At 37.8% G+C, this 116483-nt stretch overlaps 4 protein-coding genes and 2 long non-coding RNA genes across 10 annotated transcripts; 4 read left to right on the plus strand and 2 right to left on the minus strand.

Moving 5' to 3' along the window:
• Positions 16416–17448, plus strand: LOC109714614 (putative protein TPRXL). The gene is made up of 2 exons (XM_020239310.1): positions 16416–16707; positions 16819–17448. Exons 1-2 carry the CDS (start codon positions 16570–16572, stop codon positions 17446–17448), a joined length of 768 nt encoding a protein of 255 aa, XP_020094899.1. The 5' UTR covers positions 16416–16569.
• LOC109714377 lies at positions 25647–27885 on the minus strand. 2 transcript variants are annotated; one of them, XR_002217343.1, is made up of 4 exons: positions 27840–27885; positions 27659–27760; positions 27519–27568; positions 25647–25863 (listed from the first exon to the last, which is right to left on the minus strand). It is a non-coding gene; the product is annotated as an uncharacterized LOC109714377 (long non-coding RNA). The 2 variants fall into 2 exon arrangements; XR_002217344.1 differs by having other exon boundaries at positions 27659–27769.
• On the plus strand, positions 44055–47426 carry LOC109714615. Its single transcript, XM_020239311.1, has 3 exons — positions 44055–44108; positions 45365–45812; positions 46994–47426. Exons 1-3 carry the CDS (start codon positions 44055–44057, stop codon positions 47350–47352), a joined length of 861 nt encoding a protein of 286 aa, XP_020094900.1. The 3' UTR covers positions 47353–47426.
• Positions 61025–74777, minus strand: LOC109713810. The gene is made up of 3 exons (XR_002217175.1): positions 74557–74777; positions 73154–73248; positions 61025–61288 (listed from the first exon to the last, which is right to left on the minus strand). It is a non-coding gene; the product is annotated as an uncharacterized LOC109713810 (long non-coding RNA).
• Positions 77874–86502, plus strand: LOC109714226 (maspardin). 4 transcript variants are annotated; one of them, XM_020238740.1, is made up of 8 exons: positions 77874–78052; positions 79133–79297; positions 80353–80451; positions 82284–82426; positions 82981–83128; positions 84137–84244; positions 85632–85772; positions 85928–86502. In XM_020238740.1, exons 1-8 carry the CDS (start codon positions 77882–77884, stop codon positions 86258–86260), a joined length of 1308 nt encoding a protein of 435 aa, XP_020094329.1. In that variant the 5' UTR covers positions 77874–77881; the 3' UTR covers positions 86261–86502. The 4 variants fall into 4 exon arrangements, with proteins under 4 accessions (XP_020094329.1, XP_020094330.1, XP_020094331.1 ...); XM_020238741.1 differs by having other exon boundaries at positions 82981–83089; XM_020238742.1 differs by having other exon boundaries at positions 79172–79297.
• LOC109714271 (chloride conductance regulatory protein ICln-like) lies at positions 100259–110212 on the plus strand. Its single transcript, XM_020238813.1, has 7 exons — positions 100259–100718; positions 100844–100967; positions 103980–104097; positions 108280–108339; positions 108447–108497; positions 108594–108685; positions 109772–110212. Exons 1-7 carry the CDS (start codon positions 100561–100563, stop codon positions 109844–109846), a joined length of 678 nt encoding a protein of 225 aa, XP_020094402.1. The 5' UTR covers positions 100259–100560; the 3' UTR covers positions 109847–110212.

Below are 116483 nucleotides of genomic sequence, written 5' to 3' on the forward strand. Positions count from 1 at the left end.
TCGGCACCGAGTACTTCATCACCTGTTCAAAGCGGAAGAGCCGTTGCCGTATTCGCTTTTGCGCCGGATTTCGTCGGATTAATTGGAGGTGATTACCGGGTCGGTAGGTATGCTAATGTACACATCTCCGAAAATATCAAAGAAGGGGCTAAATTTAGTGTTGAGCACTAATCAGTTTAAACTGATTTATCTAATCAATCGACTCAACTCAATCAGTTCAGTTTGATTTGATACCTAATTTGATTTGGTTCAGCTCAAAAAAGCTACAAAAATTAAACGACCGAATTAATTAATCGAATTAACCAATTTTTATTAACTTAATTTATATGTGTAATGTATATTCATTTTAAGTTATAATAAATAATTAAGGCATTTAATTATTTTTATCTTTGGATTGAAGACTTGTAGATAAATTTAATTAAATTTATATATGTTTTATTAGTTTAACATGTTTTATTTCAGTTCGCTTCGATTTGATTTTTTAATTTTGATTTGGTTGTATTTGATTATGCAAAAATTTGAAAAACAAAATCAAATTAATTACCAGCTGATGCTCACCCCTAGTTAGATTTTAATTTGACTCATTTCTTTTTTCATCCTCCTATAACTTGAAAAGTTCTACCGTGCCGCTATATGATGTCATTACGTTTTCATTATAAAATTTTCTGATTAAATAAAGTACCAAAGTGTTAGTACAAATGTTTTTTTTTTGAGAATAAGTGTGTTGCGTGCCTAATGTCCCGACCTTTGATCCGGTCAATAATTCTCCTCGAGAAGATTGTCGGGATGCTATACGGCTGCGGATTATGACCCTCGAAGTATGCGCCCACGGAGGATCAAGCGATTAGGCCGATGAGGGATCGAATCGGCCGGGTTCGAAAACCTTCGCAGCAAATTCGCTTCGGCAGGATGGGCCGAATAGAGAGGGGAAGCTCAGAATTCGACTAAGAAACGAGCCGAATGGAGAGGGGACTTGTGATCTGATCGGCGGGAAGAGCCGAAGAGCTCTTTTCACTCTTCGGCTCGGCTGGATGAGTCGAATATGCGGGGAAAGTCGAAAATTAAGCCGGGAGATGAGCCGAATGGCTAGCACAACACAAAATCTGGTCGGCTCGAATAGCCGAACGTGACTTTCTATTGAATAGGGATGGCAGAGTACAAGAACAGGGGAGTGATGCCCGTAGGGCAGACAGACTCCAAGTATATTTTACAAGGGAGTGATGCCTATTGGGTAGACAGACTCCAAGTATATTCTATAAGGGAGTGATGCCCATGGGGCAGACAGACTCCAAAGATCTAAGTTACAGGGACTACTCCTAGGAAAGCAGTAAATGCGGAAAAGAAAAAGATTACATTTAGACTACTCCTAGAAAAGCGATAAAATGCAGAGAAAATAAGGGTGGTCTTTTGTGCGCAGGAGCGAAGACCCCTATTGCAGGCTTCAAAGTTACTATTTATAGCCCACATTATTAGTTGGTTGAAAGTAGTTGGGGGGGGAGTGGTTGTAACCATGATCGTGGAAGTTATACTAACTCCTCATAGAAGTTACGCTAACTCCTCATGGAAGTTACGCCCCAATCTTCAACTGTTCCCGCCTTCTTGTCCTTTAGGCGCCTTATTGCCGACTCCTGGTGTACCACGTGTCCTTATTGGCTCATACGTGGGTTAGGTCGGCTCAATTTTGGTATCAACAAAGTGTTAGTACAAATGTTACAACTTAGTACTTTATTGCTTGTAAAATGTTGGACTTTTCTATAATTATATATATTTTGGGTTCACTACAAGACCTACAAATCTAGTGATTAAAGTGTTATATTTTGTACAAAAAAATCATAAAATATTAGAGTGCTATGTTTTCCATATTCTAAAATGGTAAAACAGTAGGTAATTAAAGTTTATCCAAAAAATGAAGGGTTACTGCACCACTAGTTTTTGAACTTTCATAAAATTAAGTTTCATGCTGGGCCTCAAACTTTTGAGTTCCACGTTAAAACTTTTAAACTCTTAAAAAAAAAATACTATTAAAGAAAAAAAAGGTTTTTTTTGCATTTAGCCTTGTCAGAAATTTTTTTCACAAATAGCCCTACAAAATTTATAGTTACACTATTGGCTCTATCCTCGCCACACGAACGCTATGTAAATGTCGCTTGTGTTGTAGGTTAAGCTGAATATGGTGAATCATTCACCGTGTTTCGACATGGTGAATAGTTCATTGTGTCCGTTTTACATATTGCTTAAAACCTTAGTAAGAAAAATAATGGAACACGAAGAATCATTCACCATGTCTAGAGATGGTAAACGATTCACCTTGTTCCTTTGCATATACTTCCTCTCTCCGACCCTACTTCCCCACACATTCTCTCTTTCTCCTTCTCTCTCTCTCTCTCTCTCTCTCTCTCTCTCTCTCTCTCTTGCTCTTTCTCTCTTTCTCTTTCTCTCCTTTCCTTTCTCTACCCCAACCCGAGTTCCCCACCGCCCCTATCGGCAACTGCTGCCACCCCTGCACCTCTCTTAGCTGATCTCTCAGCCCTCCGCCTTCTCTCTCTGCTCTTACCTTGATTTCCTTGCCGTCGCCGTCGCCGCCGCCGCTTGCGATTGCCACCAATGCCACCTTCTTTCTCTCTCAACCCCCCTCCTCCCAGACCTCTCTTTCTCTGTTCTCTCTCATAGAGCTCTCTTTTTCTCTCTACCTCCTTCCAGACCCCCCCTATCTCTTTCTCACAGTCCAGACCCCCTCCATCTCTTTCTCTCTACCTCCTTCCAGACCCCCCCATCTCTTTCTCTTTGTCATCACCCCACCTCTAGTGCCTTTCATCGACATAGAAGTCACCTTGCTCGCAAAATGTAGTTCCATATCTCACCCTCCCCTTTATTGTAATCTATTTTACATTTTGTTATTTCATAGAAGTTCTTGCATATTTATTTAAAGTTTTTAGAGATTTTTTATAGAAAGAGATGACTCATGTGTATATTTGGTGATATTGTTTACGTTAGAATTCTATGTCCGGTGAATGTGTTCCTTTCTGTATCTGTTGGGATGAAAATTTAGTCATAAATAATAATGTACCACAATACATTAGTGGCCATAAAGAATTAGTTGGCATTCGACGCGATATGACATTTCAGGAATTCGAGACGGAAATATACAAGGTTACTAATTATGATCTAGCAGAAGACCATCTCCGCATAACGGTTCAATGTCCAATAGGAGCCAACAAATGAAAATTACTTATCATATCAAGCGACAATGCACTGAATGGCGTGATGAATTTTTTTTCGTTCGATGGATGCATACAAGTATATGTGGAGAAGCATGTGTTGACGTCACAAGACCGTCCAATCTATCTTAACTATACAGGATTGCTTAATAGTGATTATCAAAGGAATTATGTCGACCGCGAATGAATTCCTACATAAAGGTACAGAGTAATGATCTTTAAACTTTTTTTTTTCATAACTCCTCCATTAGTCTAGGTGCGAAAAATTAATTACTTGAATTTATAAGTGTCATAGAGAGTTTGAAGTCCAATGTGCGCCAGTGAGTGCATCATTGCTATGTACTATTGTGGATCCATCTTCATTGGTTGATCGAAATGAGCGGTAGGTGATTGTTTGATTTAGGTTTATGAAAATTAGACCGATACGAATAGTTACTCATAATCTCTTTGCAGTTTGACTATCTGTCATAATCAAAGTGAAAGTCTATCATCTAATGCTCGAGAATACATCGATTGGGAAGTGAGAACTATAATTGATAATGAGGACATAATTGAAAGTGATGATAAGTATGTTCTTGGAAGTGATGAAGATGATGTAAGTCGAACCGATGATGAATCTACTGATGATGATATAAACATTGTTTCGCAATCTTTGGATCCTGATCATGATGGTGGTTTGAACACTTTTGCATGCGCTATTCAAGATGAAGGTGTAAAATGGATTGAAAATTCGAATGTCAACAACGAGGATAGATCGGACATGGTGAAATTCAAAGAATTTAAAGATCAACGACGACGGTTTCTTGTCACGCCTCGGATTACTCGTTTCCCCGGGCACGCTAACAGACCCACCGTATACATAGAAATTTTTCCTGTATACGAAGCGAAAGCTATACTGTACCTGTACACATAAAACACTATGACCAGTAGTATAGAGCTGCCAAAAATAGAAATGCATAAATGATCCATGTTCAATATACATACATAACATCCAGGGTACAAAACCACTCGCTCTGGCGAGTCAACATCTGTATGTACATGAACTCTAAACAAAATACTCCCTGAAGCGGATGCTCCTTTAGCTCTGCGACTCGTTTGGAAAGGCTCTAAGTCGCAACGCCCTTATCACGATCAGTCTCGGTAGTAGCAGCAACCGGAACAGAAGGCTCTACAAAAGAGGGGTAACAAATGGGCGTGAAAACTAATGCAAAAACAAGTAGTCCTTAGTGGGTATTGCCCTCAACTCATCTGCTCACCCACTAAGTCTACAGATGAATGCTCAATGATAGAAAGGAAAGCTGGAACAACTCTACAGCTACATGTCACTATACTATCATGATCCAATACTACCAATCTGTAGAATAATGCAATCTCTGAGCCAGTCTCACTAGGGACTATGAATACACCCGTCCCAGGGACTGTGAATACACCCGTCCCACCTGTCGAAGCTATACGGCTGCCTCCACACTAAGTAGTCCGTGGAGAGTAAGTCCAATCAGGACACAACAACACTAACGTGAACGCACAAAGCCCGACTCCGGAGTGGCACTCGTGGGCGCTACCCAATCGAGTATGCAAGCATATCTTTGTCGAGCTCAATCAGGCTCTCACAGGCTATAATCAAGTAAACAGGGTCTAAAGATCCAACTCACGTGCTCTCAGCACAATCTGATGCAAAAACCACAATCTGGGTCCACCGTCAATCTCGACGGCACCGGACAATCCGGAACAGCCTAAACACTGCTGTAAAAATAAGCTCGGTATCTCAGCATGAGCGTAAATGTATTCTAAACTATCCTGAGTATCCACCACTCTCAAACTGCGGCGATACAAACAACTACGACTCCTAAGCTAAATCTGATAGTTTAAGCATATGAGAGGATAGGATCGCTGGTTTTCTTCTAAGTCAAATTCAAGTCCAACATGTATCATTTATCTATCTCACTATAGCATGCTCCAAATTCAGATTTCATTTAACAAATAATCGATGAATTCGAGCTATAATATGATAAGCAAAGATTGAAACTATATATGTTGACTATTCATACACTTAGGAGGAATGTCCGATAATTAACCCACCTCAAGCGCTAAATCCACGGCAGCGAGGAGTCGCCGAAAACCCTGTCTAGGCCAGCCGAAAACACTCCAAAGCCAGCAGTCACACAACTCTAAAGATCCACACAAAATTCCAATCTTTCCATCAATACTTCCAAAAGTTCAGCACTTAAGAAATATTTCCTCTCAACTCCAAAGTCAAAACTCACCTGACAAACTCAAATTCAGGTGAGGAAAGTCCCAAATCCAGTGAACAATGATGGAGTATCACTCTCAGGTCCAAAATCCCACGTCCTCCAAAGATTGCATCAAGGAATCCAAGAAAACTCAAAATCAGGTCCAAACCACCAGTAGTGAGGAAAACACAAAATTGACTAAACAAACCTTAATCAAATTCTGTCAAATTGGGCTTCACGGATTCCTCTTGAAGTCTAAAATCCAGCAAACTAAGTTTCGTCACAATTTGACCTTCCTACGTCGCACACGAGCCAAAACGTCGAAGGTCGCCGCTGGAATTAGCTGAAACTGCAATCCCTAAGCTTCAAAGTGTGGAATTTGGGTTAAAAGAGGAGATTAGAGGATTGGAATACTAAATATGAGTCCACTGTGAAGAAGGGGAGAAAAGAGTGCCCCAGGGTCGTATTCCACCTATTTATAGAGGTTTAGGATGGTCCAATAAACTCCAGGAACAAAAGCTGTTAAACTGCTCACTCTGTAGGAACGGCCACTTTCGGGCGCCCATAATCCCTTTCTGGGCGTCCGAAACATCAAGGCTGCACAAATGCTCCCCTTAGGTTCCTCCGCCGGTGGTCTGCTGCGCCCATATTCTGCTTCGGCGGACCTCACCTATCACCAGCCACGTGTCAGCGCAAACGATACTCACGAGGTGAACTTTTGGACCCACTTTCGGGCGCCCGAAACCAGCATCCAAATTGGCTTCTAGTTCTACTCAGTTCTGCACTCAAGTTCTGGGCGACCCAAAAACCTATTCTGGGCGCCTGAATTTGGCAAAACTCCAGTTTTGCTCCATTGAGTGCGCCAAGTCCATTTCTGCATCCATTTCGTGCAGAAATAACTCCGACTCAGTCCGACACTCTCCAAACGTGTCGACCAGTCACTAATACTGTAGCCAATCCTATCCAAACCTCAGGAACACTACATTTCTCCTGGGTAATGAATTTGTTTATCAAACCATTGTTGATGCATATACAGAACAAAATATTGATCAGAGTCATCTGAGTGATGAATCATGGGTTAATCGGACATTTTCTAATATATCATCCTTGGTGAATGCTTTGGATCAATAGCACATTGAACATAATGTGCAACTTAAAGTTGTGAAATCAAATACAACTAGATACACTGTGAAATGTGTGGTCAATACTTGCCCATGGAGATTACACGCCTGTCGATCGAAAAGTTGTATATATTTTAAAGTAAAAACTTATGGAGGTCCACACACATGCATGGTTCTAATTCTGAATACAACGCATTGAAATTGTACATCTTTTTTTCTATGTCAATTTATATTACCTACATTGAAGGTAAGGTTTACTAAGAGTCGTACGAAAATTCAATCTCAAGTTTGGAACGAGATGCACGTTAGTATATCATATAGTTTGGCTTGGCCGGCGCAGAATAAAGGACTACAAATTATATATGGTAGTTGGGAGCAATTGTATTGTGATCTTTCTCGATACTTCTCAATGTTAGAAGTAACAAACCTCGAAACTGTTACGAATATTGATTTTATTAGGGTGACGAGTACTACAAGAATATTTGTATGAGCCTTTTGGGCTTTTCGACCCTAGATTCATGGCTGGGAGTATTGCCGCCCATTACTTAGTATCGATGCTACTAATTAGAACGTAAAATATAGAGGCCACACATTAATTACCATAGGTGTTGATGTCGACAGTGGTTTATATCCGCAAGCATTCGTAATTTGTGAGGGGGAGAATAGCTCGAGTTGGGAGTGGTTTCTAAATTATCTACGAAGGTACATAATACAATCTCGAGTTATCACACTCATTTCAGATCGTTTTAAAGGACTAGCGAATCTTGTTGCACTTGTATTCCCAGCATCAGAAGATCATGCTCATCAATGGTGTTTACGACATATAAAGGCTAATATGAATATTTATTTTAAAGCAAAACATTTGCTTGAAAAATTTTATGCTATCGGTAGTGTCTCAGAAGAACGAGAATATACGCATTAAAGGACGAATTGAAGGCTATGGATGAAAATGCTTGGCTTTGGATTGACAAACTTCACGCCGATAGGACATACTGGGCTAAATCTTTCAATGGTAGTCAACAATTCGGTATTATAACAACAAACCGATCGAAAAATTTAAATGAGAGGTTAAGTAGAGTTCGTGCCTTGCTAATTATAGCTTTTGTAATGACAATATTTTATTGAGTGGTTGAATATTTCCTAAAATATCGTGCGGAGGGAGCAATAATGTCTATACAATTTGTTTCGACTATTGATAAGATCATCAATAGTTGGATGACATGTGCTAGGGCATATACGGTTCGACGATTTGGAGCTCACGAGTTTGACGTACTTACTAAAAGGAATTTGCAATGCAAAGTGATTATCAATGAAAGAGATTCTACTTATTCATATTTGTGTTTGCAACTCGTGAAAATTCCTTGTCCTTATATTTTATTATGTTATAGTTCCTCACACATGAACATAAATTACTATGACTTATGTTCTCATTTGTATACTACCATGTCCTACCATCAAGCTTGTGAACCATAGTTCTATTCGGTTCCCGATCGTCGTTATTGGGTCGAGTCATATGATTCACCTCTACTTCTACTACACGAGAGAAGGAAAAAAGGACGATCCAAATCTACTCGTATTGTCAATGTTATGAACAAAAGTGCTGGAAATAGAAAGGGAAAGTATAGTATGTGTAAACAATACGACCATTATAAAAGCACATGTCTTGAAAATCAACAAAGAAGGACCAAGAGTCGTTATCGCTTAGTTTGTTTGATATGTTGTTTGTTGACTTTTTTTAATTATTTTACGTTAGTGCACTGATATTATATTCTTTTATTTTTCATTGATTTTAATTGACTATTTCAGATAGATGATTATGAGGAGGCATGACTGATTGATACATCTATGCTAACTGAACAACCACCGATTGATTTTTTTTAAAACATTTTAAAATTTTTGGTAAACTATGTATTAGTATAATGTGGCATTCATAATCATGCAGGGTTATTCTTTTATTCAATTTGTGAAGTATGGCCATAAATTGAACCAATGGTAGATTAAGCATCCTGCAGTTTTGGAGCTCTTACGACTAGCAGGATTTTATTACATATCATGTTTGCGGCGCGTGCAGCTTGATCAGTCTTTATTTGGATCATTAGTAGAGAGGTAGTGGAGGGAGACGTAGACTTTCCACATACGACACGAGGACATGCGACATGTGGATGGATATAGCTGTTATTACAAGACTTCGCATCGATGGTGGGGCTGTGACCGGAGGGACGTCAAATCAATGGCCATAGCTCTGCGAGTTATTTCTCGGGGTGGTTTCGGAGGATATTAGGGACGGTGAGATAAAGATAGATTAGTTATACCATCATTTTCATGATATCGCCCTAAATGCACCTCCCACTATCGTACAAGCTATAACATAAGGATAATACTATTTTAGATAAGGTGTGGTTTGTTGCCAAACCCAAGTGTGCATAGAGGGCATTTGAAATGGTTGCCACTTTTAGAGGACTTTGACGCTTGCGGTGAGTTTGCATAGGGGGGGAAAGGTGTGACACTAGCTATTCTCTATCGAGCATTAGAAAATGCTTGCATGAAGGAGAATGTGGAGTGTTGTTGTTTTGGGACATTATTTTAGGTACTTTCCTTTAACACTAATTTAAATCATGGTTTCTCTTATAGTTTCTAAGTAGTTTTTCTTATAGATTTGGGCTTGGGACCACTTGCACATTGGTCGACCTAAGATAGTCGAACTGTAGCCTAAGCTTGTTGATGTAGGTGAGTAATTTTCATATTAAATTTTCTATAAATTATTTTATCATTACTAATACGATATAAATGAATTAGGTGGAATACCAGGTTTGCTTTTCGGGATAATGTCAGAACTACTGACATTGAGTTTTATCGTGATCAGTTTGATCAGTAGTTAGAGTCCAATGTAAATGAAAATAATTCGATCTTACTATAACTGTAACTTTTTAAAAAATAAGTAAGTGATCATATATTCTTTTCACAATATATTACATGTAGGCCTTATAAAGATGCGGTACTAAGACACTACCATCTTTTATGTAGCGGGGTCATATGTTTGGTGATCTAGGACTACCTTAGTCTACTTTCACATCATTGAGTTGCATCTTCCATATTAGGTGCTTCCGTAAATTGGTCTTTTGCAACATATACCCGATGCAATGGTTGTCATACCTCACATCACTTTACGAGGTAGAGCAGATGAGAATTGGGCGGCATATCATACTGCATATATTCAACATTGGGATGATCGATTGATAGACATAGTAGAGGTGGAACCCCATGTAGATCCCGATCCTATACAAGCTACTACTGTTTACATACAGTGATATTAGAGGATCATCAAAAAGTGGATATCTAGGCCAGTATAGCGTCCACCCCTTGCATATCAGCCATGTGAACATGTTGAGAGAGCATTGATATATATATATATATATATATATATATATATATATATATATATATATATATATATATATATATATATATATATATTATATTATTATATTTATTTTTATATATATATAAAGTTTAGTATAATTTTTATGATGTTGTTTTCATTTTAAGTCGATGTCGTGCAGAGATCACACTATACGATCAAACGTGTCCTACCAGATATTTCGTATGGTGGAGCATTAGAAGCCCTGACATAAGTTGTTGATCAAATAGAAGCAAGTTTGGAGACTATGTACACTTCCAGACACTGTACCTCCACGCTAGCAGAACATGGTGGACCATCGATGTCGGGCCATATACCACTATATAGTTCGCCGAGGACATCTTCACTGATAGAGGAGCCAGCTTATCATCAAGGCATAGTACCAGTACCAGAGGATCCACCTCGACCAGCTGGTAATGTTTATAGTAGGTGCCGATGGCAGTTGCAGTCTCTTCACGCAGATCAGCCCTCATTTTCAGCTCCTCCACGGTTAGACAAAGTACCGACACCTGCTGTGGTTGAGCACGAGTTCAGATGGGTGATCTAAACGCAAGACACTCAGCTAGTTGTTGAGGGTGTTGCTATCGAACATCTCGACCAGTTGGAAGTCATAGAGCCCTTTGATGAGCGTGGTGTTGATCGTGGTCGCGGTTGTGGTAGGCGACGTGTTGGTAGACGTGGTCGAGGGAGAAGGACTTGGATAAGGATATGACATTACATTTTGTAAATTTTAAATTGTACGGTGCTTTCTATATTATCAAAAAACTTACTCTATCTTTGGATATCTTATTGTGATGATATGGTATTGATATTCTATTGATAATATGTTGTTGTATTGATGTTGTGTTGGATTTATTGTTGTGCTGTTGTATTATTGTGTTGGATTTGTTATGTTGAAGAGAATGTTGTCTAGACTGGAGTTCTACTGAACACGATTAATTATTCACCGTATTTAGACATGATGAATAGTTCACGGTGTCTATATACGGTGAATCATTCACCGTGTCTGGACACGATGAATCATTCACCGTATTTATCGTATTGTATAAAAGGTAAGGTGTATAAGTTAAACATGGTGAAACCGTTCACTGTGTCCAAACACTTGCGAATGGTTCAGCGTGTTCAACTTATTCTAGACCCCTATTCTAGACCACTACCTACGCTCACATAGTGCTTGCGTGACGCTTGCGTAGCGGGGATAGAGTCAATCTTGCAAATATAAATTTTGTGGGGCCATTTGTGGGAATTTTTTTTTTCTGAGGTGGCTAAATGCAAAAAAAGCCTAAGAATAAATTGTTTCCTATACCAATGAATGTTACATTTATGCATCGTGTATTTGTGAACTTAGTTTTTTATCTTAGGGGAAACTTCAAATACCCCCCGTGGTTTCATACTTTCTCACTTTAGTACCCTATGGTTTAAAATGTATCAAGTTATCTTGTGTTTTCGCACTTTCTCACTTTAGTACCCTGTGGTTTCAAGTGTATCAAGTTAGTACCCTATGGTTTTATTTTTGTATCAAGTTAGTACCCTGTGATTTCAATTTTTTCTTTTTATTATCCATTTCGGGGTATATAATTTAACGAAATATTAAACCACAGGGTACTAAAGTGAGAAAGTGTGAAACCACAGGGTACTAACTTAATACACTTAAAACCACATGGTACTAAAGTGAGAAAACGCGAAACCACAGGGTATTAACTTGATACACTTTAAACCACAGGATACTAAAGTGAGAAAGTACGAAACCGTGGGGGGTATTTGAAGTTTCCCCTTTATCTTATATACGTCATGTATTTATAAACTCAATATTTTATCTTATATGTCAACCCAACTGCTTCCTAATAGTGCCTTGAGGCTAAAGATGTTGTGTTTTGAGGGCATCTTTCTTTTTAATACTAGAGTAAAGAAACCTATCCTAGTCGAACCAATAGGTAACACAAGTGAATTTGCAGAAGAAGCCCAACCCACAAGCAATAAAAGACCTAGAGTAGAGAAAACTTTGGTGATGACTTCTGTGTCCTATTTGTAGAAGACACTCCATCTTCCTATAAGCAAGCAATCCTATACGCGAGCAATGAACTTGTAGATAAATATTTTTGGAAAGAGGCCATTAATATGGAGATACAGTTAATTATGTAAAACCATAATTGGGAGTTGACAGAATTACTTTGTTATAACTTGTAGATGGATTTTTAAGAAGAAATTGAGACCAAATGAATCTGTAGAGAAATATAAGACTAGATAAGTAGTACAAGCTTCCACACAAAAGCCCGGTGTAGGCTATTTTGATGTGTATGCACCTGTTGATTGGATTACATGCTATTAGAATATTGATAGCCTTAACTTCTATTTATAACTTGATTGTTCATCAACTAGATGTTAAGATAACTTTTAGTAATTTTGAGGAGGAGATCTATATGGATCGATTTGAAAGATTTGTGGTATGCAAATTACTTAGATCTCTATGTGGTCTTAAGCAAGCTTTTAAGCAGTGGCACTCGAACTTTGAGTCCTTGAGTGTATCTAATAGTTTTCATATGAATATGTCCAATGAATATGTGTATTCTATGAAATATGATAGATGGAAAGTAATCTTGTATTTGTATGTTGATGACATCTGAATCTTTAACACTAATATGGAAGTGATAAATAATGTGAAATATTTGCTTAATAAAAACTTTGATTTGAAAGATCTTAGGCAAGCAAATTAATGTGATTTTTAACATGAAGATAATTAAAAATCTGATGGAATAGTTATGTGACGATCTCATGTATGTAGTGAGCAATTGTTAAAGAAGTTTGGATATTTTGATTTTGAAGTCATAGTAACACCTTATGGTCGTAATGTACACTTTAAAAAGAATAGAAGTGATTGTATATGTCAGAATATGTATGCCCAAATTATAGAATATCTAGGATAACTAGTATATTAGATCAGATTTAGTTTATTTTGTAAACGATCGAGAAGATACACCTTTAATCTAAATAGAGAGAATTGGAATACTTATAAAAAAAGTGTTAAGATACTTGAAAGATATTACATCTTATGGACTACATTCACTAGATTTTCTGAAATTTAGAAGGCTATAGTGATAATAATTGGACTGATGGTACAGTTGATGTGAAGCCAATTATTGAATTTTTATTTTTTTTAGGAGAAATAATTATTTCTTGAAAGTTGACTAAATAATCTTTTATTGCTAGAAGCTGTTGGCTTAAATCGGCGAGCATCCTGCCCTGTGGCGGGAGGCCATGTGGGCCGAGTCATGTTCAAAATAGCGTGAGACTGGTTTGGGCCGAGTCATATTCGAAGTGGCATGAGGTTGGTTGGGGGCCGAGTCACAATCGAGACCCGTGGGCGCTGTATCTGTCCGCTTGGTTGCGTATTTCTAACAGCTCGAACTTTGGGATTAATGGTTAGCGCCAAAGATCCGACAAGTGGTATCAGAGCCAGAGGTCACGAGTTTGATTCCTGCATGCCGCAAATATGTGTAGATACTGGAGGGGGAATTGTTGGCTTAAATGGGCGAGCATCTTGCCCTGTGGCGGGAAGCCATGCATGTGGGCCGAGTCATGTTCAAAATGGCGTGAGGCTGGGTTGGGCTGAGTCATATTCGAAGTGGCGTGAGGCTGGTTGGGCCGGGTTACAATCGAGACCCGTGGGCGCTGTATCTGTACACTTGGTTGCGTATTTCAAACAGCTCGAGCTTTTAGAATTAATAGTTAGCACCAACGATCCGACAGAAGCATCTTGAAATCTAAGCTTTAGATACAACCGCGACTAAGTGGACTAGATAATTTCTTTATGATTTGCCACTATTAGAGAGACCTTTAGCAGTTATGTGTATTCGTTGTGACTGTAGATCTACATTTGATAAGTGCACGCAAAAGAATGTGAAGATTAAAATGAATAGATTCATGAAAGTGAGATATGAGTTTGTTTTGCTGAATATAAAGGAGAATGTGTGATTGCTTTGAAATTTATTTATATGATCTGCACAGAATTAGACTGATTAGTTCACCAAGGATTATCGAGAACCGTGATCCAAGAATTGTCGAGGGGGATAGGTTTAAGCCAGCAATAAAGTTACCAGTGATGGCAACCTAATCTCTGAAAGGTTTAGTAGATAGAAACAAATTGGATAGGAAGGTATGACAAGCACGTTTTATGCATACGTATAGCAATAGTGCTCATATCTGCATGCAGGTAAGAAGGGCATTAACCCTAAAGTTTCAAGACTCACAATGCTGGGAATGACATCTCAAACAGTCTTATGAGGAACTAGTATGCGTGTGAAGTTTTGAGGCTGTGACTATGAAAAGAGGGTTATTCCCAAAAACACGCATATGTGGAGTGATACTAGCCCATAGCCATAAGAAGGCTAATCCACATAGAACCTTGACGAGGTTGTACCATGTGTGTGGTTTATGAAATCTGATTCATCAGTCATGATTTAAGCCATAGTGCACTATTTACCCTTGGATGTACGCAGAGATGCACTAAGTGGAGGTTCCAAAAAGTTGCTTTGCCGAACATGTGGTATAAGGGAAGGATCCAGCACCTTATTCGTTTACTTTGTATTTTGATATTATGTTGTTTTCCTTTTATTTAAAAATTTAAATCCCATGTGAAGATTTAGAAATTTACTATTTATTTTGTGATCTAAAGCTTTAATTGGGGGCAAGGACCTCCTGAGTCACCTAATATCTAATAAGCTTTATTTGGGATTACTAGTACTCCAAATACTACTCTAAAATTAGTCGAAGATGGAATAAGAGAAGTAATTACTTGTTATGTACGTATTCCATTATCTCTTAGTCGCTTTCTTAGAGAACGGTGCGTGTGCAGTCGCTCACATACACTTAATCTTTATTTTTCATAGCTGTTTTAATACTTTTGTTCAAATATTTTTGCTTACCTACTATTCACCTTCCAAGTATTTATTAGAGGCTCTATGGATAATGATACAATATTATTCCTTTTAAGAGGTTGGTCTTTAATGGCTACGTACTAGCCTGCTGGTTTTAATTCTCCTCTTACTTTATACGAGGGATATGGTGATTAGAGTACTTTTTTACACCGAAGCTTAAATCTTCCTCTCTTACTATTTTTTTCTTATTTATTGGATATCTAAGGGCTCATTTAGTTCATCTTTTGCTATCTTGGAGATGTGTTGACGGGATAGCTAGTAGTTTATTCATTATACTCGTTGTATCACTAGAAGTGATTGTCAAAGCTTCATAGGTGGAGAAGTAATCTTACTTTTAGGATGGTACATCGCTTGTCTGGACCCACTAACCAAATCTAAACTTATGCTCCCTATTACTGACTGTTTAATACAAACTACTTGCTACTTTTTTTTTTTTTTTTTTTTTTTTTTTTTTTTTTTTTGAGAGATAGGTTGCACGCTACCCGCTTCGTTTATTTCATTTAGAAATAAACTTAGCTGGAAATGTGAATCAATTAGGATTCGAACTAGAATCTCGGATACTAACCACCAAGCCTTTTGCCACTTGCTCTAGAGACGGTCGGTAACTACTTGCTACTTAATAGAATTTGTTCACTGCTGAGTACCACACACGCTGCTTACACTGCTTAATATAATTTATTCACTACTTAATATTGAACAATTTATTGCTTAATGAGAAATTGTTCACTTATTTTATAAGTGTTTTAAATCTGAGGAGATTTTTGTAATTTCAAAATATATTTCTATTCAAAGAGCATAATTATTTTACACATTATAAACTAAACCGTAGTCAATCTTGGCATCGACTTTTTCAAGTTTTCGAAAAAATTTGGTGGTATGTCTGACAACATTAACGATTGTCAAATGCTCCAAAAAAGATAGTAAGTGTCGTATAAGCGTCATATATAGGTCGAGGTCGATTTGATTGTAGATGCAAATAACAGAGTTGTGGTAGTGAAATTAGACTTGACGGGGTGGACGAGCATATGGAAGAAGATGTTAGTGATGGAAGTAAAAAATGAAAAATTAGAAATAACGACGTAACCGATCCTAAATATTGAAGATCTGATTAGAGGGGGAAAAAAATGAGAGACCAAAACGAAAAATCGCTACCGACGTCAAGTGGTGCAATTAATCTTCGTACCCACCTCTGCAGGTGTAGATGATCCAAATTGTGTCCATGCCGAGCAGAAATTTGCTGCTGACATATGTCTTGACTACATTAATTGAGGCTTTTTCATGTCTTCCTTCAAAAATTATTGACGCAAAATGCATGGAGACCCTTTCAATGATAGGTTATATTTTGAAGGAAATAGATTCCTCAACTTTTTTTTTTTTTTTTTTTGAATTTATATTTGGTAACTTTTTATGTTATGCAATTAGGAATCTTATCCAGATACCTACTTACGACTGATAACTTATATGATCTGATTAAGGGGAAAGATTAATACAAGAGCTAACCATATATTTCTTTGCGAGTGAGAGGCAATATTAGAGATAACGATTCGTTCTACTCAACAGCGGTAAAGGTTACGGAGCACCCCCCGGCATTTAAAACTCAACGGCCCCTTGTCCGCTTACCCGTGAGGTCCGTGAGGATAGTAGCTAATGAAGCGCGAAACGAAAACCACCACCACCACCACCACCTCCACCACCATTACCAGTACCGACCCCTCTCCAGTGATGGCCTCCTCCTCTCCCTTCCCCCCTTCCTCCTCCTCCTCTCCTCCCCACCACATCTCCCCCGTAAGTTCTCTTCGTCCTTTCTATCTTTCCTTGTTATTCTTCATTTTATCTTATTATTTGAGATTTATCTTTGATAATTAGCGCAAACTGTCACCGCCTCCGACTCTACAGATCAGCGTCGAGCAAGAAAACAAAGACAACTACAGCAGCAACAGAAGCAACAACGTCCAAGGTGCCACAAGAGAACCAAGAAGCCTCACCGCTGGGCCCCAACACCACCACCACCACCAACCTACTCCTCTCCACCCTTCCTCCAAGAAACCACCCAAACCCACCCCTTCCTCCGCCTCCGCCTCCGCCTCCGCTTCCGCCGGCTCTGTCTCCGTCTCCTGCTCCGGCTGCCGCCCGTCCTCCCGCGACAAGCCCTCAGTCGTGCCCCTCGATCCCCCTCCTTCTTCCCCCTCCCTCTTCCGCTCCCTCATCCTCAACCTCTCCGCCGCACCACCCTCTCGTCTCCGCCCGCCGCCACCCTCGCCGCGCGCCGCACCCTCCTCGCGCGCCGCGGCGAGGAGTGGCGCTCGCGCCCGAGTCTCCCGCAAGCTCCTCGCGCCGACCCGTAAGCGCGACGAGGCCCTCCTCAGAGCCTCCCGCTCAAATATCCCGTCGCGAGCATCCAATACCAATTCTCCCTCCTCCCTTCCCCTCCCCTCTCCATTCCAAACCCTTCACTCCGCATCCGTTTCCCACTCCGCGCTCATCCCACCGCCTTCCCCGCTCCCTTCCTCCGCTCCAAAACCCTAACCCTAACCGTAACCTAACCCTAATCTCTCCTCCTCCCCGACTACATGGGTCCTTCCTCAACCGCGTCCTCTTCTCGGCTTCGAGCTCGACGACGGGGACGGAGAGACGCGGCGCGCCGACGCGCTCGCCCGTGCGCCCCACGGGACGCGTACGAAGCGGTCCGCGCGCTCACTTGGGACCAGGTCTTGAATAAAGGCACCAAACACTACAGCGAGGGCCTGAGCCGCTTCTGCGACCGCAAAATGAGCGACGTGGTCGGTTCGGTCGGGTCGAACCGGCCCTGGACCGAGCCGCTTTTGCAGGCCTTCTTTTCAGCGGCCAAAGCCGCATTTACGGTCCGGCTTATGGCCCGGTCGGTTCACCCGACCGTCCCGATTATACGGGTCGACCGGGGGGCTCGATTCGACCCCCGGTTCATGGAGGATGCAGGTACGGGCCGGGTCGCGCAGGGTCGGGGCGAGCCCGTGAGTGTTAAGATGATGGTGGCCCCAGGTTTCCACGTGTACACTGCCGGTCGGTCCGGCGTGGTTAAGTGCCTGGTGCTTTGCTTGTACGGCAGAAGCGGTGGCGGCCACAGCAGCAGCGGCAATAGTGGCAGTAGTACTAGTAATAGCAATAGCATCAGCACTGTTAGTAACAGCAGTAACAGTATGAATAGTAGAGGGAGTATCGATAAAAACTCGGGAAGAGACCATTGACAGAAGAAATTATACAACAAGAGAGATTGCAATCCCACAGCTTTTTATTTAAAAATAATAATAAGATCAGTTTAGAAAAAAGTTGATCTTTGAATGAAAAAAAGCTGTGAGATTACAATCCAATTTGGATAAGTCTAGCATTGCTGGTAGAAAATTAACTATGTAAAAGATTGAATAGGGATTTTTTTTTTTTCCCTCTCTTTTTTATGGTTTGTTTTGTTTTATTTGGATGTGAATGAGAATGTTGTTTTACTGTGTGTTTTATGATTAGTTCTGAGTGATTGAAGCTCATAATTAATTTTCACACACAAATATTTCTATTTTATTTTAATCGGAATGTACCTATAGTTTTGTCGGCCAATTTGTTGTTTTTGTTTCTAGTTATTTTTATGGAAGGATAGAGAAAAATGAGATCCAAATGAAATATGGATTAGAGATGGATTAACGAAAGGGAAAAAAATATTTTCAGAATATGTAGTCAAAGTAGGGATATGAATGGGCACGGTTATTCTTGGACATTTTACTAGAATGCGAACGCAATTAAGATGGTTTTAATCAAAGTAAAACATGATGGTGGAATTTATTTATTTATTTATTTTTTTTTTTTTGAGAGAGATAGGTAGTATACTTTGTTTATTTCATTTATAAATAAACTTAGCTGAAAATGTGAATTAATTAGGATTCGAACTTGGATCTCGGGTACCAACCACCAAGCCCTTTACCATTTGCTCTAGGAACGGTCGGTATGATGGTGGAAATGATCATCCGAGAAGTAAGAAGCTATTTATTTCTCCATAGTGGTTTCTATTATTATTTTATAACATGAGAGGAAAAAAAGAAGTATTTTCAGATTTTCTAAACCTTATGGCTATAAAAACTGATGGCTTTAAATATATACACCTCAATCACAAACTAGGTCTAAAAAAATAATTTTCATTTATGGTCAAATAATAAAGACTAAAATATGAAAAATCTCTTTATAAATACTTGGTTTTTTTATTTTACCAATCCGACTTTTAGAAACTTATATTTTATGGTGTTAATGAAGAGGGCAAAATGATCAAATTACCCTTATTTCTTCCATAAAGAAAAAAATAATTTTTTAATATATTTCTATCATTTTGAATGGCATTTTCAGAATAAATTATAAAAAATAAAAAAAATAATGATAGAACTCTAACGGAGTTACGAAGTTCAGGTAAATACAATAATTTAAAAATGTTGAGGAAGTAAATTGTAGGTTTTGAATGTTAGGGAAAAAAAGTAAAAAAATGAATATTTATAAAAAGCTTTTCTGTAATTTAGCTAATAATAAATTATAGAAAAAACTTCAAAAACCCCCTCTGTGGTTTCACACTTTTTCATTTTAGTACCCTGTGGTTTAAAGTGTATCAAGTTAGTACCCTGTGGTTTCTCACTTTATCACTTTAGTATCCTGTGGTTTAAAGTGTATCAAATTAGTACCCTGTGGTTTTGTACTTTATCACTTTAGTACCCTGTGGTTTCACACTTTATCACTTTAGTACCCTATAGTTTAAAAAACCACAGGGTACTAATTTGATACAAAATCAAAACCACAGAGTACTAAAGTGATAAAATGCAAAACCACAGGGTATTAACTTGATACACTTTAAACCACAGGGTACTAAAGTGATAAAGTGAGAAACCACAAGGTACTAACTTGATACATTTTAAACCACAGGGTACTAAAGTGAAAAAAATTAAAACCACAAGGGAGTTTTTTGAAGTTTTTCCTAAATTATAATTATGCTATTATAAAGTAGTGCTTGGTTGGAAAATATAATAAAGAGAATATCCTCCAAATTATAACCAAACGCATATAAAATAGTGGAACCAGTTATTTCGGCCTAAGTGGGTTGCTAGCAATCCGTTACAAGTTTTTCCTTACGGATCGAAGTAGGAACAAAGTTGTTTCTCTCTTATATTTTAGATAAATATAAATAGATAAATAAATTAGTAAATATGTTATTGTAAATACTATTATTGTTATAATATATTTTTTACTAACAACTTATTATAGAACATAAATTACATTAAATATGATATATTATTTTATTACGTGATATAATATTTGTTAATATTATATTATTTTCATTGAATAACATAAATTGTATAATATTATATTGTGAATTGTTACATATAATATATTATATAATATATATATTATAAATATATTGTATAAATAAAAAATAATTTTATAGAAAAATGCTTTTTTAGAAAATAATATATTTCATTAAATTTATTATTATATATTATATTGGATTAAATATAAAGGTTTGAATGTCTAAACATTGGTATTTTTAATTTTTTTTTCAACTTATTTTTATATTATTATAGACTTTTAATCCAAATGCTATTAAGGAAATTCTCCAAAATATCTCTAAATGCATTCAAATACAAATTTTCAATTATTATAGCTTGTATTGAACTATCTCTTATTTTCAAGAGCATAAAAAATTATGCCCTAGAGTTTAGATTTCGACCCAAATGCAGCCTAAAACGAGTGAGATCTTGGCAAATAAGTTGGGCTTAATAGATGCTTGACAGGCTTTGATTTCAAGTTGGACTTGGGCCGACCCTTGAGATAAGCTATTTTTCAAGTCTAAACTATGATGGACAAATTATACTAAATATTTAGTTTGGGCATTCGACATCCATAACTCTAGAGCTGTCAACGAGCCGAATAGGAGCGAGCAGGGGCAGCTCGAGGTTGGCTCGAAAGTATTAAAGACCAACCTCATATTAGACTCGAGCTCGTGATGAACTCGAAAAGCCCAACTTGAGATCAGCTCGCAGTTTATTCGAGTTAGCTAGTGTTCGGCTTGTTAAGGAGCAAAGTTGGAGGTGGGGTCGAGCAAGAAGAAGAGGAAGCACCACAAAGTTGGAGAGGGCTGAGGAGGCGAGGCCTAGGGAGAGGAGCTGGAGGTTGGGGCTGGGTGAGAAGCTGCTGGATTACCTTGTGTAAGGTTGGAACTTGGATGGAAATTAGGGTTAAGATTAAAGGCTTGTACTACGAAATAAAGTTTAAAAAATTCTATCCTTTAGATTTTTGATCTAACAGTTAAAATTCTAGAAATATTGGGCCTCTCGACATTTGGGTTGGGCCAATATTTAAATAGTAAAAAATTATTTTGTTTATATGTATAGAGTCCTATTGTTATACTCTTATAAGTACGATTGATTTCATACTCATAAGTCATTTTCAATGATAGAGTTTCCTAATTAATGTGCCAGGCCGTTAAATATGGTTTAGAGCATTTAAAACTTTGAAAAACTATGTTTTATAATTTACAATTTAAAGCATTTGAAATTTTAAGAAATCAAAGTTCATAATTTTTTGACATCATTTACCGCATGATCAAAAGATCTTAAAATTAAAAATTTTTAATGGCCGATTGGGGATGCTCGCTAATTTAACGGTGTAAAAGATTCTGAAGGTGAGGAAGCACCGCAAAGCTTGAGAGGGCGGAGGAGGCGAGGCCTAGGGAGAGTAGTTGGAGGTTGGGGCTAGGTGAGAAGCCGCTGGATACCTAGTATAAGGTTGGAATTTGGAAGGAAATTAGGGTTAGGATTGAAGGGGCAATTGCTTGTATACTCCTGAAAAGTTTTCGACTTTCTGATTTACCTCTCTTAGAAGGCTAATATTGAAAATATCCTTTTTACGTTCCAATTTATTTCCAATATACCTCTAAAGTTAAATTCTGTTAATGAACTATTAGCAATAGCTGCTATCTCTATAAAATTACTATTTTGCCCTTTCAAATATATACATCTACCATCATCAACTTTTCTTACTTCCTTTTAAGTTAGGGACAAAAATATTTTAATTTTGGTCTTTTCAAATATACCCTTTTATCATCACCAACATTTCTTATTTGCCCTTTAATTAAGGGCAAAAGAGGTATTTTAATTTTTTTTTAACTATGGTAGATATTTAACTCATGATTAACCCAAGTTAACTTAACAAGTGGTAACTGAAGGGGTATTTTGGAATAACGGAGTAACATATGACGGATATATTAGAAAGAAAAAAAGTAGGAATAAATAAAATATTTCCATAGTTTTGAGGAATATATAGGCAATTATCACAAGATTAAAAGCTTATATATGAAACAAAGTTTAGAAAAATTCTATCCATTAAATTTTTGATCTAACAATTAGAATTCTAGAAATATTATTCGGCCTCTCGACATTAGGGTTGGGCCAATATTTAAATAGTAAAAATTTATTTTGTATATATGTATAGAGTCTAACTGTCATACTCTTATAAGTACGATCAACTTTATACTCATAAGTCATTTTCGATGATAAAGTTTCCTAATCAACAAGCCATATCGTTAAATATGATTTAGAACATTTAAAACTTTAAAAACCAACTTTTATAATTTACGATTTAGAGTGTTTGAAACTTTGAGAAACCAAAGTTCATAATTTTTGACATCATTTACCATACGATCAAAAGATTTTAAAATTGACAATTTTTAATAGCCAGTAGGGTATGCTCGCTAGTTTAACCATGTAAAAGACTCGGAATCGGTTGAATTTTTGGCAAAAAATTCTATTCAATATCTAGGTAGAGATCTATAACTTCGATTTTAAATTGAAGAATCTGATCCTCTATTTTTAGCAGGTCGTCAAGTTTGGCAATTCATTTTATGTGCGTTTGATGGACTTTATTATGATTTTAAAATTACAAAATATATTTTCTAAAAGGTTCAAATGCCTTATATTATATTTAATAGTGTGAATTGTTGATTATGAAGTTCAGTCATTAAATACAACTTATGAAGACAAAATGTTTTATACTCATAAAAGTATAGTAGTCCTACTATATATATAGAGTTGGGTTGGAATATTATTTATAGTATTTGACTTTTCTTTGCTATCGTATTTTTAGCCCTTGGATAAAAAATTGCAGGGCACCTAGGGTTTAGTGGTGATCCTCTAGGGTTGAGTAGATGGTTGGTTAAATAGTATGATCTAAAGAGTGGAATTAATAAAAGTATAGATCTAATAGGGGGTGAGGTTAGCTAACCCCACCCCCTCAAATTTTTGTTTGAGGTTAATAGGGGGGGGTCGGGGGGGGATTAACTCCCTTTAACCCCAAATCAAAACGGAGTGTAAGGGACTAATATCATCATAACCCGTACAATTTTTCATACCAAGGTTTAAAAACTTGATAGCAAAAAATAACTTTGGCTATCAATGGTATTCCAGCCTAGCGCGCGTGCCTCTCTCTCTCTCTCTTCACTCTCCGTGCACGGGCAGCCTCAGTCAATCTCTCTCCCCATCTCTCTCTCAGAGATTACACTCCTCGTTCTCTCTCTCTCTATATATATATATATATATATATATATATATATAGAGTTGAGCTAGAATACTATCGGTAGTAAACGAGCCGTTTTACTACCGATTTGTTTTTGATGATAGAACTTCCAAATTGACTTGTCTCATGCAATTTGTTCCAAGGAGCTTAATTCCATTATACATAAACCAAAATAAAAAGAGAAAGAAATAAATAACTGGATGATTTCTTTCTCAATATTCCAAGATACTTAATCCAATTAGGAGAGTCTTATCTCAATCCTACTAATTCTTCTACTGAGTCATCCATCATTTGCCTTGCAGGGTTCACTGAACAAACGTCTGAACAAACCCCTTCATGACATTCCCTGTCAAGGAAGGCTACAAAGTTCTTCAGATTGCTACACAATCTATTAAATGCACCTAATGCTTAAAGCTGGTTAAAAGATCAACAGATCTCAATGTAGTTAAGCTACTTAATCGTGTTTCCAATTGAAATCACGATAATTGACATATAGTCGAACAACCAATGGGATTGCTTCCCCATAAAGCGAAGCACAAGGCATAAAAGCCTCCCTACCTGTCGAGCCCACAATTTGTGACTCGATCGGACATATAACAACTTCTCAAAATTATCCTTCATTTCAAGGATTCTCACTCATTCTAAATTATCAGCCCATTAGGCTCCAACTTTCCTATAAATACCTAATTTAGGTAAGATAACAATTTCCGCAATCAGCAAAATTAAACCTTCAAGATGCATTACATTATGCTCAAACTCCCAAGGCGAATCAGTTTAGTTCGCACAATCCATGGTACAAAGTACCTCACAAGCTAGATTTCAACCAAAACCACTCTATCATAGATAAGGCCAATCAATTTGTTGGCATATACAAAACCCTCTCATTAGACAGGGCGTCAAATAGACCATCATGCTAAATCAATCATCCTACATGCATCAAGAAAGGAATTGATGCTACTCAACTTGGCAAATAGCCGACTGGGGATGCAACTAAAACAATCATCATAAACATAATCAAGTTATAGGAACATTACATAACATACTACCTGCAATAATCATCCTCGCCGCCACATCTAGCTCTAATAATTCTGCCGGCGTACATCCACTGGGTGCCTCTTGCAACAAAGTCGATGCAGACACTTTAATTTACATGTTATTCCTTGGGCACTCAGATCGAAAATGACCCTCCTGACCACATACAAAACACTTCCCTCTCCGCTGAGGGCACTTTGGGGGAACGTACGGACCTCCACAAGTCACACATTGCCGTGATAATTGACGCCTCAACATTCTTTGCTTAGGAAAAGAACCACGTCCCCGAGGTTGATTCTTCTTTACTTTCCTTGATGATTCCCCGACCTGTAATTGATCACCTTTGGTGGTCTCCTTTACTCTCTTAGTATATTCCACGCCTTTTCTTACAGTTAAGGTACGATCTGAAACTTCATGGAATTTCTTGAGGTCTGTCGTTTGTTGGATCAACAAGTCCTCCAATCGTCTGATTCCTTCATCCTGTGGGCGTAAAGCTTCTGCTTGAAGCAGCGCCACATTCGACTGTCGCTCCACTAGTCCAACTAGAGTGGCCAATTGCTTTTTCAGTTCTCGAACCTCATTAGATTCAGAGGGTATAAGCTTCTCCGGCTCGGTCGCCTGAGCCGCCATATAGTGCATCTTTGACATCGCAAGCTGCAACAAACAAAATAGGCACGGTTAAAACAACCTATGCTATCGTAGCCCCACTCATAAATATAAGATCCCAATCATGCGAAAGTAATGAAGTGACCTTCCACTATTTTGCAATATCACGTTGTCGGCCGCCAACGTGATCTTGCAAGGACATAGAGGTTATTCACTTCGATTCAACTCCAACACTTTTGAAGTTATAAATACAACCCAATCACAATACTTTCGCCCAAAATTATCGTAAAAGACCCCGTCTCTAACGGTCCTAATCCTGATCGTCCAACTAGCCTAAGGTTTACTAGGTCCACTAAAACTCAACCTTAAGCTCTGGTACCACTATAATCTGTCACGCCCTGGACTTCAGCGGAAGCTCGCAGTAACGTGCACAGACCCGCCGTGTACACCAAATAACCACGTTGTACACCAAGCGTCTACAAAGAGAATGAACAATATAGCAAACAAATCATAACTTAACCAAGTAATCAGAGCACAACTAAAAGTTTAAACTTATACAACCCAAAACCCTATTACAATGTAAAAGCAGAGTACATTCTACATAAGTTCAAGATACAACACTAAACTAAATTAAAATAAAATGGTAGGGATTCATATATTTAACTTCGAGAAGGCTCTAGCTAGCCGCTGACCACTCGCGAGGAACTCTAGCCTTTTCCGCTGTAGAAGGCTCTATAAAAACAACAACAAAGAGGGCGTGAGAACTATTAAACAATAGTTCCCAGTGGGTAAGCCACCGAGAGTGGCGAAGTACACCACTAGGACAACTGTGGCATGAGTAAATAATAATAGATAAGCAAGTAAATGCAACAAGTATTAAAGTAAACCAATTATGACATTTATCTCAAGATATGTTTATTAACAGGTTTTATGTACTGGTTCATGACGATAAGTTCTACAATCATGCTAATTAACAGTTTAACTAGCTATATGTTAGACTGTATACCAAATATCGTTAAACTAGCTGAAGACATCATGTAGTTATTTCCTACACTAGCAAGAGTGTAAACATACTGTCATTATGTTACTAACTAATCAGGATGTCAACCTTCTAGTATGTTCGTTACTAAGTTTACTCGACCAATGACATAAAGTATCCTTGCAACTATGTCCGTCTAAGATTAAAGTAACTCATAATGACCCAATTCACAAGAGACGTACCCAAGGTAAAGTCCCAGCCGCGCTGTGCCTAATGGCCCCGTGGAAGCCAACACTACCCATAGCAATCCACTTCGGCGCTTAGATCGTACATAAGCGAGCAATCTGTCGCTAGGCTAACTCCAGAGTGCCGGCTTGGAGGGCGCAACCCACACAAGCGTGTGCGAATGAGCACAATGGCATGCGAGCATAATCCATAGCATAGGTATCACAATTTCATTATGTCGCCGACATAGAATCTCAACTCGACACAAGGTCGACACCGTAGTACCAAATCGTAAGCCACTATCAACTACTTGTTGATATAATTCTACCAATAGCTAGTATAACTTAAACCAGTATATTCTTTACATCATAATGGACTATACTCATATATTCTCATATAGAGTCCTCTCACTACTCCCTATACATAAAGAAAGTGGTTTACTAAGGTCATAGTCAATAACTCATTCTAGGTTCATACGACTCATGGCACATATTCTAAAGTTCCACATAAGCCTCTACTACTCGGAGTAAATAAGTCACATACAAGTACTTTGCTTGATTATACAAGTATACATCGTGGTAATTCTAGTCATTCCACTAGATTATATTTAACAGTATACATTCATGTTATGTCATAATGTCAAGTTCTGCTCACTTAACTAAATCATATTCCAAGCACAAAGTTCATGCTAGTTTTCCTCAATTGAAAGCAATAACTTACTAGTTAACACAAGTATATGAAACAATGTTCACTATACTCTTACAAGATTCCGCCTGAATGTATAAACAACCTCATTATATAAAATAGACTAAGAGTTCAAACAGTATGTCTACAACATAGAATTGCATGACTTCATCTCAAGTACATCATTTCTTTGTTGTTCAATAGAGATAAATATTACTTCCTGGTTCTACAATTCCTTCCTCTTGAATAATGTCCTGCTTAACTTGTCGGTACCAACTACTAATAACATGGATACATGGGAATAGAGCAAATGAGCTATGGGAAATAGGCAATTTCATAACTCTTTTTCTACTGCATAGAGATGATATTATATTCCCAGGGATGCAAGTCTCAATTCCTTCAAATACACATACATTCACATAAGTATGCAATAAGTTTAACTCATAATGTCAAAGGAGATATAGAGGGAATTCACCCATTTCGGAAAGGTCAAACCCACCGATATGTCGATGATTCTGCAATTGGAGTAATCCGAAGCGTTCAAATGCCCTAACAATCATTCCAAAATCAGCTAGGAGCTTAATGCAAATCTTTATAGATAACCCTCACATAGAAACACAATTAAAGTTAGAGTCTCACTTAGAAGTATCCAAACTTGAATTTCTCTTCAATTCAGGTTGGAATACATCAAAACTGATCTTCACAACTCACAATTCCCAGCCGAAGTGATTTAATATCCTGCTGCAATTCCTGCTGCGAGTAAGTCTCGAAACTGCATTAAAACTACTACTAGATTGTCTAATTTCGGTTAAATTCTTACCTAGGTTCGGACCAGTGCTGAATCTTCACTTCCACTTAGGTTGGAGTACCCCTGTCACGCCCCGCCCCGAATCCACTACCAATTTGGCACGGTTCGGGCACATCAGACGGACCGCCGAACGGACAGTACCTCTCCTGTCCGCCCAAGGCCAAGCAACCAGATCATGTACAATTAAGCACCCAGGAATTTGCTTAAATAACATACATGATCAAATACGATGCACACAAGTGCAATACATCTAAGAGCAAGAACCACAAGTGATATACAAGTGTATAAAGAGAGATAGTCTAACTATCACAATCATTTTACATTATTTGAATATATTATATTTTCATCTTCCAAAATGTAAGTACATGTTTTCTTCAAAATACAAGTAGCTCTCTGATATCTATCCAAAATATCAACTAGTACACGAGGGTACTCTAATGCATAAGGAAAAGCTACTAACTAGGCTCACTTAGGGCGCTATGCCCTTGCCGCGGTCCTCGCTCGGCTCGCCTCTATGTGTACCTGTACCCCAAAACCACACGGGGTGAGAACTATATAAATATAGTTCCCAGTGGGTTCGGCCGCCGACGCCGCCGGTTTTCCCACTAGGTCTAAGCTGGCACAGATAGAGAGATAGATAGATAGATAAAAGTAAACTGCGACTACTCTATCATGCCATCAACGATGATAATGCATGCAACAACTACTATCATGCGAGAATCATGTCATGAGTATAGAAAAGTACATAGTAATGCAATCTACAACATACACTATGTCTACTCGAGGTAATGCATGAACATAGCAATGATATTCTACTAATCATGATACTATGCTTCAACAATAATGGAAATGAGCTACTACATAGTGATGTATCTGCACATGCTACTATGCCTCAATAATCCAAATGAACGAGCTACACAGTGCGTCGTGCAACTATGCCTAGGTAGTATCCAATCTCATGGCCAACCCGAAGGTTGCCACCCCGGGGTCGACCCCGACTCACTCTCAATCTCATAGGTGAGGAGAAACTGCACTCGCACACCGAGACCGTCTGCGGGACAACTACGTCTGCCCCTAGTGAAGTACTCCGGAGACTCGTGCCTCGGTGGAGCGACCACCGACAAGCAAAAACAGACTAGTGAGTATGATCCAATCCTCACAAGAGGATACCCTATCTACAAGGGTCAACGTGCCTCTGCTGCACAATATACAATGTATCCAAGATGCCGGGATCTCTACTATCCCTAGAACCATGTCACGTTTACTACACTAGACTCGATGCCACTCGTTCGATCATTGTAGTAAGTTTTCTAGTTAATTGACATGCCACTCGTTCACATTATAGTATCTCTACTATACTAATTCAATGTCGCTTGTTTTCATCATCACAAGTTTGGGTTCATCATCATTCTTATCACTATAGAATTCTTGTCACATGACCCAATCCTCATGCAACCTAAGTTCAAGTGTCAAGCCCATAATGCTACACTACCATAGAAAACATGCAAGGAAATGGAATGTAATCATCTACTAATCCTATAATGCACTATGATCAACATATATATATAACTTAGGCATAAAAGGAAACCCGGATACTTCGGGATGACACCCCCCACCTTTTACCGCTATCACGAGGCTAGGTTCTCAATTGCACGTTCCCTAGTCGCCACTTTACTCTTCGGTCGCACCTGCTCGACGAACCGACGCTTCACACGCGTTTAGGCACCTCAAACGCAAGCTTTTCCTCAAACCAAGTAATGAAGAGGATGAAGACTTCACCTCCAAGCAACCTTTTTCTTCTCCAAATGCACCTCCAATTCCTCTCTTTGGTGAAGAAATTGTTAGAGAGAGATATTTCTCTTTGGTTGCAAGTGTGAGGGAGAAAGAAAGAAAATGCTCAAGTCCCCTATATATATATATAGGAAACTTGGCCTCCAAGTTTCATAGGAAACTTGGTCTCCAAGTGTCATAGGAAACTTAGCCTCCAAGTTTCATAGGAAACTTGGCCTCCAAGTTATCCAAGAATACTATTCACATTCAGTTTAGCAGCACGGTACAGATATTTTTCGTCTGCCCTGTCTCTCACAGAAAATTCTAAATCTTCTGTTTTTGCTTCCATTTCAACACGGGTCACTCTAGACTTATAATTTATGTCTATAAGTCCAATAAAAATAGTATCCCACACTATTTTTATTTATTTCCACTTTTACATTTAAAATCCGGTACCTTACAACCCCGAACCAGCTTTCAAACGTCACTATATTCAGCTTAGATTAATAATCAAAGCTGCTGTAACAAATTCCAGAAACAACATCAATTCTTCACCAAAAATCGGGTATAATATCAACATAAGGTAATTAACTAACTAATTACCTTGTTCAAGTTTTAATCCAACTTTCCTTGGAATAAAGATTGACGAATCACAACAAACAACTCTCTTAAAACTGCTGAAACCCTTCCTCCAATCCTGCTGGCAGCAAGGGACCATAACTAGCTCAAACATGCTACTAGTAGTAAATTAGAGAAAAAATGATATCCATCACCTTATTAAGTTTCAACTCAGCTTCTTGCTGAGCTAGGGTTGCGAAATCCCTCCAAAACCTCCTTCTCCAACTGCATAGAACAGCCCCCAAATCTTCAAATTCAGCCAGCTGCAAACGACGGGATGAAAATGAGCTCGAATCCATCTTTTCCACTCTACTATGGCAAACCCTAGAGTGAGAAAAAAAAGAAAGAAGCACCCTCTGTTCTCTGAGCCCCAACATGATAAGAACAATCTCAGGGATCGAGCTGAGCTGATAAGGGTCAGTTAGGGAAGTGAAAAGGCCAAAATCACCTTGCTGCCACGCAGCAGTCTGTGCTGGGTACCAGTACACCACCAAGTTGGTATCGGTACACAATGCAAAATTTTGCATTTCGAAATTCCAATGCACTTTCGATCTTCTGACGGTTCGATCACTTTTTTAACTTGTCAAGAACCTCACTACAACTCTTTAAAAGATGTGGGTTCGCTCCCAATACCGATCCCACATTCGAACTTCGCAATTGACCAAGTTCAGAGTACTACAGTTGAATAGTGCATTTGCAATGCACTTTTTCACTTCCCCGGCTACTTACTTGCTTCAGTAACTTGTTGAAAACCTCTCAATAATCCTTCAAAAGTCATAGAATAGTTCCAATTACTGTTCTAACACTCGAACTTTGCAAATTGCCAAAGTTCAGTATACTACAACAAGAGAAATCAGGCGTCATTTATTGCGCACTGCGACTAGTGCTTTCAGGTTGAGCATCCAAAACCCATTCGGATGCTTAGGAGGGACCACTCAAAAGTTGTTTCGGGCGCCTTTAAGGACATTTGGACGACCGAATGATTAATCTTTCACGCATCCGAGCTCTCAGGTTGGGAGTTTGTAAAGGTCTCGAATGCCCTCAAATAGGATCCGAAAGGTTCTTGATCTTTTTCAGGCACCTACAAGGTAATCCAAACATTCGATGTTGGGCCTTCTTGCCAAACACACTCTTTGGAGGAGTGTTCGGATAGTCTGGGCGCTGGGCCTGAGCATCCGAAACTATTTTAGGCACCTGATCCTTGTTTTCAGTATCCAAAAAGTCTAGAACTCAAACTATAGCACACGGGACTATTATAGGAAGCAAATATGAATGCAATAAAGCATGTAGTGCTAGTTGGAAGGATCTTGGGGTGTGAAAGATGAGTTAGTACTTATAGAAACTAATTTGGATTATGAGAAAGATGGATTTAATTAATAGACCAATACTATATCATAGTCTAATTGGTAGATTATCGACCAGGATTGTATTTAAAATATTTATTTCATGCTTGCTAGAATTTGTAGTCGTAGAAGTCAGCTGGTGAAGTTTCGGGTGGAGAAGATCGATAAATGTGATTGTTTAGTGCACTGGAGTTTTGCAAATTAGTGAAATTTTGGTGAAAAGTAGTATTTAATATGATTTAGATTGTTGAGGTTGTGTTTGAGGAGTGTTAGAGTGTTTTTGCTATGAAAACAGCACGAAAACAGAGTTTAGAGTGCATAATTTGAACAATATGCAAAAATACAGATTTTTGTACATGTATTGGTGCTAAATTTAAGTACCTATACTAGATGAGAAAGACAAGTTGAGCGGTTTGCTTCCACCTACCTGGAGTTTCCTCCTAGTTCTCTTGGTCTACTCCAAGCCTCCAAGATGATGGATCTACAAGATCCAAAAAAAGGGAAAGCTAGGGCTCCATTCGATCTAGAGAGAGAAAGAGATATAGTTAAAGAGCAGAAATAGGAGAAATTAGGGTTGGCTAGTAAAAATCCCTTTTGACCCCTCAACATGTCTTATTTGTAATTAAACAAAACACTCTCACTATGTTAGATTTCAGGTGCCTGACCAAAATTTAAGCACTGGGAAGCTCGATGCTTCATTATTCTTTATGTACTGCGCTCGAAAAAGATTTCGGGCACTCGCCTGCTTGCCCAGTCCACAATTAGTGCGCCTGCAAGGAGAATCGAGCATTTGATTGTTTATTGTGCACTACGACCAGCACTCTCGGGCCGTGACTGACTGCCAAAAGTTGTTTCAGACATCATAGGGACATTCAGACATCGAATATTTAATCTTTTGCGCGTTCGATCTCTTGAATTGGGAGTCTAGAAGGGTTCGAGACTCCCTCAAGTAGGATCCAAAAGGATCCTGATCATTTCTGAGCACCTGTATAGTAATTCGAATGCCTAAAAGTAGGTATTCTTCCCAACCATACTCTCTAGAAAAGCATCTAAACTATCCGGCGCTTAGCCGGATCGTCCGAAAATATTTCGAGTGCCCGAATTCTTGTTGGTATTTGAGTAGTCTAGAACTCATACTTAAGTTATTTCCGGGATTCCTTTTCAATCTAAAATGGTTTGAATTCGATCCAAACTCACTATAGACTTCTATAAGCCTATTTTAATCATGCCTAGTATAACCTAATCCGCACTTTGTCAATTTACCAAAGTTCGATATATTATATTTCTTTCTCCTTAAAAGGAGTTTTATCTATGAAACTAAAATCTCACGCGCCACGTAGATTCTCCAAATAGATGAGGAAAATTCTCCTGCATGATGCTCTCGAGTTCCCACATGGCTTCCCACTCCTTATGGTAGCTCTACAACATTTTGATATAAAGAATAGAGCGATTTCGCAACACCTTATCTTGCCAGGCGAGGGTGCTAATTGTTAGGATTTGGTTAGACTTGTAGTTGAATCCTAATTGGATTAGGATTAATATTTAAATCTGTTGGAGATAAATTAAGTTAAATATTAATTAGAATATAAATCTAATTGGATTAGGACTAGGGTAGCTTTCGATGTAAGCTATAAATATAGCATATGTGCTATTATTGTGGTGGTGGTGGTACGTATTAGCCACACCCATATGGCATGGCCAAGGTGGTCATGATTTTGGAAGCACCTAGCTAATGCATGGGTGCAAGAGGACGTGAGCGGCTTTCATAGCCGTTGGTCATTGATATACCTTGTGCACAGATGCACAGGATATGAGATATGTCTTCTGAGACTATAGAAGAGAGAAGGATAGGAGAGATTCAGAAGAGGGCTCGGGGTTGTAGCTACTCTGTTACAAAAGTGGAGTAAGCTTTTGCTGAGGAGACGGGTTTATGGTAAAAATTCGATTCGACACTTTCATTGTGGAATCCCAACAATCAGTACCAGATCAACAGTAGTCAGTATCGAAGCGGGTTGCGGATTCTCAAAATTCGGTATCGGTAGAGATTCAAAAAGAGGGCTCGGGGTTGTAGCTACTCTGTTACAGAAGATGAGTCAACTTTTGCTGAGGAGACGGGTTTATGGTAAAAACCCAATTCGACGCTTCCATTGCGGAATCCCAACAATTGGTACCGGATCAACAGCAGTCGGTATCGAAGCGGGCTGCGGATTCTCAAAATTCGGTACCGGGGGGAGTACCAGATTCCCAACAATTGGTATCAGAGTCAAAGGTTACCAAGCTTTAGGAGAGATCAACGTCAAAACATTGGATTACCGATCTTTGTAGAAGATCGATGTCATTGCACGGTGTTACCGATCGTTTGAAGCGATCGATGTTAAAGCACAATTTGATCTCATTAGGCGCATTGGACACGAAGGGTTGTGATTTTTCGGCTTCAGGTGAAGCTATGAGGGTCCAAAAAAGAATTTTGGTCATGTGCAAGGCGAACAAGTGTGGGAACTTGTACATTATGAACGGGAGCACAGTCAAAATGGAAGCAAAGGTTGTTTGGGTTCCAAAAGTTTGCGGAGATACAATCGCTCAATATGGAGCAGCGGATGCAGCGACATCGAGTGGGGAGGAAACAAGCTCAAGATAGAGCTTGCATAGTGAGCTCAAAACAGCAGTTGAAGACTACAAATCCAACCAAGGTGGGAAGTTAGGATTTGGTTAGATTTGTAGTTGAATCCTAATTGAATTAGGATTAATATTTAAATCTATTGGAGGATAAATTAAGATTTAAATATTAATTAGAGTAGAAATCTAATTGGATTAGGATTTGGGTAGTTTTTTATGTAAGCTAATATATAGCATATGTGCTATTATTGTGGTGGTGGTGGTACGGATTAGCCACACCTATATGGCATGGCCAAGGTGGTCATGATTTTGGATGCACCTAATGCATGGGTGCAAGAGGATGCGAGCGACTTTCATAGTCGGTGGTCATTGATATACCTTGTGCACGGGTGCACAGAATGTGTGAGATGTCTTCTAAGACTATAGAAGACGAGAAAAGGGTAGGAGAGATTCAGAAAGAGGGCTCGGGGTTTTAGTTACTCTGTTACAGAAGAGTAGTCAGCTTTTGCTAAGGAGACGGGTTTATGGTAAAAACCAGATTGGATGCTTCCGTTGCAAAATCCCAATAATTGGTACCAGATCAATAGCAGTTAGTATCGAAGCGGGTTGCGAATTCTCAAAATCTGGTATCGGGGCTAGTACCGGATTCCCAACACTAACTAGATACTTCTCGTAGCTTAAATTCTCCCGCAACTGCAAAGGTGGGTAGCTGATATTATGTGTTTGATCTGATACATACTTGTGGAGTAGAGGTATGTGGAACACATCATGTACTCCCGTAGCTCGGAGGCGTCTGCGGGTGCTTCTAATAGCATCAAACACTTAGTGCTACCAAATTTTTCACCATTAGATCTATCTTTTTCATTATTTCCATCTCTTGGATCAATACTATTCCACCAACCCCCTCTAAACCCTAGAAGGGACCATTATCATCCTATCCCATAACCCGTTATCCAAGGACTACAAACTTAGAAGTAAAAAGGTCCAAGTATGTCTAAATGAATTCTAGCTCAATTCTATACATGTCCATGTGAGTGTGCATACATGCACATGTGTGTATTACAAATTTCTACTATTTGGATTTAGGTCAATTCAAATGTGAAGAGGTTTATATTTTGTAAATTTTATTTATGAGATTAGGATTCTAATTCTCTAATTTCTTCCAACTTTTCACCCAGTAGTAGGGTTGATAATCTAATATGTTGTTCGTAGCTCGGCTCATTAATAAATGAGCCAAACACTACTTAGATTTTTTAATAATATTCTAACGAGCCAGTCCTTGTTGGACCTGTTGACAGCCCTACCTAAAAGTATATAAAGTGGTGGTTGAATGATTGAATCGCGTCATCGAAGATTCTAAGGTATTGTAAGATTAAGAGGAATTTCACTCATAGTAATGAAATTACTGGGAATTATATAATTCTTGCATTTAGTTTGCACAATTAATCGTCTCTTTGAATTTTACTAGGAATATAAAACTCCAGTATTATAGACAGTAATGCATAGTTCCACAATTATTTTCATGCTCATTTTTTTAAACTTATATATTGCTATTTGATTTTAAAATTTGAATTCCAAATTTGACTTTTATTTTTAAAATTTGAATTGAAAACTTGATTTTGAATTTAAAATTTAAAATTTTATTTTCAAAATCAGAATCAACAATCAAATTTAAAAATTAATTTGAAATTTGAAATTTGAATTCAAAGTTTGAATTTGAATTTGAAATCTAATTCATAATCTTAATTTAAATTTAAAATTTGAATTTCGAATTTGAAAATTGATTTAATTTAATTTGAAATTAAATTCATAATTTGAATTTGAACTTAAAATTTGAATTCAACTTCAAAATCTAAATTGAATTCGCAATTCGAATAACAAAATCTGAATTTTAAAATTCAAATTCAAAGTCAAAATTTAAATTCAAAAATTGAATCCAAAATCAAAATTTAGTATTTGAGTATTGAAGTCAAAATCCAAATTTGAATTTTAAATTAAATTCAAAATGTGAATTTAAATTTAAAATTTAAAATTTAAATTTAAAAACAATTAAAGTGTAAATTTGTGATTTAAATTAAAACCGAGGACAATTTTAAAAATTCTATAAATATTTTCAGATTTCCCGCACTCCTTAACAGACATATACCCATCCCTGTTCTCCGTTTGGAGGGAATTACTGAGCAAATCGGTGAATGACATTACCTACATACAATAATCTACGATGGATTTTTAATAATCAATTACAGATAACGCGAATCAAACTCTCCCAAAGTTATATGAACCGTATGTAATATGCAGAAGCTTGGGGAAAACTTAAAAGTTCCATTTTTAAAAGTAAGATGGAAAACTTGGCAGGTAAATATTTCTTATCTCTGATGACAATGAAACTAATAAAGACTTGATGGCCATGCCCATGACTATACACAGACCAGACCTGACATACATCAGACAAGCCAAATCTATGTTGGATAAGCCTCTAAATTATGCCCATGACTAGTCCATGCTGCCATAAAGGGAGCATACATTGTTTTCAAATTAAGAATCTCTCATGCTTGAACTTATACTAGTCAATTAGGATTCCTCCTCTAGTAAGAACCATAGTTAGTTAATTCGCGAATTATTCGCGAATTATTCGCGAATTTTTGATATTCCGAATAAAACGTCCGTTTTCGAATTTTTGAAAAAAATTCGAAAAAAATTGCGTTTTATTGGATAAAAGTAATTATTCGCGAATTAAACGGGTTCGCGCATAATTCGGCTCAAAAAAAACGTCGCCGTTGCTGCGACTGCGATGCGGTCGCGGGCCTCGTGCATGGCCCAAAACAGAAAAGAGTTCGCCTCTCAAAAAAAAAAGAAAAAAAGAAAAAAAAAACCTTCTCTGAAATCGCCCCCTCCCAGTCTCCCAAACTCCCAGCTCCACCCCCACCCCCACCCCTCCCAAAAAAGGGTTTGCCCTAACTTCTCAACCCTGCGGCGGTGCGGCCCTGCCACCGACCCGTGCGGCGGTCGCGGTCCCTTCCCCTCCCCCTCTTCCCTTCCGGCTGCTCGCCGAACGCAATCGGAAGCCCTCCTCTTCAGAAATCGAAGATCGAGTTCTTCACTCTTCAGAAATCGAAACCCTCCTCGTCGCCTCTTCCTCTTCCGCTTCCGCTATCCAACGATATATAGATCAGTAATAAGGTGGTTCTTTACAAACCAAGTACGATTTGAGTTTTCATTCTTCAAAGCAAAAGTTGGAAGCTTTTAGTCCATCTGATGGATACTTTTTTATACACAAATGGCTCGAGTGCTTAAATTGAATGTGTCCATTCTCTGTTATGCACCTTAAATTGTTAAGAACTTAAGACCCAAACATAGAGCTAAATAATGTTAATTAACCTAGGGACCATGCCTACTTTAGACTTTAGAATTTAGGAACTCTTGTATTTTACATTTAAATATAGATTATCTTGATCTCTTATTTGGTTAATTATTTATTTTTTTTTAGGCATAATATAGTTTATTATTTTTTTATTTAATTTTGTAGCTTTTTATTCTTATATTCTTAAAAAATATGAATATTTATGCTAATAGCATAAATTTTGAGAGGAAAAAAATTTAATTTAATAGCCGAATTTTTGATCCCGAATTTTTAATTGGTGAACGTATAATATCCGTATAAATCACGTATCCGAATAATTGGCGAATTCGTTTTTTAGCCGTTTTTTTCAACGAATTTAAAAATTAGAAGACGAATTTTATCCGAATTATACCCGTACCGAATTTTTGCCGAATCCGAATTAACTAACTATGGTAAGAACAAGGAGCCCAATCATGTTTCTCCTACCACATACCTTGTAACCATGCAATGGTGTCATCAATGTCTCCTCCCATTCCTCAACACCTCCAATTAATAATTCCAATAAGGTGGCACATTAATTCCACCAAGTTTTGAGACCTCCCAACATTCTAATTAAGGACAAGCCACATGTAACACCCATACATTCAATTTCTTTGCAGCTGCTAATTTGTTCCAATTAAGTGATTTTTGAATAGTCTAGTGAAGTAATAGTGCTCATAATAATATTTCGATTTATTTAAATATCCTATTAACGGCTTCTCACTATATGTATGGCGGAAGCTGTACTAAATTCAAATTGAAGCTTCTTTATATGCTAGGTCCGTGATGGAGCTGATATATATATATATGGGCATCCTAACATAGTAAAAACTCCATTTATATATATATATATATATATATATATATATATATATATATATATATATATATATATATATAGTGTATTAAATCAATGCGTTTTTTACTAATTTTTATCACAAAGAAGCTGTTTCAGAAGTCAGTAAAAATAACACTTCATCTCCATCTATATATAGAGTATATTCAATCCTTTTGTGGTGGAAGAGCTTCACCACTGGAGCCCATAGTTTGTCTTTCGTGATCAAGCAAGTAATTATCTATTTGATAATGATATTTTAATATTTCTTATTAGCATTCTCCTTAACATCTGAGCCCCAGACTTCTAATTTGAACTCAAAATTTTCTACTCAAATATCACATAAAACAACTAATTTTCTATATATAAACTTAAGCTTCCAATTAACTACAAGAAAATCACATTATAACGACATCTTCTAGACAATCCTTGTAGAAAATGTCCTTACAAAATAGCAAATACCGGCATTCAAAAAGTGTCATCATATGAACAGTTTATTCTGTCAAACTGATTTACTGAAGAATAAACTTTACTATTATTTTTAATTCTCTACTTTTCAAAAAATTCAGACATTTTAAAATATAGAAATATATTTTACCAATATTTGGCATAAGCATCGGTATATAATTAAGTGGCAACTTCTCATTTGTCGACACTTTCAAATGTGACAGTAGACTATTCTGCAACACTTTTAACCATCCATAAATGCCGAAAAAGATCCTTTTCTGCGTTTGGTTCGGGTATAAGTAAGAACTGCTAGTTCTAGGGATAGGTACAAGTTCAGGTATAAGCAGGAACTAGACCAATTTTACGTTTGGATGAAAATTGGGTTGTTTCTAGAAATAAGGTAAATAGTGTTTGGATGATTAGAGTGGAAAAAGAGGAATAAGTGTTATAATTTGAAATTAAAATTATATTATGTAATTAATTAACATAAAAATATTACTTAAAATAAATAAAAAATTAATTATAAATAATAATTAAATTAATAATAATTAATTATAANCTATTAATAATAATCTATTAATAATAATAATTAAATAATTATTAATAATTAATAATTATTAATTAATATTTATTATTTAATTATTATTATTAATAGATTAATAATTATAAATTAATATTTATTATTTAATAAATTTAATAAATTAATAATTTCATTATTTATTACTAAATTTATATAATTAATCTAATTAATTATTAAATGACGGTAATTTTAATTTAAATCTAAAATTAATTAGAACAAGAGTAGATCCTTGTTAGAACAAAGTCCTTTGCCCACCTTGTCGTCAAGGTCAGAATATGGTCGATCAAGGTCTAAAGGCCCTTGATGACAAGGGCCCTCGGTTTGTAACGCAAACCCTTGTTTCCCCCCTTGTTCCCGAATAAGGGGGGGAACAAGGGCTTGGTTTGCGATGGAATTACAACGCAAACCAAGCCCATAGTCAGTCTAGAAGAACAAAATCCCTAAACATAAGTTCGTAAGAACATATTCGTCATTAATCTAGTCTAAAAAGCAAAGTTTGCGCGATCAATGTCAGATACTCGCGTAGTACTACAACTACCTGCTCTGTCACTGTTCACGCTAAGTGGATACGTACGTAAGGTTTTAGTTGCTTAGAGGGGTAGCAGCCAAGTCATGAAGTGCACGCGCGTATCTCACACTTACTCACTTTGTAAAAAATGATGTGGTTTGCCTTCAAAATCTTCGTTAAGTTTAATGGCCGTTTCGATGTTTTTTCACGGCTATTTTCAAAAAAGCCCGTGTTAACACACGCTCAGTACTCTCCTGCGTCCTCTTGTTGTTTTATTAAGAGTACGTTTTGTTACGGGTTTCTCTAAGGTTGTACTAGGTTTCTCACACCATAACCCTCTCCTTCTAAGGTACGACGTGCCAGCCAAAAGTTACGTACGTACATAGTACAATCCCTCCGAGAATCGACCACCCTATTATCTATTATATGTAGGTTGTTCAGTTAAAGAAATTTATTAAGACCGATCACTTCCCCCATTTATCTCCACCGAAAAGAAAAGAAAATATTAATAAAAATTAAACTGAAAGAAAGAGATGTAGGACCTTCAATTCAATCTAGTTCTTCAAGTTTCAGTAATAATTATTAATAATTAATTATAAATAATAAATTATTTAATTATTTAATTATTAAAATAATAAATAATAATTTAAATATATTAATCAGATTAATTAATAATTTACTGCCATTAAAATTAAATTTAGATTTTAATTAATCTTGTTCTCATCCAAGAACAATCTTGTTTCAGGAAACGGGTGGAACAGCAGTTCCAGTCTTATACCAGCTACTTCCAGATTTCCGGAAACTACTGTTCCCGGGAGCCAAACATACCGTTTGGGAACAAAGGGGGGAACAAGGGCTTATTCCCCCCTTGTTCCCCAACCAAACGCCACCTTAATGTTAACTTTCTTGTAGCAGGCAAATATTCTTGTTTTAACAATTTATATTCAAACATTCTTAGATAAGACTAATTAATCAGATTATTCTATCAAACGCGCTAGTTACAGTCTATGAGCGCATCATGATGTTGATGGACGAGACAGTGACAAGTGCGATTCACCTATGCATGCATTCCAAAATCAACGAATCTCCCCATCGTCGGTTCAGTACTTCACGTGCGCGCATAGAGTGTGAATGAGTGAAACATTTTTTACTACACCAAACGGAAGTTTTAGAAGCAATTCAAATTACCGGCAAAGCTACAAAAAAGTGCCGATAAAAGTTTTTTCGGGCACAATTGTGTGCGAGTCATGAGAGGACGCAGGAGAACAACAAAATAATTCTCATGCAAAACAATGCCCAAAGAGATTCCAACATGATCCAAAGAGTGTGGTATTGGGAGAGGAAGATTCCATGCTGCACGGTCGGTTTTCAATGCATGCATGTATCATGTTAGGGAGGCTCTTAGCTGGTGGGATAATAGATAATATACATCCAACAAGTCAATTTCTTTAAATAATTCTGGCTAGTGAAGGGGGTAAATAGAGGTGGCTTTTCTTTTCTTTTATAATTATTTTTAATTTGACTTTCTTTCTCTACATCCTGGAAGTTAAGTTAGATCAAGAAGTTCAAAGTCATTTGAACAATTTTCTTTGCTTGGTCAAGTTAGTTAATTTGACGGAATTAAGACCAAAACAGGTTATGGCTCAGCTCTTGATGAGCCGATTGTCCGCTGGTTTCATTCCCGACCAGCAATACAGCTTGATACTCGATCATTTGCATTTTCACTGTTGCTTGCCTGGTCATTCCCCGGAGACCGAGAAACAGCACGGTTGCGCAGATTCATGGCACTATCGCCCGCCATAATATGAAATAAATATGGAATTACCTAACTTGTGTCCCACATGGCGTGCCAAAAATTGTTACGAGCCGATTTCCTAGACCGTTGACCCAATCAAAAGTCCTCCTTCGGTAAGCATGCCAGAAGGTAAAGCGGCTACTGATGATGACCCTCGAAGATAGCATCCACTATTAAATCAAGCGATTCAACTGATGAGGGATTGGATCAGCTGAGTTCAATTTCACACAGTATTTTTTGGTTCGGCTGAATCAGCCGAGTCTAGGAACTGCACAATATTTTCTGGTTCGGCTGAAGAGCTGCTTATATATTGTTTAAAAATAGAAAATATTTACAAATGAGGGTGCGCCGGTATGACATACAATCTCAGGAGATTTCTAACCTAAAAATTACTCCTAGAAAAGATAGTAAATACAGAAAAAAAAAGAAGAAATTATAGATAGACTACTCCTAGAAAGCGGAAAAATGCAAGAAAAAGGAAATTAGTCTTCTTGTTTCTCAGGGAAAAAAAACTCCTCTATCAGACGTCTTTTATCTATTTATAATTCACCCCGTTGTTATTCAATTATTCTCATGATCGGGGACATCCCTCATTTCACCGGCCACTACTAGCCGATCTTAACCGCATAAACCTTAACTGTTTTTCGGTTTTCGGTACATTCTTTGCTGCTCCCGATGCACCATATGTCGCTTATCCCTAGCTTCAAAGGCTATGCTTGCGGTGCATCCTTGTTCACCATGTGGCGCGATTTTTATCGCGGTCAGTTCCATTATAAATCGAGTGATGTAAAGAGACCCCAACACCATTTAAAGAGGAGGGCATCGTTCATCATACCCAAATCTGTAATCCCCTGACCCCTTTCCTTCTTACTCTTACAATTTTTCAAAATATCATATGCGCTCTACCATTTGAATCCAACCTCCCTTTCTAGAAAAAGTTCTCCCATAGTACTTTGATACGTCTTGCAACACATTTTGGCACCTTTCAGATAGAGAATGTGTAGAGGTAGAGTGGAGAGGACCGAGTTCACCAGTGTTAGTCTGTCGCCTCTTGAAACAAGTTTTACGTGTCAATTGTTGATTCTTATTTGTATTTTATTGATAATCTCTGTCCAATCTTCTTTCTTTAATGACCTCTTCATCAGTTCTCACTCATTAGTTGTCCTCCTCTACGGCACTCTTGATTTTAGTTACAAGAAATTCTAAGAAAAGAACTAATATAAATAATAAAATAATTTTACCAACCGTCTCTATAGCAAGTGGCAAAGGGCTTGATTGTTGGTACTCGAGGTCTCAAGTTCGAATCCTAGTTGATTCACATTTTCAGCTAAGTTTATTTCTAAATGAAATAAATGAAGCGGGTAGCGTACTACCTATCTCTCTCAAAAAAAAAAAAAACAATAAAATAAATTTAAAGAATTATTACATATATAAATATCCAACTTTGAAAGATTTATGCGCAATTAGAGTTTTAGACCAGGATCGCGTGACATTAATATGAAATTTGAGAAAGTTCTGTATATTTAAATAAGTTTTCGAAAACTTACATTCAAAAAACTCCTTCAATATTTTCTTGAGAAAAGTATAAAGTGTAGACGTTGGGCTTTTTTTTTTTTTTTTGAGAGATAGGTAGCATGCTACCCGCTTCGTTTATTTTATTTAGAAATAAACTTAGCAAGAAATGTGGATCAACTAGGATTCGAACTTGGGTCTCGGGTACCAACCACCAAGCCCTTTGCCATTTGCTCTAGGGACGGTCGGTGTAGACATTGGGCTTTATACATATAGAAAGTTTTCTTCAGAACTATGAAATTAAATCAATATTATGTACTTTTCTTTGTAAGAAAACAAATTAACCAATTGTTTGGGAAATAAATTCTTTAGCACTTTCTCAAAGCAAAAATAAGCTTGTAGAAATTAATCAATAAAAAAGAAGGCCATACATAAAATGTGTGATATGCGTCCGTATAAATAAATTTGGAATTTGATCATAAAGATGCATTTCACAAGATAAGTACATACGGATTATTCTATAAGACTTTTATCCGTATAGCAAAATAATTTATAAACATAGAACGCGCAATAATATGTACAATGATACACCTAAAAACCACCATGCTGAAAAATAAAATAAAGTTTTTACAAATCTTATAAGAAATATTATTATGTTGCAATTGGACAGCATGCATTAGCATTATTGCCAAGGTCTATATATACCACCAGGCACCAGGCACCAGGCACCAGGGTATATATAGTATTAGGACGTCGAGGCCACCTACGAAAGGACCAAAACGAACTCCTAAGTGTAGCGAGAGGTAGTAGAAATTGAGAGAGATATGGCTTGGTCCGCCGAGAACGCTACTAAAGCTTACCTCCGAACCCTCAACCTGGTACGTACGCTAGTATCTCTCTCTCTCTCTCTCTCTGGCAGTGTTGTGTTATTAGGAGGTGCAATCAAGCTTTTCTATGTACTAAAAACAAAAACTCTATAGCAGAAGTGGCAACTTCGGACCAAAGTTTCTACTTTTATTAGAGCTTAGAATCTTATATATTTCAGGTTTTTATTGCTGTAAAAACTTCAAGCCCTACCCTTAAGCGTGCGTATTTTGGGATCTACGAAGCAAGCGTTTATGTATATTATTAGAAGCAAAAAGTCCTAGCCGAATTAGAAACTTTTTATTTTAGAATCTTTTTTTAGATGTTTACCAAAGTAAAAACTTCAAGATTTACCCTTGAACATGCAAGCTTTTTTTCTTTCCCAAACATATGTTGGAAAAATATCTTTTTAAAACTCTAGTAAAATATTCTTTGAAAACTAGAAGTAAGGTGTTTACTCGAGAGCTTCACTCTCGTATTCTTCCAAATAACTAATTTGAGAATGAAGTAGTATATAAAAAAAAGCAATATATCTTTGGTTTTCAATGTGGGATTAAACCTCACATGTGGGAACCAAAGTACGGGCTTCTAGACAAGACCCATAAAATGTTGGGCTGCCCAGAAAGCCCAAGGGCTAAATAGAAGTTTTAAATCACTATTTTTAAAAATTAATACTAACAACATATAGTACTTTCTCACTCTCTAGTCATATTGTCTGTTTAGTGTTAGTTTAATTATGCTGCAGGATGTTGTACCGTTTAGCAAAAAATTGTCTTCTTTTATTAGTGATGCTAGAATAATACACCAAGGTTAAACTGGATGAGAAAAGCATAAACGATCTAATTAAATTGGAGCTTCTATTTTTGGTACTTAAATTTATTTCATAATTTCATTGCAGTAAAATCTTTGTGCTTAATTTACTCTCAAACATGAATGAATGCACACTTAATTTACTGTTTGCCAAACTCTCACAAGCTGGGCCTGTTTGGTTCTGTCATAATATGTAGTATGTCCAATAAAATTATGCCTAAGTAGTATTATTAAAAAATTATTATTTTTATTTTTTTGGTCAGTTTTTTCTATATTGGAGCAGGTGCGCTAACTGAATGTTTCTTTTTTTTTTTCAACTCAAAATTTATTTCAAATTTCATGTATAAAATTTAAATTTATCAATTTACTAAAAATTCCGCTGAAAATAAAATGATCACAACCAAAAACAGAAGCAGAAGATGAGCTTGTACATACACAGGGACTTAAATATATAATCTGATTTCTTCTGCGGCAGGGAAACAGGGGCATATTGGAACCGGGCGTCGCGGAGTTCATTTCGGCCCTGGCGGCAGGGACTGGCGCGCGGGTCATGGTGGAAGTCTGCGGTGACTCCGGCGCTGGCCCCACCACCCTGGCCCTCATTGCAGCCGCCAGCCAGACCGGCGGTCACGCCGTCTGCATCCTCCGCGGTCCAGAGGAGCTCCATTCGTCGACCCGGTTCCTCGGCCCCGACCACTCCCGACAGGTCGACCTTGTCCTCGGAGACCCCGAGGAGCTCCTCTTAAGGGAGTACCGCAGCGCTGACTTTGTACTTGTTGATTGCCAGGTATGTAAAACTAAGTGGTGTATTAAGATAGAGAAAATTTACTATATAACAGTACATCACATCATTTATATCCAGTCAATCACATTTTTTTTAGCAAATATTTGTCATTTATTTGACCGTTGTATTTAGAATTTTTCGTCGAGATGAACGTGGAACCAGAAAACTCACCATCAAAATTTCGGCTCGGTTTTGTTCAATTTTGATTGTAAATAATTTTATTCTTTATTAAAAAATTTAAAATAAAAATTTTTGATTTGATTTTAGATTGAAAAATCTGAAACAAAAAACAAACAAAGTGTACATTTTCATATATATGAGTGTATCTATTTATATATATATTTGTATACGATATTTCGATAAATCAAAAACTTAGAAAATTAATTAATAAGCTGCAAAAACTATCATTAAAAATTCAAATGTTCAAACCGATAGACCAAAACGATATTTTTGGTATGGTTTGTTTGGTACTCTATTCTATTAGTTTAATTTAAAACAAATTAGATTGATTTGATTTTAATTTATCTTATAATCTGAACTAATTAAACCAATTAATCATGTCAACTGCTATGTAAAAGTACTGTTTTTATATGAAACGTATATTCTTTTAAAAAAAAACTCTGAGGCCTTATTAATTAAATATTATAACTTTCATTTTTTTTAGAACTTTTATAACCAAAATTTTAAATGATTTGAATGTGGTGAGTGAGAAACTTTTTAACTCTGGTTTTTATTGCTAGCTTGTAACTGTGGCCGCACGCAGACAAAATAATTTTTTTTCAAAAAATTCCAAAGAAATAGAAAACATACTAACTACTATATTGTTATATTTTGTTGTCAAACAAATGTAGCAGAAATATAAATCACAAACACTCCTTCACTTAATCCAGTATACCCAAGTTGTGTTAAAATTACAAAAAGCAAAGATACCAAATATAACCAAATATTTTCTAAAGAAATGTTTAAGAAGATTATATTAATCTCTAATACAAGTGTCCATTCAAGGATTCAAGAATTTACTAAATTGTTTTTATTTTTAGTAAAATAATAATAATAATAAGACTTGTAGAGAAAAAAACTAGGTTTTAATTTGGATGGGATATATGGATGGTTATAGGATTACCATCCATATTATGGATTTTAACCCTAGCAATGCTCTATTTTATATTCAATATGTTTGCCTATATATGCACAAGACTTTTTAAAAAGCTCATGTGCTTAATAACTGAAATTGTAAAAAATTAAATAAGACTAGAAAATTTCGAACTAAAATAATTATTTATTATTTTCAAAAGGCTTGAATAGCGAAGAACGGTATTTTAATATTTTATATTCGACACCAGGTTTACGGCAGCGAACGTGCGTTCAAGGCGGCTCAGCGCGGAGCAGCGGAGGCAGCAGGCGGGGGTGTTGTGGTGGGTTATAATGCAATGTGCGGCGGCAGCGGCGACGGCTTCAATGATAGCAGCAGCGGAAGGAGAGGTGGTATGAAGATTGAGCTGCTACCGATCGGCGGCGGGCTTAGGGTTTGCCGGGTGCCGCCGTCCACGGTAGAGGCTGCTGCTGCGGCTGCAGGGAGGAGGAGCAGGTGGGTGGTTAGGGTTGATGAGGGCACCGGCGAGGAGCACGTGTTTAGGATCACACGCCAAGGAGAAATGGGATAAAAGCTTGATTCGTATACACATGCATTACGTGCGTTCCTTTTAGCTCTTCTCAGTTTTTGTGTTTTACATATGTGCAATGAGAATCTCTTAAAATGTATTGAAGAAATCGTTGCTTGAACCTATTTCATCACATTTTTTTTTTTTTAAGATCATCCAACAATCTACTCTTCATTTTATTATTTTTATATCCTCACCGCTAAGTAAAAAGTTATGTTTTAGTTTAAAAGAATATATATGTTCATTGTAGAGTAATATTTCAAAGAGTGATGAATTAAAGAAAAGATATATTGGCATATATAGATATCTTTAGTAAAAGTGGTGGACTAGATCAGAACAAATTTTTTAAATTTTTTGCGTAAAGCAAGCTCGATTGAATTAGAGTTGATGTATTCAAAATATATCTGAATAGTTTTATTATATTTTTTATTTTTAAGAAAAATGAGAAATTTACATATCTATGACCTGGAGCAAAAATAAATAAATAAATAAATAAGTATAGAACCAAATCTGTTTCACAGAAATGGAAAGCATAGGACCAAATCTGTTTCACAGAAATGGAAAGCAACCAGTAAGGCGATAAGTTGACATATCGGATATTGTTTATGGGTGTGCCAATTCAGTCTCGCTGTTCGCAAGTTACTGAGCCAGCTCGTGTTCGGCTCGAAATGAGCTCGAGATCGCTCGCATCGTTTAGTAAACGAGCCGAACACAGTGGATTTTTGCAGCATCGTTTAATAAACAGCCGAACGACACTGAAGGTTCAGCCCGCTGATTCGGGCTCGATAACAGCTCGAATACATATATTTTATATTTATATAATTTATTATTTATATTTTTTTATATATAATAATAATTATATATAATATATATTTTTATTATTAATTTTTAGCAAAATAAAAATATAAATGCGAGCTAATTATAAAAAGACTCATTTATGTGTAAAGTTTCAACTATTACATACATCTAGATGAATAGATTTTATAAATTATTTTTTATATATATTTAATCTAATTTTTTTTAAATTTATTTGTTCGTTGGCCAGCTCGTGACCAGCTTCGTGTTCGGCTCGTTTATAAATAGCCGAACACGAGCTGGATTTTTCGGCATCGATACTTTAGTGAGCCAGCTTCGTGTTCGGCTCGTTTAATAAACGAGCCGAACACGAGACTTCCGTACGCCAGCTCGCTCGTGTTCGGCTCATTTACACCCCTATGTGTCTCTATGGATAAAGAAAGTTCACAGTAGAATTAAGGATTGTTTGGTTGGGTGTAATTTGAGTACTTAGAGTTTAGCTGTAGATGCAAAGAGCTAGAAATGCCGCAGTTAGAAATACATACATCTTATCTGGTTTGATATAGTAGAATGTGACATAACTATAAATAATTTGTTTGATTACGTACATTTTTAAAATTGTCACTTTATATGTGTGGTGATGAAATTACCTCTAATATAGAAAAAAAAAAACTTTCTATTTAAAAAGTGGTTAGGAAGGTAAGTTTATCTTTTATTTTTTGATGAGAGATATAATATTTGATTTGTGTTAATATTTAAGAAAATATGATTGTCACTTGTCAATAAATTTATAATTTTTTACTTATAAATAGGAGATAAAAATAAATATTAATATAATTTTTTACTATATTTGTAATGTATAGGCGGTTGAAACCGTCTTTACTTGCAGAAACGGTCTAAATTAACTATACAGATTAATATTTGTAAAGACGATTCAAACTGTTTCTATAGATTAATATTTATAGAGGCGGTTCAAACAGCATCTATAGGTTAAAATTTGTAGAGATGATTTCAACCGCTTTATAGTATGTGACACCCCAATAGTCCCACATCGGGCAGTTATGGTTAGATGTCGAAGTATATAAGCTTGATTGGGCTAGACATATATAATAAACTGGGCTTAAACATTTTGGGCTAGTGGTTTGGGCCTGACGAGTTATTTTTGCTAGCGGGTCGAGTCGTTACATTTGGTATCAAAGCTAGGTTTCGATCCTGGGACCTATGCTTATATGTGTTTCACGGACACCGGCAGTCTGATCCATCGCAGGAGGGTGTTTTTTTTTGAAAAAGTGGTCGTACATCCGACCCGTGAGCTCAGCGGTCATTTGCTGGGTTATATGCCAGGGAGACTCCAGCGGTCATTTGCTCGGGTCACATCCCTGCTAGAGTGGTAGTGGCATAGGCTTGAGGTCTTCGGACCGATATGGCGGCTTCTAGATTGGGTATCTTTGGGACTGATCGTCCGGTTAATGCATACTTGTATTTTGTTCTGTATTACAGTAGCGGCTAGTTATATTCCTCTGTACTGTTGTTTACGCCCTGCATCATTGTTTCTGTAGTTACGATATCTATGTATCCATTCTGTTCTACTTTATAGTAGCGGTAGTTATATGTGCTATTACTGACCGTTTTTAGAGCAAATGGCAAAGGGCTTGGTGGTTGATACCCGAGGTCCAAAGTTCGAATCCTAGTTGACTCACATTTCCAGCTAAGTTTATTTCTAAAGGAAATAAACGAAGCGGGTAACGTGCTACCTATCTCAAAAAAAAAATAAAAAAAATGTATTGGGCACTTCCGCATCGACTTTTAAACTTCACAGGGGACCCCGGGGTGTGATAGATTAAAGTGGTATCAGAGCTAGTTCACCAGCCGAAAGTACGAGATGAGTCTTGGCTGAGCCAGGGTCGGAATGACAGACTAAGCAAGGGTCGGTGATTGACAGGCTAAGTCAGGGTTGGAATGACAAAGGCTAGCAAGACAAGTCTCACATCGCCTGGTGATCTTGAGCTATGTGTGTGTTTAGAGCTGACGAGGACGTCAGGGCCTAAATGGGGAGAGTCTGTGACACCACAATAATTCCACATCGGATAGTTATGGTTAGATGTGGAAGTATATAAGCTTGATTGGGCTAGATATTATAAACTGGGCTTAAGCATTTTGGGCTGATGGTTTGGGCCTAACGAGTTATTTTTGCTAGCGGGTCAGGTCATTACATATTATTTCTAAATTATAATTAAAAAATATAAAAAATAATTAAGAAAAAATATTGCGGCGATCTAAATCGCCTCTATATACAGCCTCTAAGCCCCCTTCCCCCGGCGGGCGCTCAAACCGCCTCTACAATATAGAGGCGCTGTCTACACCGGTGGTCTAGAGGCGATTGCAGGAACTGCCTCTACGAATCGTAGAGATAGTTTAAATCGCCTCTATGAATACTCTATGATAACTAAAAAATACCTCTATGAATACTCTACGATAACTAAAACCGCCTATACGATTACCTTTTCCTGTAGTGTAGAATGACAACTAATTTAGGTGTAAATTCAAATGATAGTCGGCTAGGTGTAAATTCAAATGATAGTCGGGCCTCCTCGGTCCTCCTTATGCAATGATAACTATAGCAGTTAGACTCAAATATATCGAACCAAATATTAAAATTCAACCTACATGTAGTTATAACTGGAGTGCTGTTACAACTACATGCAACAAAATAGACTCTAGAGAGAGGTGATCCAATCTTATCATCTTATCATCCTATTCTTCTTCTCCTTCTTTTGCTATACGTGTTAGAGGAAGAGAGAGGAGAGGAAGAGAGGTGGTCCAAGGAGGCGATCGAGGACGCATGCGCACATGATTTTTTTTATGCGTCGGATTGGAGGTTAGTATTTTAATATTATATTTGGTTGATCTAGATTTTCAAGGTGCAATTTTTATAATGATTTTAGAAGTAGATATTGGATGGTATTTTTGCGAAATTGTTAGAAGTTGGATTTCTGCATGATTTAGTTGTAATGACCCGACCAACTAGCAATAATAACTCGTTGGGCCCAAACCACCGGCCCAAAATGCTTAAGCTCAATTATTATGTCTAACATAGTCAAGCTTATATACCCCCACATCCAACCATAACTATTCGCTATCCGATATGAGATTATTGGGATGTCACATACTCCCTCCGTTTAGGGCCTGACGTTCTCGTCAGTCCTAAACACACATACAGGCCAAGATCACCAAGCAATGTAAGTGTCACGCCTCGCCCCGAAACCACTACCCATTTGGAACGGTTCGACCGCCTCGGCGGATTGCCGAACGGACAGCACCTCCCCTGTCCGCCCAAGGCTCAACAACAAGAATGTATACAAGAATTTACCCAGGAAGTTAAATTCTAAACATACACATTCACAAGGGCACAAACAGTGCCAACACAACAAAGAGCAAGTAATCCACAAGTAAAAACAAGTGAAATAAAGAGAGTACTTTACTAACTATTACAATAGTTCATTCTTTTCATTTACATCATTTTTTTTAAATGAATACATTTTTTCATCTCCAAAATACATAGCTCTCCAAATCCTCACCTACAATGAATCTCTCTCAATACATAGGTGAACTAATGCAAAAAGGAAAGCTACTATACTACCACGGTCTCACTGATCGGGCGCGATGCCCTTGCCGCGGTCCTCTCTCGACAACCTATACCTACCACTGAAAATAGAGTGGGGTGAGAACTATCTTCCATAGTTCCCAGTGGGCTCGGCCGCCCACTTTGCCGATCTCCCCACTAGGTCCAGGTGGGCACAAGTAACAACAGATAGATAGATAGATATGTATCTAAAAACTGTAAATGCGATAGTAGGAAAACTATGCTACTATGCCCATAATCATGAATATGAATGTATGCATCATATAATAAAGGTTTGCTACTATGCTAACAAATTCGATCCATATTCGAATAGCAATGTTCAATGACATTATTAAACCTTTACTCTTTCCATTTACCGAATCTGTGGCGAGGCCCTAGGGCTCGCCTGTAACTCACCTTTCAATCCCAAAGTGGGGAGGGAGCTCCAAGTGCACCCAAGCCCGGGACCGTCTGCGGACCTCCATGGGGTCCGGACCTCCAAGTGGTCCTAGTCGCGTGACACTCCGGAGTACTCGACGACAATCCCCTCCATGTGGGGATTGGATGGCTATACTACCCAAAACACAGACTGTGAGCTAGATCTATCCTCTCCAAGTGAGGAAACACTATCCACGACCCAATCAAATCCTCTCCAAGTAAGGAAGCCCTATCACTAGGGTCAATGTCTCAATCGACTCATCGACAACCTCTCCAGGTGAGGCTACTTAGGTTTACTAAGTTCTTTATCCACAAGGCATTTTCTAAGGGATCCATCTATCCCTAGGTTCTCAAACCTCTAGTATTATTTACACTACATTAATGCCACTCATCATCATTTAACGTTTGGATGTCACTCATTAGTGCTTTGACATTAACACTACTTTCTATGTCATCAACACCCCCATCAGGTACATCTTTTTTCTTTCGCATCATAGGATCCACATTCTGACCCAATCCTCACCTATCTAAGTCACCAAGCGTTCAAGTACACTAGGTTATCATTTAAAAAGCATAAGGAATTGAGCTACTATGCAATCCTACAATGAAACATGAAGAGATGAGATTAAATGCAATCTAAGACATAGAAAGGAGTTCGAAAGCTTCGGGATGGCACCCCCCACCTTTAATCGATGTAGAGGCTTCGGAAATCCTTCTCGGCGAACTTTACGAAAAGGCTTTAGCCTTCCTTGTCCAAATCAATGCTAAACCGGCCCTATTTTGCCGAGAACTTCACGCCGGCTTGCCGAATGCCAAAACCGACTTCGCCCCCACGTTTTGTGACCTAACAATAGGGTTTCCAAGACTTCAAATGAGATCAATCTCATACTTTCACAAAAATCCCATTTTGGAGCTAGGTTTGCACCTATAGCAAACCATCCAATAAATCCCTAAATTCTTTGGATTGATCTATTTAGAAGCATGCTTAGGGTCTATTTGACCCGTTCCAAAGCATAAAAATCCAAAACCCCAAATTCTAGAAGCTAGGGTTCAAGGGCTTACCTCTTGTGCTACACCAAAGAGAAGAGGAGAGGGAGATGAAGGTGTCCAAGGCATTCCTCTTGATCTCCTTCTTCTTCTTCTTCCTTTTCTTCTTCTCTTTTTCCTTCCTCTTCTTCTTGTTCTTCTCCTCTTTTCCATTTTAGAGAGAGAGAGGGAGAGAAAATATGAGAGGGAGAGAGTTTGAGTGAGGGTGAGAGAGGAAGAGGGCTCAGCCCCTCTAATCACTCCCTAACTAATGCCATTTTGCATAAAAACCGCTCAACTTTTAATCCTATGCGCTGCCCTTACTGGGTAGAATTCGCGTGGAGGGACCGGTCTCCCCAACTTGGGACCGGTCCCCGAGGGCCTCCCTCAGGCACACGCGTTCGGGAACCGGTCTCTCCCCGGGAGATCGGTCCTCACCTGAGAGACCGGTCCCCGAGAGCTCGATTTTCAGGACTTAGCCAAATTTCGGCATTTCTCGCTCGGACCACGTTTGGGAACCGGTCCCTCCCTGCCAGGGACCGGTTGCATCAAGCAACCCCGCTTCACCCAGCCAATGGAACCGGTCTCTCACCTCCAGAGACCGGTCCCCGAGAGTAACATCAGCCCAATGATGCAGTTTGCACCACTTGCTCTCGCGGACTCAACTCCAAAACACTTTTTGTGTTCTGGACATTTTTAACTCCCCCAAAGGGGTATTCTCTCGACAATTAGTCTATCTTGGATGAAGTACAATCCTCGGATTTCGAGAATTCACTTCCTTACAGTAAGACTTGTCTCGCTAGCCTTGTCATTCTGACCCTGACTTAGCCTGTCATTCACCGACCCTGGTTTAGTTTTGTCATTCTAACCCTGACTTAGCAAAGACTCATCTCACACTTTCGGTTAGTGAATTGGCTTTGATCTAAATGTAACGACTCGACCAACTAGCAATAATATATAACTTGTTGGACCTAAACATCAGCCAGTTATTATTATTAGGGTGGAGTCCTTTTATATACCCAATGACAATCTCATTCCCATCTGATGTGACACTATTAGAATGTCACAGACTCCCATATTCGATTTCAGGTAAAATGGTACATAAAATATAGGGACTTTTGCGAATTTCCCAGTTTGCCACTATCGACCCCTTCTCGATCATCATGCAATTTCAGGAGATCCATCTGTCATATTTGCGAGCGAACTATGCCAGCGTGTTCGGCACTGCCAAAATATTGAAACTACAATTTTGTTTCTCTAGATTTGGTCGCCGATTCATGACAAAACCCATCCTCTCTCGATCCCCCAACATAACACACACACACACACACACACACACATATATCAAATAGGAACCGAATATTGCAAATTCAAATTTTTGAATTTCAATTATTCAAATGTCTAAGATATGTGTAAACTTCGCACATTCCACAATTTTTGGTAAGCGATCGGACACCCGTTAGTTTTTCGTAAAATAATTTAGTAAAATACTTTGGTTGTGTGAAAATTTTATTTTATGGATTTTAAAATTAACGGTTGAGCATATTATTAAATATTTCTGTAAATTGATCTTCAACTGTGATTGACAGGCATCCTCTCAAGTATACGAGTACCGACCACTCGGGTCAACTGAAAAGCGTGAAATCAATGACACTAAAAGTACACGGACACTGACCACTTAGGTCAACGGGAATATAAATAAAAGTGTCACTACCGTTCAACTCACTACAACAAAAACGGTCTATAGCGACACTTTTAAATGTAGGCACATGTCAAAAAAGTGCTACTAGCTAAAATTACCGACACTTTTAAAAAGTATTGCTATATGTGGGGTCGCTAGGTATATAGTGATAGTTAAAGAGTGTCGCTATAACCTAGAAGAGTGCTGCTAATTTACCAACACTTATTTAAGCATTTAGCAACCGCCGAAACTCTATCTCGTTGGCTGCGGTGGCGGAGGAGGACGACAGGAAAGGCTCTTCGTCTAGAATTTTAGTGGATTGAGTGAAGAGAGAAGAAAAGATGGTAATTGATTTTTCTTTTTTTTTTCTTTTCTGTTTGTAATCGGGCCAAATGGACTGGGTGTGGTGGGTTGAGTAGAGTAATCTTTTATTTTTTGTTGAATTGGGCTTTATATTTAGGCATTACTAGATGTTTTTTTAAGTTTTAGGATAAATGGGACACTTACTCAAAAGTGTCCCAAACATGTGTCCCTATAACCTAATTCTGTTGTAGTGACTCTATGTCATGGCAAACGGGAGAGTATACTAAGTAGAGCAAGGATCGAAATCATGTGGTGAAGAGCTCTAATTACCGATATATATATATATATATATATATATATATATATATATATATATATATATATATATANATATATATATATATATATATATATATATATATATATATATATATATATATATATATAAGCAGTAAAAGCTAGAACATCACCGAACATGCAACACTTAACCGACTTCGGATCGAAATACTCACAGAACTAAAGCACAGGATCCCATCAGAACTCCGCAATTAAGCGTGCTTGGGCGAGAGTAGTACTAGGATGGGTGACCCCCTGGGAAGTCCTCGTGTTGCATGTGAGACAAGTCTCACATCACATGATGATCTTGGCCTGTATATGTGTTTAGGACTGACGAGGACGTTAGAGCCTAAACGGAGGAAGTATGTGACACTCCAATAATTCCACATCGGATAGTTATGGTTAGATGTAGGGGTATATAAGCTTGACTATGTTAGACATAATAACTGGGCTTAAGCATTTTGGGCTGGTGGTTTGGGCCCAACGAGTTATTATTGCTAGCTGGTCGGGTCATTACATTTTGTATCAGAGCCAGTTCACCAGGCGGAAGTATGAGATGAGTTTTAGCTGAGTCAGGGTCGGAATGACAGACTAAGCCAGGGTCGGTGATTGATAGGTTAGGTTAGGTCGGAATGACAAAGGCTAGCGAGATAAGTCTCACATCGCCTGGTGATCTTGGGCTGTATGTGTATTTAAAGCTGACAAGGACGTCAAGGCCTAAACGGGCGGAGTCTATGACATCCCGATAGTTCCACATCGGATGGGAATGGGGTTGTCAGTAGGTTTATAAGAGGACTTCATCCTAGTAATAATAACTGAGCTTAAGTATTTTGGGCCGGTGGTTTTGGCCCAACGAGTTATTGTTGCAGCGGGTCAAATCGTTACATTTGGTTTCAGAGCCAGTTCACCAGCCGGAAGTGTAATATGAGTCTTGGCTGAGCCAAGGTCGGAAGAACAAACTAAGCCAGGGTCGACGATTGACAGGCTAAGTCAGGGTCGGAATAACAAAGGCTAGCGAGACAAGTATTACATCGCCTGGTGATCTTGGGCTGTGTGTGTATTTAGGGCTGACGAGGGCGTTAGGGCCTAAACGGGGGAAGTCTGTGACACTCCAATAGTCCCACATCGGATAGTTATGGCTAAATATGGGAGTATATAAGCTTGATTGGGCTAGACATAACAACTGGACTTAAGCATTTTGGGCTGGTGGGTTGAACCCAACGAGTTATTATTGCTAGTCGGTTGGGTTGTTACATTTGGTATCAGAGTCAGTTCACCAGCCGGAAGTGTGAGATGAGTCTTGGCTGAGCCAGGGTCGGAATGACAGACTAAGCCAGGGTCGATAATTGACAGGCTAAATCAGGGTCGGAATGACAAAGGCTAGAGAGAGAAGTTTCACATCGCCTCGTGATCTTGGACTGTGTGTGTGTTTAGGGCTAACGAGGACGTCAAGGCCTAAACGGAGGGAGTATGTGACATCCCAATAGCCCCACATCGGATGGAAATAGGATTGTCATTAGGTTTATAAAGGGACTCTACCCTAATAATAATAACTAGGTTTAAGCATTTTGGGCCGGTGGTTTTGGCCCAACGAGTTATCATTGCTAGCGGGTCAGATCGTTACATTAACACTGAAATTTTGTAGAAATTCACTATCACTACAACAAATCTTGCACTTAAGGACACTTTAAATAATAACTAGCGACGCTTTAAAGTATCGGCAAAAATAATTCCGACGCTTGTTGTAGATTATGAAAATCCTAGGATCTATTTAGATACTATCAAACACCTAGAAGGGGGTGAATAGGTGAATAGCCCAAAAGCACAATTCTCAATACGATAAAAATAAATGCGAAAAATAAAAACCACACCAAGATTTACGTGGGAAAACTCCAATTTGGAGAAAAGCCCACGGGACCAATACGCAATAACAATTCACTAAGAAATAAAAGATTACAAGGTGATTACCGAATCCACGGACTCAAACCTCTCTTTTATCTTCTTCGGATCTCGCGCACGCCACCAGGTTGTCCACGCCCCACGTCCGACTCCATGAATGCCACGTCCTGAATCCACGAAACGTCCACACTTCGAATCCACGAAGCTTCAACATGTTGAATCCACGACGCCGACTCGACCATGAGCGCACTTCGTCTGGAGCAAGATCAATACGGTCGATGATGATTTATTGCTTAGAATATCATTAAAGATCTGTGGAAATAATCTCTAAGCAATTCTCAAATTGATTCTAAAAGAACATCAAGAATTAGGGCACCAAGAATAAATTTGCGAGAAGCTTGTTGTAGAAGATGAGAAAAACGGCTACCTACAAGCTTCTAGGGTTTCTCAACAATAATCTAGGCTTCACATCTTTTAAAGACACCCATGCATCTTATTTATAGGTTTAGAAGACATTAGAAATAAATTAGGATTGAAAAACCATATTTGGAAATCATTAGAAAATAGATTAGGATTGCAAAACCATATTTGGAAACCTCAAAACCATATTTGAAAACCTCAGAACCATATTTGGAAAACTCACGTCGGGTTCAGGGTCCGGACCTTCCAGTAGGGTCCTGATCTTGAAGGTTCGGATCTTGATCCCAAGGTCCGGATCCTTCTTGCGTAACAGCAAAACTGACGTACGGGATCCGGATCTTGACTGCAGGATCCAGACTCTCCTCGCGTAACATTAAAACCCAGTGCACGGGGTCCAGATCCTAGACCCGAAAGTCCGGACCCTCGCTGCGTCAATGCGAGGTAAACCCACGGGGTCCGGACCTTGATTCCAAGGTCCGGATCCTTAAACTTGGAAAACTTAGTATTAAAATTTTTATCAATTTATACCTATCCTAATGTCTTCCAAACACTTGTAAATGTTTATAAATCATCATCAATAGTATTTAAACTTACCGAGCATTATGGATCATGTTTTGAGTCTTTGAGTCTTCGATCTTCGTCTCTTCTTCTTTAAACCTTCAAAACTCCAATTTACTTCACGAAATATGCCAACTTAAAATTCGTAACACTTGTAAAAGTGTCAAGCAAAGAGTCGTTAAGTAAACATATTGAGATAAATATACTGACGTTTTAATAGTGTCAGAAAATTTTATCAATATTTTCTAAAAATATGTTTATTAGCGATGCTTAATCACGGTGTCGGTACATGCCAAATATTGAACACGCTAGAGTAGAGCGCCGTCTAAAAAGTATAGTCTAAAACATATTTTGCTATAGCGCGTGGAGTTTTTTTTGATGATTTCTTCGGTGTTAGGCGCTGCCATGCAGTTGAGGAGGCTTCAACGGAGTGCGTCATCATTCCATTGTCCTTCCTCAAAGATTAGTGATCCAGATGGTTTCCATGTTGCCAAAAACGACATGTTACCCTTTATCTCTATTATTTTGCACGCTTGATTTTGGAATAGTCAAATTCTTGAGGGCATTATGGTGTTAGTGATTGTTAGATTATAAGTTTGTTTATTAGTTTTTATTTATTTCTTATTATGAAAGTTTGTGTACCTTATGAAAGGTTGTGTCCCTTTATAAGGTTGTGTCTCTACGTTTAAAGTTGCATCTTCTTGTTTAGGGTTGTGTCCTTTAGTGAAAAGATGCTTGTTTTCGTGAAATGTTGCATCGTTTCGTGCTCTATAAGTAGAGAGCATATTAATTATTGTGTATAAGTGTGGATCAAATTGTATTAATAAGTTCTTGTGTACTGAAGTTTAGTTATATTTAATAAAGTTGGTTGTTCTAGTTTTAAACACTTTTGTAGTTCTTTTAATTTATATTAGCCTACCAATATTTGGTATCAGAGCTAGAAAGAAATTCTGTTAAAAAATGGCCACACAACTTCTCCAAACTCAAATCCCAAAATTAGTAAAAGATAATTATGAGAATTGGTACATTCAAATGAAAGCACTTCTTGGTTCTCAAGACCTTTGAGAATTAGTCAGAACTAGGTATCAAGAGTATACAGAGCAAGAAGAAGCTGCATTAATTGCAGCCCGTTGAAACGTTTTGAAGGAAGCAAGAAAAAAGGACAAAAAGGCCCTCTTCTATCTTTACCAAGCAGTAGACAAGTCGACATTTGAGAAAATTGCCGAAGCAACTTCGAGCAAAGCAGCATGGGATATTCTTTCCGCCGTCTTTAAAGGAGATGACAAAGTGAAGCGGATTCGTCTACAAAAGCTTCGAGTGGAATTTGAAGCAATTCGAATGAAGGAGTCCGAAAGTGTCGCAGACTATGTTTCTCATATTTTGGTAATTGCAAACCAAATGAAGCGAAATGGAGAAGAACTCGATGATGAACAAGTTGTAGGAAAGGTTCTTCGCTCCCTCATATCAATGTTTGAGCATATTGTTGTCGCCATAGAAGAGTCAAAAGATATCAGTACTCTTTCGATCGACCAATTAACAGGATCCCTCCAAATACATGAGCAACGATTACAAAAGGTGTCTGAAAATGAGTCGACTGAGCAAGCACTCAAGCCAAAATTGAAACTTGATATATAATAGAAAAAGCAAAAATCGTGGAGAAAATAATTATGATAAATATAAAAATCAAAAGAGATATAACAATGACTGATAGAGTAGTAACAAATGACATGAATATGGACCAAAAAGAGGCGAACGTAATAAAATCACCCAGGGTCTTATGGTGGTGCAAGATCGAACATGCAATGTTATAATTGTAAAAAATATAATTACTACAGTAAAGATTGCTGGCATAAAAATACTGAAGGAGTGAATCACTACGTCAATAGTACTTTAGAAGATGAAGTTGCAGAAACTTCACTATTACTTGCATGTCAAGATGAATTAAAGATCCACAATATGTATGGTTTCTAGATTCTAGTGCTTCAAATCATATGTATGGAAGAAGAGAACTATTTGTTGAAATGGATGAGAATGTTGATGGCAATGTGAAATTTGGTGATTCATCCAAAGTACCTATTAAAGGAAAAGGAAAAATTATGTTTAAATCGAAGAGTGGTGAAAAAGGAAATTCATCTCCAATGTATATTATGTGCCAGAATTAAAAAGCAACATACTGAGTATCGGACAACTGATGGAGAAAGGATATATCGTTCATATGGAAGGCTCTAATCTGACTTTGAAGAATAAGAAAGGCAAAACGATTGCGAAAGTGCATATGTGGAATAATCGAATGTTTTCTATAAACATAAAGTCAGAAATTGAAAGGTGTTACCACTCTGAATTTAAAGAAGAATCAGAATTATGGCATTTGATGTACGGGCATTTAAATTACATGTCACGCCCTGAGCCTGCCTATTTGGTCGGTTCAGGCACGTCGAATAGACACCGAACGGACAGCACCTCCCATGTCCGCCCAAGGCTCAACAAGACATCAAACATGTATATAGTTTGTACAAGTGGAATATAAACATGCATGGCTTGCACGAGGGCAAGCAATAGCCAAAAGTGAAAGATTCTAAACTAGGCATACATACAAGTACTATGGTTAACTTTTAATCATATAGATGCTTTCAACATTTGCATTCTATTACATTCTTTTCTTTACACATCATATGATCTCCAAAAACTACATAACATTTCATTTCTCAAAAACTTAAGCTTTTACATTTATGCGTCATTCATACTACTAGCATTATCAAATACAAAAGATGATAAACATGCATGAAGCTATACTCGGGTAGTCGCTAGCTGGGGTGCGATACCCTTGCCATGGTCCTCGACCGCCTCGCTCGGACCTGAATCTGTGAAAAATAGTGGGGTGAGAACTACAACAAAGTTTCCAGTGGGTTCGGCCGCCGACCTCGTCGACCTTCCCACTAGGTCTAAATCAGGCATAACAGAAGAATAAACAGATAGATAAGTAACCAAACTATACAAATGCAACTAATATGGCTGAACAAGATATAACAATAAGGATGCTCATGATGCATGCAAGATCTTAATTCCAATACTCAATCCTCTTGGCTAACCCGTAGGTTTCGCCTAAAAGCAACTCACCAACTCAAATCCCTAAAATCGAGGAGACTTCTACACCCGACGGGACCGTCCTCTGGGAAAACACCAACCCAGTGATGACTACTCCGGAGCTCATCGCTCGAGGGGGAGCTACCATCCTCAAGCCAAGACTTACAGGTGAGTATGATCCAATCCTTAACTATAAGGATGTCAAGTTCAATCAAATCCTTAGCTATAAGGATGCCTAAACTATGAGGATGCTATGTTACATATGCCACAATACCATTGTCTCATTCTTTAGCATTCTTTAGCTCTCTAACATTTATTATACTCATCAATGCCACTTTACTAAGTGTTTAACTCTAGCATTCATGATTTGTTAATGCCACACCACTAAGTGTTTAACTCTAGCATTCATGACTCATTAATACCACACTAGTTATTTACTCATGTCATAATGTCACTATGTTCTTTATGTCTTTGCCTCAACTATGTTCTTGTCATATTTCACACATATATAGGGTTTCCAATTTTGTTCAACAACTGAAGTGCATCTTTATACTACAAGCATGCAAATAACACATCTCAATTCAACCCTACAATGCATGAAACTATATACTCATATATGCTCAAGAAGTGACATTTAGACATATCGAAATTCAAGAATTTCGGATAGCACCACCCACCTCGTAGGGTTGCTAAGGTGTTACGATTCAAATTTCGTGATTTTTGAACCCCCATTCTCTCGACTGCGGCGAAACGAAGCCAAAATAGGCTTTTCCTCAATTTCTTTGCGTAGACTCGTCGGATCTTCGAACCGAGTCTCCCAACGCGTTGATTTTACCTTCAATTACGTTTCTACAAGGTTAATTTACATATAATCAAACCTATGGCAAAAGCCCCAATTTGGAGCCCTAGAATCTACCATTGCAAGAACACTACATAAAACCCCTTTGGTTCAAGCAATAGCAAGCTTGAAAGCATCTAGAGACTCATCTAGAGCCATTCCTAGAGCATTTAAACCAAACCCTAGAGTTCTACCATGAGAGCTCATGAAGCTTACCTCAAAAAGCTTCCTCTTCTTAAGCCAAGGAAGAAGAAGAAGTGGTTGCCTCACTTTCTAGCTTCCTTCTCTACTAAATCCTCCTCTATTCCACCTTCGGGGAGAGCTCCTAGAGAGAGAGGGGAAGAAAAATGAGAGAGGAGAGGGTTCTTTTGGCTGTGAACAAGAGAGGAAGAGGTGGGGGGTTTTTATAAGCTGCTACAATTACATTTAAGCCTTCCAATCTCTTTTATTTGCAGCAGACTCAATCTGTTGTTCGCAGCATTGGGTACCGGTACGCGGGCTCACATCACCGGTACGCCGCTCGACAGCAGCCCAAACCCGAGAGCTGCTGTTCTCGGGTTGCTGCAGGGTACCGGTACCAACCAGGGCTATCACCGGTAGGCAGCTCGGCAGTGACCAAACCCGAGAGCTGCTGTTCTCGGGTGGCTGCGGGGTACCAGTACCAACCAAGGCTGTCACCGGTACGCAGCTCTGCAGTGACCAAACCCGAGAGCAAGCTTCTCAGATGGCTGGCCTGGTACTGGTACCACTTCCTCAGTACCAGTACACAGCGCCCAGACTGCAGTTTTGGCAGTGTTTAGGCTCTATTTCGAGCCGAGCAATGCTAAAACTCTTCTAACTCACTTGGAACTCAACTTTAATCCCTCCAACACTGTTGGAGTACCACACGGACTTTGTCCAACCATCTCTCTCGCCACACTTTGGTCAATTTGACTAAAGCTTGATATAACCTACCGAGATTTCGATATATTACATTACAATAGTTTAAAATTATTATCATCTAAAAGAATGGTCCATAGTCTTACCGTGATCAAACATTCAAATATAGTATGTGAAGGCTGTATAAATAGTAAACAAACAAGGCTTCCTTTTATCAATAGCAAAATAAAATTTGCAACGAAACCTCTAAATTTAGTCCATATTGATATATGTGGTCCTCTTCCTGAGTCTCATAGAGGAAATAAATATTTTATTACTTTTATTGATGATTGCATTAGAAAGATATGAATTTACTTCATCAAAGAGAAATCTGCTGCATTTTCTACTTTCAAAAAATATAGGGCTTTGGTAGATGGAAAGTGGAAACAAAATAAAAATATTGAGATCCGACAGAGAAAAAGAATATACTTCAAATGAATTTAAAGATTACTGTAATAAAGAACGTATTCAACAGCAATTCACTACAGCATATAGTCCACAACATAATGGTATAGCCGAGTGTAAAAATAGAATCATTTTAGATATGGCAAAAGGCATTCTTAAAGAAAAGGCTTTGCCTAAATCATTTTGGGCAGAAGCAATTGCATACGCAGTATATTTAATTAATAGAAGTCAAACTAAGAGTCTAAAGAATGTGACACCGGAAGAAGGGTGGAGTGGATATGAACCTGGGGTTAAACATCTCAAAATAATCGAATGCGTTGCTTATGAAGAAATTCCCAAGGAAAAAAGAAAAAAGTTAGACGATCGAGGCGAAAAATGTATCTTTACTAGTTATAGTGAGCATTCAAAAGCTTACAAACTCTATAATCCAATTACCAATAAAGTAATTATAAGTAGAGATGTTATATTCGACAAAAATCCCACATGGAATTGAAATACAGAAGAAAAAGGAAAAGAATTAATAGATCAGAAAATTAAAGAAACCGACAATATGCCAAACGATAATGATACTCCGTCACCAATTACTCCGGCGTTAGCACTACCTGCTCCTTCATCATCCATTCCTTCAAGTTCATCAAGTCCAGTCAGATTAAGAAGACTTGAAGATATATACAATGAAACAGATGTGATTGATAGTGAGAATTTACTTTGTTTACATCTTAACAAAGAGCCATTAACTATTGAAGAGGCCCTACAAAAGAATGTTTGGCGCACTGCAATGAAGGAAGAAATCAAAACAATAGAGAAAAATAAAACATAGGAACTGACTTCACTTCCTATAGGATATAAAGCTATTGGAGTAAGATGGATGTATAAGATCAAGCACAATGTTGATGGACAAATAATATAATATAAGGCACGACTAGTCGCAAAGGGATATAAACAGGAAAAAGGTGTAGACTATGAAGAACTATTTGCACCAGTAGCCCGACTTGATATAGTGCGACTTATTCTTGCAATAGCTACTTATCATGGTTGGCAGGTACATTAAATGGATGTAAAATCGGCGTTTTTAAATGGTTTTCTTGAAAAAGAAGTTTACATTGAACAACCTCCTGGCTACAAAATAAAAGGTGCGGAAGATAAAGCTTATTGTTTGAACAAAGCTTTGTATGGCTTAAAACACGCTCCACGAGTTTGGAATACTCGTCTTGATAATTATCTTCAAAATAGTGGATTTATAAATGTCCTTATGAGTATGCGACATACATCAAGAAAAATAAAAACAAAAAAGGAGATATTTTGATCATATATGTGTATGTGGATGACCCACTAATCACAGGATGTAACAATTAAAGATATAATAAATAATTTTAAGAGTATCATGATAAAAGAGTTTGAAATGACAGATGCAGGACTTATGTCATATTTTCTCGGTATTGAGGTGAAACAAGATGAAAATAAAATTTTTATCATTCAAAAGAGATATGCTGAAAATATTTTGAAGATATTCAAAATGGAAAATACTAAAGAAATTAATATACCGATTGCACGTGGAACTAAACTCAGCAAAAGTGATACTGGAATGTAAATTAATTCTACTCTATTCAAAAGCCTAGTAGGAAGTCTTCACTATTTAATAGTGAGTAGACCAGATATTATATATTGAGTCGGATTAATCAGTCGATATATGGAAAATCCAATGGAATCGCACTGGCAAGTTGCAAAACAGATTTTGAGATATATAAAAGGTACCATTGGTCATGGATTTTATTATACAAAATCAAAAGAGTTAAAAGTATTTGGATATACAGATAGTGATTGGGTCGGCGATCAAGACGAAAGAAAAAACACTACAGGATACATCTTCATGTGACATACCGAAACTTCGGTAGAATATTGGACTCTAGCCAAATTGGCCAAAGAGCCCGAGAGAAATGGTTGGACGAAGTCTATTTACCATTCCAACAGTGTTGGAATGGTTAGAAATGAGTTCCAAAAGAGTTAGAAAGGTTTTGGCATCAATTAGCGCGAAATAGAATCGAAACGAAGCCAAAAATCAAGTCTGGGCAAAGTGTACCGGTACAACCATCGAGTTGTAACCGGTACAGATAAGTGTACCGGTACAAAATGAAAGTGTACCGGTACAAATGCCCTAAACCCGAGGGAGTTGCTCTCGGGTTTGGTCATACGAGATCGTGTTACCGGTGACATGAGAAAGTGTACCGGTACACTTTGGTCTGGCAGCACAAAGTTGGTCTGCTGCAAAAATAAAAATATGGGGGGCCTAGATGCAATTGTAGCATCTTATAAAACATCCCAAACACCCTCTCCTTCACAGCAGCCCCTCCCCTCTCATTTCCTCTTCCTCTCTCTCTCTAGAAACCCTCTCTAAAGGCAAGGGAGGAGCTAAGAGGTAGATTTTGGTGGAGAGTTTGGAGGTTTTGAAGATCAAGAAGCTTTCCTTCAAGGTGATCTTGGAAGATCTTGGGCCAAGGTGAGTTCTTTTGCAAGAATATATCTAGGGTTTGGATTTCTACCATAAGATCTAGAGTTTTGATCTTCTTGCAAGCTTTAGAACATTGTAGAGACTTGGAAACACATGAAATCCATAGTTTCTTCAAGGTGCTCTAATGGTAAAACTCTAGGGTTTGCTCTAAACACCCTAAGAATGGTTCGAATGGTTCTAGATGAGTTCCTAGATGTCGAACAAACTCTTTTTTGCTTATTTCAGAGATCGATTTGGTGTATGTTGCTATGTGACATAATAGAGCACCAAAATTAGGACTTTTGTCATTGGTGGGTTTAAATGTAAATTAACCCTATATAAACCTAATTGCTAGGTATACGAACACGTTTGTGAAGTGGATTCGGCGATTCGTCGAGCCTACGCGAAGTTATTGAAGAAACGGACCGTTAAAGCTTCGTTTCCGCCTGGAGGGCCGAGGCGACGTCCAAAAATCACGAGAACGAATCTGGAGCATCTTGACATCAAGTTATAGATCTTTAATTTCCAGATCGTGAATAGGTGGCCGTTCGGATGGCCGCGCGAGAGTTCGGGCCAAATCGGGTCATGGGTGCCGCGGGAGACCGATTGCATGTGACTACAAGCAATCGGAAAGCGTTTTGAGATGGGTTGTGTTTACCGAAGCGACTAGGTTGCCTCTATGTCTAAGAGTAATGTGGTTTCATATTGATGTATGTAAATGCTAGATGGATGCATGTAGTAAATGATAAAGAGAATGCATGTGAGCATGTTCTGTAGAATGCATGTCAATGACATAATGTAAAATGCTAAGTAGATGCATATAACATGATATAGAAATGCTAGAATGCATGACGAGCATAATATGTAAATGCTAGAAAGTTGCATGAATGCATGATTATATAACGCTAGAAGAGTGCATAATAATACATAAATGATTAGCATTATGAGGATGTGCTAGATTATATATGCATGTGAACTGTAGAATACTCGGTTGGAGAACTAGCATGTCAAGTAGGTCGAGTGGTATCGAACCTAGTGTTAATAAACATAGGTTGAACAAGTGTGGCATGTAACCTAGTGTTAATAAACATAGGTTGGATAAGTGTGGCACCGAACCTAGTGTTATTGAACATATGTTGAATATGAATCTAGTGTCATGAACCTAGGATGGATAAGAATGAATATGAACCTAGTGTTAAAGAACATAGGTTGTGAAATAAACCTAGAGTTAAAGTAAACCTAGGTTATGTGATAAAGCATCAAGCCTAGAGTCAATGGGACCTAGGATGGAAAGGATATTGGACCTAGATAGGTCGGCACTATAGGGTTAAGACCAACCCTTGAGCTATGTGGAAATGGATTCTGGAATCCCAAGACTTGGAACACTGAGAGTGGTGTTGGGCATGTGCGACAATTTCGCCGCGGGATGGTTAAGCCGGTTTGTGGATTATACCGCCGGTTAACTTGAGCCATTGTCGAGGCGTGTGCGACGATTTCGCCGCCAGGTGGCTAAGTCATAGAGCGCGGTGGGCTATGGTTGGCTGAGGTGCATGTGAGAGTTTCTTTACCTCGAGCTGGACAGAATGCAGATTATCCACAGTTGATTGACTCAAGACCGAGTCGAGTGGCTTAGATGGCTAAGGTAAAGGTAGCCTTAGAAAAGAATCGCCAATGAGCATAGTGTGACAAGGAAATAAAGTAAAGAACGGCTAACGAATAAGAATAGCTAATAAAGTAAAGAATGACTACAAGTAAAGAATGGCTAATAATATGAAGTAGAATCAATTAATCTACTTGCATGAGTTACAGGATTTGCATAATGTTCATATTGAATTTCGTGAGGCATGTTATCTGTTAGTTGCATAATAACATGATGATATATATCTGCAGATGTTTTCGGACTAACATGATTGCAGTGCCTCCTTAGACCTATTGGTCGAGCTTTTTCCTTGGGTGGCCATACCCACTGGGAATCATGGAGTTGATTCTCATCCCACGTTGTTTTGGGGTATTACAGGTTCGCACGTGAGCGGCGCGGCGGTGCGAGGCAAGGGCATAGCTCCGTAGATAGCGCCCTACCCAGAGACCAGAGATAGCAGTACCCCGAGTCGGCATAGCCTAGGGGTAGAGGAAAATGAAAAGAACAAGATGAATGGATTAAACTTCTAATAAATTATTGTAACTTGGATTGTATTCGGGAGTTGGAAAAATGTAATAGTAATTGTGTTGTAAAATGCACCTAAAGATAAATGTTGTAATAACTTAGTTGTTTTATATTTTTGATACTTCCTTATGCAATCTTTGGTTGAAATGTGTTCCTGGTTGGAACTTCGTACATTGTATTGATTGCGACGCCTTGGACGTACAGGGGAGACTCTGTCTGNGATTGTATTCGGGAGTTGGAAAAATGTAATAGTAATTGTGTTGTAAAATGCACCTAAAGATAAATGTTGTAATAACTTAGTTGTTTTATATTTTTGATACTTCCTTATGCAATCTTTGGTTGAAATGTGTTCCTGGTTGGAACTTCGTACATTGTATTGATTGCGACGCCTTGGACGTACAGGGGAGACTCTGTCTGCGGTACAGGGGAAACCCTGTCCATTCGGCGATCTGTTGGCGTGCCCGAACTCAAACAAATAGGCGGGGCACGGAGTGTGACATCTTCTTTATGGGTTCTACAGCTTTCACATGGAGTTCTAAGAAACAGCAAATCGTTGCCCTATCAACGTGTGAGGCTGAATATGTTGCTGCAGTATCTGGAGTTTGTGAGGCAATATGGTTAAGAAACGTACTACAAGAATTGGGTTATACTCAAAATTCTCCTACTCCAATATTTATTATTGATAATAAATCAACTATCGAGTTATCTAAAAATTCAGTGCATCATGGAAGAAGTAAACATATAGGCACAAGATATCATTTTCTTCGTGAAGAAGTAAAAGAAAAGGACGAGTTGAATTAATTCATTGCAACTCTGAGGAGCAGATAGCGGATATTTTTACCAAGCCATTACAATTAGAAGGTTTTCAGAAATTTAGAGAAAAACTTGGAATTCGAAAATGGTAAAACCAATTCAAAAAAAAAAGAAGAAAATAATATGTATATTGTCGAGTGTAGGACTTGAACCCATGACCAGCAAGCGTAGATTTTTGTAGCTTGCTTCCTCTAACATGCAAGCTATATCAACAAGTTCTAATTGTTACAAGAAAGTAGTTAATATTGTTGATGCATCCAGTTGATGGTGATAATTAATAATTGGAGAGTTGACTTGTTGACCACTGGTAGTTATGAAGTATAAGTGAAATGGGTGGTTTGGAGGTGTTGACCAATGCATGATGTAGTTGACATAAGTAACTATTTTTGAAAAGACATATATATCTCTTGAATATAAAAGAGAGGATACTTGAAGTATGAAAAGACATGTCTCTTGGTTAAAAATGTTAGGTCCTATGTGTTGGCAAGTTTCGTGGGTCTAGTCGGAGTCTTGAAGAAGTTCGGAGCGGAGTATTGAAGATCGAAGAATCCAAGACTTCGAAGAATCGGAAAGGATGCAAAACACGTAAAACATGAATCACGATGCGTAGGTAAGCTTTAAATCTTGTTTATGGTGATTCATACTTAATTATAGATCTTAGAATCATGTTTTCAAGTTATAATTGATTNTTTTTGGGTGCCCTGGTTGTGCGCTTTTTTGTTAAGTGATTCTCTTTTCTAATGTTCCACTAATGGCTGAGGTGCCTGAGATGGAGAGAATTGGAGGATACTTAGAAGCGCGATGGGAGGCCCAACAGGTGCGCTCCAAGTTGGAGTTTTCCCACGTAAATCTCGGTGTGCTTTTTATTTTCCGCATTTATTTTTATTGCATCGAGATTTGTGGTTTTTGGCCGTTCACCTATTCACCCCCCTCTAGGTGATAGATACAATCTAGATAGATCCTTGGGCTACTCAAAACTTTCAAAAAAGACACTTTAAATTAAAAAGATGTGTCTATTGAATTGGGACACTTTAAATTTGAAAGGGTGTGTCACTTGGTTGGTTTTGGAAGTCTCTTCATACCTATAAATATTGAATGGAGAGTGATCTTTTAAACAAGTTGATATTTAAACTAAGAAGAAAAATAAAAATATAGAGAATAAAGTGATAGTGAGGGTGTTCTATAAAAATTTACTTCAAGAATACTGTCAGAAGATGAAAATGCCGCTGCCACAATATCGCACTTATCAAGAAGGACCTATTCACGTTGTGGAATTTTATTCGTTTGTCCAATTTAAAATTCAACTTATATGGGTGATATGAAAAAGTCAAAGAAGAAAGCTAAACAAGATATGGCACATTTTGCTTTTAAGAGTACTACATGTATGGTTTCTCTTGATCAAAGAAATATTTATTTACAGAAACTTACAAAAAATTTGGAGAAAGAAAATATGATATTAAATATGGAGAACAAATCCCTAGAGAACGCAGTCAACGAGCAGGCCTCCACAATTAGAAGTTTGATTTCAGACAAGATAGCGTTACAGGAAAGACTTCAAGATTATGAAGATCTGATCGAAGATGACGATAATAGTTGTACATAAACAAACCTAAGGGAGAATGTTAGATTATAACTTTATTTATTAGTTTTTATTTATTTCTTATTATGAAAGGTTGTGTCCCTTCGTAAGGTTGTGTCTCTTTATTTAAAGTTGCGTCTTCTTGTTTAGGGTTGTGTCCTTTGGTGAAAGGATGCTTGTTTTCATGAAATGTTGCATCGTTTTGTGCTCTATAAATAGAGAGCATATTACTTGTTGTGTATGAGTATGGATCAAATTGTATTAATAAGTTCTTGTGTACTAAAGTTTAGTTATATTTAATAAAGTTGGTTGTTCTAGTTTTAAGCACTTTTGTAGTTCCTTTATTAATTTACATTAGCCCACCAACAGTGATAGCTTGTAGATATTTAATTGAGCATGATATATTATGCTTATGCATAATATATATAGTGTTTTGATCTTTACTAGTATAAAGATTGTTGGCTTTGTTTTATTATTTACATATGGGTTCATTTGGTTACTTGGTTGGGACGATAATAGATAGATAGCATGCATGTTTGGACTTAGGCTTTATGTTATGGTATTTTAACAGTGTGGCATATAGTTACTTGATGTGTTATGGTCAAGGGAACTATGTGATATAATTATGGTTAGTTTATGTGGTGCTTAATGGCAAGTGGGTTTAAAAGTTTATGCATGTCAGTATGTGGACATGTGGTTTTACATTGCTATGGGATCGTCTGAGGTTATTTATATTGTGCTGGGACATGTTTATATATATAGGTTTTACGGTACGGTACATACTAGTATATGTTCATATGAGGATATGTATATTGTGCTGATTATTGTCAATATGGTAGGATATGTGTATATGTTATGGAATAATATTATTATGCTAGGGGCAATGGGATTGTGTATTATGCCTCGGCCACTGTGACAGTGTATTCTAATATTTTTTTATCATAGTTTCACTATAGCCTACAAGCCACATTGAGCTTAACAGCTATTTGTACTACTACTTGGTAGGGTCGGGCCCCTCAAGTGCTCCTCCAGAGGTGTGGCAATTGGCATAAACCTAACAAAGTAACTGACAGTAGCCTCATGCAGCGGGCCTCAACCTTGGCGGTGGTGGTGGCTAGCACAAGGCGGCGCAGGCTTGATCGGATTATTGAGAGTCGGTCAGTGTATGATTGGATTATATGACTACTTTAATTGTTGCATGAAAGCTATTAATTGTTACATCTTGATTTATCTAGAGATAGATTATTTTACTACTTATGTTGACCTTACTAGAAATATGATAGTATTTATCTTTCCATTCATATTATTTTCTGCTACTCGTCTAGCTTTGTCGTATCGGGGTGGAGGCATAATAGAAGTGATGAGTTTACAATTCAGTTGTTTTTAGTTTATTCTCTATTTTGCCTCTAGTAGACCTAATGGGTAGTGTCACACCCCAATAATCCCCCGTCGGATATGAATGGGGATGTGATTGGGTGGGTATATAAGAGACTTAGACACTAATAATAATAACTGGGCTTAAGCATTTTGGGCCGGTGGTTGGGTCGAACGAGTTATTGTTGCTAGTGGGCTGGGTCGTTATAGGTAGACCGTGGTTGTCGCTGACTATACCCACTGAAAACTATTGTTTAATAGTTCTCACGCCCTTATGTGGTTTACTTTTTAGAGACTTCTACTCCGACGATCGATGGAGATAAGGGGACTGCACGTAGTTAGCAGTTTACTTTTTAGAGACTTCTACTCCGACGATCAATGGATATAAGGGGACTGCACGTAGTTAGCATCTCCTACCCGTGTACATGAGCTATAGATGAGGACCGCTAGCTAGATGGTTTTTGGATAGTGATACTATACATCGGGACTGGCGAGGCCAGGGCCTTATACTTGTATATCTATCTTTCAAAAATTATGATCATATGATTACATGTGCAGTGATATTTAGCAAACCCAGTTTTATATATTGCTTTAATACATGGTTGCATATTTAGTTATGGACTCTAGGAATTGTTAGTTGTAGACTCTAGGGTTGCTTTACTATTGTTTTGTTTGGTTGGACACTTCATATATGCAGACAATTCTTGCACATACAATGGTCTATTGACGTACTCAGAAGCTTCCGCTGTGGGCCCGGAGGGTAACACCAATAGTCCCACATCGAATTATGTGGAAATGTGATGGGCTTATATATGAAGAACACACTGGCAATAATAACTGAGTTTAAATATTTTTGGGCCGGTGGTTTTAACCCAATGAGTTACTATTGCTAGTGGATCAGATCGTTATACCCCAATTTTGATCTAAGTTTTCAACTTTCCTTAACAAAACTCTATAAACATGACAATCTTCAAACCTTTAGTATAAATTCACCTAGGGCTTTTTAAAATTTCATTTTTTCTAAGATTATGCCAAATCGTAGATTAAAATCCCAAGAACTCACCTCTTCTTCCTTGCAAGGCTAGCTTCTCAAATCCTAGAACTCAGTCCACCCTCTTTAAGAGCTCTCCACTTATTCTTGTCCCATGATCTCCAATCCTGATGGAGAAATTGCTGAGTGAGATAAATTAGAGCTAAAGGGAGAGGGAGAAAGTGTTTGGAAGAGAATGATTTCTTTTTGTTGTTAGAGGTGAAATAAGCAAGAAGGAGGTTGTGGAATCTATTTATAGACCCCCACAATTGCAACTAAACCCTCCAAATTTTAAAAATGTAGCACTCAAATTTTGCACCCAGACTGTATGAAGTTCGGATCTCAAAGGTTCTGCCCTAACTGCACGAGCAAGATCCGGGCCTCCAAGTGGGGGTCTGGATCTTGAACGTTTGATTCTATCATTGACGCAGCTAAGGTTCGGCTTTCATGTCTAAGGTTCGGATTCCGAATATTTGAACTGAGTTTGCAAGTTGATATATTTCTTCGAGATCTATACAATAAAGTTTGGAGCACTAACAGTAATTTCAGAGTCCGGATCTTCTCACTAAGATCTAAATCCCGAATGTTTGATGACTCTAATTTACTTTGCTTCAAAAATTCTATTTTTGGACTATTTTAGCCCGAACTAATTCTAATTAATCTGAGACCCTGCTAACTCTTCTTGAATACTTTTAATTCATTTTTTCACCATAATTTGTCAATTTGGCCAAAATTCAATATGGTATTCTGAAGCTTAGTATATTATAAATATGCTTCTTATCTCATTAATATAACCCTATCATAACATATCATTAACATAACCCTATCATAATTTGCCTAATTTGGCCAAAATTCAGTATGATATACTGAAGCTTAGTATATTATAAATATGCTTCTTATCTTATTAACATAACCCTATCATAACATCAACCAACAACTTTGCACATAAGAGAAATAATCACTAGAATGAGATCTCTTAGCATGCATACTATTAAACAATTAGAACAATAAAGATTCAAAAGTACACTGTTACAAAAGATTCCAAAAAATACTTAGTGATTATCAACTATTTTCAAAAAGCTAGGATTTACAACTAATAAATCATGAACTTCTAGCATAAGCAAGAATCACCACATATTTCATGAGCAACTATCTTGAAATTGAAGTAAAATCATACGAGAAGCAGAATTAAGGAGACATAGAGAGAGATCACTGTCGTTGGTAGTGTAAACCCATCGTATGTTGATCAATTCCCTATCTAAATTGTCGAGGCCTCTAATTCAATATTTACAAAGGATTTCTACCCATTAATTCTACTTAGAACCTTCAAAAATAAAGAAAATTTTCCAATTTTCATCAAAATCTACTATTTATTATGAAATCCTGAAAATCTTCAAGATTAACTTTAAGGAGCAATTCAAAATATTAAATCTTACCTCTCTTTAACTAAACTCCTTAATCACGCATCGAGGATTGAGGTTTGGGACCTTAGGGAACTGGGCTTTTGGGTACTCTTGTTCCTACTCTAAGCTTGGAAAAATATAAAGCTTCCAATAGAGAAAAAAAAAAAAAGAAAAAAGAAGAGAATAATGTAGGTATGTAGAGGGAGAAGAAGAAGTGGAGAGGAGAAGGATCTAGAAAGATAGTTAAGTTTGGTTTTCATGGTGGAGAAGACAAAAAAGAGAGAAAAGGCTCGTGGAATCAATTATAGAAGGCTACAATTACATACCAACCCTTCAAGAGAAAAAAATTGCATTTTGTATAGATTTCAACCAGCGGACTGAGTAATATTGGTACTCAAAACTAGTATCGATACTCACAGTATTAGTACTAAACTCCAATTCCTCAAAACCTAAAATGTTTTCCAGTTGATTTTTTATTGAGTCTCAGTACCTAATTTTCAATACCGATATTCAAAACTCCTCAAGAAGTTCCTCAAAAATAGCTGCTTAACCTCAAATCTCCTTAAAGCAAGTTTTGATACTCCATAATTAGTTTCAAAACCTTACACACAAAAGCATTATATAAATGACTCCAAAACTCCAATTTTAGGTCAATCTAAAACAATTTCGATTGGCCTTAGTTTCTCAACTCGACATTTAGGGGCACTTACTAATCTTATTTTGAAACTTCCATTTTTGCACCGTTTTCATTCCAAATTCATTCCAACATGATTTAAGCACTCTCGAAACCTTCCAAACGATAATTTATGATGTTCCAAACTATTTTATCAAAATATTTAAACTTCAAAGCACTTCCATTTTTTCTCTTCAACTCTTTTCTATCATATCTTTTACGAGTAATGCTTCTATACTTTTTTTTTTTTCGTTACCGTTCATTCATGCGTATTCAACGGCTCAGATTTAGTTTTTTTAAAATTGTGACATGCAATAGCAGGTCATTTTGGGAGAGGTATCGGTTACTAGATACCTCAAAAAAGGGTATTTTTGTCTTTTAATATATGGGCAATTTAGTCATTTTATCTTTACTATAATTTCAAAATTTTTGTTTTCTCTTTGTTTCCTTTTTCTCTCTCTATCTTTCCTTTCATAATTTGGCATTTCATATAAGAAAATTTTCAAATTATTTGACAATATGATCTTTTAATTTTCCTTTACTCTTGTTTATTTGTTTAATATTTCAAATGATTTAATTTTAAGAAACTATGCATTAAAATTTCTTTCCATACCTATTACTTCTAAATCTTTTTTAATAAAATAAAGAATGAAATTTAGATTATTTGTGATTTAATTTGTTAGTTAATTTTTTTCTAGTTCGATCTGAGAATTTTCAAATTTTATCAGATTGTAGGATATTAATTTTTTTATTTTTGATAGTAATAACTTGTTAAATTTGCGATGGCTAATGGATCAGAAAATATTAAATTTTTTTGTTTTGATAGTAAGAACTTTTAAATTCCTATAGTAATAACCCTATATTTCTAAATAATTATCTACATTAAATTTTTAAATAGTAATAAAGAATTAGTATCTAAATTAGAAAAATTATTAAATTTTTTAAAACATATTAAATATGTTAATTTGAATATTTGCCACATTTAATTTTTTACAATTAGTATCAAAATTAATGACTAAGATGAATTCATAATTTTGTTAAAAGTATAAAATATGTTAAATTTAAATTGTATAAATTATGAAAATTGTTTTAATACTTAAGTAGAATCAGTAATTAAAACATATGATTAACATTTTTTAATTTACACCCGTTTATAAGTTTAAGTTGTATAAATTATACAAAATTTTTTAAATTATTAAAAAGATTAAATCTATGATTAAGAAATAATGATAAATTTTTTAAATTACATCTATTAAATAATCTTTTTTTAAATAGTAATATAAAATTCCTCTAATTTAAATTTCACTTTTAAATTTTAAATATTTAATATTAAAATTTAAATTCATCGTATTTAGAAATAGAACTATTTCTAAAATTCCTATAATTTAAATTAATGCATAATTTTAGAAACACTAAAACATTTAAGTAGATGCCTAAATTAATGCCTAATTAATGCATAAATTTAGTTAATCAATTAATTTCCTAAATTAGTGCAAATTAATGCGTAAATTTAGGACCTCAATTAAAAGTTTTTTAAATGTTGTATTATTTAATTACCAAACTGACCTTGAATAAAGTAATCTTTTTACCTGCTAAATATTAAAATTATATTTTTACCCTCTATTAATCAACGGTTAAGATCTTTTTTATTTTTATTTTTTAAAAAGTACCTAATCATTTCTTATCTTCTTTTACCACGTGAAACTTTACTAACTCACCTCTAAAGCGTCGAACCATTAATCACTTCAATCCAAACATTTGAAATGCAATCTTCAATCATCAATTTACTAATTGAACTAAACTACAATGCTCGTCTACCGAACTTTTCTCTCTTTTAACCCAATTCTATTCTAAGTAGTGCTAACTCATCCTTTACTATTCGAAATCCTCCCAAATAGTATCACCTGCTACTTCTCATCTAGAATCTGTTTATGCTATTCAAATGCCATATATTACATCTGGTGATGGCGGTGGCATAGTCCACCAACCATTCTTTTTATTTTTCTCCCCCTCTCTCCCTGTACTTTACAACCGCTTTCTCAATCTCCAATCCATTCCTGACTCCTTCCCCTCCACCAACGCAGTTGTGACTGTGGCGGCAGAGTCCAACTCCCCCTATCTTCCTCAGGGAGATGGGAGCAGCAACAACGATGGCGACGATGGTGGCAGAATCCACCCCTTTCCTCTTCCTCCTTCTCCGTCTCTGCCCTCTCCGATCTCTAATCTCCAATCCTTCCTCGACTCATTTTTCTCTCTCTCCTGCTCCTTCTCCCAAGGTAGCAAAAACAACGACAATAATAATGTGGAGGCTCTAACTCATAGGACCTCCTCCTCGTCTAAGATCTTGATGAACGATGCCATTAACGAAAACCTTCCTAAGTTGAAGAGGGAGGGAAGAAAAAAAAATTAGTATTAAAAAATAAGAGTAATAAATAATTATATTAATAAAATATTATATTAAATTTTGACCATCGATTTAGGAAGTGTAAAATATGTTTCCTAAATTGCATGTTCCGGTAGTACTAAAAATTTAAAGCCGGCATATGCCAATTGAGGGAAAAAAAAAAAAAAAAACGGTCAACTCCAAAGGAAGTTAGAGCTAAGGGGGCATCATGCAATTTCACCAAATTTATTTTTTATTAATATCCCTAATAATTTTCCCAAAATACCTCTCTCTCCATCGATATGAACTGTGCCCCGCTGTTCACAGATTTAGCAATCATTGTTCCCCTTCTCCTCTTCTTCTCCTCCTCCTCCTCTTCGTGGAGAGAGAAAGAGAGAGATATGAAGGGCGTCTCATCGGCGCCGGGAGATTACGTCTACTTCAAATCACAAGTACCCCTTCACAAGATCTCCGTACGCACTCTCTCTCTCTCTCTCTCCACCGTTTTCCCTTTTTCTTTTTTGTTTTTCTATTCTATCTCATTTAATTTCATCTTATTATTAGTCTAATTGCTTCAATCCTGTTGGATAATTTCGTTCTTGCATTCCCAATTAATGAATTTTGTGGACATCATTCCTGTTTGTTGTGTGATAATTTCTCAATTAGTTAAATATGGATCTTCTTAGTTTGGGTTAAAATTGCATGATATCTACTTGTCCTGTGGCATTTCTGTAACCAAGTCATAGAATTTCCATGTGTTTCTTATATTGAGATCTAGAATACTTGATCAAAGTTTAGGGTAAACTACACTAGTGGTTCTGGAACTTCACAGAAGTTTCACTTTGGTCATAGAACATATGCTTTGCGGCAACTGGTTCACCCTGTCAAACTCTGGTTAGTTTTCCAAACAAAAGGATCACGTGGTGCTGGTTCAGTTGCTGCATCATCTTCAGCAAATGACATGATAATGATGTGATATCTTATTTAGCCGTTAGATCGTCGTATGATTACTTTTATTAATCAACTGCCATGTCATCTTCTAGAAATCACGTGTCTGGTTTCATTCATCAAACTCCATTTGATTTTTCCTCGGAGAGGGATGGTATGGACATTGATTCCTCTATCACGTCTTCCACTAGAGATCGACACAATTATGACATGGCATCCAGTTTTGCTGCTATGTCATCTTATGGCTATCATAATTCAACTGCCGTGCCATCTTCAATAAATGATTCGACGGCTGAAACTATAGCTGAACTGATCCAGCCACCAAGCATCCCTCCTTCAAAGAAATTAAAGTGACTTATTTGAAACAAAAGTTGAAGTAGCTCAACTGCAACAAATGAACATTTATTTACCTATGTGAAACTTCATAATAAGTTCGATGATCTCTGGTGTATTAACCCATCAACTTTATTGGGAACAAGATTTTCTGGTATGTTTTGTTTCTCGCCTTTCATTTGGAACGATTTAGCTTGGTCAAGTTTGCCGGAAATGAAATCACCATTGAACTTTCGTTTTTCTCCTAAGCAGATTGCTTCTTCTTTCTATAGGTGTCTTTGCATTTATATTATCACGATGCTATTATGCAGATTGGGGCTAAACAATGGAGATACTATGATTTTGGTCCAAAGACGGTCCCGCCGCTCATTTGCATTCCTGGAATTGCAGGAACAGCTGATGTCTATTACAAGCAGATAATGTCTCTCTCTATGAAGGTACTATCCGGAGAATAGTGGTTCTCCTGTCTCTACTGAAATTCTACTGGTTTATCAGTGCAAATTTTCTTAGCTTTAAGATAATATGCTTAGTTTGTATTTATTTGAGTCTGAGAGCATATTGTTCTCCTCAGTATTGGGTCTAAAATTTGTGGAAGTGAGTAGGGATGTGATTACGTCATTACGAAAAGTGAGATTAAGGCAACCTACTTCTAAGCTCTTAGAAGAATGTCTTAGTATTTCTAAAAAATGAGTTATGAGGAGATAATATGTTGAAGTGTATCACCTAGTAAATTAAAGCAATTTGTTTGACAGAGAAACCAGAGGGATGAAGCAGCCTGGATCTAAACCATGCACTTCAGATTGAGATAGAATGAGGATCTCACTGGACAATTCCCTTACCGTTGGAAAATTACGGCATTAACCTATACTGACCACTATAGTGCAGCTAGGCTGTCGCACCTCACACATTAGATGGGAGAAATTGGTTTCATAGAAATCTAAAGAGAAAAGTCTCAATCAATATTATTTATAATTAGGTAGCCTTCTTACAGCTTAGAAGAGGAGCCTTTTGGTTACAGTCTCAGTTCCTGTTGGTGAATAATTATATAATTTATGTAAAGACTACAAACATACTGTTGTAATATATATGGATGAAACATGTGTGAAGAGACAATGAATGAAGCCACCTTTCTGCTTTTCCTCTAAAATATTTCTCAATTAATTGATCAGGAAACTATCAAATACATGGAAACAAAGGTAGTTTTTAATGGAGCTTAAAACAATCTTTTGTTTGTCATTTAAGGCTTAAATCAGTGTCTTGATTCTGAACTGTACACTAGACTATTATGTACCAGTTACTAAAATTCCTTGGTGGCAATTCTGGATTTTGGATTAAATATACGTGACTGTCACAATATCACATTGTTGGCTTAATCAGTGTCCTTCATGATTTACAGCCAAAAGTTTGGAACAAATATCGTCTTTCTTTTATCTAGTTACTCTTTTGCTTTTATTGTAATTCCACGAAGGATGACAATGATTTTTCTTTTCAGGGTTATCGGGTGATCTCTATTGATATTCCTCGTGTTTGGAATCATCAAGAATGGATTCATGCATTTGAGAAATTCTTGGATTCAATGAACGTTCATCATGTAAGGAAATTGTGTCTTTTATGTACTTACGTTCTTATCTATTCAGTTGGTTGACTATATTTCTCTATATGATTTTTTTTTTTTTTTCATGAATTGCTATGCTTTGGCATGGGAGCTTAAACACCCATGCCGACATGTGACGAGCTGTGGCACGTACTGAGCCAAAATGCAGCATGTTCCACCACGCCACTGCATGCTACGTCCATACCAGTCTATTGTCCACTGCTTTTTTTAAGGATCTTCAAAGATTTTTATTCTTAAATATGTGTTGTGCCTTTTCATAAAACTTTGCAATTAAATTGCTGGAACTGCTTCTTACGTCAGTAAATTTGTTGAAAAAGATATGCTGGACTTTATTAAATCAAGAATTGAAATTTGGAGTAAACCAATTTGTCATACATTACTTGGTTTCCCTAAAAATGGATGGTAATAGATCATAAATTACCATGTAAAAAGTAGATCACGTATTTAGAGAAATCATTGGCGAGTATTATCCTTAGATATCTATGGAACCTTAGAATGGCAAAATCGGATAAATCTGTCTTCTGTTTAGTTAGTTACTTCCATTTATCTATGTGTTCGAATATGCAATTTTGGGCCTAAAATAGTTACTGATTCTCAATTAAGTGGTATATCATAATCGGTTGGAAAATGAATGCTTTTTCCATTTTTTCCAGCTTTAACATGTAAGATGAGTAGGCTGAAATAGGTCCAACGTCCTGCCCTGTGAGAGAGGTCAAATTGGGCCAAATCATAATTCAGCCCGTGAACGTTGTGCATTTATATTCTTTAAGTGTGATGGGTGCTCCCTTTCCTTCAGGTCGACCTTTCAGAAATGTTGGTTAATGCTTATGATCCACAAAATGTACATGGTTTTGTTGCTTCTAAAATATATTTAATAAATATTGTTGTGTGTCAATTTACATAGGTAAATTAGCTTATTTACATACATCTTGTTGTTTTCTTTTAGCGGTCATATTAGTCTCCTGCACTGTTTGAAAAGGCGCGCCTCAGGTGCACGTCTAGGCAAGAGCACGGGCCTCAGCGCCTCAGTAATAGCGAGGCGGAGCGCTATTGCTGGGGCGTGCGCCTCAAGCGAGGCGCGAAGCGCCCCTGAAGCGCACGCCTCGCAATATTTAAGTTTTCAGGGATTTTTTATTCAAGTTTTGGAATTGTCGGATTTTGAATTTACATATTATACTTTAACCTGCTAAAATACTTAAAAAATATTTGAAGAAATCCAAATAAATTCAAGTTCTCGAATTGTCGGGTTTTGAATTTGCATTTTATACTTTAAACTCGATAAGATACTTAAAAAATCTTGAAAGAAACCCAAAAACCCTAAAAAATTCAGCCTCTTGCCCCCTCCTCTCCGTCTCTTGTTCTCCCACATTCTCTCCCTGTCGAGCATCCAACAGCAATTGTGCTAGCAGCAGAAAGCAGCGGCGGCCAGAACAAGCAACCAGTAGCAGCAGGTGCCAGAACAAGCAACCAGCAGCAGCGGCAGTAGGAAAACAAGAAGCAGCAACAACGAAAACAACAACAACGTCAGAAAGAACATCAAATTAAACTATATGCATGCGTTTTCTTTACTTTTTGATAGTTATTTTGGGATTTTTTAATATAAAATATCAAATTAAACTAGGCTTAGTAAATGTGTGGCTCGCCTTCTTGAGGCACGCGCCTCACAGTGCACCTCGCGCCTAGGCTCCAGGAGAGTTTTGCACTTCTCAGCGCCTCGCGCCTTTTTAAACACTGTCACTCTCCTACTGTGTTAATCTAGATCTAAAATATTTTAATACTGATAAGTTTGATGTGAATTTGATGAAAAGGTACACATCTATGGCACGTCTCTTGGAGGATTCTTGGCACAAATATTTGCTCAACACCGTCCGAGGCGGGTGAAGTCACTGGTCCTATCAAACACTTTTCTAGAGACGCACAAGTTTGCAGCTGCCATGCCATGGTCTCCAATGTATGCTCTTCTTTCTCTGGTGTTTATGTAATTATTTATTTTTTGCTGAGTTGTAAATGAGAAATTTTCAATAGGCTGACATCTTGATAAGAACATAACATTGCATGAGTGACATAAGTGCTAGTATTATACCACCATTAGAAAAGCTTTCAGATCTTCTGGTTGTGCCATCTGGTGATACTATTAACAAAGGCAAACATAGGTTGATATGTGTGGTGGACTTTCTTAACAAAAAAAAGGGCTATCTTCAAATTTTATCTAATTTTGTCTGTTTCAGACATAATCATAACAAGTTGAGGTTAATTTTTTTAATAGTTTTTAGTACACTAGTGAAGGAACTTAATAATTCACTGAATAGTGATTAACATACATTGAGGAGCTAGATAATTTAGAGCCTAATGCACGTGGACAGTGTTTGTACTACTGATTGCAGCTTGTCCTTCAGATTTGTTCTTGGATTATTACCCATCAGACCTGGCTTAATAACTGTAAAATTTTATTGGATCTATATTTTTTGAGCCTTTTCATCCAACAAACTTTGTTTGATGTTGCAGTGTTAATTGGACCCCTTCTTTTTTGCTGAAGCGTTACATCTTGACAGGAATCCGTGATGGTCCACATGAACCATTCATAGCCGATTCTGTGGACTTTGTTGTTGGTCAGGTGTGTGTTAATATTTTTACGGCAGCGGCTAAACATATAGTAAGGGTTTTTTCTTTTCACATACATACACTTGGAAATATGCAAAAAATGAGTGAATGTCCCTACAAATATGGTGGTTGCCTGCTTACCTCCTAAAAGTTAAAACGTTGCCATTTTGCTTGTACCCTGCCAGGGCTATTGCTGCAAAAAGCAGGAGGATCAATGAGTTTTTTGTTTTTTGTACAGATTTCCTCAGCAGGTCACACACGAATAAAGTTTTCAGGCGTATATGCTGAGATACCATTTTTTCAGAGCACTCTCTCAATTTTGCTATATATATATAGATATAGAATTGAGCTAGAATACTTTTAGAAGCACCAACCCCTTGGTGCTTCTAAGTTTCTAGCCCTTGGATCTACTCCTTGATTACTAATAGCCTTTGGATCAAATACTATTCCACCTACCACCACCTACCACCATCATCTCAACCCTACATCTCTTCATCCAATGGCTAAAAGCTCAAAAGCACAACTCTTTTGGTGCTTTTGAGAGTATTCTAGCTCAACTCTATATATATATATATATATATATATATATATATATATATATATATATAGGGGTATATCTGCATTACACCCATAATAATATTTTACACTCTCGAAGTCCTTTTATTGGGATTCTCTACAGTGCAATGCAGTTCTATTTTCCTAGTGAGCCTGCATTCTAGAAATACAATAGTCCTCCCTCCTCATTCTAAGAGATTATCTGTTTGACATTAGTTGTGTAGGACTTAATGAAAAATTCGCTGCCATAATTTTGTATTTCGTACAAGAATCTCTTAAGAAATGGTAGTTTCCTTAGTTGATTTTGCTTTCTATTTTGTAAATCTCTAAAAGTATCTATCATCTTTTATGGGTCAACACTATTTTCTAATTGGTGCAATTGGTCAACAGATTGGGCAGTTGCAATTCTCTCCCTTGTATCTTACTTCTGCCTTAGAGGAACTGCAATTGTTTTAGTTACTACTTTATCTCGCCTGTGACTTTCTTGCAACGTTTGAAATTTCAGGTTGAGACGTTGGGAAGAGAGGACCTTTCTTCAAGATTAACTTTGAATGTGAATGTTGCATCAGTTGGTCCGCTCTTACTCTCGGATTCTTTCATCACCATTATGGATGTATGTCAACTAAACTTGCATTTCGCAATAGAACTTATTTTCTCTCTCCTGTATAAATGCAGAAGGTTATGTTGCGCACAAGGTGTAAATTGGAGAGTTTACACTAGCATGAAATTCAATAGTGGAGATCTTAATCTAGGAACGATGATCCACAAGGCCTTAGAGTTTTACGATTTTCACATGAAGATCTCATATATAGGATTCCCTTTCTCATCCAATAACATATCCCCAATAGATAGTTTAAAAGAATGTCATAGTGTTTGAAAGCATTTGGGTCTCTTTATGTCACATTATATGCTTTCTATCATATATGCCAAACATTCATGCTTGAAATCTAATCTAGATATCTCTCTCTCTCTTTGTATTTCTGAAAATGAAATTTGGCTTTGTGGAGTACCTACTTAATCACTTATGCTTATGGAATCAGCTAACATATGCAACAAAAGAATTTTGAGGTTAAATAAGCTCCCAGTCATCTTTTTGTTTGCCATAACAGAACTTGCAAGTAGCCTGTTGCAGTTCAGAAAAGCCTACCAGTTCTTATTATGAGCGAGGTTCATATAGGTTAAATTATAATTTCTCTTTTCGGTTTAGACTCTATAGATTATTGAGAAATCTGGGAGCGTACTACATTTTTGTCGAGTCTAAACTCAAATTGACCAGTTTGGCATAGTACATATTAATTTTGCTCTATTTTTTAACCCACATTTAATATTAAGCACTTGAATGACGACTGTATCATCTATATACTATGCTTGTTTAATTCTCATACATATATTTTAATTGCCCTCTGAAAATGAGAATTTCTATTTATTGGTTATGGATCATGATGCAGTTTGAGGAGCTGTGGAGCCTTTTACTATAACTTAGAAACCTTAGCAAGCTTATTCAACTGGAAAGTGGAAACTAATTTATTTGGAAGACATTGGTATAAAGATAATCTCCTAAATGTTTGCTGCCAAGTGAAGGCGAAAGGGTTTGAAAATTCAGTCGAGAAGCAACTTGGTGACTGGAAGATAATGAAAACAATACATAATCACAATATCTTTGAATGATGTTATGAATACGTACTGTTCCCTTTGAATTTATTTGCATGATTTTTGTTAGACTGTTCAGAGATCTGTCTGATAATTTTAAGCTAAAAGACTAATTACGACTATTTTGGTGGCGTTATGATTTTATAGGATTTTAGATCCTTACATTGCACTTATCTTGCAGATTTGTAAAGGGCTTTTGTTTTATTTTGGCAAAAGGGAAAAGCAGCTGATGTGAATCGTGACATTGTGAACAAGAACCTGAATTAGTCTTACTTGCAATTTCTTAAGTTCCATTTGAAAGTACTAATTAATCAAAAAAAAAATTTCTTTAATTTGATCATTTTTTGCAGACGATCGATTATTGTGCTGTCCCTCAGCAATTGAAAGACCAAGTTAGCGAAAGATATCCTGGGGCAAGGCGAGCGGTCTTGAAGACCGGTGGTGACTTCCCTTTTCTTTCACGGCCTGATGAGGTTAATCTTTACCTTCAGGTATTACAAATTTTTGTTCTTGCACTTCGTTTTTTTCCCTCCCTTTTTAACTTTTTCATTCTTTTAATGCTTTTTTACTTTGTCATTCTTTTTTTTTTAATCTTCCACCTTTCACTTATCTTACAACATTCTACTAATTAATGAAAAATCAACAGCTTCATTTGAGAAGAGTAGGAGTTGAAGCAAAGCCGGAATTAGTAAAAGGCTTCTCGGGAGACGGTAATGCAGGAAGTTCAATGGGTGAGAACAACGGGCGAGACCACTTTGATAATTCAGGAAAAGACCATGAAGACCCTGGAGCTCAAGAAGGCGGCAGTGATCTGACCGAATCATTTAACTCCGAAACGCATGGTTTGCATCAACAAGTGCTCGCGAAGTTGCTTCTCAACGTGTTTTATAACCTCAACTTTTCAATGCACGTATCTTGTGCTTCCCTGATTCTGCAATACTATGCTCTGTCCTTGTATATTACGTCAAAACAGGTGTAAAATGTTTGAGGCCTTGTAGATTATTCTTTTCTCTTTTTCTTCCTTGCTTTTCATTTTCTTTGTGAAGCTGTGTACAAATACTAGAACTGTGCTTATCCAAATGACCTTTTGTGTTTTAGCTGTCGCGGAGCCGTTGATTGTATTTCGGTAAAGCTGGTTTGGAGTGAAAATTTTTGTACAAGGTGCCAACAGGCTCCAAAAACAGGGATTACTTAAATTTATTCCGACTATATTCTCTTTAATGTGGAGTTTAATTATCTTAATACTTATTTTTTAGTGCTTATACTTTGTTAAAATGGTGATGTTCTTTTATCTTCTTTTTTTTTTGAGAGAGAGATAGGTAGTATGCCACCCGCTTTGTTTTGTTTCATTTAAAAATAAACTTAGCTGGAAATGTCAATCAACAAGAATTCGAACTTGGTTCCTCAGGTACCAACCATCAAGCTCTTTGCCACTTGTGCTAGGGACGGTCAGTATGTTCTTTTATCTTTGAAACCTACTTTAGGGACATTCTTTATAGTTTGTTTGAGGAATACCTTCTCTTTAATTATTTCACATTCTATTTAGCCTAATGGTACATCTCTGACATTGGGATGTCAATAAGTCGGATTCAAAGCGGATTTTCAAACAACCCAACTTCGTCGGCCAAATTCGAAATCCAAACTTGAAGTCAGAATCGGAATCTGACGGATTTTAAAAATTCATATCTAAACCCGGCTAGATCAAATTTCAAAATTCGAACTCAAACCTGAAAATTCAAACTCGAAACAATTATTTCTCTTTACTATATTTCAAAACATATTACATTAAATCTATTTTTTTTTTAAATACAAATTCAAATATAACATCAAACATTTACATATATATTATGTAATGTAATATTAATTTGGGTTCGGGTTAGGTTCAGGTTTGGATCGGGTACAAACAAAATTCATACCCAAATCCAAATTCGTCGGCTTTTCGTTTTGGTATCTATATCCGAAACTATATCTGTTTAGCATCAAATCGGATAAAATTTGGGGTGTCTGTACCTATTGACATCCCTACTTTGACATGTGACTTTTCTCGGGTTCAACTTTTATCTTTCCTCTTTTAGATGCCTAGTTCAGTTTCAAAGTATTTGTGCTATTTAGCTTTCATTAGACTAGCATATGTAGTATATTTGCAGTTACTATCATTCTGTTGGAAGTATTATACATTTTTGTTCCATTAAAACAAAGAGCCTTTTGTCTAAAAAAAAATTTACTAGTTTTGCGTTTTTTATGCAAAACTAGATTTTAATCTGACTAAATTGTTCTTTTGCCTATAAAGACGGATAGGGTGCGCGCTTATTGAAGCCTTCTCGTGTAAAAAGCGGATGCTTATCGAGCCTTTCACATGCTGTAATTTTTTAAAACATATTGTACTATTTAATAAAATATTATAAGATTTGAGAGTATATTGCATAATTTTAAATTGTATATTGCATAATTTGTTAACATAAGTTCTAATACCAACTGTTGGGAATCTGGTACTTGCTTGATACCAAATTTTGAGAATCTGTAACCTGCTCCGATACCAACTATTGTTGATCCGGTACTGATTGTTAGAATTCCGCAACGGAAGGGTAAAATTAGGTTTTTACTATAAATCTGTCTCCTCCTCAAAAGTTGATACAATCATAAAAAAAGAAAAATAAATAAACAGAAAAAAATATACAGATAAAATATAATTCATTAAATAAGAGAAAATTATATCTGACTTCTCTTTTGAAATAGAGTAACTTCAAATCGGAGCCTCTTTCTGAAACTCTCTCGTCCTTCTCGTCTTTCATAAACCTAAAAGACTACTCTCTCTTTTTGTCTCTCACGTACACACACTAGGTGCATGCAACCATGGCCAAGCTTTCCTCTTTGGTTAGGTCCTCCAAGACTTCAGCGTACACCCTAAAGAGCACTAATTTGACCGTACTCTCCTAAAGGCTTTTCAACGTTTACATAGACGAGTGATGAATCTGTGCTACACTACCGATAAATCTATCAACTTTTAGAAATAAACTTTAAAGAAAGAGAAAATAAAATTTGTGAATAAAAAGATTAGGGACCAAAATAAAAATAGTAAAATGATTGGGAACCAATATGCAATTAATTTTTAAAAAAGTGTCATGAATTTAATTGATAATTGATATAGATATATAGGAAAAAAATTTAAAAAAAAATGTTGAGAGAGAAAAAATAAAAAAAGAAAGTAAGAGAGAGGAAAAAAAAGAGATGAGCCCCACCGTGTTGAGAGAAAGAAATAAAAAAGAAAGCAGTCGAGTTTCACTAGCGTCCGAAACTCTTTGCCCCGGGACCAACATTTTCCCCTCTCGGAAGTGGGACCAAACCACTTTCTCATCTCCACCGAATGGGACCAACATTTTCCCCTCTTGGAAGTGGAGGTTCTGCCTAGAGTTATTTCTGACCACTGTCCCATCCTGCTTTCAACTGGTTTTAAGACCAAGCGGAAACTGTTCAGGTTCGAAGAGATCTGGCTTCACAACGAAGATTTTCTTCAGAACTTACATGTGTGGTGGAGGGAAACTCAACGCAATGGCTCAACACTTCTCTCTTTCAATGCTAAACTCAGATTTTGTCGAAAGCAAATCAAGAGATGGTGCGCTTCAAATTTCTATAGCGTCCTTAAGACTAAGGCGGAAATTATGCATGAGGTACAGAAAATCGACTCGTTAGAAGAGAACTCTCTGCTGACGGCTGAATTACAAGAGAGAAGGAAGACTCTTAAATCACGACTTGCTAAAGTCCTTATAGATGAAGAAGGATTGTGGAAAACCCGCGCCAAACAACAGTGGTTACAGGAAGGAGACGGCAACACTATGTTCTTCCATGCGTTAGCCAATAACAGGAGATGTTCGAATGCGATTGGGACGATTGTAGACGAAGGTAAAAGTTTTACTAAGGAAGAAGATAAGAGACGCTACTTTCGATGTAAATTTTCAGAACTCTTTGCCCCAGAATCACATACAGCACACCCTGTTGGGAACTGGAGTGGACTTTTCCAAAACAGACGGGTCACCAATTCAGATCTATTAACTGTCCCCTTTAAACTAGACGAAATCAAAACAGCGGTGTTCCAGCTCGGGAGGGATAAAGCCCCTGGACCTGACGGCTTTCCCTTAAGTTTCTACCAAACTTTTTGGGACGTCATCAAGGATGATATTTTTCTGATCTTCCAAGAGCTCTACGAGGGCCGACTCTCTACTCGTGCTGTTGACTATACGTATGTTTGCCTCATCCCGAAAAAAGAAGGTGCGGTTAGGGCCAACGACTTTAGGCCTATTAGTTTATTGAATGGGATCCAAAAGATCATTTCCAAGGTCCTAGCTAATAGACTACAAGGGTTTCTACCGGATCTCATCTCTACCTCACAGTAGGCGTTTTTAAAAGGGAGACTCTTGGCCGATTCGTTTGTTACCGCCAACGAAGTAGTGGCTTGGGGGTATAAAGAGGCGGTCGAGGGGGTTGGGGTAAAAATTGACTTTGAAAAGGCTTAAAACAAAGTCGACTGGTCATTTCTCATAAAGGTTCTGGGGTGGATGGGCTTTAACGATAAATGGTGTGGATGGGTCAGCGAGTGTGTTTGTAATGCAAAAATCGTGGTCCTCGTTAACGGTGTACCTTCTAACTGGATCAAAACTAAAAGAGGTGTGGGGCAAGGCGACCCCCTATCTCCTTACCTTTTTCTTCTTGTAATCGAGTGCCTCGCAAGGATGACCGACAGAGCTACTGAGTCTAACTTCCTAAAGGAATCGGACCCACTTCAGATAGCTCTGTATCGTTAATACAGTATGTTGACGATACCTTCTTCTTTTGTGAGGCTAGGAAACGATATATGCACAACCTTAAATTCTTGTGGATTCTTTTTGAGTGGGCCTCTGGCGTCAAGATTAACAAAGATAAGTCGGAGCTTTTCTATATGGGGAGTAAGAATGGAAAAGGCAATAGACTCGCCGGTATTCTGCAGTGCAAAGTTGGACAGCTGCCTACTAAGTATCTAGGTCTACCCCTAACTTCCAGGGCACTTAGAAAAGAAGATTGGGCAGGTGTTCTCAATAACTTCCAAAGGAGGATCGACGGGTGGCAGGCCAAACTCCTATCCCCAGGGGGGAGATTAACTCTGATCAATTCGGTTCCCTCTAATCTGCCGATGCATTTCTTCTCTATTTTCAAAGCTCCAAAATGGGTGCTTAAACGTATGGAGGCGTTGCGAAGGAACTTCTTCTGGAAGGGTCGAGCGAGCCCTTCAGGGGGAGGTTATATGGTAGCTTGGAAAAATATTTGTATGAGTATGAAGGAAGGGGGATTAGGTGTTAAGGACTTGGCCACCATGAACGATGCACTACTAACTAAATGGTGGTGACGTTTCCTCACCGAACGAGATCTACTCTGGATCAAGCTGATCAGGAGCCTGTTTTACAACCGTAAGCGACCTTTACTTGAAGGTCGATCGTTTCGACCTGCCTCACATTGGTGGAAAAATGTGCTCAACTGAAGGATATTTTCAAGAGCGGTGTGAGCTATGGCTTAGGGGATGGGAGTCTCATCGATTTCTGGTCAGATAGATGGTGCGGCGACATGCCCCTGAAGTCATCCTACCCAGATATCTTTGCGAATGTTAACCTTAAGGAGGTTCAGGTCTGTGATTGTTTCTCTACCTTGGGATGGAGGTGGAAAAAGATCCTGAGAGGAGCGAGACGAAGCTTCTGCGTTAGTGAGCAGAGCATTAGGGGCCTGAAGAATACCCTCGCTAATCTTAGAGTTGAAAATCGACCTGACGTTATCCGTTAGAGGTAGGACCCAGGTGATAGATTCACAACCAAATTCGTGTGTTCGATTCTCATGTGTGGAGGTGTCAAGGATGCCGCAACGCCTGCCATCTGGAGACTAAAAGTTCCTACTAAAGTTAAAACTTTTCTATGGCTAGCACTCAGAAAAAGACTGCCTACGGTGGATAATCTTCTCAAAAGAGGGTGGTCCGGATATAACAATTGTTTCTTGTGTGGTACTGAGCTCGAGACTGTAGACCATTTAATGGTAGGGTGTGTTGTTAGCAAGTTTCTCCTTTTCTCGCACCTTGGGGACTGTCTCGCCTACCCTCTTATTGAAGACATCAACAGCGTCTGGGAGCAGCTGCTAGAGATGCGCCCGAAGAGCGACAGTCAAAAGGCTCTAATACTGGTGGCGGCCACATGGTGGATGGTCTGGCGCGATAGGAATAACGCTATCTTCAGAAATCTACCCACTGATGTTTCCCTAATAGCCTATCGTATCGGAGTGTTGGCCAATGAGTGGACCGAGTTCTGCATTGCTGGATGATGGCTAAGTCTTGGTTTAGACCTGGTCACGACTATTTTTCGCCTTTGTTTTCTTAGCCTTTTCGTGAACCTTTCTCTTTTCTTTTTGCTTTTCCGCCCTTCTGAGGCCCTGGCTGCCTCACCTTATGTATCTAAATTCATTTGCCCAATGAATGAAGTACGTAGCGTGCTACCCCTTTCTCAAAAAAAAAATAAAAAAGAAAGTGAGAGAGAGAGCAAAAAAAAAAAAAAAAAGGACCCACCGAAGCTCCCCGCCAAATGTGGGGAGGCTTCGGTTGGGTTGACCTTTCATTATATACTAGTATAGGACCCGCGCTTCGCGGCAGGTAGATAATATTTCAGTAAATTTTTATATATAATTTTTAAAATTTTAAATTGAAAAAATTTATAATGAAAAATATAAAACAAACTTATATATCTTTTATATATTATAAAAGCTATTTTTTATTAATATTTTTAGCTTTCAGTATTTGTAAAGTTAAAGTATTCCAATAACTTTATTTATTTTAAAATTAAAAAAAATTATAATGCAAAATATAAAACAAACTTATATATCCATTATATATTATAAAAACTAATTTTTATTAATATTTTTAGCTTTCAGTATTTGTAGATGTTGGTAGCCGAAATCTACAATCCCTAACCCTGTCAAAGATCTTCCTCGGGAAGTGCGTAGGGATGCGAAACAGCTGCGAATAGTGACCCTTAAAATTTGCGCCCTTCGATTGATCAGGCAATTCGGCTGACGAGGGATCGGGTCAGCCGGGTTCGAAACCTCTACAGTAAATTCGGTTCGGCTGGATGAGCCGAATGAACAAGAGAAGTCAGAATTTCAATCAAGGAATGAGTCGAATGGCTAATACAGCACAGGAACTGGTCGGCCCGAAGAGCCGAACACTGCCTTCTATTGAAAGAGAACGGAGAAAGTACAGGAAAGCGGGTTTTTGTCAACAGCGGAGTGATGCCCAAAGGGCAGACAGACTCCAGGATGCTAAGTTACAGGAACTACTCCTAGAGAAAGCAGTAAATACGAGAAAGAAAGATGCAGGAAAATAAGGATGGTCTTTTTGTGCGCAAGAGCAAAGACCTCTTTTCAGGGTATTATTATCCTATTTATAGATAACCCCCTCGGTCAGTTATTGCTCTTACACGATCGGCCACTATCTCCTCATATTCCGGACCACATCTAGCCGATCGAAAACGCATGTAACTGCTTGCGGTTACCGTAACTTCCTTCAATTGGCGCGATTTGTTTTTCTTTACACTTTTCCGGTGCTCCCGGTGCACGACCAAATAGATACTTTTGAAGGGAATACCAGCACCGATCTTGTCCGCGCCTAATTGTCTCAACAGTAGAGTTAAAGTATTCTAATAACTTTATTTTGAAATTCAATCAAACTTAATAATTTTTGTAGCTCTTTTAGCACGATGGGGAGAGAGCAAAAAAAATAAAAAAAGAAAGTAACCGAGAGAGAAAGTGAGAGAGAAGGAAAAAAGTAAAAAATGAAAGTAAGAGAGAGAGAGTAAAAAATGAAAGTAAGAGAGGGAGAGAGAGATAGAGAGAGAGGGAAAACAAAATATTCTATTTTTATTTTTTTTGCTCTTTGCCCATCGCGCTAAAATAGCTATTAAAATTATTAAGTTTGTTAAATTTTTAAATAAAGTTATTAGAATACTTTAACTTTACAAATACTGAGAAAGCTATCTTTTTATTAATATTTTTAGCTTTCAGTATTTTTAGATAAATTATTCTAATAACTTTATTTAAAAATTCAATCAAACTTAATAATTTCAATAGCAATTTTAGCGCGATGGAAAAAGATAAAAAAAATAAAAAAGAAAGTAAGAGAGGGAGAGCGAGAGTGAGGGACAGAAAAAAAAAAAAGAAAAAAGTGGGTCCCACCAAAACCCCCCAAAAGCGGGGAGGCTTCGGTTCAACCCAACTTTCATTATATTAACTAGTGAAGACCGCACGTTGCGGCGGGATGATTTCGTAAAAATAAATAAATAAATAAATAAATAAGTTAAGAAAGTAAAAAAAGAGTCAAAGAATTATATGAAAAAAAAAAGCAACTAGAGAAAAAGTAACTATTGCTGCAATAAAAATATAAAAATAAATTATAGAAAGAACTAAAAAAAAATAAGGACTAAAACTATACGAATTTGTTATCTTGACTAGTAAAACATAGCATTGATCTATGCAATAAAATTTTATATTTATTTGTTATATTAACTATTAAAAAATAGAATTGATCCATATGAGAAAATTTTATACTTGATGTAGGCAAAAATAAAAAATTGTTAAGAAAAAAAATAAAAAAAGAAAGAGAGAGTGATTTATGAACGAACTGCGCTAGCGCATTCAGCACATCCGAGGCATCGACATTACTATTTTATTTCGCCCGATTTGGTTGCTGATTTGCGACGAAACCTCTTCTCTCTGAATCTACATATATATATATATATATATATATATATAAGAGAGAGAGAGAGAGAGAGAGAGAAAGAATGTCCGGCTGCTATGATATTAATAGCACGAAACACTTGGTGCTACCAAGTTTTCCGCCGTTAGATCTACCCTTTTGATCATTTTCACCTGTTAGATCATACTATTCAACCAACCACCCACTCAACCCTAGGAGGCCCCCCTCATCCTAACCGCATATCTCTTAATCCAATGGCTAAAAACTTGGTAGCACCAATGACTTGGTGCTATTAATAGTACATTAACCTAGTTCTATATATATATATATATATATATATCAATTTGAAATTCAAAATTCAAATTCAAACTTGGATTTCTTTCATTTAAATCTCAAATATTACAATATGTTAGTTTGATTGAAATATTGAGCAGACAAAATCATCGAGCTCAATTGGTAAGGGCAGTTTTGGACCTTTTGGCCCAGCCAGAAGGTGAGGTCTTGGACATAGGAGTGTTGAATATCGCATGTGGGTTTTTGATGCTAAGGGTTTGACTTCGGTTGCATGTATATCAGACTGGTGGGAGACGGTGGTCTCCAAGGTGAGTATTATTGACACAGACAATGATATAGATTCGCTCGTGGTGAGCTAGTTGACGTGGTTGGCTAGTCGTAGTGTGTTGTTTCAGCCTACGAAAATATACTCCAGACTTGTGGTGTTGTCCCGGGACTTTTCTACATGAACTTTTGACGTATTTGAGTTGGGTATTGATATGCAAACGAACATTGATTCAGATGGCTACTTCGATCTGAAGTCGGTAAGTGGTGCATGCTTGGTGATCTCTATACTTGTTATCTTTTTTCGTTATTTGATATTGATTGAGCATTCTTACACCACTTGACTTCATAATTAGTCACTCGACCATTATTTCTATTTCATATGGTCATGATCTAGTAGTAGAGTGATGTTTATAATGATTGAGTCATACATGACATGATCTGATATTAGTTGACTTCATAGTTGGGTGACACTCATAGTGCGGGCCACAGAAGGAGGCCAGGTGTCACGGACTTAACGGTTTGGTTCGCAAAATCCGTGCGGCGCTCGCCTTCCTCCGCGAAGTGAGCAAGCCTGTCTCTCTACTTGCTAAGTTAGGACCTCGCTCGCCCTAGACTAAGTACAAGAGAGAGATAAGAAGAAAGCTCTTCTATTACTTTAAACTTGAGAATACAAAAGAGGATTCTTAAAATGAGAGGGGTGGAGGCCACACCATATATAGGCCACTCGCCGCCCATAAAGCCAATGAAAAAGTGCCAAGGGGCACAATACTACTAGCCAAAAGGGGAGGCCACGCGGTCTCCCAAGAGTCCTAATAAATAAGCATAGAACTCGAAGAGTCATACATTTATTAACTACCTAGAAACTCTAAGGGACTCTTGACCCTCCGGTATCCGCACCATCAGTCTCGAGATCCGCGTAGAAGTTTCTAGAAGATTCCAAGCCAAAACCTCCATCAGATGTCCGCTTTGAAGTTTGGGTGATTGCAAAGGGAAATCGCGGAGAAAATCTTTATGTCGTGACAACCTCCCCCACCTATTGCGCAGACGCCCTCGTTGCGCGCTGGTGTTGGAAGTCATCGATCAGCTTCTGATACTTCGAGAGAGTGTCAGCCTTCTCCCAGCTTGCCTCGCCATGCGGGAGATTCTTCCACTTGACAAGGTACTCGACCATCCTCGGGACTCCGCAACACCGAATGGTGCAAGTATCCAGCAAGGCTTCGACCTCCTTGTCGATTGCAGTGGTCATAGTGGCAGGAGCGCGCTGCGACACGCCCCGGCTCGGGTCCTCAGCGTTTTCATGGTAGGGCCGCAGGCAGCTAGCATGAAAAACAGGATGAATCTTCAGGTTGGCAGGGAGTTGCAGTTTGTAGGCTGCCTTGCTCGCTGGCTTCACGATAGTGAAAGGACCCTCGTACTTTCGCAAAAGCCCACGGTGCACCTTGCGAAAAGCCTTGAACTGTTGTGGTTGCAGATTGATCAACACTCGATCTCCCTCGACAAACTCCAAGGGTCGCCGCTTTGCATCGGCCCACTTTTTCATTCGGCGGGCCGCCTTCTCAAGATAGGCTCTCGCAATGTCCCCCTTCTCCTGCAAATGAGAAGTGAATTGGAGAGCCATTAGGCTGCGGCCCTGCTCGCTCGCAGCAGCAGAATGCGGAGTGAGTGGTTGCCTCCCCGTTGCCAGCTCGAACGGGCTAAGGTTGGTTGACTCGCTCCGCCGCAAGTTGTAAGAGAACTGGGCCACGTCCAGATGATGCACCCAGTCCTTCTGGTTGGCACTGACATAGTGCCGCAGGTACTCCTCTAGTAAGGCATTCACCCGCTCCGTCTGGCCGTCCGTCTGTGGGTGGAAACTGGTGGAAAAGAGCAACTCCGACCCCAAGATCCGGAACACCTCTGTCCAGAACTTGCCCGTGAACCTAGGGTCTCGGTCACTCACAATGCTTTCGGGGACCCCCAAAAGCTTCACCACATTACTGACGAAGAGCCGCGCTGCTTCTTCCGCCGTGTAATCCGCTGGTGCCGCGATGAAAGTCCCGTACTTGGAGAATCGGTCCACCACCACGAGGATGGACCCCAACGTCCCCACCTTGGGCAAGGCGGAGATGAAGTCCATGGAAATGCTCTCCCACGGACGCGTCGGTGTAGGCAGGGGCTCGAGGAGGCCCTCAGGACTTTGGCGTTCCACCTTGTCTTGCTGGCACACAAGGCAAGTCCGCACGTACGCCTCCACGTCGTCGTGCATGCGAGGCCAATAGTAGGCGGCCTTGAGTAGCGCCATCGTCCGCTTCTGTCCTGGATGTCCAGCCCAATTGGAGTCATGACACTCCTTCATGAGCTCGCAACGAAGATTACCCCATCTGGGCACGTAGACGTGTCGCCCCTTGGTGAGGAGCAGCCCATCGCTAAGCCAGAACCGCTGCGTCTTGCCCTCCTTGACGAGTCGCACGAGTCCTTGGGCCACAGGGTCTTCGCAAGTCCCTTCACGGATTCGCTCCCTGATCGCGCCTTGGATCTGGCATACCGCTGCCAGTTCCCCCTTGCGGCTGAGTGCGTCAGCCACTTGGTTCTCCTTCCCGGGTTTGTACATGAGCTCCATGTCGAACTCCGCCAGGAAGTCCTGCCACCTCCCCTGCTTGGGTGACAGCTTCTTCTAAGTAAGGAAGTAGCTCGTCGCGACATTGTCCGTCCGCACAACGAACTTGCTTCCAAGGAGATAGTGCCGCCAAGTCCTGAGGCAGTGCACCACGGCAGTCATCTCCTTCTCTTGCACCGTATACCGCCGCTCAGTGTCGTTGAGCTTGCGGCTCTCATAGGCGATGGGGTGTCCGTCCTGCACGAGAACACCACCAATGGCAAAGTTCGAGGCGTCAGTATGTACCTCGAATGGACGGCTACAGTCGGGAAGCCGCAACACCGGATCCTCCGTCACCGCCCGCTTTAAGTCCTCAAATGCCTCCGCGCATCGAGGGGTCCAGTCCCATGACTGGGTCTTCTTCAGCAGATCTGTCAAAGGGGTCGCTCGAGCGGAGTAGCCCGCGATGAAGCAGCGATAGTAGTTGACGAGTCCGAAAAAGGATCGCAGCTCGGACACCGTCGTGGGCGCCTCCCACTCGCAGATCGCCCGCACTTTCTGCTGATCCATGTGGAGTTGTCCTCGACCAATCCAGTGGCCAAGGAAGTGCACCTTCTCCTTCGCAAAGGAGCACTTCTCCCTTTTGACATAGAGTTCGTTTTCCCGCAGCACTTGGAAGATCGTCCGCAGATGCTCGACGTGCTCCTCTAGAGTGTTGCTGTACACGATGATGTCGTCGAGGTACACTACCATGAAGCGGTCGAGGTAGGGGTGGAATAGCTTGTTCATCAGGGTGCAGAAGGTCGCCGGTGCATTCGTCAGGCCGAATGGCATGACGAGGAACTTGTAGGCTCCATACCTCGTCACACATGCCATTTTCTCCTCATCGCCCTACGCGATCCTGACTTGGTAGTACCCCGAGCGAAGGTACAATTTGGTGAAGAACTTCGCTCCGCCAAGCTGGTCAAACAAGTCAGCAACAAGGGGAATAGGGTACTTGTTCTTTACCGTCACCTTGTTGAACGCTCTGTAGTCAATACAGAGCCGTAGGCTTCCGTCGCTCTTCCTTTGGAACAAGACTGGTGCTCCGTAGGGTGCTTTCGACGGCCTGATGAAGCCCGCATCGATGAGGTCCTTCAGTTGACGCTGCAACTCCTCGAGCTCTGGCGGGGCCATGCGGTATGGTGCCTTTGCCGGTGGCTTTGCTCCTGGCTCGAGCTCGATCGCATGGTCCACCTCCCGCCTGGGTAGAAGTCTCTTGGGCAACTCCTGGGGCATGACGTCCTTGAACTCCCCCAGGACTGCATCGATCACCGCTGGAGGGCCTTCCTCTTCGAGGTCCTCGTCGCTCACCTCGCAGATGGCCGCAAGATAAGTGATCTCTCCACGCTTTACCTCCTTCCGCAGTTGCAGAGCGGATAGGGTGTGGGTTGCCGCTGGTTCGCTGCAGCTAGCCAAGACCATGCACGGGGCTGCCTCCTCCATGATGCTCAAGGCCCCGAGATGCGACATCGGGACCGCTTTCGATGAAGCTAGAAAGTCGATGCCGAGAATGACTTTGAAGTCGTCGATGGTCGCGGCGGTGAAGTTCGCTGTACCTGACTAGGGTCCTACAGCGATCGTCACCCCTTTGGCTACTCCCATGACAGGCTGTGCCACCGAGTTGACAGCCTTGATCTTGCTCGTGTCCTTCTTGAGTGTGAGGCCCAGCCGTTTGGCCTCAGACTCGGTGATGAAGTTGTGGGTCGCTCCCGTGTCCACGAGCGCTCGAGTGGCCCTCCCGTTGAGGGTCACGTCCACGAACAACAGCTCCTTCTTGAGCGGTTTGCTGCTCACCTGCCCCTGGATCGCGCTGACGAGTCGTAGCGCGCCCATCTTCGTTTCCGCTTGTTCCTCGCCCTCCACGAACAACAGCTCCCTTTTATATTCAAATTGTAAATCTAAATTTTATTGTTCAAATAATTTGATTTGTAAAAATAAATATACAATAAATTATTAATATTTTATTGCTCAAGTTTTTGCACATGCAATGCACGTGAATTAACTAGTTTATTCTTATATGGGTTGAATTATTTTTTGGCTTTATGATTTTTTTCAAGTGTTTTTATTTATTTATATTGCTTATTAAAAAGATTTAATTCAAGTGCTATTTATGTTAAGTTATAATTTAGTAAAAGAATATTAAGGGCAATTTGGATATAGACTATATTTTATAGTCGAGATTATTGAATTTTATAAACTAAACAAATATAGTAATTCCATATACACTGTAATCTAGTATTATATTACTATATTAAACCAAAGACGATAATACAGTAGTAATATAATTCAGAAATCTTTAAATATTCGATTATGTTAAAATAATATGTAATGCTGTATGACTTGAACTAAAAAAAGAAATAAATGTCTGCTGAGTTAAGAAACGAGATTTATTAGTCATATGGTTGGTGGTCATCGACTGGAGTAGTCAGCCTGATTCGGCTCTGAGTAGGGGTGTTAACGAGCCGAACACGAGCAAGCTGGGACCAGCTTATGTTCGGCTTATTTAATAAATGAGCCAAACACGAGTCAGCTCGTTAAAGTATGGAGACGAAAAATTCAACTCATATTTGGCTCGTTATTAAACGAGCAGAATGCGAGCTGGACAATGAACAATAAATTAAATAGATTAGATTGGATATACATAAAAAATAAATTTATAAAATCTTACCCATTAGACTTTGATCTAATAGTTTAAAATTTACATATAAATAAATTATTTTATAATTGAACTCAGCTTTATATATGGTTTTTTTGCTAAAAATCAAACAAAAAAAATATTATATATATATATATAATTATTTAGTTATATATATAAATATATATAAAAATAAATTAAATAAATTATATAAATATAAAATATATGTATTTGTGTTGGTACCGAGCCGAATACGAGCGGGCTGATCCTGTTCGTGCTCGACTTATTTATTAAAAGAACCGAAAAATTTGACTCTTTGTTTGAAGGTTTACTAAACGAGGGACTCGACATGGAGCTCGTTTCGAGCGGAGCACACAAGCTGGATCGCAAAGTGCTGAGCTGGATTGCGTAACTCTAGCTCCGAGTGCTTGGGCGCGGAGAAGATCCCGCCTGGCGCGTGGTGCTACGCAAACTCCAACAACACCATAATACTCCGTTACTCCATTCCCCAAATTCCCCAAAGAAGGGCATAGAGGGAGTTTAAAAAAAATAAAAGAAACCAAAGCCCCAACCCCACCTCGCACTCGAGAGAGAAAGAGAGAGAGAGAGAGAGAGAGAGAGAGAGAGGAGAGTAACCCTAGAGAGAGAGAGATAGAGTGGAAGAAGAAGGAAAAAACCCTAAGAGAGAGAGAGAGAGGGAGGGAGGGAGCGATGGTTCTAGGGCTACTGCCCTTCACCGATCGCGTTGGCGATGGCCCTCTCCTCGACGCCGCCGCAGGGGAGGAGCTCATGGCCGTCCACCGCGGCGTCGCCGTCGCCCTCGGCGCCCGCAACCTCGAGCCCCCCGGAACCCTCTTCATCACCACCAAGTAACGCGCCGCCACCTATTACTACTACTACTAGTACTTCAATGAATACTACCCTTTTGGTGTTCTTACGCTCTTCTTCTTCTTCTTTTTTTTTGGACTTTGATGTGGTGGTGGAATTGTGAAAGGAGGGTGATTTGGCTTGACGACGCCGATGCGGCGAGGGGCTACGCGGTGGATTTCCTTTCGATCTCGCTCCACGCCGTGTCCCGGGACCCGGAGGCATATCCCAAGCCCTGTATCTACACCCAGGTAGGACCTTGTCTTTTTGTCTCTTCCTTTGTTATGTTTAAAAGCTAGGGTAAGAGCTTTCCTGTGTTAGTTTGTATAACTCCAATGTCCTAAGTCATACAACAGGCATTTTAAGGTACTTTCATTTAACTATTGCTTTTATTGTTTTGTTGTCCCCAAGAACCACTGTAATTGTAACGGTTATACTCTACATCACAATTCACTTAGTAGTTATTACAGTTATCCAATAGTTATCCGACTTTGTCAATTGTACATCATTTTGGGATAATTGTATAATCTGTAAGTAAAAGGTTATTCCTAGGCAAGTATGGTAATTTGATTTCACGAACATAGCTTCATGAGCTCGTATGGGCATAGATTGCATGTTTTCTTTTCGGAAAGTCTTCTTGAATACTGTCTTATCCTTTTATTAGGTAATTGTTACACTTATACAGTTATACTTCATCATCACTAGTCACAATGTAGTCATTTTAGCTATCCAGTATTTTGTAACCAAACGAAATCGGACTTTACTCTTCGTTATCTTGGAATAATGGCATAACCTGAAAGGTTATTGCATGGGGATTTTGATCGTTCAAGTTTACTTAAATAACTCCATGAGCTCTGCTTCGGTTGTTTGTTTTTTAAAAGTGATCTTGAACATCATTATCAAGCCTTTTATTAGTCAATTGCAGAGCCAACATAGGCTGAAAAACATATCATCAAAGCCTTCTGTTACTCCATTGTTAGATTAGCAATCACACGCATAAAAAACTAGGAGTGAAAAAGTACAGACTAAAGGCTATTAGATTTTTTACAAACAGGCACCTGAACATCATCTTTTTTGCTTTATATTTTAATCTGAATTCTTTAGTTTTGTTTGAATTGAGAAACTTTTGCTTCGTTCCATCGAAACTTAGTGGCTTCTAACAGAGTAGCTACTAAATCTTCTGTCTAATAGAATAATATCTCCATTGGAACATTTCATGGCAAGTTTATTTATGATGAAAATTTTCAAATTAAAATATTTTTGTTGATCAAGTTTGGGCTTTAGAGGCCTATTCTCGGATTGACCCATAGCTGAAGGAGTTTATGTATGTTTTTTTGCCAAAAGTATGATGTACAGCACCTTAGTGAGTCTAGGCACAACCATTGCTTATCCAAATAAAATATTCACTGATGAAAGGTTGAGTGTAATTTAGGCTGGAAATTGAAGTTTATTGACCAAACTTTATGTAGGATCTGAATTTGAGCGTAATCTTGAGCTATCAAAATCTTGTAGAGATCACCAGTGTAGTTATCAATCAAACAATGTTTGAAAAGTTTCAAGTGGAGCATTTAGATGAAAAGGGTCCATTTTTTAAACCTTTCTGTCTTTATTGGATTAGCGTGGAGCTGTTGCATTGATCAAATTGGATATGAATTGCATTTTTTTTGAACCTTCCCTGTAAATACTTACCCAATAGTAAGAAGTGAAAGCGTGGTTTCCATGATATGACGATAGATTATTTGAACTTCAAAAATTATGTAATCCCAATGACTAGATAATGAAATCCAACATGTGTAAAAGGTGCTCCTAAGAAGAAGAACACATTATAATTATGGTGGTCCGTGGTTTATCTATCTAGACCATGTTGTCGATGGACGGATTTTTCTTTTGGCTTGGAAATGATCTATAGAACTGCTGTTTTAGAACAGATATGTGGGAGCATTTAGGCACCAGTAGCTTCTTGTATCAGAACCCACCGAAAGCTTCCAGGTGCATCAGAAGTGGGATTTTCAAAGGCTCTTGATTTCTTATCTACTAAACATGCGGTCACTACTTCTTAGTGTGGATAAGTTGTTCCAAAAGCTTGCCTGAGCAATCACGAATTCTCATGTTCGTTCCTCATGAATGGTCTGCAAAAGAAAATATGCAATATTTTCTTTAGAAGCATTGAGTTTGGAAATAAAAAATACAGCTTTTTTATCACACTATGGATCAATGGTTATTCAATGGTGAATTTGTATTGCTTCAAAAGATCCACCTCTATATTTGTGTATGTACATATGCATAAACGACTATGTGCCTTTAATTCTCTTACATTCATCATTCTTGTGAGTTAATAGATCCATTTAATTAACCTTGATTTAGCCTTATAATAACTCTTTTGGCACTTTTCACGCATTGTTGTTTCTGTAATTTATTCCCATATCATCTCACCTAATGAGATTCCCTTCTTTTTAGGCACCTTAATTTGCTACATACAAGGACTGTGATCATTTTCACTAATATATGTTTGCGCACTTGCTGCATATTGCTAATTAGCGTTTCATCTCCTTAAGAATTTAACCTAGATATCAGCTATCGTGCCTTGGTTCATAACTGAAATTTTGTGTTATATATCACTCGTAGTCTTGTTCTTTTCTGTGGAAATATTTTTAGCATCATGTTGATCAAGGTTTTAAGTGCTCGTCGGCACAGGCCGTATCCACCGTGTCGTACCGTGCTAACAAGATATTGACACGATACAGACTCCGTGCCAATGGCACAGCTCAAAACCCTCTATTCTTTAAATTAGAAAGTAATTTCCTCAATAAAGTTCAAAAGATGTGATAAAAAAGATATAATAAGTAGTTAGAATATTTTATTGCTAAAGAAAATAAATATTTCATACTATTATGTGTTGGTACACAAGAATTTTTTTGACCGGCACGTATCGGCACGGCTCGGCACGCACCGTGCCGTACCGTGCCGGCAAGTTTCTGGCACAACCCCGTGCCACGGCACTTAAATCCTTGATGTTGATGAATAAACTGGGTTAATAAAATAGCATTTTTTTTTTCTTCAGGGAATTCAATCAATGCCAATGTATTTCTTATTACACTGCATATTGAGCATCTTACATAGTACAGTAAACTTTCACCATGTTGAAATGAATAAGAGTCTAGTCACCAATGTGAAATAGGGGAACCATCTTTACTGTTACGTAGTTTTTATATGAAATATCTGCTTGTGATGCTTAGTAATCAAATATTTGAATGTGCTTGTAGATTGAGACAGAAGTTGTTGAGGATGAGGATTCTGAGGACTCAGATTCTGAATGCGGTGATGATTTTGAGCTATCAAAGGTCACTGAAATGCGTCTTGTGCCATCGGATCCTAGTCAATGTATCCTTCAATCTTCTATCTTTTTTAATCCTAGATAAGATAATTGTTGTTTCTTGCAAGTTCTTATATGTCTTAGTTAAAGTCAATCTTTTCTTTTTCTTCTAACCAATTATGCTGGATTCTAATATCTTGTGGCTAATCAAGGTCATTGATGCAATCTTACCTCAAGGTTTGTGTTGAAGCCCCATTTTCTGTGATTACTCAATTGAACAGCTTGCCTTTTAGCATAAAGGAACAACTATCATGGAATAGTTATAGATAGAATATTAAAGAGCTTGGTTTATATATTGAATACTGAACTGCTTGGTTCATATATTGAATATCAAAAAGCTTAATACAAACTCTTTGTGGTAAGTGTAGAATATAGTTAGGAGTTGAAGGGTACATGAACCTTTAGTTGATCAATGCAAGGTCCTTGTTGGGTCTATTTTCTCTAGCTAATATCCTATTCTACCAAGCAGTGTATGGAGAGAGAGTAGATATGGATTACGTCGGTGAAGAGTTGAGGAGAGAAGCACTGTGCATCGAAATCTGGCTGTAAAAAAGATTAACTCGCTAACCAGTATTAGCAACTTAACCAAAAATGTGCCTTTAATCATGTGGCTTCAAACTGTGTGGCCCTAGTTATTTTCATTGGTATTCTACTAGTTTTATGTTCATGCACCTTTTCTACATCTTAAATCATCCAATGTGGAATACTGGAGTGTGACATTGAGAGAAAAGCTATCCTCTACTCCAAAAGTAACAGATTGAATCATTGAATATCGCTTTTGTGTAAACAAGATGCATACTTATTTGACATACAAATCCTGAAAAGAAAATTAAACCTGCCAAAATTTTAATTTTCAGTGTATAATGTGTAGGATAACTGGAAGAGCAATTCACGAAAGAGAAAGGAGGGGGTGTGGGTGTGTCACACCCCAAGACCTGCCCAATGGGCCTGTTCGAGCTCGTGCAATAGATCTGTAAAACAGTCAAGGTTTTTCCCATCCGCATGTAGCAAAAATATACACCAATCTGTACAACACATACATGATATGGGTATAATAAAATATCATAGTAATTAACCTCTGAATTAAAGCCATTACAAATTGAACTTATTTAAAGTTGCAACTCATAACATTCCAAAATATTATATACGAGTCTTTAATACAAAATGGATTACCCTCTAGATTGACTAGCTATGGCCTATCTAATTTGCAACGCCCTTGCCGTGATCGCGCACGTCACTGGCGAAAGATGGCTCTGAAAAACAACAACCACAATAGAGTGAGAACTTGATATGTTTCCAGTGGGTGCAACCGCCAAAAGTGGCGCTTTACACTCGGTCCAAAGGAGATATTAGTAGAACAATAGTAGTAAATGAAATTTCTACAATAAAAATGCAAGAAAGGGAAGTACAACTATTATGCCTCAAATATATAGAATATGCCACAACGATATATTATGTCATTGGTTTATATGTTTGCCCTAAATTATCTCGTCTTTAACCAACCTCTTGGTTTGGTTTTACTTCTTACAATACACCTCACTGAGAGTCGAAGGCAATCAACATCCCTCTAATCGGTAGGCACTTAAGAGTCGAAGGAAATCGGCATCTCCAAGTACGATAGGGAGTCGAGGGGAATCGACATCTTCCGATATGGAGTAGGGAGTCGAGGGAAATCGGCATATCTTGATTTGATACTTTCGGAAGGTCGCGACTTGTATTGTGGTTATCTCCTAAACAAGGATTTAAGTGCCCATCGGCACGATACGACTCCCGTGTCGATGGCACAGCTCAAAACCCTCTATTCTTTAAATTAATAAGTAATGTTCTCAATAAAGTTCAAAAGATTTGATAAAAATACATAATAAACAGTTAGAATATTTTGTTGCTAAATAAAATAAATATTTCATACTATTATATGTTGAATTTTTTGTGACCGGCATGCATCGGCATGGCCTGGCACACACTGTGCCGTACCGTGCCGACAAGTTTTTGGCACGACCCCGTGCCGTGACACTCAAATCCTTGCTTCTAAATTCTCATGCCTTCTGGGGTTATTTATAAAGTTAATTTACATGTTCTCTTATTCTTTAGCTTCAGTTTTATCTAGAGTTTATATGTCACTATGTTTCACACCCTAAGTTCCATCCTAGGTTAGATAACACTATTATTTCTCCTGTGACATATACTTTTTTTCAACATAGCAAAGGATTAGAAATCTTATTTTTCCTAGGTCAAATGCCCTTAAGCCCTCTTGGCATCCTAGATCTCATAACATGCAAACTAAATACATTTTAGTCTACTTTTTCTCCATAATACATGCATATGAAAAAAGGAGCCTTTAGATAAAGAGGTGATCAAACCCATTTCGGTGATATTCTCTACCTCTACTTAGATTTTCTTAGGAGATGCCTCTTGATCTCACTAGAACCTCAAGAAAATTCTAAAATAAAGTTTTAATCAAGTTAGAACCTCAAACTATCCCATTTGGGAAAATCCCTAAAAACAAACCGAAAAAAATTTCAACTCACCTCTTATTCACCAACCAAATGGGTTGAGATGATTGCCTTCTCCCTCCTAGAGCTTCTTCCAAGAGCTCTTGATCTCCTCCAAGCCTCCAAGAAGATGGATTTCCAAGATTTATAAAAAAAACTTGGATTTTCTCCCTTTAGAGAGAGAAAGAAGAGAGAGAGTGTAAGAGAAAATGAGAGGGGAGGGGTTTTGGCTGTGAAGCAGTATGTATAGAAGTGTTACAATTTCACTTAAACCCCTCAACATTTCTTATTTGTAAATTAACAAGATGTAGCCTCTGTGTTAGATTTCGGGTGTCTAAAAGCTCGAGGCACCTCGCTCCAGAGCTCTCAGTTACTGCTTTCGGAATATGATCTATGCGCTCGTGCCAGCGATTGATTCCACATTTTGGACGCCTGCAAAGTAAATTGGCGCCCATTTATTTAACGAGCTATGCTATCCTTGCTCTTGGGTTAAGCATCCGGGAGACATTCAGGCGCCACAAAGCTGCCCAGAAGATGTTTCGAACAGCTGCAGGGCTATTCAGATGCTTGATGGAACCAACTCTCGGGTAGAATATCTGCTTGTTCTAGGCACTCGACCGGGCCATCTGAAATGTTTAGGGCGCTCGGAATCCTATTCCGAGTGTCCGAAAAATCTGGAACTCAGATTTCACTTTTTTTGGAACTCTATTTCGATCCGGATTGATTTCAATTCGATCCAAACTTTGACTAAGCTTCTCCAAACCCATTTTAATTATGTCCAGCATGACCTTGATCTGCACTTTGTCAATTTACCAAAAGTTCGGTACATTACAAGGTGGGGTGCACAAATTAGGGGAGAGGGTATGGAATTTTTTCTCTTTAATGTTCCATGTAGTGTCTGTTTTATCTGGTTCAATTTAGGGCTTGTAGTAGGTGACTAATATCTTAAGCTTAACCATTCAATTAAATTAGTTTGTCATCTACTTGCTGTTTCATTAAATGTTGGAGAGAATCACTGATAGAAGTGGATATTAAGAGTGCTGCAGCTAAAATTACTTTTGACTCTTATTGATGTATACCTTTTCCTTTAACTGTGTTTCTTTATTGTTGTATGCTTCTTAGATAATCAGATTTCAAGAACTATGAAAGGTTTTAATTATGCAGATTTTAATATATTTTTAGTATCTTGCTGTTTATGGGCATTCAGTGTGTATAGGTAAGGCAGTATCAATAGGCAATTGTTTGACTCTATCATGTGAGCAAGTTATTTCCTCTGGAGACAATTTGTCCTGAGATAGAGAATATGCATGAATGTCGTGGGATCTGTACTTAATTATTTTTCAATGATTCGATCAACATGTCTATTTAGGCATTTCAATTAGTGGTTTACTTATTTTTTACCATTAGGAGATTTTCTACATAGCCTATCGAACTGCTGTCCTAAAGGCTTAATTGTTTTTTCTCTTTTTTATTATGTATTACTCTGTAAATAAATAGACAATGGACGATGGGGACAATGAAGCAATCAGAGCAACCTTTGAAAATGCAGTTCTACTTTAGGCAGGGTGACAAATTTGACAGTTTATATTTCACCCAGAATCATGAGTATTTAATTAAGTTTCAACACTGGCTAATATGATAATCTATTTGAGCAGTTGTGCTTTTTCTTAAATTTTGGATCCCTTGACTGTTTTTCAGTGGATGCGCTCTTCAACATGTTCTGTCAGTGTGCTGAACTAAATCCTGATCCTAATTCTGGTCAGTATAGCGCCTAAGTCCCTGAAAGTTCTTTTCTATTTTCTTCTATTATTTTTATTCGGATCTTATTACTAAATTACGCGTTCTGATTTTTGTGATTATTGCAGAGAGTGAGGAAGAAAATAGCTGGGTTCACGGTGACGAAGAGATGGCCGAGGGTACATCTTTATGATATATATTTTTTTAAAAATTTCAAATTCATTACTCGTGTCTCGTCTCATTAGAGAATTGATAACCTTCTTTTCCATTACCAGGTAGTGATTCTGAGTGGCAATTGACTGACAATCTTGGCAATCCAATTGGTTATACAAATGGTGATCATGATCTGGCTCGTTCAGTTCTTGAGGTGCATATTTAAGTGTTTGAAATAATTGTCTGGTGTAATATTATTTAGGGATTATCCAATATTCTTTAACCATTTTAGCTCTCTTTATGTTAATGATAGTTCATACTTAGATTATTTTTTTTGGTTGGACATTTACTAGTATGAGATCATCTGTGCATTTTGGAACCTGCAATGTGATCATTGTGATCATTGCATAGTTCATCCTAATTTTAAGGCTTTGAAAATCAGAATTCTCCTTTTGGTTAAATTGTGATCATTGCATAGTCTATTCTGTTTCTTTTTTTTCATTTTTATTTTTTATTTGCTAATTAACTGCATTTCCAATTGCACTCCAAATTTCCTTTTATATATAAGATTCCGACCAATGTATGGTGTAAAATTTACAGGTGTAAAAGGTGAAAGCTAGAGAGGGTTTCAATTCTACTATCGTGGTTATAAAATTAAAATCCAAGTTATCTAGTTGTTATTCACAAGACCTAAAAAACCTTATCATAATTTAGTTGTGTCACGGAGCTTTTTGTGCTACTTAAATGAGAACTAGCTTCATCACAGGGGACATTGTCAATGGTGCATGTGTTGGGCCTTTGAGGACTAACAATGTCAAATTTTAGTAAATTTTGTAGTTAAAGTTGGGATGAATTACATCAGTGGTCCTCAATCTATTCTGTGGGTTGGATTTAGTTGTCAAACTTTAATTTGTGGCACTTGAATCCTCAAAACGTGTTGCAATTGTTTCTTCCTCCAACACTTGTCAGAATATGAATGATGGCATAGTTTTTCAGGCCTCATGTGGCTATGATTTTTTCCTTTTATTTTCCAACCTTGTTTTCTTTAACTCAAATTATATGGCAAAGACCCGCCACAATATTTTTTGTCTTTTTTTCTTTTTCTTTTTCTTTTTCTTTTTCTTTCCTTTGGTTCTGCGAACAAAGTCCATGCCATATGCATTGCAAACAATCCGCTAGTACATTAGACTACATGGTACTTAAGTGTCAAGCAAGAAAAAGCAAAACCATAATGAAACTAGGCCTAAAACTGATGAATTATTTTTATTAACCAATGTATTGCCCGCTATTTTATATGTAGCTCCAAATCAATGATCAACGCTTTGAGGATGCGGAGGCAGTGGAAGGTGAGACTCAAGCTGATCATCATCACTAAGAAGATTTACTAATTATGCTTGAATTTCTTGTCGAGCTCCTGAAGAGTATGTTGTACTATCGATAATTACTTGTTTTATTAGTAATCAGGCAGCTTCCTGTGGTGTGTTTGCTGCTGTAACAAGTTATTAGCTTTCTGGAAATGGGGCGTAGGTTAGCATCTACTAGCATGCTTACTTTGCTGGTAACATTTTCATTTAAAAGGTCTTGCGGCTGGTCAAGAATGTAATTTACACTTCAAAGACTAGTATTTGAAACATAGATTCTAACGAATTCATAGGAACATTAATTTAACTGCTGACTAGTCAGTAGTAATGCTGTTGTTGGAGCAAATATAGAATTTCTGCCTCAATTTGTGGTTTCTTAAGTTTTCTTCAGCGACTTCTTTTTTTTCTGTCTTAATTTAACTGCTGACTAGTCAGAAGTAATGCTGTTGTTGGAGCAAATATAGAATTTCTGCCTCAAATTGTGGTTTCGTTAAGTTTTCTTCAGCAATTTCTTTTTTTTTCTTTTTTTTCTTTTTTCTGACTATGATCTTTTTGTGGAGAATTCATTGTGTTGTTTTGTGCGGTCCAATGGAGAGTTCATTTTGCACTTTAGCAATGTGTTCTACTGTATGTTTTGCATTCTGTTTCTATCAGCTCTTAAGGGGCCTTTTCCGTGTTGATTTGCTGCTTTATTCATCAGTTGATATTCTCTTTTTTTTAAAAAAAAAAAAAATTCAATTGCACTGCTATCAATTTCATGGAGATTTGCCTTAGATCAGGGCTAATGGAGCAGCATCGGTGTGACAAGATGGATAAGCCATATTTTGCTTTGCATGTTTTTTGAAGTCTCATAAATGCCTCCGAAGCAATAAAATTTTACTTTAGCGCAATTAGTTTGTTTAATTTTTCACCTTCACGGCCTTCAAGTCTTCAACAGACTCATTTCTACATGCTATCATTTTTTTTTTTTTTGCATCTCTTTTGTGGTTGATTAGTGTGATTCCTTCTAACATTAAATTTATTTTCATTGGAGAAAGTGGTGTATCAGCTTCTCGAAGGGCATTGACGGAAAGCGTTTTAAGATACACCAGGTAAGGAATTTGCGCGATACAGCGGATAGAAAACGCAATATGATGAATAGAAAATTTCATGCAGCTGTAACCAAGTTTATACCAATAATAATTAAGTACTAAATATGCAACTATATTTATTTAATTCGTAGATGGTTGCTAAAACGCAAAATAATAGTAAAAAAAGCATGCATAAGTTATACATATTTTAAAATTATTTAAGTATCATTAGTAGAAGAGTCACTTGCCAACACACGTATTTATATACATTAATATTACTACATAATCAGCATCAACAGTTTCATCTTTCTTCATTATTCGATGCGGAATAGTCAAGGCAGCTGGAAAAATTAATAAACAATGTATGCTATTTCTTATCGAAAAAAAAAAGAATTTATAAAATGCTGGAATCAAGAAATGACAAAGTCAACAGTTATGTTCCCTAAAAATCTTTTTTTTCTTTCTCAATTTAAAATGCTTCCACACTTGATTGCGAACCTTTTAGGCAAAAATTGAATACTTTAATATATAGAACAGAATATAGAAATTTTATGGCTGCAAAATAAAATATAGAAAATATCTTAATTATTAATATTCATTTTCTTATATTGATTGTGGTAGCTTGCTCGGAGATATTTCTTTGGCAACATCATTATATTATTTATCGACATTTGCAGATTCAGTAATTTCTTCTTCGTTGTCTTGAATATTCTCTTCATATTTTTTATTTTTTCCTTTGACATCTGAATCGGTGTGAAAATTTGATTACTCGGAATGATTGAACACCCATATTTGACCTATGAATATCCGATAATATTTGAAAAATATTAGATCGATCAACAATGTTCTTAATAACAGGTGGTAGAATAAATTTGTCTAAATTGCTTGCAATTGCCACTTGTTGAATAGAAATATGTATTAGATCCTATGCCACTTTGACAAAAATTATAAAGTTAGCAGATCTGGTTTTATCTTCAACAATAGTAATTAATTTGGAACCAGGCTGAAATGTTATAAATATGTCACGTCCCGGATTACAGCGGAAGCCCGAGTTACGTCAACAGACCAGCCGCATGCATAAGGTTACACCTTATACATATGAAGCATCAATAAAATCTGTTCAACAAAATTAACTAAAATACTGACCGTCCCTAGATCAAGTAGCAAATGGCTTGGTGGTTGGTACCTAAGGTCCCAAGTTCGAATCCTAGTTGATTCACATATCTAGCTAAATTTATTTCTTAATGAAATAAACGAAGCGGGTAGCGTGCTACCTATCTCTCAAAAAATAAAAAACAAAATTAACTAAAATCTAACAACAATATATATCAGAGAAAAATAAAACTATATACTGTAGCAACACTGTAATGATCTACAATCATCACCACACCAGTCTTCAAAATGGTACAACATCTCTGACCACTCCAAGTATCAAAATACTGTATAGGCTGCTTACTATCCGCGATCCCCTTATCTCGATCAGTTGCTGGTGCTGAAGACTCTGAAATAAAATATTAAATAAGAGGGTATGAGAAATATAATCAATAGTTTTCAGTGGGTACGATCGTTAACGCCGACGGTCTACACCATTAGGTCCATAAGAGGCAAAAATAGTAAATACTGAGCAAAATGAAAGAATAGGTAATAATATAAATAATTGCTGAAAATAACTGTGACTATCATGTCTTTACAATATAGCTAAAATTGTAAATTATGTTTTGCATCTAAATAAAATACTGCAATAATATCCAATCATAGTGATCGACTCAACAATCAGGTCTAACCTGCGCCGCCTCGTGTCCAGCACCTACCTATAGTGGTATGCTACCACGCAGACTACTGTCTGGCCCATGTCATAATAATATCTCATACTCCAACCTCCAGAGTGGCACTCGCAGGGTGCTACCCCAACCGAGTATAGTATCACTATCAAACTCAATATAGCATACAGGCTGTGGTCAAATACGATGATCAAATAGATCATGATGATACTATTATAGTGTCCAAAATACAGTTATAGTCTCACACTATCTGTAACTGTCTACTAACCCTTAGAAAATATCACACACACACACACACACACATATATATATAGTAGCCCTACTATATATATATATATATATATATATATATATATATATATATATATATATATATATATATATATATATATATATATATATAGAGTGAGGCTACTATGCTATCGGAAGCACGAAGCCTTCCGTGCTTCCAGCTCGTTTTCGATGTTGCGACTTTCGAATCGTCGATCGGCTCCGTTAAACATGATCTAAAGTATTTGGAGTACCTAGAAAATAAATTTTATTATTTTTCGATATCATTTGCCTAGTGATCGAATGGACTCAAAATCAACAAATTTCAATGGCTGTAGTGAGCCGTTTGCAAGTTTAACGGTGTAGAAATATCCAAATCACGTGAAATTTTGATAGAAAATTCTTTATACTATATAAAACAAGATTAATATCTTTGATTTAAAATTTTAATGTCATATTATTACATTTTGTAAGATTTTTATTTTCAGCTGTTGATTTTGAGCCCCTTCGTTCACTAGGCAAATGATATCGTAAAATCATAAAATTTATTTTCTAGGCACTTCAAATACTCTAGATCAAGTTTAACGGAGCCGATCGACAATTCGAAAGTAGCAACATCGAAAACGAGCTGGAAGCACGGAAGGCTCCGTGCTTCCGATAGCATAGTAGCCTCACTCTATATATATATGTCTCAATCTACTTTATTAGCATATGCCAAACTATCACTATTATCTCAACTATGTCAACAGTTCATCTCATAAATTAAATAATAATATGGATATAGAAATTAGTCTACCAATTTTGACAACATGGAACCCACCTGTAACGCAAATATAAGAAAATGAACGGTAGACGGGATAGCAACCACAACATTCTAAAATAGCTCGAAAATCCTTTGTTAAAATTATGCGAAATCTGCTTCTAAAATGTATATAAAAAAAATCAGTTTACGAGAAATAATAATATTGTAATACTAACCGCGACGTCGAAACACCAAAAATACACGTCCGCGCCTCAACTCGCTCGCTCGCTCACCTTGCTGGCTGGCTTGCTCGCTCGAAAAAACGAAACCAAGTTTCCTCTCTTTTGTGCTCAAAACCTCTCTCTCTCTCTCTCTCTCTCTCTCTCTCTCTCTCTATATCCCTAAAACTTAGCAACAAAAGGAAAGGATAAGGATGAAGGAACTTGATGCCCACGTGATTCCACCGCTTAATAAAGCAAAAATGCCAACAAGCCCCTCTATAACTAAGTATTCAACTTTAGCCCTCTACAATATAAATCTTGAGTTTCAAAGTCTGTTTTTACGTCTATTTTGCGCAAAACGTCTCCAACTCAATCAAATATAAATTTATACTGTAACCTTGCCAATTTGCTAAGCTTCAGTATATCACATCCTTCCCTCTAAAAAAGTTTCGTTCTCGAAACTTAAAATATACCTCAAGTCGGCTACTCAAACAAATAGGGATAAGAATCTTTCATCGCATCCTTAGGTTCCCATGTCGTTTCTCACTCTTCCTGATGACTCCATAATACCTTCACATAAGGAATAACTCGATTCCGCATTTCTTTTACTTTTCGTACAAGAATTCAAATCGGTTGCTCAGTATAACTCATCTCCTCAGTCACCTCTAGTGGAACATAATCTATTACGTGTGATAGATCAAAAATATACTTTCTCAAGGCTGAAATATGAAACACATAATGCATGTACACCTGCTAAACTCGGCGGCAAAGCTAATCGATATGCAACAGGTCCAACACGCTCGAGTATCTCAAAAGGTCCAATGAATTGTGGACTAAGTTTTCCACGCATTCCAAACCTCTTTATCCCTTTAGATGGTGAGACTTTGATAAATACATAATCTCCAATCTGAAACTCTAAATCTCGACGTCGTGTGTCAGCATAGCTTTTTTGTCGACTCTGGGCGGTCTGCAAATGTTGTCGAGCAATTCTAACATTTTCTTCTGTTTCCACTAAAATATCTGGACCCAGAGTTTTTCTCTCACCCACTTCACTCCAATATAACGGTGATCGACATTTTCTTCCATACAATGCCTCAAATGGAGCCATTTTTATACTTGATAACTATTATTATATGCAAACTCTGCCATTGCCAAATGTCGATACTAGCCACCACCATACTCAAAAACACATGCTCTCAACATATCTTCCAATATCTGAATCGTCCTCTCAGACTGTCCATCAGTTTGTAGGTGAAAAGCCGTACCAAACTGTAACTGAGTTCCCAAAGCTGTTTGTAGAGCTCTCTAAAAACGTGCTACAAATCTCGGATCTCGATCTGATACTATAGAGGTAGGAACTCCATGTAGTCTTATGATCTCATCCAAATATATCTGAGCAAGTTTCTCTCTAGGCCAAGTGAGCAGATTTAGTCAATCTATCCACTATCACCCAGATCGCATCATGACCACCTTGTGATCTTGGTAAGTCAGTTACAAAATCCATAGTGATCCTATCCCATTTCCATTTAGGAATTGGAAGATTTTGCAATCTGCCAGCAGGTACCCGATACTCCGCTTTTACTTGCTTACAGACCAAACACTGTGATACAAATCTTCCAAAATCTCTTTTCATACCATTCCACCAGTAATGTGTTTTTAAATCTTTATACATTTTCGTTCCTCCAGGATGTACAGTATAGGGGGAACTATGTGATTCCCTCAATATCTCCTCACGGATCTCAACATCCATAGATATACATAATCGATCATGAAATCTTAATACTCCCGAAGCATCAACACTAAAGTCTTCACTTGTTCACTTGCTAATTCTGTCCGAATTTTTGTTAAATGTGGGTCAACACTTTGTTGCTCTTTAATCCTTTTTAGCAGATTAGGTTGTAAGGCCATAGCCATAAGTCTAGCAGAAACTCCAGAGAGTACAGCCTGCAAGTATAACCGCCTCATCTCCTCTAACAATGCTACTTGACTAGTAATCATCATACTCAAATTCTGTACTGATTTACGACTTAATGCATCTGCCACTACACTAGCCTTACTAGGATGATAAAGTATTGATACATCGTAATCCTTCAGTAATTCTAACCACCGGCGTTGTCTCGAATTCAATTCTTTCTGAGTAAATAAATACTTGAGATTTTTATGATCAGTGTAGATTTCACAATATTCTCCATAAAGATAGTGGTGCCAAAGTTTTAGTGCAAAAATCACGGCAGCTAACTCTAAATCACGAGTAGAATAATTGTTCTCATATTCTTTCAACTGTCTGGAAGCATAAACAATTACCCTATCATTTTGCATTAATACACAACCCAATCCACTCCGTGATACATTACTATAAATAACAAATCCCTTACCCATAACAAGAAGGGTAAGGATAGGAGCAGACATCAATCTAATTTTTAATTCTTCAAAGCTCCTTTGGCAATCCTCACTCCAAATGTATTTAATTTCTTTTCGAGTAAGTTGAGTGAGGAGCATGAAAAACTTTGCAAAACCTTCCACAAACCGACGATAATAACCAGCCAATCCTAGAAAACTCCGCACTT

Source organism: Ananas comosus, linkage group 8, assembly GCF_001540865.1.
Source record: "Ananas comosus cultivar F153 linkage group 8, ASM154086v1, whole genome shotgun sequence".
In the NCBI taxonomy this organism is placed as follows: Eukaryota; Viridiplantae; Streptophyta; class Magnoliopsida; order Poales; family Bromeliaceae; genus Ananas; species Ananas comosus.

What these genes read in the sequence shown, in the direction of transcription:
- LOC109714271 (XM_020238813.1), top strand. Translation starts at nt 100,561, where the DNA reads ATGGTTCTAGGGCTACTGCCCTTCACCGATCGCGTTGGCGATGGCCCT. An exon ending in AGCCCTGTATCTACACCCAG is followed by an intron (nt 100,968 to 103,979) that starts GTAGGACCTTGT and finishes ATGTGCTTGTAG; the next exon opens with ATTGAGACAGAAGTTGTTGA. An exon ending in TGGCTCGTTCAGTTCTTGAG is followed by an intron (nt 108,686 to 109,771) that starts GTGCATATTTAA and finishes TTTTATATGTAG; the next exon opens with CTCCAAATCAATGATCAACG.
- LOC109714226 (XM_020238740.1), top strand. Translation starts at nt 77,882, where the DNA reads ATGAACTGTGCCCCGCTGTTCACAGATTTAGCAATCATTGTTCCCCTT. An exon ending in TACCCCTTCACAAGATCTCC is followed by an intron (nt 78,053 to 79,132) that starts GTACGCACTCTC and finishes TTCTTTCTATAG; the next exon opens with GTGTCTTTGCATTTATATTA. An exon ending in CTTTCATCACCATTATGGAT is followed by an intron (nt 84,245 to 85,631) that starts GTATGTCAACTA and finishes CATTTTTTGCAG; the next exon opens with ACGATCGATTATTGTGCTGT.
- LOC109714614 (XM_020239310.1), top strand. Translation starts at nt 16,570, where the DNA reads ATGAAGCGCGAAACGAAAACCACCACCACCACCACCACCTCCACCACC. An exon ending in CTCCCCACCACATCTCCCCC is followed by an intron (nt 16,708 to 16,818) that starts GTAAGTTCTCTT and finishes CCGACTCTACAG; the next exon opens with ATCAGCGTCGAGCAAGAAAA.
- LOC109714615 (XM_020239311.1), top strand. Translation starts at nt 44,055, where the DNA reads ATGGCTTGGTCCGCCGAGAACGCTACTAAAGCTTACCTCCGAACCCTC. An exon ending in ACCTCCGAACCCTCAACCTG is followed by an intron (nt 44,109 to 45,364) that starts GTACGTACGCTA and finishes TATATAATCTGA; the next exon opens with TTTCTTCTGCGGCAGGGAAA. An exon ending in TTGTCATTTATTTGACCGTT is followed by an intron (nt 45,813 to 46,993) that starts GTATTTAGAATT and finishes AGGCTTGAATAG; the next exon opens with CGAAGAACGGTATTTTAATA.